Source organism: Polypterus senegalus, chromosome 6 (genome assembly GCF_016835505.1).
Source record: "Polypterus senegalus isolate Bchr_013 chromosome 6, ASM1683550v1, whole genome shotgun sequence".
NCBI lineage: Eukaryota > Metazoa > Chordata > Cladistia > Polypteriformes > Polypteridae > Polypterus > Polypterus senegalus.
This window is the reverse complement of record NC_053159.1, coordinates 180,249,776-180,369,989: the sequence shown is the minus strand read 5'-3', so window position 1 is coordinate 180,369,989 and position 120,214 is coordinate 180,249,776. Positions and strand designations below refer to the sequence as shown.

The 120,214-nt window shown below is 40.0% G+C and overlaps 2 protein-coding genes across 6 annotated transcripts; one reads left to right on the top strand and one right to left on the bottom strand.

Moving 5' to 3' along the window:
- Positions 1–8,470: 8,470 nt before the first annotated feature.
- On the bottom strand, positions 8,471–53,804 carry scrn3 (secernin 3). 4 transcript variants are annotated; one of them, XM_039757659.1, is made up of 9 exons: positions 53,710–53,804; positions 42,427–42,486; positions 39,895–40,067; positions 31,715–31,896; positions 24,708–24,907; positions 18,284–18,496; positions 16,630–16,792; positions 15,110–15,290; positions 8,471–9,086 (listed from the first exon to the last, which is right to left on the bottom strand). In XM_039757659.1, exons 3-9 carry the CDS (start codon positions 40,063–40,065, stop codon positions 8,931–8,933), a joined length of 1,266 nt encoding a protein of 421 aa, XP_039613593.1. In that variant the 5' UTR covers positions 40,066–40,067; positions 42,427–42,486; positions 53,710–53,804; the 3' UTR covers positions 8,471–8,930. The 4 variants fall into 4 exon arrangements, with proteins under 4 accessions (XP_039613593.1, XP_039613594.1, XP_039613596.1 ...); XM_039757660.1 differs by having other exon boundaries at positions 53,700–53,787; XM_039757662.1 differs by lacking the exon at positions 42,427–42,486 and having other exon boundaries at positions 53,710–53,802.
- cir1 (corepressor interacting with RBPJ, CIR1) lies at positions 34,831–110,946 on the top strand. Of its 2 annotated transcripts, XM_039757657.1 has the most exons (11): positions 34,831–35,001; positions 52,622–52,782; positions 64,084–64,178; positions 67,316–67,389; positions 67,931–67,944; positions 68,039–68,094; positions 71,997–72,045; positions 73,257–73,374; positions 104,475–104,581; positions 104,933–105,018; positions 109,651–110,946. In XM_039757657.1, exons 3-11 carry the CDS (start codon positions 64,090–64,092, stop codon positions 110,465–110,467), a joined length of 1,410 nt encoding a protein of 469 aa, XP_039613591.1. In that variant the 5' UTR covers positions 34,831–35,001; positions 52,622–52,782; positions 64,084–64,089; the 3' UTR covers positions 110,468–110,946. The 2 variants fall into 2 exon arrangements, with proteins under 2 accessions (XP_039613591.1, XP_039613590.1); XM_039757656.1 differs by lacking the exons at positions 34,831–35,001; positions 52,622–52,782 and adding an exon at positions 58,282–58,471.
- Positions 110,947–120,214: the final 9,268 nt, after the last annotated feature.

Genomic DNA, 120,214 nt, shown 5'->3' with positions numbered 1-120,214 from the left:
GGTTTTTCACTACAGGCTGGAGAGCCAACATGCAGATTAACGTCCCACCCAGAACAGAACAATTGGAGGTTAAGGGCCTCGCTCAAAGACCCAACGAAGTAGAGTCCCTTTTGGTGTTTACGGGACTCAAACTGGGGGGTGATTAGAGTTCTTCAAGTTTTTTTTTAAGATTATGCTTCAGAATGTATTTAAATTATGAGAACTGGCCCACCTATTCCAGTTAAGGTAGCTTCAAATGGGTGTAAGCGGTCATTTTGAAATTTAGGAAGCTGTAAGTTGTTCTCCAGTTTTGATCACCACTATATATTGATATTTCGCAAAAAAAAAAATGTGTTATTTTGCAAAGATGTTGCCTGTTGTCACTGGAATTGTCGTGCACACGCGTACGCTGGTAGTCTAGTGACAATGAGGGAGAGACTAAGCACATGCGTAGCGCACAATCAAGTGACACGACCTGAGCAGAGGGTATAGACAAAAATAAAAAGATATTGGCTCCCCTGCATTTCTCCCAGTAATTGTTGCAATTCCAAATGCTTTGGTGGTCTTGTATTTTATTTTATTTCTTTTGTTTACATTTGAACAACACAAAAGTCAAGACTGATGTCATTCCACACCGAACTCCAGAAATGGACTGGACACAATTATCGGCTCCTTTTCCCAAGGACTTCAGTCACGTGACGCTCCTTTAATTGGTATTGAAACTCCCCCGTGGCAAGTAATGGGCACCAGCAATACAGAAATCCCCCTTGTTGAAATGGAGAAGAGCGGGCTGAATCTTTGTGTCTGTGTGGACATCGAGTGAAGAATCGTCTGAGGCTTTGAGAACCAAACTTGGGGTTAATCTCAAGGTTACAAGTCCACCTGCAGAGATGCTAACGTTTCTGAGTCCAGCGTGTGCAACGTCATTAAGAAGTTTACAGGCCATGGCAGTGTAGCTGGACGTGGACGGAAGAGAAAAACTGATGGAAGATTGCAATGAAGGACTGTTAAAATGGTGGATAATAACAAACAAAAAAAAAAAACTCTAGCTGACTAACAGACACAACAGTGTGTCTCAACGGTGGCAACTCGCATTATCTGTTGCCATCTGAATGAAATAGGGATGCTCTGGTAGGAGACCATACTGTTCACACCGAGACATAAAAAAGCCAGGCTGGAGTTTGCCACTACTTACCTGAAGAAGCCAACATCCTGCTGGGAGAACATCCTGTGGACAGACAAGACCAAAATAGAGCAAACACAAAAAGGAAAGAGCAGGGTTAGTACAGTCAAGCGTGGCAGAGGTTCACAGATATTCTGTGGCTGTTTCCGGCACTGGATACCTTGACTGTGTGGATGGCATCACGAAATCTGGGCCTTAGCAAATGTGAGAAAAGAAAAAAGTAATGACAGCGTTTTTCTGTTGTATTCTTTCATGTGACACATGGATGCAGTTACTCACAGATAATATCACCTGCCCCTCAGGCTAATGGATAAGTGGCAACCAGCTTGTTTTAGGGCCCAGTGTCAGAAAGTTGGGTCTCTGTCAGCAGTCATGGGTCTCCCAACAGGAGAATGACCCACCCAAAGTGTACTTGAACAAGCACCCAGAACTGGTTTAAGACAAAGTGCTGGAGAACGGCCATCCGACATGGCCAGCGTTCGGTCTGAATCCCATAGAACAGCGGTTCCCAAACTGTGATAGTGGTACACGGAGCCTTTTCAGGCGGTACGCATCGCGGTCCCTGAAATTTTAATTTATCTGTGCAAAACCCTTTATGACAAGCCTGTTGTGGGCAAAAACCAATGAAACTGTTTAAATACAATAATACGTCGATTCCCAAATTTAGTGTGGTGTGAAATTCCGTCATCTGAATAAATAAAACCTATTATTCAAATCAGTATTTAGTTCATTTAACGCTACCATAATTCCGTTTCGCGGAAGTCAACTTCTACTTCTTCACTGTTTGAGCTTTTGGTCACTAAATGAAAGCACAACGCCGACACTATTTAGTCTTCGGTAACTCTGCCTCACAGAAACCGCTCGTGTTTGTTGTTACACGTGCATTGCCGCTGTATCGCATCGTAGTCACTAGATCTAAGCACAAAGACGATACCATTTCGTCTTCGGTAACTGCGTCACATACAGGCCGAAGGCAGGATTTAGTTTCGGGGCGGAATTTATCAATTTATGTACATGCACAAATTTTTTCATTAATTTTATGCATAATTCCAATTCTTTAACTTTTATTCAGATTTCGGGGCGGTTTAGAGCCGATAACCCCTTACAGCTCTCCCTCCCTTTCAACAAGGTGCAGGTGGTACGCAACGCAACTCACTTAACCTCAGGTGGTACTTGACGTCCAAAAGTTTGGGAACCCCTGCCGTAGAACACCCGTGGAGAGACCTCAGAACAGCAGTTGGCAGAAGATCTGGGGCAGCTGGCACAAGAAGAGTGGTACAAAGCTCCAGCGCAGAGGTGTGTAAAACTCACTTGTGGTTACTGGAAGCGATTCATTTCAGTTGTTGTTTCCAAGGAATGTGTGCTGCCAGATTTTAAGTTGAGGGTGCCAATCATTTGGCCCCATCCATCCATCCATCCATGTCTGGAGATCTGCGTGGAATGATTAGCACATTGGCCTTTTTTTTTTTTTTTCCTTCTGCTTTTTTGTGTTGTTCCAAATCAAACAAAAGTAATAAATTAGGTGAAGACCAAAGCATTTGAAATTGTAACAGTTTCCTGGAGGAAGTGCAGGGGCACCAATATTTTTGGCCATGACAGTCTGGAGGGTCTTAATCTGGTCTTGCTGTAACTAATTTCCCAATTACGTAGACCGGGGTGCCCAATTCGAGTCCTGGAGGGCCGCAGTGGCTGCAGGTTTTTCATTCTAACCCTGTTTTTGCTGCTAGTTTATTTAATTGACTTGTTCTTGAAGACTCGGACCACTTAATTGTTTTTTTCCTTAATTAGCAGCCAAACAATAATGAGATATAAAATGAGTCAAAACAACACTATCTGAAAATAAAGAAAGATGGAAGTCTCAGGAATGTCCATCTGCTCAGGTCCACAAGACATTTGACCAGAGCTCTTAGAAAAGAGAAAGTCAACAATTTCACAAATGTCTGCCGTTGCACAATGAGAGCAGCAACAAGCCATGGAATTAAAGAACGAGTTTAATTAGCAACAAGACTCACCGCGTGATTAAGCAACTGGTTGGAGTTTGAGGCCCTGACTTAGTTGGTCTTCTGTTGGCTCACTCACTTCACATTTCACTTCTGTTTGGGTGCCGTTAAAGGACAGAAAGTAAGAGGAACGATTAAGAACTTCAGGGAAACATTTTTTAAAAACCAAGTCAATTAAAATTAATTCACAAGAAGGTAATTAGCAGCAGCCAAACTGGCCGCTAATGAAGAAGATGGTTAGAATGAAAACCTGCAGCCACTGTGGCCCTCCAGGACTGGAGTTGGGCACCCTTTACTATGTGCCAAGCTTTTCCAGCACTCACCCCAGCATATAAATCACGTAGTCAGAGATGGGACGAAATTCATACAGAATGTCGGAGCACAGGCGCTGGATGACAACACAGTGCAAGAGATCTTGCCTCAGATCTGCAGGACCACCAACACGTCACTCCAAAGAAAAACTGCATGGAGGAAACTGAGAGCAGATGGCAAAGTGCAGTTTATGAACCGGGAGGTTTCTTAATGAGGGACGCCGACTCCGTGTGTTTGTACTGGAGATTACTGGGTGAATGTAAGCTCATCCATATTTTTCTATCTTGTATTACTCCATATAAATATTTCCATGTATCACTTATCATTTTCTGCGGCAGTGAGATAAATGTATTTGATTCAGTATCATACTATACTTCAGTCCTAACCATTTTATATGAGTGGTATATTTGACATTGTTCTTGTCTGCAACAATTCTGTCTGACGCGTGTGGAATTCATTTTGTAAAATTACCCACCATATTAATACAGGAGAAGGTAGGGTGAAATGCCACCTTTTATTGGCTAACTAAATAGATTACAAACACAAGCTTTCAAGGCAGCTAAGGCCCCTTCATCAGGCAAAGTGTAACAAAGAAACTGAAAAATCCTCTTGCTTTTATATCAGGACAGCAAAGTGATTTCTTTCTTTCACCTTAGGTTTGGAGGTAGCAAAGTGGATAGCATACATGCCCATCAACCAAGAGGCCCGAGTTCAATTCCCATTTATAAACCTCCTTCCACCGTATTAAGTCAGCTGAGCCTGTTCAGGAGGTGCTCTAAGTTAGTGTGGTCCCAGAAGCCCACCACAGCTGCACTTAGCCGTTGTCTTGCTCAGGTCTGCTAAACCTGAAAGGCTGGTCTTGCTACCCAAAATACGCACTGAGACCACATCAGCACGGGACCGTCCAAAGCTCACAGCACCCTGCCACCGACCTCCTGTGGCTTATGTTTTTCTTTGCCGAAATATTTGAAACAAGTTTTAGGTTGATATGACAGCATGTCGTGGTCACTGGGGTGCAGGTTACAATTCCGTTTATTCTTTTTAAGCAAACTTCAACTCCTGACACACTAGATCAGTGTTTCCCAAACTCGGTCCTGGGGGCCCACTGTGGCTGCAGGTTTTTGTTCCCATCGGCTCCTGTTTTTAATTGGACTCCTGGGTTAATTAAGTGAACTGTTTGCCCCTAAGCAAGTTTTGTGTTTTGGGAACAGTATAGAAATTAGAAAACTGGTAAAAAAAAAAATATATATATGAAAGTGTACCAAGCAGTTATATGGGATTAATGTATTTTTTGTTCTTTTTAACAATCTTGATTTTCATTCTATTTTTCCAAGTGTTCTAATTGTTTGTTTAATTAATTTTTTTACCAATTTGTGGGTCTGGCGCTGAAGTAGTTGCAGCCTTTGATTATTTAGTGTTGTTTGCCAGCGTATCTGCTCTGCTCATTTTAATTGTCATTAATAAGAGACAACGAAGGGGGAAAACTGCACAGAGAAAGGGCAAAATATAATGAAATCAACAGAAGAGAGTTCAGCATTTAAATCTCTAGCAAAAGCAGAAATACTTCTAAATATCTTATAATTGTAAAAATCATTCTGAATGTAGAATAAGAGAAAAAAATAGCAGCTAATTAAATGAGATGAGTGTGATCAGGTGTTGTCACTGATTAGGAATCTGGTTGGAACAAAAACCTGCAGCCACAGGGGGTCCCAGGACCGAGTTTGGGAAACGCTGCACTCGATGAGAATTCCAAAAGTTGAAACATCAGCAAAACACGTCGCGATATAAACAAGAATACAGACCGGGTCTGTTTAAAGTCAACTGTCCCATACAGAGAGTAACGTTTTCATCACTGTGTACACTTTGCATGTTTCTGTCAAGATTAAAATTTTATCTTTAAAATATGCTGTCAAGCCATTTCTTTTATTGAAGTTTTTGCAGCACAACCCACAGGAATTCGCTTTTTTGGTGAAGGGCACACAGTGTGTGTTTGTGGGGGGTTTCAATTCTGTCAAGTCAGGTCAGGTCGGGGAGCATGCACTGGTATAGCATGTCGCCGCACCCACCACACAACGAAACAACTCAGGATGGCAACCCTCCAGGCAGACAAGCGGTCCAGTCTCACCCTCCGGAAATGACCCTCTATTTGCCGCAGCCAGGTGTTATGTGGGCGACCCCTTGGCCTGGTCCAGCCACTCGTGTCCCCAACAATGAGGATCTCATGAGCCGGATCAACCTCTGGGAATCGCGCCACATGGCCGTAGTGCTGTAAGTGACGCTCCTTCACAATGCAGGTCATGTGCCTCATTCAGGACTCCATGAGCAACACAAAGTCAAACCAGCGATACCCAAGAATTTTCCGGAGACACTGTACTGAAAGAGTCCAGTCTTCATCTCAGGTCACTGGATAGCGTCCATGTCTCGCAACCATATAACAAGACAGGAAGCACCAGGACTCTAAAGACTTGGACCTTCGTCCTTTTCCAGATATCTGGAGCGCCACACACCCCTTTTCAGCGACCTCATGACCCCCATGCTCTCCCAATCCATCTACTGACTTCATAAGAAGAGTCACCAAAGACAAGAAGGTCACTGCTGGGATAAGTAAACCTCTCAGTGACGAGGACAACACTCTCTCCGCAGACAGACACCCTGCTGATGCCCGTGCCCAAGAGGTCATTAAAGGCCTAGCTGTTTGGTTTTTATCAGGACACTCGCAAGCCCAGATATTCAGACTCCTCCCTCAGTCCCACGAGAGCCTCCATTGACTCCACAAAGATCACAGCATCGTCAGCAAAGTCAAGATCCACGAATCCCTCTTCACCAACAGATGCCCCACAACCGCTGGACCCCAAAACCTTGCCCATCACCCAGTCCATACAAGCATTGAACAGAGTAGGAGCAGAACAGACCGCTGATGAACCCCAGAATCAACTGGGAAAAACACAGAGGTCCTGCCTCCACTCTGCACAGCACTCACAGTACCAGTGGACAGGCCGGCCATGATATCCAGCAACCTCGAAGGGACCCCGTGAACCCTCAGGATGTCCCACAGACATCCCACCAACTGAGTTGAACGCTTTATGACAATTGACAAAGACTGCAAATAAACTCTGCAGATATTCGCGAACCCTCTGTGCCAAGATGAGGCCGATGGTAGACTTCTTAGGTGTAAAACCAGACTGTTCTGGTCAAGACACAAGCTGAAGAAATCCTTCAACTTATTGTGGTCAAAATGGAAGGTCTCTCAGTCCGACCACCTAATCATGGCTGCTAACACGAACATATAAAAAATGGGAAGCTACTACTGGACACCTACAAGGCAAACCCAGCAAGAACACGAGGCCTGGAAGTGATGAAATTGTGTATTTTGAAGTAACTACTGGAAATCATCATTTCTATTTTTGTGTGTCATTGGTGTTTAAGAACCAAGCAGAAAATATTAATTTTTAATCACATCCATATAATATCTTACAGCTGTGAGTTTATCAGATGTTACATGAAAAATGTGAGTACTTTTTTTTTATATATGTTAATTAAGCTCTAATTGTTGACACACTTTATCCTTATTATCTCAATCTTATGAGCTTTGAGGAGGATGAAGAAGAGAAAAGCCTTTGGTCCAGATGACATACCTGTGGAAGCATGGAGGTGTTTAGGAGAGATGGCAGCGGAGTTTTTAACCAAATTGTTTAATGGAATCTTGGAAAGTGAGAGGAGTGGAGAAGAAATGTACTGGTGCCGATATTTAAGAATAATGGGGATGTGCAGGACTGCAGTAACTACAGGGGGATAAAATTGATGAGCCACAGCATGAAGTTATGGGAAAGAGTAGTGGAAGGTCAGTTAAGAAGTGAGGTGATGATTAGTGAGCAGCAGGATGGTTTCATGCCAAGAAAGAACACCATGGATAAGATGTTTGCTCTGAGGGTTTTGATGGAGAAGTTTAGAGAAGGCCAGAAGGAGTTGCATTGCGTCTTTGTGGACCTGGAGAAAGAATATGACAGGTTGACTCGAGAGGAGCTGTGGTATTGTATGAGGAAGTCGGGAGTGGCAGAGAAGTACGTAAGAGTTGTACAGGATATGAACGAGGGAAGTGTGACAGTGGTGAGGTCTGCAGTAGGAGTGACGGAGGTGGGATTACATCAGGGATTGGCTCTGAGCCCTTTCTTTTTTGCAGTGGTAATGGACAGGTTGACAGACGAGATTAGACAGGAGTCCCCATGGAATGTGATGTTTGCTGATGACACTGTGATCTGTAGAGATAGTAGGGAGTAGGTTGAGGAGACCCTGGAGAGGTGGAGATATGATAGGAGAGGAATGAAGGTCAGTAGGACCACCAAGACAGATTACATGTGTGTGAATGAGAGGGAGGTCAGTGGAATGGTGAGGATGAAGGGAGTAGAGCTGGTGGAGGTGGATGAGTTTAAATACTTGGAATCAACAGTACAGAGTAATGGGGATTATGGAAGAGAAGTGAAGAAGAGAGTGCAGGCAGGGTGGAATGGGTGGAGAAGAGTGTCAGGAGTGATTGGTGACAGACGGATATCACCAAGAGTGAAAGGGAAGGTCTATAGGATGGTAGTGAGACCAGCTATGTCATATGGGCTGGAGACGGTGGCACTGATAGGAAAAAGAGCTGGAGGTGGCAGAGTTAAAGATGCTATGATTTGCATTGGGTGTGACGAGGATGGACAGGATTAGAAATGAAGACATTAGAGGGTCAGCTCAGGTTGGATAGTTTGGAGACAAAGTCAGAGAGGCGAGATTGTATTGGTTTGGACATGTGCAGAGGAGAGATGCTGAGTATATTGGGAGAAGGATAGAGCTGCCAGAGAAGAGGAAATGAGGAAGGCCTAAGAGGAGGTTTATGGATGTGTAGGTGATGTGTGTAACAGAACAAGATGCAGAGGACAGAACGATATGGAAGAAGATGATCCGCTGTGGTGACCCCTAATGGGAGCAGCCGAAAGAAGAAGATGATCTCATTCCTGTGCAAGATTTACAAAGTGCTATTTATTTTCCAAGTTCATATAATATTCATTTAACGGCACCTTATTTTAATATTTGCAAACTAGTTAAAAGTCTGATATGTTTGTCTTCTGCTACTTTAAAAGATCAGTTAAAGATTCAGCAAATCAGCACTTATTATGGCGAGATGTCCTAGACATTAATCAGGACTCTCTGATTAAAAAAAGCAGCTCAGTGAGTTTAAGTGATAGAGGCAACTCAAAAAATACAAAATTGATAGAAATACGATGTCATCTGCACCAGCGCTTCCCTTTACTGAAAAAGCAAAAGACTGAATTGTGGTCTTGAACGAGGGAAATGGTCATCTACTTTATGATGCTGAACCAAAACGCCTTCACTGTGAGGCTCACACCACATGAATCTTTAAAGCAAATAAGCAGGCAGCACTTAAAACACAGGTTCATATGTGTTTTCTGAAAGACTCATTAGCTGTAAGCCTTCAGCTCGTCCTGCACAGTGTCCGAGAAGATGTGGACAACTAAGGTCCAGTCCGAAATACTGCTCTGAGCAAGCTTCTCCATTTCTTCAATTCTTTGTGTCTCCAGTGTCATCAACTTCTTCCGTATGCCCTCTCCTCTTTCCTGTTTCAAGACAAAACATATTAAACTTCCATTATTTAAAAAAAAAGCAATGTGAACAAGGAGTTGTTGACCGGGAACTTTTATTTGTCACCAGGTAAGGCAATTCTAGTAACTGAAACTCATGGCAAGAACTGGAGTTTTACTGAACAGTCAGTGTGGGTTCAGAAGGAGGAGGTCGTGTTTTACTAATATGGTAGAATCCTATGAGGATACAACAAAAGGATACGATCAGAGTGGAGCACATGATATTATTTACAGTGCATCCAGAAAGTATTCCCAGCGCATCACTTTTTCCACATTTTGTTATGTTACAGCCTTATACCAAAATGGATTAAATTAATTTTTTTCCTATGAAAAAACGTCTGGTGCATCCTGTTTCCCCTGATCATCCTTGAGATGTTTCTGCAGCTTCACTGGAGTCCACGTGTGGTAAATTCAGTTGATAAGACCTGATTTGGAAAGGCACACACCTGTCTATAGAAGGTCCCACAGTTGACAGTTCATGTCAGAGCACAAACCAAGCATGAAGTCAAAGGAATTGTCTGTAGACCTCCGAGACAGGATTGTCTCGAGGCACAAATCTGGGGAAGGTTACAGAAATATTTCTGCTGCTTTGAAGGTCCCAATGAGCACAGTGGCCTCCATCATCCATAAGTGGAAGAAGTTCGAAACCACCAGGACTCTTCCTAGAGCTGGCCGGCCATCTAAACTGAGTGATCGGTGGAGAAGGGCCTTAGTCAGGGAGGTGACCAAGAACCCGATGGTCACTGTCAGAGCTCCAGAGGTCCTCTGTGGAGAGAGGAGAACCTTCCAGAAGGACAACCATCTCTGCAGCAATCCACCAATCAGGCCTGTATGGTAGAGTGGCCAGACGGAAGCCACTCCTTAGTAAAAGGCACATGGCAGCCCGCCTGGAGTTTGCCAAAGGACTCTCAGACCATGAGAAACAAAATTCTCTGGTCTGATGAGACAAAGATTGAACTCTTTGGTGTGAATGCCAGGTGTCATGTTTGGAGGAAACCAGGCACCGCTCATCACCAGGCCAATACCATCCATACAGTGAAGCATGGTGGTGGCAGCATCATGCTGTGGGGATGGTTTTCAGCGGCAGGAACTGGGAGACTAGTCAGGATAAAGGGAAAGATGACTGCAGCAATGTACCAGAGACATCCTGGATGAAAACCTGCTCCAGAGCGCTCTTGACCTCAGACTGGAGCGACGGTTCATCTTTCAGCAGGACAACGACCCTAAGCACACAGTCAAGACATCAAAGGAGTGGCTTCAGGACAACTCTGTGAATGTCCTTGTGTGGCCCAGCCAGAGCCCAGACTTGAATCTGATTGAACATCTCTGGAGAGATCTTAAAATGGCTGTGCACCGACGCTTCCCATCCAACCTGATGGAGCTTGAGAGGTGCTGCAAAGAGGAATGGGCGAAACTGGCCAAGGATAGGTGTGCCAAGCTTGTGGCATCATATTCAAAAAGACTTGAGGCTGTCATTGCTGCCAAAGGTGCATCGCCAAAGTATTGAGCAATGGCTGTGAATACTTATGTACATGTGATTTCTCAGTTTTTATATTTTTAATAAATTTGCAAAAACTTCAAGTAAAATTTATTCACGTTGACATTATGGGGTGTTGTGTGTAGAATTCTGAGGAAAAAAAATGAATTTAATCCATTTTGGAATAAGGCTGTAACATAACAAAATGTGGAAAAAGTGATGCGCTGTGAATACTTTCTGGATGCACTGTATCTTGACTTTCAGAAAGCATGTGATGAGGTGCCACATGAGAGGGTGGGCATCAAACTAAAAGAAGTGGGAGTTGAGGGTGTGGTGTGTAGGTGGGTGCAGAATTGGCTCAAACATAAGAAGCAGAGGGTGATGGTGAGAGGAACCTCATCAGAAGTGGCTGATGTTAAGAGTGGTGACCAGCAGGGGGCAGTGCTGGAGACATTGCTGTTTTTAATAAATATAAATGATTTGGATAGGAATATAAGGAACAAGCTGGTTAAGTTGTCAGATGATACCAAACTACAGGGATTAGCAGATAATCGAAAATCCACTGAATTATTACAGATCTGTGGCAGATACAATTTAATGTAAGTAAACTTAAAGTGTTACCATGTAGGATCAGAAATGTGAGCTTTAGATACACAATGGGAGGTGTGCAAATCAAAAGTATGCCCTATGAGAGGGATTTAGGAGTCATAATGGACACTAAGCTATTGACTGCCAGACAGTGTTGAGAAGCCATTAAGAAGGCTAACAGAGTGTCAGGTTATATAGCGCCTTAATGTGTGGAGTACAAGTCATAGGAGGTTCTGGTCAGGCTTTATAACACACTGGTGAGGCTTCATCTGGAGTCCTGTGTGCAGTTTGAGTCTCCAGGCTACAAAAAGGACATAACAGCACAAGAGAAGGTCCAGAGAAGAGCGACTAGGCTGATTCAGGACTACAGGGGATGAGTTATGAGGAAGGATTAAAAGAGCTGAGCCTTTACAGTTTAAACAAAAGAAGATGAAGAGGAGACCTGACTGAAGTGTTTAAAATTATGAAGGGAATCAGTCCAGTGGATCAAGACAGTGACTTTAAAATGAGTTCATCAAAAACACAGGGACACAGTTGGAAACTTGTTAAGGGGAAATTTCACACAAACATTAGGAAGTTTGTCTTTAGACAGAGAACCACAGACACTTGGAATAAGCGACCAAGTAGTGTGGTGGACGGTAGGAATTCAGGGACCTTCAAAACTCGACTTTGTTTTTTTTTTTTTTTAGAAGAATTAAGTGGATAGGAAGCAAGTTTTGTTGGTCCGAATGGCCTGCTCTCATCCTGGCTGTTCTAATCCTCTGTGAAATTATGAAATCTTAAAGTGCCATTTGACTTTTTTCAAGAGATTTTTTCAAGTCCCGTGAGACAAGACTTTTGACATGAGATTGTTTCAAGTCCCACCCTCCTCTCACCTCTCATTCGTGTGAATGCTTTTGTCAGACACAGTTCCCGTTCTTTCAGCTCTTATAAATTTTTACATTTTCCTCACTTTAAGTTCCCAATTAAAGATGATGTATTATGTCCAAATCGTATTGATTAATTTCATCCCGAAGGGTTATCAACAGAAGAAATGAGTACATGGGCAATCCTAGCATAGAGAAACGAAGTCAAACAAATCAATGTGAAAACTGTCGATCGGTTACACGGCAAATTGGTTAAATGCGTATCAATAGACTGTGCTGAAACTGTTGGTGGTGGTCGTGCAGAAGATGAAAACATCGACTTACAATATCCCATAGAATATCTACAACTGTCTGGGCTTCCTCTGCACGCATTACTGTTGAAAGAAGGATGTATCCAAAAACGGTAATGTAGTACATCTTCAGGGCATAACATCAGACAACAAAGGAGATCTTGATATGCCATTCGTATTAAAACGGTAAACATTTGCCGTTAGAACAGATTTTGCAAAGACAATTATTTGAGAGAAAGAAACAAAATTCTCTCACAGGCAGTTACACGTTGCGTTGTCACAATGCAAGTCCAAACACAGAATCAAAATTCATTGCGATATTGACAAAAATCAAATTCAAAAAATTGTTTTTACTGAAGTTTTACAGTAAAAGTGTACATCCATGTCCTCGTATGCGAGTAAGCAGGGGGCAAAGCTCCCTAGTATTTTATAAAGAAGAAATTAATATTTATTTTTAAATACATGAGTTAGGTGGTGACATGTTACTTGCTGACGGAGGTTGCTGCAGTGTTTTGATTTTCCTTTACTCTGAGGAAATCTACTGAATCTTCCTTCACATTAGCCAACCAAGTGCCCATATTGAGCATTCTGAACACTTTGAAGACGAGGTACGCGTTAACTCGATTGAATCTGTGAAGACGTGGCGTACACTTTGGCTCATACCTCAGTATACAGACAGCCACTATAGTCGTAGACAGCATGTTGCCAATCTCTGCAGCTGCGTCTCAGTTACTTACTCCAATGCTGCCATCTAGTGGATAGCCATAACATTTTTTTTTTTGGACACGGCAGCTTGTGGAAAATAGTGTCATAACTACACAAGGCATAATTATGTCATCAAAAAAGGGTATAATGCTGCTGATGTTTTGAAACAACTAGATTTGTTGCGAGATGAATATTGTGATGATAACAACAATGATGAAGATAGTGACAATCAATTAGATGATGTAGGCACTGGTACTGATGTGGATTGCTGCCTAGAAGATGTTTCTTCATCACAAATGTTTCAGCTTGTCACGATTGCCAGCACTATGTGGACATTCTGGTGTTTTTTGAATGCAGACCATCACCAACTATCAAACGTGTTGTGTGGACACCGCAAACAAACGCGCTAGATTTGTGCTTCTAAGGCTGCACTCTAGTGCTGCCAGGCTTCAAGTTCTCTCATTCAAATGCCGGCCCTTTAGTCATGTTGATGGTGAGAATAAATAATTTCACGTTTTTCACTGGATTTGTTTAAAAATAATAATAATGATAATAAAACAGCTGCTTTCTAATACATTTCTTTACATTTTTACAAGTTTTGATAAGAGTTAATTATTTATCATACAGTGGAACCTCGGGTCACGACTGTAATTTGTTCCAAAACTCTGGTCGTAACCCGAATTGGTTGTGTCCCGAAGTAATTTCCCCCATAGGATTGTAAGTAAATACAATTAATCGGTTCCGGACCGTACGAGCTGTATGTAAATACTAGGCTGACCCGCCTTTTAAGTTGACCACTTAGGCAATTCAATATGTAGATCAATTTGATATTTTATACAAACTCATTAATTTGGTTATATTGCATTCGAGCGGTATTACTTTAATACTCGTAGTTTCTGTTATTTTTGTGATGAAATTTAAACTTTTTTCATATTGAGGTCGCCCTTTTGAACCCCCCTGATATTTACTACGCAGTGAGGCATTTGTACTCCATCAACATTAATTATTTCCAGAGACATAATTTTGTCTATTTTTCCAGCACATCGCGCACAAAAGCAAGGGAACGATGGGAGCACCAGAACTCTGCTCACATCATGTCGCCTACATAAGCTGCAAGTAGTAAGTCTGTGATAAGCGAAATACCGCTACACTTTCCACTCACGGGACGGAAGAACAATCCCGACCGCTTTTATATAGTAAGAAAGAAGAAGAAGATATCGCACAGTCTGGAGTAGAAAATCATCTTTTACCTGGAAAAACGAAACTACAAAACTACAAATCCCATTGTGCATTGCAAAATGGATGGGGCGTGTGTGAAACTCTGCGCCTGCGTAGCACTCACGGGACGGAAGGACAATCCCGACCGCTTTTATATAGAAAGATATATTTCTATATCTGGTCGTGACCCGAAGTAATTTCCTGCATAGGATTGTATGTAAATACAATTAATCGGTTCCGGACTGTACGAACTGTATGTAAATATATATATATATTTTGTTAAAGATTTTTAAGCACAAAAATAGTTAATTTTATCATAGAATACACAGCGTGATAGTAAACTAAATGTAAAAACTTTGAATAACACTGAAAAAACCATTAACAGAGAAAACTAACATTGCAAGAGTTCATACTACAGTCTTATGAACCGCTCGCTGTAAACAGTTTTTTTTAACAGGGATAAAAATGAACATTTGAAAAATCCTTAATTTATACAAAAACTAACCCTGCATGAGTCGAGTTCTGGCATGAAGGAAGTGAGGAGGAACTGGGCGGAGAGGAGATTACAGTTTTGAGGTAAAGTCCCTGTGCGCGATGCACGTCTGACCGAGAACAATGTACTGTACAGGGAGAGACTGAACACGTGCGGAAATCATCGGCGCATACGAACCGGAAGGGAAACTGGCTTGTTCGTCAACCGAGTGTGTGGTCGTTCCGAGACGTTCGTGACCCGAGGTTCCACTGTATAAGCAAAGACCTGAGCTGCGGCATCCTGGTAATAAATGGCCCAGCAGTCAGTGTGTTAAATCCGAGCAATGACAAAAAGTAGGTGTTTTTTGGGGTACATATACACACCTTCGTGGTCTCCATGATTGCCGCTGCTAATTCATGTTTCTTATATAAGGCATGCCTGCGGTCAGGCTTTGATTGAAAACGGGGCCTTTTTTTGACAGGATCATCAGGTCCGAAGGTGGGAGAGCAGGTTTCTTTCAGTTGTCCAATGCCTTGTACAAAAACAAAGGGCTTGAAGACAGACCTAAGAAAAGATCAAGCAAAGGTGGGTCACACAAAACAAAAACTTACTGCCTAATAAAGTAGCCGTTTCCTTTATAATGATCAAATATTATTGTACCCTTAGTGTCTTTAAATCTGACTCAGTGCTGTGCCTTCCTGTGACCTGATTTAAACAGCCGTTTTTAGATGCCCTGTCAGATTTTTCACACCAAACCTTTTTTTATATTAATGGACCATCTTCAATCTGTAGTGGCTGATTTTTAGAACACATAATATGAAGGATGCTGTCTTTTGTTTGTTTTTAATAGGTTGTATCCTAACAACGTGGCCTAAATGTAAAAGTATAATTCACTAAGGTATACAGTAGGTCAAACTGACCTGAAGGACATGGCAGTGTTCAAAACTGGTAGCAACGCTACAAAACGTTCACTCCTTTTGTAAAGTTAGATCGCACTATTTTTATCACAAGAGGGAAATTTTGCTTTTTACAGAATCTCAAGAAATATCACCAACAGCAGCCTAGTGCTGTCAGCGTCCCTCAAATATTCACCAGAATCGCTTAAAAGAAGAGAAACATCTTCACTTGAAAGACAGGTCTCTTGACCAGTGAATGACAGAGAGAGGCGGCTGTTCATTTCAAAAACGCGATCCTGTGTGAAGGAGCTTCACTTTCATTTTCTGGAGTTATTCACTTAACAAATTAGCAAAAAAAAAAAATACACCACTTGTGCACGTTGTGTTTGTACGACTGGATAGTTTGACATGTGCATTATGTGACACGAGTAACAGATTTTTTCATGGACGGTTTTGATTGTCCAGTGTTGGTCACCATTGAGGCCCACTCTCCATGAATAATAAGATTAAAACATTTTCTAGGCAACCGCTACAAACTACATAGTGTAAGCAACATAGTAAAAAATTATATATATGTTTTTTGGGTGGAGTATTGCTAGGCTGTGTGGCAATCAATAGTAGACTGATTAAATGCAGAAGTCCTGAAAGGTTCTCAATTTGTGCATTGTATAATTTGATGTTAATAGCATTATTCATATAAACAAAGCTTTACTTGAATTGTCCCATTTGATTGTAAACATACTAGTGTATAATTGCCACACTTAAAACAATTAAGGATTGAGTACCAATGTTAGGCACAGTTGGCAACAAGTGTGAATCATACCCAAGAACATAGTTCAGAATTACAAGAATATACATTTATATGCAAACACATATTGAGCATTTAGTATCCAAAAAGGACGCTGTTGCCTCTGCCCATAGTGTAACCCCCAATGAGACTCCTGCTGAATACGTTTTGAATCCACCAAAGTACTGCAAACCTACAGAAACCAAAGTGTATGGTTTACCTTTCAGGGTCAGGTGTGCCCGTGAAATAATGGACACAAGGCAAGCCAGCATCCTTGGGTAACACAGACACCATGCTTCCAGTTGTTAAAAAAGACCCCTCCATGTTTATGCCACTTTCTTTGTCTCGTAGAATTTCCATCATGGTTCTGGCTGTTATATTTCCTATTAAGCATGTACAGTTTTCAGATCAAATGTCAAAAAGTCACAAAGACAGACAAGACAGGTAGATATGAAAGCCACTATATAACAGATAGATAGATATGAAAGGCACTATATGATAGATAGATATGAAAGGCACTATATAATAGATAGAAAAGACACTATATGATAGATAGATAGATAGATAGATAGATGTGAAAGGCACTATATAATATACTAGCCATGTGCGCCCAACTACGTTGCGCGTGTTAAAGTTGTCTGTGAAGGGCTCCCTGTTTAAACGCGGCTGCCAGTCGTGAACTGGGCCCTTCGTCGCACAGCATTATGATTTTTATAAGGGAAACAAAATTAAAAAAGAAACCCTTGGACATTGATTCGATAGGAACGGCCTACTCGGAATCACTGTCCGAATCGTAATTATGTGGTGGTGTAGCAGCATTTCTGCTTCTGTCCGTTCACAGTCTGTCTCGTTTTCACGACGCTATCGTTTCCTCTCACGATGTCTTCTCAACCTTTCTCTAATCTCGCAGGTTGCTTTGTGGCAATCCAAAGAGTAAGGCAATATACACGGAGCAATGGTTATAAAAGGGGGACACATAGGTATCCAGGCTCTTTAAAGCATAAATAGGGATCACTTCACTGACATGTGAGCAAGCCACGGTACAACTGTGAGACGCGCAGCACTCGCCGGCTACAACGTAACACTAATAATTTCCAGAACGTGCTGTTACGTTGTCATTCATTTTACCCACTGTCTTTCTTTCATTCATATGTTACGTAGGCACGTACCTTTAATCTTCGGCAATCTCATTCTCTAACCAGGGCTCAGGAGCTAACCAGCGTAACACTGTCCACCACCCCTTTCGTTTTTCCGGTACATTGTTGACATCCGTGAGTAACAACAACGTACTAAACTGGAAGGTGGTCTACGCATGTGTGGAATTCACGGACAAGCAAAGATCAAGATCTAAATGAAGATCTCTTTAGTTAATTTAAAGCACAACAATTTGTTTAGTTTGAATGTCTGTGTTTTGAGGTGTGACTGGAGTACTACAGTCTTCAGTAGTATAAGCCTGGAGGAGATTCTTAATGCAATGCCTATGTTTTAGCGGTCTCCCTACTGCCATCTAGTGCTTCTTCTAATTCATTCGCAGACAAACAAAGATCAAGATCCAAATGAAGATTATAAATAGAGATAGATAGATATGAAAGGCACATAATATTAGACAGACAGAAAGATAGATAGATATGAAAGGCACTATAGATAGATAGAGAGATAGATGAAAAACGCTATATAATAGATAATATTTTTAAATAAATCTTAATATTTTATCTATCAATAAAATCTGATCTGTGTAGTAAAAAAGACAGTCCTCTAAAACAGTAGCACAGAGTCTCTTTAGTATTTTAACTTTATATTTTACTCTGTTCTCCCAACAAGCTACAAATGTGTGAACATATTCTAATTTATACTTTTTATTAGAGATTTCCTACCTTTGTGTTTATTTAAAAGTGTGCGGCCTTCACAGTATCTGCTGCCTGACGCTTCCATTCTTGCTGTGTTCAAGTAAAAATAAACTGCAGCAAAATTGAACTCCTTTTTTCCATCCCACCAACATTTGCTCCTGGCATAGTCCCTCATGTCTGGATGCTCCCTGTCAATTTTAGTTGTGATGGAAAATTGGTTTGAAATGTTACGCACTCCATCTATGAAAGAAGAAAACAATTCTGAACTTTATATACAAATAAGAAAAATGGTGTAGTTCTACAACTGTGTTGTACATTATTGGTCCTTAAGGGTCAGGTTAACTTTTCACATTATAGGCTAAAGGGACGCCAGATTATTCTTGGCTATGATGAATGTATGGCAAGGAACAATGGTGGATATAATATTGGTCAATCAGAGTGCATTCTCGACCATTTATTGTCACCAGCTAACCCAAAAGGCCATGTCACATTACACGACGTTTCTGGCAGTTATCACTTGTAGACATCCATCATTAAGATGGTTATAGAGAGAAGGCTTAGGGAAGTAACCACCATATGGGTGGAGTAGTTTGGTTTTATTCCAGGGAGATGAACAACCGATGCAGTCTTTGCATTGAGGCAGCTGACAGAGAAGAAAAACAGAAAGGTTTGCATATGGCATTTATTGATTTGGAGAAGGCTTATGATAGATTGCCACATCAAGAGAAAGGAGGACCAGGGGTATGTATGAGTAAGTGAGGACTCAGGTTGAGAACAGTGTTAGGGTAACAGACAAGATCCCAGTTAGAGGAGGTCTGCACCAGGGGTCTTCTTTAAGCCCTTACCTCTTTGATCTGGTTATGGATGTGCTGAATCATTTGATAAAAGACCAATCCCCGGTGCAGGCTTTGCACTGATGACATTGCAATGCAGCGGAAAAGAGGAAATGCAGAGGAAGTTGGAAGAATGGAGAAGGGCTTTGGAAGACAGAGGATTGATGATAAATAGGAAGAAGGCAGAATATGTGAGGTGTAATAATAATCAGGATTCAGAAGTTATCCTGCAGAGGGGGCTAAGGAAAAGAGCGGATTAATTGAAGTATCTAGGATTAGTGGTAGCCCAGGATGGAGAATTAGATGCAGAGATAACCCATAGAGTGCAGTGTGGATGAAACAATTGGAAGAAGCTATCAGGTGTATTGTGTGATCAAAGAATTAAAGTAAAAGTTAAAGACAAGTATTTTAAGTTAGTGGCAAGACCTGAAATGATGTATGGAGCTGAGACATGGGGGCAATAAAGGAAGCGCAGGGGAAGAAGATGGATGTGGTAGAAATGAAAATGTTGAGATGGAAGTGTGGAGATACAGAAAAAGGACAGAATAAGAAATGAGACAATCGGAGGTGCAGCAAAAGTGGGAAAAGATATCTAGGAAAGCAGGTTGAAGTGATTTGGACATGTAATGAGGAGAGACAATGAATAAGTGGACAAAACAGTTGTGGGAATGGAAGTACAAGGGTAGAGAAAGCAAGGGAGGCCAAAGCAGAGGTGGATGGATAAAGTAGAAGAAGATCTGAAGCCAAAAGGGCCTGACTGGTGAGGACGTGTAGGACTGAGCTGCATGGAGAAGGTGGATCAAACATATCGACCCCACACAGAAGTGAGAAAAGATGAAGGGGAGGTAAAAGAGGAAGAAGATCACTTTATTTACATAATCCTAGCGAGCTGGAGGCAGTCTTTGTGAGCGTGTGCCGGTGATCACTACTCTTGTCACTTGACACACCCTGCTACTCCAATAAAATCAATCTGAGTTTTAAAAGTCAGCTTGTGTGACAGCCGACAACCAATGCCTGCTAACCCGGAGGTACAATGCATATAATACAGCTAGAAGGAATAAGGAAAATGGGTGTCCTGGACCTGACAAGCAACAGAGGGACCTGTCTGTATGATTTAAAATGATGTTTTACCGGCCACGACGATATGGGAAAATGGGCAGAGGTAGCGGCTGAACTTGCAGTACCTGTAATAGCCTTAGCACAAGTACAAATTGGCGCGACTTTAGAAATGTGACTCTGTGCTGGAAAGATGTTATTCCGTCATTCAATTTGACATACCCAATGTTTTTAAGTCATGTAATATGACAAGCTCAGGCGACAAGATCAGCAAATGCATTTGTCAAGTTAGACCTCTGACTATAAGTCGTATAATGTAACGTCAGATTAACATGTAATGCTCTGTCATGATTGGACAGCCTATTGGGGACGCCCGTGCAAACATGAGAAGCACATCAAGACTCCACACACTGACTGGCATGGAAATCAAACCCTGGCCTTAGACCTGCTCGTATAGCAGTGTCACTAACCACTGTGCCCCACCAAGTATGATAAGGATTTACAGATGAATACGCTTTTGGGCAAAATTTAAAACTTTCCATTAAGTATGTCTAGTAAAGAATAATGTCCTTCTTGGAAAGCTTCATTGTTAAGAAGAGTTTCCCTTCTGCTGGGAGTGAGGGTGGAAGGAAGTTTCCCACTTAACAGGGCAACTGTAAGCATACAAAAAATTTCAAAAGAAAAATAATAACAACATGTCTGAGTGGGTCAATCGACATTTTCACGTAATCTGCAGAATGTAATGAAGAGTGGACTGAGCGAGCAGCCTGAAGAAGTGTGGACAACGGACTGGACACACACTACAAGCTAAGGTGAGCTGTCTAAACAGGATAAGAAGAAAAGCTTCCTCCGAGTATTCGGGTAAGGAGAGTTGCCCAAAACACTGGCAGGTTTTTTAAATTACTTTCCTAATATGAATGCATTTTTTTTCATTTGATGACAGTGGGCAAATTATTTTTAAAAAGTGTGTTGGGATAAGGATACCAGGTAAACAAATAATTAAGTAGCTGATCGTGTTAATCACGTAACAGAGAATGAGTAAGGAGGTGGGCATTATGGGATAAGATATAGTTTGAGTCCGTATGTTTTCTTCATTCCAGCACCGCCAAACACCAGCAAGCACAACACTGGGTTACGACCTCGGCTCATTCATTCTTTGTATGAACTCCTCTCCAGTTTGGTTTGTTTTCCAACAGCAGCACATGAATTATAATTGTAATCAACGTGTGAATTATAAAACAAGTTAAAAAGTGCTTTACAAGAAGCAAACAATGTCATTACGCACAAACACAAAAACGTGTAAAACATACTAGGGAGAAATATAAAGCCACCTGGAATTAGGGTATCAAACAGGCTTTATGAAACAAGTTTTAAGAAAATATTTAAAAAGATCTAAAAGTCTCTAAATCAACCCAGTATGGTTAGGTAACATGTGATGAACTGGTGCCTTTTACATAAGTCTTCTGGCTGTCCTGAAATGAGATAAATGTCTTTAGAAGAAAGAGGCATTAAAGGATTTCCATAATATACCCGCTGCTGCAATGGAAGCAAAGCAGGCACCATTCCTGGACTGAATGCCAGGGCACACTTTTGTAAACAGGCTATGTGAATTGTCAGTTAACTCTACTTGCATATCTTTAAGATGAGGATAATAACAAGCAGGTCAGAGGAAAACTCCTGACACACATTTGCTAAATCTGGAGTCAACCTTTTGAAGGCAAACACATTACTTACTATCTACAGTGGGGGAATACGTATTTGATCCCCTGCTGAATTTGTACGTTTGATCACTTACAAAGAAATGATGCAGTTTGCCATTTTTCGAGCTACACAGCCAGAATGGAGAGTAAACTGTTAAAATTGCTGTGGCATTGACAGTTTAAATATTTACAATGACGACAGGAGGCCTAGACATGCCATTCTTGTCCTAACATTGGTTGGCATTGGCATTATTGGCAGCAGAGCCCGATTGGCCAGAGTGGATGGGTAAATATAGTGGGGGAAATAAGTATTTGATCCCCTGCTGAATTTGTAAGTTTGCTCACTTACAAAGAAATGAACAGTCTTTAATTTTTTAATGGTCGTTTCATTTTAATGGAGAGAGAGACAGAATAGCAACCAAAAATCCAGAAAAAAAACACATTACATAAAAGTTATAAATTGATTTGCATGTCATTGAAAGAAATACGTTTTTGATTCCCTACAACCCCGCCAGAATTCTGGCCCCTACGTGGTGTCCCCAGAATGAGAGCCCTGGTCGTTGGGGAATCCCAAGTCGCTGTTCGTGAAGCCTACCGGAGCCAGGGATCGGTAAGGCGGCCGACCAGTAGGAGTGGAGAGAAGGCCGGCGGCTGCAGGTAGGACGACTCCCCTATTGAGAAGCCCAGATGGGAGGAGTAGGGGAGCTGCCAGAGGAAGAAAGACACCGGGCTTGTTGTCATCTTTTTTAAAAGAATGCTTCCTGCATTATTTTAACCTTGTCGTTTTTAAGAAGACTTTTTCTATTTATTGGTTTTAACCTCCACGTGTCACATCTGTTTTTATGGATTATTTACTTATTGGAACTTTTAGACACTGCACTTTTATTTAATTTGAACTTTTTTATTGCTGTTTTTAATAAAAGCACTTGACACTTTTGCACCATCCCCTTGCTATGTTGTTGCCTCACTGCTAAGCTCGGTGACAGGTTCAAGGGCTCCCATGCAGAAGATCATCACAGATACACTGAGGCTAATGAGCTTGGCAATCTTCTTGGCACCACTGCCATCTTTAAACTTCTTAATCACAGTGGTTCTCAGGTCATTAGAAAGTTCCCTTGTCTTCATTTTTGTCAGTTTTTGAGGTTTCACCAAATAAGCCACTTGTACTGATTTCTCAGTTGTATGTTCCTAAGAATGGGCCTAAATAATCAAATTATAGACCAATCAACAAGCTAAAGGATGAATGGCTTGACTGTTTACACCTGAGTTCTGTACCCTTACTGCATTGTTAACAATCCTACAGTCTCCAAGCTATTAGGGGTCGAATACTTATTCAACAACAGATTTCACTGATATGTTCTTTTACCGTTGCAGCATAATTTGATTTTCAGAATTTTTTTGTGAAAATTTACTGTCCAAGAGGCCCTCATTTATATGTAACAGTATGAAACTAAAGATGCATTTTCAAAAAAAAATATTACAGGAAATTTAAACGGATGTCGAACTCCAGGCCTGGTGGGCCACAGTGGCTGCAGGTTTTCATTCTAACTCTTTTCCTAATCAGTGACCAGTTTTTACTGCTAATTAACTTCTTTCCCCTTCAGTTTAATAGCCCTGATTTTAAGGATTCAGTCCTCTGAATTGATTCTTTCCATCATTAAATGGTAGCCAAACAGAAATGAGATGTGAGATGAGCTGACAGATGACCAGCTAAATTGGGGCTTCAAACTCCAGCCAGTTTCTTAATAAGAAAGCCAATTCTTAATGTTAATTAAGCCTGTTATTTAATTCCATGGCCTGTTGCTGCTCTCATTCTGCCATAGCAGACATTTCCAAAACTGTTGATTTTTCTGTATTTTCTAAGAAGACTGTCAAGATGTTTTGGTGACCTGAGAGATCAACCTCATCAAGACCTTCACTTTTCTTTATTTTCAGATATTGTGTGATGGGCACAGGTGAGCTGCTCATGTGGCAGCTCATTTTGTGTCTCATCATTGTTTGGCTGTTAATTAAGGAAAAAGAAACAACTAAGGCACAGGTGTCGAACTCTAGGCCTGGAGGCCCGCAGTGGCTACAGGTTTTGATTCAGACCCTTTTCCTAATCAGTGACCTGTTTTCACTGCTAATTCACATTTTAATAGCCCTGTTTTTAAGGATTTCGTACTCTGAATTGATTCGTTTCCTCATTAAAATGGCAGCCAAATAGAAATGAGATGTGAAACGAGCCAACAGATGACCAGCGAAACTGGGGGCTTCAAACTCCAACCAGTTTCTTAATAAGAAGCCAATTCTTGCTGTTAAACCCGTTATTTAATTCCGCGGCTTGTTGCTGCTCACATTCTGCCACAGCTGACATTTCCAAAACTGTTGATTTTCTGTTTTTCATAAGAACATCGTCAAAGTGTTTTGGTGAGTTGAGAGATCAACCTTACTGAGAACTTCACGTTTCTTTATTTTCAGATATTGCGTGATGTGGCAGCTTGTTTTGTACCTCATTATTGTATGGCTGCTAATTAAGGAAAAGGAAACAACTACAGGGCCTGAGTCAAGTTAATTAAAAAGAAGTAATTAGCAGCCAAAAATGGTCACTAATGACGAAGACGGTTAGAAAGAAAATCTGCAGCCACTGCGGCCCTCCAGGATCGGAGTTTGGCACCCCTGTTCTAGGGGGCCGAATACTTTTTCAACCCACTGTATGCCCACCCCTGTGTATAACCTATATACTTAATTTGTATCAATTGAATGAGTTTGCCAGGAAGCAAGCAAATTCCATACCTAAATTAGTACAAACACACTAATATAAATGTCAGCAAAGCATTACGTACGGTACAGAGATCTTTATGATACTATTTATTTACTTGCCTGCTATTTTTTCCGCGCCCCAGTATTTTCCTGATGTTTCCAAGATCCAGGCCTCTTTCCGGTCAGCGATCAGAAAACTGTTGTGATATGTAAAAATGGACTCGTCTTCCATACAGTTTCCACCTTGTCCGTATTTTTCAAGTAGATCCACGATAACATCCAGTGCCTTTTCAGCAGTATCTGCTCTCTCGAGGCCAAGTCTTCCATAAAAGTTTAAATCACATTGTTAACCTCGTTATAATGAAGCCAGTCCTGTCATCTGGCATTAAAAAGCACTCAACTATTTATGCAAAAGCTTTGCTGCTCAAGAAAATATGCCACATATACTCAAAACAAAAACTTTAGATGTTTTACATTTACAGGCAAATTCTGAATAAGTAAGCAAAGATGGAATCAAACTTTATGTGCCTGATAGCTACAAACACAAGGTGACATGAAGTTAGTTCTGCAGGAGGCAGGCATTTCTGTCATAAAGTCCTGGCATATTCTCCAAAGCACAAAAGGAGTAAAAAAAAAAAAAAGATTTCTCAAAGATGAAGTGAATTTTTTATGTATAAGTAATAAATCCAGCCTTTGTCTACAACAGAAGAAAATATTAAGAATTATATTCAAGGTGAAATTATCAAAGCATTTTTTTCAGTCAGAAGATAGCAAGACCTGAATAAGCCACCATTTTAAAACACAGAAGAGTCGTCAGTGCTGAGTTTTGACATTCTAATATTTAATCCAATTATTGTAGCCATCTGTTTTGTTTAATATGCTAACAATTATTACTAAACTAGCAAGCAGCCCCATTTCTTCACGTTTGGTGTCCTAACACTGAGCTCCATGGTGCATGCTGGTTTTTATTCAAAGAGAGGAGAGGTTGGGAGCATGTGCCGATTACACCGTGTTGCTGCGGTGACCAGAAAGAAGCGCACACGGGAAAAAACGCACGTGGATAAATGCATGAAGGGCAAAGGCGTATAGGCAAAGAAGAAAAAAAATTTATATTATACATCGCAATAAACGAAATTGTATAATTGTTCACTAAACGTATTTAGAAGCTTGTATGTTTTCATTTGTTACAGTTTTCTTTAATCTTCCCTAACTTTTGAGCAAGGCAAGTTAAACGAGATGGAGTTTTCGACCAGTCAGAAAGGCACAAAACAAATGGAATAGATACTTGGAGGTGCCGTGAGAATCGATCAACAAAGTGCCATTCCTTTAGGAAAACGAAGAACGGAGACATTGCACAAGAGCCAACCAGACATTGTCATGACTCCTGTCACCAGAAAGCAGAAGCAAACATCACCAGAAGTCGAATGCAACAAGCCATGGTAGCTGTGAATGCTACTTCTCGCAATGTCATTGAAGACATCTTATCAGAAGTTAGCAATAATGCACTGGCTTATATTTCTAAGCAATCGTCCCTCTCGAAGAAGTCTTCGAAATCACCAAGCAGAGAAGCACTTGCCGCATCCATCGACGATAGATTTTGCAATTCCTGTGAAATACTCTCGACTTAGTGTAGCTAATCCTCTTTAATAAAACCCCTGTGTGCGTCCAGGTGTCTGTGTGTGTGTGTGTGTGTGTCTTCTGGTGAAGTGTGCATGCACGGGGCCACACGGCACGTGTTTAGTCTCTCCTTGTGCATTACAGGCGCGCGCGCGAGAGAGAGAGAGAGAGACACACACACACACACACAGGAGCGCAGAGAGAGAGACACACACACACACAGGCGCAGAGAGAGAGAGAGACACACAGACACACACACACACACACACACACACACACACGAGAGAGAAACACACACACACACTGTGACCACCACAGTGTAAATCTGTGAACTGAAATGCTTCACGGTGCGACTCCATAGCAATACAGAGGACCAAGAATTGAGTGTGACACCCGCCTTTAACATTAGAATCCCTAAAGCCTACGAAAATATATTCGTAAATTCCCTTGCACCTTGTCAGCAGTGTCTTTGTTTTGCAAATGTGTCAATCAGCCTGCTATCCCATCCTGCAACGAGACAACTGAAGTCAAGTCAGATGCAAAATTGTCAGAGCTGAAGTCTCTAGGTCTATTGTATAGGGTAAATAATAAATATATATATATATATATATATATATATATATATATATATATATATATATATAACAATCTTTGTAAATATAGGGTGACAGGAAATGGAGGCAAGAAATGTTGAATACACAACTAAAACTGAAACTTCTTTCAAGATATTGTAACTACTAGCAAAAAACCTGCGGAGAAGAAAACAAACGCCATCGGCAGCGTGTTTATAAACTTAATTTAAACTTACAGTTTACACCGTGTGCTTTTTTTCCGCAGTAGCTGCACTTATGAATATGTTTGTATGTGCCACTCGCTTCATATTCTTTTGCTGCCTTCTCAATTGTGTAATGCGTTTTTTGTTCAGCGCTCTTTGGAGGTCTTGCTTGTTCTCTGCGTACTGCGTTCACAGTCAGTTCACGTGAGCCGCTCGGAGTACATGCATCGAAGGTTCTCAGCTGTGCTTGTGGTATCTCGTGCGATCTTGCGATGTCCACGGCTTTATTTAATGTTAGCTAAGACCCGGCACTTAAACGTTTCTCTCGCACTATCGCTGAGTTTGTGCCAAACACTAGTCCATCCATGACTATCTCATCTTCGTTTGTATAAGCACAGTCCTTCACCTGTGAATATTTAGCACCAGCGTGTCTATTGGATTGCTGCCGACAGATGGCCTTATATGGACAGGCACTCGAATTACATGGGAAGCGTGATGATGGGGGACGCAACTCAGGCTATGGCCGTATATATGTACGAAAGAAGGTTCCAGTTATGACCATTACGCATAGAATTTCTGTGTGAAACCTGCCTAACTTTTGTAAGTAAGCTGTAAGGAATGAGCCGGCCAAATTTCAGCCTTCCACCAACACAGGAAGTTGGAGAATTAGTGATGAGTCAGTCAGTCAGGGCTTTGCCTTTTATTAGTATAGATGACGGTAATTACAGGGGGGACCCAGGATCAAACCCGCAACCTCTTGATTATGAAACAGTAGGTTTTATCTCTACACCAGCCAAGAGGACAAGTCTACTTTGTGTCGATTGATACTTGGATTTCGGTTTTTACACATTGACAGCAACATGTTATTTTGAATAATTTCCTATTCTTTGGTTATACAGTGGGATGCAAAAGTTTGGGCAACCTTGTTAATAGTCATTATTTTCCTGTATAAATCGTTGGTTGTTACGATAAAAAATGTCAGTTAAATATATCATATAGGAGACACACACAGTGATATTTGAGAAGTGAAATGAAGTTTATTGGATTTACAGAAAGTGTGCAATAATTGTTCAAACAAAATCAGGCAGGTGCATAAATTTGGGCACCACAAAAAAGAAATGAAATCAATATTTAGTAGATCCGCCTTTTGCAGAAATGACAGCCTCTAAACGCTTCCTGTAGGTTCCAATGAGAGTCTGGATTGTGGTTGAAGGTATTTTGGACCATTCCTCTTTACAAAACATCTCTAGTTCATTCAGGTTTGATGGCTTCCGAGCATGGACAGCTCTCTTTAACTCACACCACAGATTTTCAATTATATTCAGGTCTGGGGACTGAGATGGCCATTCCAGAACGTTGTACTTGTTCCTCTGCATGAATGCCTTAGTGGATTTTGAGCAGTGTTTCGGGTCGTTGTCTTGTTGAAAGATCCAGCCCCGGCGCAGCTTCAGCTTTGTCACTGATTCCTGGACATTGGTCTCCAGAATCTGCTGATACTGAGTGGAATCCATGCGTCCCTCAACTTTGACAAGATTCCCAGTCCCTGCACTGGCCACACAGCCCCACAGCATGATGGAACCACCACCATATTTTACTGTAGGTAGCAGGTGTTTTTCTTGTTCTTTTTCCTCCATGCATAACGCCCCTTGTTATGCCCAAATAACTCATTTTAGTTTCATCAGTCCACAGCACCTTATTCCAAAATGAAGCTGGCTTGTCCAAATGTGCTTGAGCAGACCTCAAGCGGCTCTGTTTGTGCTTCTTCTTCATCACTCTCGCATACAGCATCTCCTTGTGTAAAGTGCGAATGGTTGAGCGATGCACAGTGACTCCATCTGCTGCAAGATGATGTTGTAGGTCTTTGGTGCTGGTCTGTGGGTTGACTCTGACTGTTCTCACCATTCGTCGCTTCTGTCTATCCGAAATCTTTCTTGGTCTGCCACTTCGAGCCTTAACTTGAACTGAGCCTGTGGTCTTCCATTTCCTCAATATGTTCCTAACTGTGGAAACAGACAGCTTCAATCTCTGGGACAGCTTTCTGTATCCTTCCCCTAAACAATAATGTGAACAATCTTTGTCTTCAGGTCATTTGAGAGTTGTTTTGTGACCCCCTTGTTGCTACTCTTCAGAGAAAATTAAAGGAGGAGGGAAACTTACAATTGACCCCCTTAAATACTCGGATTCACCTGTGTATGTAGGTCAGGGGTCACTGAGCTTACCAAGCCAATTGAGTTCCAATAATTAGTTCTAAAAGTTTTGGAATCAATAAAATGACAACGGTGCCCAAATTTATACACCTGCCTGATTTTGTTTGAACAATTATTGCACACTTTCTGTAAATCCAATAAACTTCATTTCACTTCTCAAATATCACTGTGTGTGTCTCCTATATGATATATTTAACTGACATTTTTTATCGTAACAACCAACGATTTATACAGGAAAATAATGACTATTAACAAGGTTGCCCAAACTTTTGCATCCCACTGTATTCTTGAATGAAAGTGCACTTGTTTTGTTATATCTTTTGTGAAAGTATTTATTTGATATTTGGACTTCAGCCTTCACATATTATAAACTTCACATCAGCATTTTGTCATTATTACTATGTCATGAAAAAAGTTTCTGTTTTAGTTGTATGTTCAACATTTCTTGTCTCCATTTTCTGTCATCCTACATTTACAGAGATCGTAGACACCAAACACCCATGAAATGTATGTATTCCAAACGATATATTATTTACCCTATACATTTCTAGACACCTAAAGAAACTTGACTTGGCGTTTGACTTGACTTCAGCTGCCTCGTTGCAGGATGGGATAGCAGGCTGCTTGCTGCTTGTGCTGATTGACGCATTTGCAAAACAAAGACACTGATGACAAGATGCGAGAGAATTTAAGGTGACTCAGCATTAAGAATATTTTCATAGGCTTCATGGAGTCTAGTGTTAAATTTGCATGGAAATTAAAAATGGACAAATAAAAAATGACTTAAGTGAAAAGACAGAATCAGCCTCTGGTTACAAGTTCAGCTTGAGTAAAACCCTGAATATTAAAGTAGCCTCTCCCATTTACAATATCTTTAAATATAAGAACAGAGGAAGTTTGATAAATGAGGAGAGGGCATTCAGGCTGTCAAGATCTTTTGGTATACTGTACTGCTGAAACAAATTAAAGGACCACTTTTTAATCTGAGTATAGCATCAAGTCAATGACACTTGTGGACTATTGATCTGGTCAGTGAAGTAGCAGAGGGGCTTGTTCATCAGTTTCAGCTGCTTTGGTGCACTAGAGGGGCAACAATGAGACGACCCCCAAAACAGGAATGAATGGTTTAACAGGTGGAGGTCACTGATATTTTTCCCTATCTATTTTGTCACTCGTTTCAAATTTGGCTACGGTCAATGTCACTACTGGTAGCATGAGGCGATACCTGGATCCTACAGAGGTGGCACAGGTAGTCCAACTTCTCCAGGATGGTAGGCACATCAATACGTGCCATTGCCAGAAGGTTTGCTGTGTCTCCCAGCACAGTCTCAAGGGCATGGAGGAGATTTCAGGAGACAGACAGGCAGTTACTCTAGGAGAGCTGGACTGGGCCCCTTGTAGAAGGTCCTCAACCCACCAGCAGGACTGACCGGTATCTGCTCCTTTAGGCAAGGAGGAACAGGATGAGCACTGGCAGAGCCTACAAAATGACCTCCAGCAGGTAGGCCACTGGTGGACCACAGTGGCTGCAGGTTTTCATTCTAACCCTTTTCTAAATCAGTTACCTGTTTTTGCTGCTAATTAACTGCTTCTGAACTAATTTTAATTGACTTGCTCTGGAAGACTCAGACCCCTTAATTTTTCCTTAATTAGCAGCCAAACAATAATGAACTACAAAATGAGCCAAAACAACTGGTGTCCATCATACAATATCTGAAAATAAAGAAAGATGAAGGTCTCAGGAATGGCGATCTGCTCAGGTGCCCAAAACATTTGACCAGAGCTCTTAGAAAAGAAAAAAATCAACTATTTCAGAAATGTCTCCTGTTGCACCACAAGAGCAGCAACAAGCCATGGAATTAAAGAATGAGTTTAATTAACAACAAGAATTGGCACCTCATTAAGCAGCTGGTTGGAGTGAAAGTGGTTGGAGTTTCAGGCCCTGACTTAGTTGGTCTTCTGTTGGCTCCTTCACCTCACATTTAATTTGTGTTTGGGTGCCATTTAAGGAAAGAAATGAAGAAATTCAGGGGAACAAATCTTTAAAAAGCAATTTAATTCAAATGAATTCACAAGAAGTTAATTAGCAGCAGGGCACTCATTAAAAAAAAAAGGGTTAGAATGGAAACCTCCAGGACCGGAGTTGGCGACCCCTGCTCTAGTGGGCCCTGTGCTCACTGTCCGTCCACCACCGTGGAGCTCGATTGGCATTTGCCATAGAATACCAGAACTGGCAGGTCCAGTACCGGCGCCCTGTGGTTTTCACAGATGAGAGCAGGTTCCTTTAATTTTTTGAGCAGTTTATATTCAGTGCAGTTTATTTACAAGGCTTTGTTTTCCAACTATGAAATCAATAAGTTTGCAAAGTAAAGTTAAAATATCACATTTACAACAGTAAACATAAATTAGGTACTACCTGAAGATGTAGTGTATCAGACTGAGGTGCTACAAGAGATGCGCCAAGTCATTGAGGTAATCAAAATTCATAGTTGCACATAATTTTACTTCAAAAAGGTTTTCAGACCAACCTGACAAGATCCATACCCAGCAGAGCCTCCTCGTCATTAGCCTCTTCCCGACCCCACACAGCCTCGTTCCCAATGCACACTCCACAGTCGTTTGCACCCATCTCTGCTCCCCACATCCATGCTGGTCGGCTGAGAACAACTGGGAAAGTTTGATCCACTTGGTCGATCTCTATGTATGTACACTAAAGATGAAAACAAAAAGGAGGAGAGCAGAAACAACATGAGGTGTCCATTATTAATGAGTAATGCAAATATCGAAAACGTTTACATTCTAAAAAGGTTAAAATATCTATTCTGCTGTTAGATATAAAACATAAAAAAATCTATTATTTCTTTATAATTTCCAACAACCAGACATTTAGTCACAATTAGATTTTAAATTACTTTTAGACATAAAGTATTAGAGTGTATTATCAGTTCCTGATATCCTCTGTTTTTGTATATTTATCATACTGAACAGCTTCATATCTTTAGACAAAATGTGATACTAGATAAAGGGAACCACCGTAAACATATGACAGTATTTTAAATTGCTACTTAATATATTTAAGTAATAAAGCTATCCAACACCTGTATAGCTCATGTGAAAGGCTACCTACCCCCTTGGTTACTCACTCCGATTGCTGACCAAAGCCTCACTATATACTGACCTTTTCCTTTGAGTGAAATTGTCATCACAGAGTTTCTAGGAGAGCATAATGCCTACAAAATTCCAGTAGAGATGTGAGAAAAGTGAAGCTTACTCATCAGGAAAAGGTTGTAAAGCCATTTGTAAAGCTCTGGAACTCTGCCACAACACAGTGAGAGACACTATTGAAAAATGGAGAACATCTGGAACAGTGGGAAATCTTCCCAGTAAAGGCCTACCTGCCAAAATGACCCCAAGGGCACAGTGACGACTCATTCAAGAAGTCCTAGATGGTCCCAAAAGAACATCCAAAGAGCAGCAGACCTCTCTAGTGTCGGCTAACGTCAGTGTTCATGAGTCCAAGACAAGTAAGAGACTGAGCAAAAATGAGGTTCATAGTAGAGGGGCTAGGTGGAAACCTCTGCTTTTCAAAAGTAATGTCAGTGCTCCTCTCGCATTTGCAAAGAAACACCAAGATGATCCCCAGGCCTTTTGGAGTAATTGTCTATGGACAGACAGGTCAAAAGTAGAACTCTTTTGAGGACACAGGTCCCACTATGTCAGGTGGTCAACAGTATGAACATCACAGCTACAATAAAGCATGGCGGTGTGATGGTGTGGAGATGCTTTGCTGCCTCAGGACCTGCAAGACTTGCCATTACAAAAGAAACCATTAATTCTTCACTTACCAAAATATTCCTAAGTAGAATGTCCAGTCCTCTGTGATCAGATAGACAGACAGATAGATAGATAGGAAAGGCACTATATAATAGATAGATAGGAAAGGCACTATATAATAGACAGACAGACAGACAGACAGATAGATAGATAGATAGATAGATAGATAGATAGATAGATAGATAGGAAAGGCACTATATAATAGATAGATAGGAAAGGCACTATATAATAGACAGACAGATAGATAGATAGATAGATAGATAGATAGATAGATACTTTATTAATCCAAAGGGGAAATTCACAGTCCTGACCTGAAGCCGAAATATAATTAGGTAATGCAGCAGGACAATGACCCGAAATACAAAAGCAAGACAATACCTGAATGGCTCAAAAGAAACAAAATGAAAGTTTTAGAATAGCCAAGTCAAAGTCCTGAAATTACCCCAATTGAGATGCTGTGGCAGGAACTCAGAGGAGCAGTTCATGCTCAAAAACCTACCAATGTGTCCAAATTAATGCAGTTCTGTAAAGAAAAGAGTTTTTGGAGTTGTTTTCTACTCTTTCATTGTCAGCAACAACAATTATTGTAAAATGGAAAATCACACAAGGGATGTCTCAATGGGGTTTAACAGGTCCTGTTTTTTGACAGCACCCAGGCCTTGACTCCCTAGGAAGACAAAATAAAACTCCCAAAAAACTTTTAGTAGGGAAAAACATGGAAGAAATGTTGAGAAATGCAATTCAGAGAGACACACCCCCCCTCCAGGTAGGTTGGCATGCAATGGGTGCCAAAAAAGGGGGTAAATCAGTCCCACCAGGAAGATGCAATGTCACGATCGGAACTATTAATGCAAATTCAACCAATCCCTGCAATCTTTGCACAGTCTTGCAATTTTGTCCAATCACCGCTATTTTTCCACAAATTCAACCACTCACCTTAGCCCCCCTCCCCAGGTTCACTTCCTTGAAGCCAAGCCTGCAAGATGTGCTACGATAAAAGATTACATTTGCCATCAAATATTACCGCTGAAGTCCATACAAGTCAATTTCCTGAGGTATTACACGAAAGTGGAGATAAACTGTTTTGCACCATGTGCAATACTGTGGCAGGAACCTAATCAAGGACTTTGTTAAATGGTGCGACTCAAACCACCTACAGCTGAACACCAGCAAAACCAAGGAGCTGGTGGTGGATTTTAGGAGGCCCAGGCCCCTCGTGGACCCCGTGATCATCAGAGGTGACTGTGGGCAGAGGGTGCAGAACTATAAATACCTGGGGATGCAGCTGGATGATAAATTATACTGGACTGCCAATACTGATACTCTGTGTAAGAGAGGACAGAGCCGACTATACATTAGAAGGCTGCCGTCCTTCAACATCTGCAATAAGATGCTGCAGATGTTCTATCAGACGGTGGTGGTGTGCTGGGGAGGCAGCATAAAGAAGAGGGACGCCTCACACCTGGACAAACTGGTGAGGAAGGCAGGCTCTATTGTAGGCACAGAGCTGGACAGTTTGACATCCGTGGCAGAGCGACGGGCGCTGAGCAGACTCCTGTCAATCATGGAGAATCCGCAGCATCCACTGAACAGGATCATCTCCAGACAAAGGAGCAGCTTCAGCGACAGACTGCTGTCACCGTCCTGCTCCACTGACAGACTGAGGAGACCCCACACTATGCGACTCTTCAATTCCACCTGGGGGGGGTAAACGTTAACATTATACAAAGTTATTGTCTGTTAAACCTGCATTGTTATCACTCTTTAATTTAATATTGTTTTTATCATCAGTATGCTGCTGCTGGAGTATGGGAATTTCCCCTTGGGATTAATAAAGTATCTGTCTATCTATCTAAAGTCATCGCTTGACAGGCACTTTTCTACTGCAAAACATACCTGGAGAATGGCTGAAAAGCGAGGACTACAGACACGACAAGTGACCATGACAGACAGAGGCTGTTGCCTCCAGATCGGTTGCAAGGTGAGTTAGATTAAAATGCAAATTATGGAAAATGTTAAGAGAGGAACAATTAGAAAGTTACAGAGGCGTGTTTGTCAGTCTGCGTCTCAAATGATGTGTGTGTCTGTATGTGTGCACAGCATGCGTGGGTGTGTATGAGAGAAATAAATAAGTTTATGGATAAAAATCTTAAGTGAAATGCTGTATGTGCATTGTTTAATGTTTTAAAGTTGTATGTGTGAGTGTGTGTGTCATATGTCTCTGATGCAGTGATGTAGAGGAAAGAGCATTTGATCTGTACTAAATATGTGGGTTTTTTTTCTTTTACTTTTGTAAATTCACTTGTTCTTGCAATGTTATAGAAAGAAATAAAGCCTCAAAACATTGCAACTTTTTGAAAAAGCTGCTGCAAAATCAGACATTTAAGGCCACAACAATGTGTTTACACAAATCTGTTTATGTGTTCTAATTCCACATTTTGTAATTTGTAAAATTTATACTTGCATTTTATGTGAAAATTTGTCAAAGTGCCCTGCACCTGCACTCAGTGATAATAAGCAGAATAAATAAGCTGAGGGGTAAGCTACAGTTACTCAACACTGATGTGATAGATTGATTCAGATTATAAGAAGTGTCTGGTTACTGTTGCTCAACGTGTTGCAGACAAGTTCTGAATCTACGGGACATACGGGTGGGCGGTATGACCAAAATTCTATATCACTGTATTTTTCTAAATTATCCCGGTTTCACGGTATTTGACGGTATTTTTTTCCCCATGCATGAGTGGATGTTAACCACATTTTCCACTGCAATTACTGGCTAAGAATAACCTACCTATTCCACTGTCAAGAGTATTGTACATTGTACAAAAAAAACATTTTAATGTGCACACAAGTATTAATACAGTTTTGCATTGCCCCATAAAGTGATAGTTTTCAAGGGGGTGGCACTAATGGAGAAGGTATCACATTGCATGACAGATGCAGTCAAAATATAGAACCTTTTTATTGAACAAATTTTGCAAAAACAAACTATAATTTTGACAACATATTTTCAACCATACAAAGAGGCATTTAGACTTAGTAAAATATCCAGAAGTGCTTGTCAAAAATTGTATTGCACTGAATATGTCTTAGAAAAGGAATAAATAGTAAATTGTTTTTGTAAACCAACTACACTTTCTGTTAATGTTAACAATCTCTGTCCACTGACACGTTAAAGTGACTTTTTAAACTACTTTATCATCATTAAACTGCATAATATTTAAACTAATAGATAGATAGATAGATAGATAAGGAACTATATAATGATAGATAGATACTTTATTAATCCCAAGGGGAAATTCACAATAATAATAATTATTAATTAATTATAATAATTAATAACAATAAAATAAACAATAGTATTATTACTGACAGTTGCACTATTACTTCAAGCCCAGGTGCATTACACAGTATTCACCAAATTAAAATAAAATAAAACAAGTGCAACTTGGTGATGACATCTTTACCAACTGAACCATCATTTAGGCAAACTGCATTAATATGGACCTTGCTTCAAGCAAAGCTATACTGGGAAGAAAAAAACAAACTATATGTCGAGAACAAAGTCAACATTTCCACTTTATTCTCATAGTTTACTTCATAATTAAAGTAGAATGTCATAAACTAAACTTCTTCCTTAAATCAATGTTTAACCAATTACTTAATTTACCCTGTCATAAATTAATGCAGCACATTAAATGCTTTGTGTTACGTTCCCCGACCCAGTGGTTAATCACTACGCTTCTTAAACTGACTTCCTCCACACTAAGAGGAGACAGCAATCACCACACAGAATCCATTCACTTCATGATATTCCTGCTTTCTGAAAATTTAGAATGCTAAGATAAATACTTGATATCATTTTCATGATGAAATGCATTAAAGTAGGTATTACACATGCACGGTAGTGAGGCGGTAGTGCAGCTCCCTCGCAGTAAGGGGTCCCCAGGTGTATGTTCAGTGTAGAGAACTTTATGGCAGGTGTGACGAGGCTCTAAAAAACTGGATGTATGAATGGTTATCGCACAGGTTTAACTTAAATATTGTGTAAATGTTGGGTTTCTGATCTGCTGGTCGGAGACACAAACACAGAATTCAATGCATGTTCTTCTGAGTGGGCTATCTTTATTGCATGCATGCTGTCTCTATCTGACGTACCAAAACCCCAGTTCCTTTTTCCTTCCTTCCTTCCTTTTTCTTTCACCACATAACCAATCACCACACGATAAATGTCTTTGTGAAATTAAAACTAGTTATAAACTTAGCCCACGGAGTGTTCAGAATATCTTCATTACACATGTTTAATTATGCCATCCATTCAGAGTTGCGCCCATCTCTGAACGAGTCGCCAGCACATCGCAGGATGAATACAAGCAAAACATACACTAGCAGGGTCAATATAGCACAACAAAACCCCACATCCTACATGACTTTGAAAGGAAACTGAAGCATGCCGAGTAAACCCACCAGAAAAACATGCAAATGCAAGGCAGGCCCAAAGGGGTTTGAGAAAATCTAGTAAATTAAATATTCATTTTACGATGAAGTTTAGTTTACGATGGTCTACTTTAATGACAAATTACGAGAATAAAGTCAACATGTCGTCACACTATTACACAGTACCAAGTACATTACACTGTATTGAAAACAAGTACAACTTGGCTTGCAGTATTATCCAGTAGTATAGAAACAGTATTTACACATCTGACCTTTTAAAACTAAAGTTATCTCCAGGCGACGGACGTGACTCATTTTTTTCGGCAAAAGTTCTTCTGTTCATCATGTTCAACTTTACTTTTAGTTCAGTTTCGGAATGCTCTCTGTCCATTTTCACCGCGCGGCATACCTATGCTACCGCCCACTATTTGGTGGTGTAGCAGTGAAAAAGAGCCCTAGTGCAACAAATCTGTGTTTAGCGGTGTAGCAGTGAAAAAGGTCCCCTCTTGAACAGTTTCCCGCTGCGCCACGTTCAGAACGTCGTTTAGGCAATTTAAACCGGTGTTGCGGTATAAGAAAAATCCATATCATAAAAAAAAATAAAAAACGGCTTTCGGTATGAAGCGGTATACCGCCCAGCACTAACGGGCATTTAATTTCTCACATGGACGATAGAAATGTTGCAAAACTTTGTTCCTTGAATAAAGAAAGTCATGGTATAAAAAACAGGGAATGGTGTCCCTAGACTTACTCAGTTATGGGGAAGGATATTTGAGAAGTTAACCGCAAGACAATGATTTTATTTTTATATGTGCATTAAAGAACCATCAACAACAAATCCAATTAATAATATATTGAACAATTATTATAAAAGTAAAAGTTGAATAAATCAGACTTTGCAGCTGCGTGAATAAAAGGTAATGTACCACTTTTCCGGTTAGCAGAAAAAGGCCAAAAGTTGATAGAAATCTACGTTTTCTACCTAATTACTTTTATGCAAAATTTGGTTGACCCAAATGAAAGCGTACTCAGGTTCTCGTGTTTACATCCAAACACACAGAGAGACACACACACACATATTTCCAAAAATGGTATTTTTGGACTCAGGGATCTAAAACATCGAGATTCATCAAAATCTCAACATTGAATGTTTGAACGATTACAATACTTTTCCTATACGAGAAAGTAAAAACGATTGTGTGTTCACTCAGGTTCATTTTATCTGGAGGTCTCAGGCCATTCTTGGTGTAAAATACATCAAAACACAGGCTATTAGGAAGGGGGGCTTTTTCCACAGCATTGTAGCAATTTCTAGCTTTGCATTGGAAGCTAGGCTATTTTATTTAAAACTGGAAAAAAATCAAATTCACATTATAAGCAACTGTCCAGATTTATTAATGATGTCCGTAATGAATATGGCGTGCACAGCCTCTGCTGACTTTTAGGATGCTTCAACAGGAATGATTACTTCACATTAAATCCTCCGATTCCTGGCTCTTTACCTGAGTAGCAGATGTGATGTCAGATTGGATTAATTCAGATATAGCACTGTATGCCAGAATGGATTGGAACTAATTTATGAAATATCACTGATACATTTAATGGAAATTATAAAAAATAAATAAATAAGGAAACTTATACAGCTTATCAGCAATCTATCAGTGGGGTATAAGTGAAGATTAATTTAATCTGCAATTCTAAACAAAATTAACCAAGTCTAAAGATGTCCATTTGTGATTAAAATGCTTTTTGCTGTCATGGATTCTAACAAAATGACTGTCAAGAAAAGTAAAAGCTGATTTTTTCCCTTAGAACAGGGGTGGGCAATGTCGGTCCTGGAGAGCTGTAGTGGCTGCAGGTTTTTGTTCCATCCCAATTTATTTATGAGAAGTCAATTAATGCTGATGAAGCACTTATTGCTTAAGTGACATTTTGATGCTTCATTGTAGTGGTCTCACTTGTTAAGGTTCCCCACCATTTCAATCTTAAACAGCTGCATTCCCTGTTTAATGGCTCCTTATTAACAATAAGATGTAAATGACAAAGCAGCCAGAAGTTCTCCATCTAACTTGTTTCCATTTACATCTCTGTGGGTTCATCTTGCACTGTTTGATTTAATAAAACACTTGATAGAAAAGTGTAACAGACTGAAAATCAAACGTTTTAGGCTTCAAATCATTTGGATGACATCTATGATATAAGAACCTAACATTGCAGACTAGGTCTGAGATTGGGAAAGATTGGTTTCTAATTAAGCAACTGGGTTGGAATGAAAACCTGCAGCCACTGTGGCTCTCCAGGACCAGCATTGTGCTCCCCTGCCTTAGAACATCAGTCCGATGGGTTGTTTGAGACAAGCCTCCAGAAGAGACTGGACACGCTGTTAGACAAAGCTGCATGTTCAAATTCCGCACTCCCTACGGGGTTTGCTCACCTCGAGTTTGGTTCCTGGCTCATAACTGGCAGCTGGGAAGTACACCACCTCTTGAACCTCATCGCAGGGCCTGTCGGAATTCTTTCCAAAAATGACACGTTCTCCAACCGTAGCAGGTGGCAGGGCCACAAAAGTGTCACAAGAAGAAGGTGGAATACGCCTGGCAGCCATGCCTGTTTTTTGAAATGCAAACAATATGTTTATAAATTTTAAGTCTACATGTAAATGTTCATTTCAAAGTGAAATGAGTGTAGTGCTAGGGCGTTGTACCGTGTCAGCCATTATGGATGTAATGAGAAATCAAACCAAATGACCCCTTTTATTGGCAAACTAAAAATATTACAATGTGCAAGCTTTCGAGGCAACTCAGGCCCTTTTTCCAAAGATAACGTCTCGCCTGAAGAAGGGGCCTGAGTTGCCCTCCAAAGCTCGCATATTGTAATATTTTTAGTTAGCCAATAAAAGGGGTCACTCTGCTTGACTTCTCACTACAAAGTGAAATGGCTAAACCTTTTTCTTTCAACATTTTTTTTCAAACATAAAACAATGTCACATTAGAAATCTAACTTATGTGTTTACTGAATTATCACAGAGAACAAAACTTCAATAAGGGGTTTGCTTTTTTCCCTTAGCAAGAAAATTGGGCAAGGGCCTGAATACTTTTGCAGAGCACACTGTCGGCTTTCCAACTGCTGTGCCTATAAAAAGTCTTCACCCCTTTGGACGTTTTCACTTTTTATTTTTATACAGCACTGATTCAAAAGAGAATTTAGCTTTTTTTGACCCTGATCAGCAGAAAAAGACTCCTTAGTTGCTAGCATTCTTTGGTGTAAACAGAGAGCGCTGTGGCCATGTTTACTCTTAGAGAACAATGAGAGAAACTGACCGATCAAGGTCGAAACTTCACCCCTCTCTGTGACCACAGAAACATCATATGCCCACATGTGCCCGGAGTAGGGCAATCCAAACAAAAGTGTGGATAATTATTGACTAGTTTGTCCAGTTGCTTTGGAGCTCCTGAAAATGGAGAGAATATCTCTAAAAATGGCCGTCACTCCTAAATGTCTCTTACTGCATTTTTATTAAACCCTATGAATGAAAGCTGAAAGTCTACACTTGAATCTTATCTGTCTTTGCTTCACTTTAAAATACATTTTGTGTGGCAGACAGACCCAAAACTATGAAACGTGTGTCACTCTCTAAATACAGGGTGAGCCAAAAAGAAGTACCACATTTCAAACGTTTATTCTACAAAAACGCTACAAGATAAAATAAATTTCATTACGACACTAGAAAGGGGATACAAAATAGATTTTCTTCACTTTGTTTTAAAAATGATATCTTCAAGGTGGAGGCCATCATTAGCGATACACTCTTCGAAGCGATTTCTGAACGATCGCATGACTCATTCGGCCATTTCAAGGGGGATAGCGCCGACTTCGTGGTGAATAGCGTCTTTGAGGGCTTCAAGGTTTTGAGGTCGGTGTGTATATGCCTTCGACTTGTAAAGAAATTGCACGAAGTGAAATCAAGAGACCGTGAAGGCCACCCGACATCGCTGCGCAGGGAGATCAGCTTCCCCGGAAACATCTCCTGCAAAACGTGTGTGGATCTCCACGCCATATGAGCTGTTGCTCCTTCCTGTTGAAACCAGGCATACATCACATGCATTTCTTCCACTTGGGGCCACAAAATCTTCTCTAGCATTTCAATGTAATGTTCAGAAGAGACGGTGACCGTCGCTGCCCCCACCTCAAAAAAGTAAGGGCCTACAATGCCAAATTCTGCAACGGCGCACCAAACTGCAACACGCTCACTATGCAGGGGTCTCTGATGAAGTTCACGAGGGTTGGTTTCAGCCTAATAGCAAAAGTTTTGCTTATTTACACAAGCATCCAAATGGAAATGTGCCTCATATGTGCACATGACGATCACATCTCGAAGAATGGTTGGCGCACAACTCTCCACGGCTCCCCCAGTCTCTCTCAGTGAGTTACTGCACTACCATCATTTTGTATGGATGGAAATTAAGGTCCTCGTGTAAAATCCTCCTCAAAGACGTGTTGGAAATGCCTGAGGCAGAAGCAGGTTTGTGCGCTGAACATCTAGGAGACTGAAATATTGATGCCCTTACACCTTGGATGTTTTCATGTGTTCGTACAGTCAGAGGACATCCTGGAGATTTTCTGTTCAAGTTGTACCCGTCTGTCTAAATTTAGCCACCCACTGAAAAAGTGTTTTCCAATTTGGGACGCCACCGTTAGGAGGAAAATGCTGAAGTGCGTTTGGAAAGCGTGTTGCATAGTGATGATGGATTCTTTGTTTTCAAAGAGCACTTCGACAGCGAAAGTATGGTGCGCACCGGACCAAGGCATGTAGCCAACTGAAAACTACAAGGGACCGTCTTATCAAAGGACCCCCCACACCAACCCACTCGGCTGTCTCCACTCGTGCAATGACCTTGAGAAATGTGGTACTTCATTCTGGCTTACCCAGTACATCTCTACCTAACCGTATCTGAGAAACACTCACCACGTGAAATGGACTGCAAACCAGTAGTTTGATAAGTCACTGAACCTGACTGCTTACTTGCTGTAAAAAATAGATGGAAATAATCATTACATACCAAATATTGTTATTAGACTTTGGTGAAGACATCTACCAGATAACTAAATTATTTCTACTACACAAATATAGACCTACATAATTAAAAACACACTTTTGCCACTAGACATACCCAACCCTTACAGTTGATCACTCGTTTACTAACTGAAAGCTCCAGACATATGAAAAGCAATACAAAAATCAACTCGAATCACCAGCTGGTTTAATTGGATACTATATGAGCAGACATCCATCCTTCCATTTTCTTACTCAGAGCAGAAAGCATCTGGGAGCAAGGCAGGAACACCTGGGGCCTCACTTATAAAACTTTGCTTGATTTTAGGCGTGAAAATATGTGTACGCCAAAAAACAGAAAACCTGGTGTACCCACATTTCCATGCAATTTTCCCTTTAAAAATCACAATTACCGTATATACTCTCATATAAGTCGGGTCTTGAAACCTGAAAAATCGATCATAAAATCAGACCCCGACTTATACAACTGTTCAAAAATACGACACTTAAATCTTTTTTTTTTTTTTACATCTTCTTGCCACCAGTTTCTCAGACGCATCAAATTTTGTTCTAGCAGCGCAGTTACCAATTTCTTTCACCACTTCAACGACTTTTAATTTACAACCAGCTTCATATTTTCTTCTGATCGAGCACTCAATTGTAGATAAGGGATGCTCTTACAATAAAGGTGTATGAGGGTGGGAGATACAAAAAGCACAAATCAGTTCAAAACGTCGTTTCTGTATAGTTCGGGTATTACCGTGTGGTCACATAGGCACAACACATAGAAAAAAAAGGCAGTGTGCTTCGTAGTTCCTCTCTCAGGTGGGCATTAGCATATCGTAATCTCTTGGACCAATAGCGTGAGTTTCCCACATTCGACTTATAAGATGACTTTCTAAAATACTGGAAATTATACGGTATAATCAAGCCCTGACTTATCTGCGGGAGAACTTAAACACGAGTATACACTCACCTAAAGGATTATTAGGAACACCATACTAATACGGTGTTTGACCCCCTTTCGCCTTCAGAACTGCCTTAATTCTACGTGGCATTGATTCAACAAGGTGCTGAAAGCATTCTTTAGAAATGTTGGCCCATATTGATAGGATAGAATCTTGCAGTTGATGGAGTTTTGTGGGACGCACATCCAGGGCACGAAGCTCCCGTTCCACCACATCCCAAAGATGCTCTATTGGGTTGAGATCTGGTGACTGTGGGGGCCATTTTAGTACAGTGAACTCATTGTCATGTTCCAAGAAACCAGTTTGAAATGATTCAAGCTTTGTGACATGGTGCATTATCCTGCTGGAAGTAGCCATCAGAGGATGGGTACATGGTGGTCATGAAGGAATGGACATGGTCAGAAACAATGCTCAGGTAGCCCGTGGCATTTAACTCTTTCAGGGCTGATGTCAACTTTTGTCAAAATTCAGGAGTAGAAGACGGTAATCAACTGTAAACTGCAACAAAACTCGCCCTTACATTTTAGTTCGACTCTCTTTGCTAGAAGGAAAGTTACATAGCTTTTTTGATTTAACCTCGATTCCCTATGCGTGCGTGAGTAGCGAACAGCAAACAACCTCTAAAATGGCACCGACATCTGGTGAGAAACCAAAGCAAATGTACAAGGCAAAATGCTCCATGGGCGTTTTACGTAATTTTGTTTAATAGGACTCTGACTTGTCAGACTCCGAGTTTGATGCAAGTAATCTGGAGATGGAGATCAAAAACGAAAGTGAGGTACCAGCATCATCTGATCAGTCCCCAGGTGATCGTGTTGCTGAACACTTTCGTGTAGCTGATGAGCCTACAGCAGTGTTTGCCTAGTAGGACCACCACTTACTGTATTATGACAAGAGGTACAAACCAGATTGCGTTACACTGCGACCGCCACCACCACCCACCTGCTGTGCGAAGACAGGCAGGCAGCTGCCCACCATGCCTTCTTGCTGACCATTGAGGTGCCCCCAACGCAGCCACTGCTGCCAGAGATGCTGAACATGCGCCAACAGCAGCCACAGCACATAGCAACTGACGTTTTATGTTGACTTATGTGTGAAACCATTGCTTTGTGTGCTTTTCAGAAAACTAATTTCTTTGGAAAAAATATTCAGCCCTCAAAGAGTTAAACGATGCCCAATTGGCACTAAGGGGCCTAAAGTGTGCCAAGAAAACATCCCCCACACCATTACACCACCACCACCAGCCTGCACAGTGGTAACAAGGCATGATGGATCTATGTTCTCATTCTGTTGACGCCAAATTCTGACTCTACCATTTGAAGGTCTCAACAGAAATCGAGACTCATCAGACCAGGCAACATTTTTCCAGTCTTCAACTGTCCAATTTTGGTGAGCTCGTGCAAATTGTAGCCTCTTTTTCTATTTGTAGTGGAGATGAGTGGTACCCGGTGGGGTCTTCTGCTGTTGTAGCCCATCCGCCTCAAGGTTGTGTGTGTTGTGGCTTCACAAATGCTTTGCTGCATACCTCGGTTGTAACGAGTGGTTATTTCAGTCAAAGTTGCTCTTCTATCAGTTTGAATCAGTCGGCCCATTCTCCTCTGACCTCTAGCATCAACAAGGCATTTTCGCCCACAGGACTGCCGCATACTGGATGTTTTTCCCTTTTCACACCATTCCTTGTAAACCCTAGAAATGGTTGTGCGTGAAAAACCCAGTAACTGAGAAGACCGGCCCGTCTGGCACCAACAACCATGCCACGCTCAAAATTGCTTAAATCACCTTTCTTTCCCATTCTTACATTCAGTTTGGAGTTCAGGAGATTGTCTTGACCAGAACCACACCCCTAAATGCATTGAAGCAACTGCCATGTGATTGGTTGATTAGATAATTGCATTAATGAGAAATTGAACAGGTGTTCCTAAAAATCCTTTAGGTGAGTGTATACGGTACCTTGTAAATGTGTCTGTGAACCTCGCCCGGTTGCCACAATGAAACAACCATATATGGACCATGCTGATCAACCTCATACAAGATGCTTTGGGCCCTCTTTGGCTGGTAGAGCCCCCTCACACATGACACATCCAGTAGTGTAAGACAAGAGTACTCATCTGTAAGTTAGGGGCACACAGAGAACCTTTATTTGGTGGCGTAAGCATTGGTGTAAGTAATAAGTTCAAATATGTTAAAAGGCAACATGTTACTGCTGCTGTAAATGGTATAAGCTCCACCCACACGAAACCTGAAATAGAGTAAATTAAAAAAATGTCCAATGTCTGATGACAAACTGAATCATTCGTCAACGGCAAATTGTGTGTGTATAATGGAAGGATGGAAAAACACATTGACACTCTTCGATTCTGATCTGCGAATGCAACCTGTAACTGGAGATACCAAAGCAGAACCTAACAATTGTCAGTGCCATCTTGGCATCACAGATGACTTGTACGTTAACAGAATGTCACTGCTTACAGTTAATAAAGTCAGCTTCATTCTCTCTCGGTACCCTTAAACATTAAAGTGCTCTGAAGTGCCATTTAATGTTGGCAACAACTTGCTATTTTAGACAGTGCCATGCAAAAGTTTGGAGCCCCTTGCTTAAAATATGTCTGTTAGTGTGAATAGTTAAGTGAGCAGAAGATGAACTGATCACCAAAAGACAAAGTTAAAGATGACACATTTCTTTTTGGCATTTTATGCAAGATTAGTGTATTGTTTTTTTGTTTTGTACAACTGTACAGTGAAAAAAGAAAGAAGCCCTATGCAAAAGTTTGGGCACCCCAAGATATTGGAGGTCTCGGATAACGTTTCTCAAGGTGGTGTCAGACCTTCATTAGCTTGTTAGGGTTATGGTCTGTCACAGTCATTGTTAGGAAACCCCAGTTGATGCAAATATTAAAGCTGTATAAATTCTCTGATTATTTAAACCTTGTCCCGGCAATCAGCAGCCATGGGCTCCTCTAAGCAGCTGCCTAGCACTCTGAAAAATGAAAGAATTGAAGCTCACAAAGCAGGAGGAGGCTACAAGAATTTTCAGGTCGCTATTTCCTCAGTTCGTAATGTTATTAAGAAATGGCAGTTAACAGGAACAGTGGAAGTCAAGTTGAAATCTTGAAGACCAAGAAAACTTTCTGAAAGAACTGCTTGCTGGATTGCTAGAAAGGCAAATAAAAAACACAGTTTGACTGCAAAAAACCTTCATGAAGATTTAGCAGACTCAGGAGTGGTTGAGCACTGTGCAGCAACACCTGATCAGATATGACCTTCATGGTAGAGTCAGCAGAAGAAAACCTTTCCTGTGTCCCAGCCACAAAATTACGCCTGAGGTTTGCCAATGAATATTTAAACAAGCCTGATGCATTTTGGAAATAAGTCCTGTGGACTGATAAAGCTAAAATAGAACTTTTTTGGCCACAGTGTGCAAAGGTATGTTTGGAGAAAAGAGGGGCCGAATTCCATAAAAGGAACACGTCTCCAACTATTAAGCATGAGGGTGGATCGATCAGGCTTTGGGCTGGTGTCGTAGCCAGAGGCACAGGGAACATTTCATTGGTAGAGGGATGAATGGATTCAAATAAATACCAGTAAATTCTGGAAGCAAACATCACACCATCTGCAAAAAGTTAAAACGATGATGAGTCATACAAGAAGATAATGACTTGAAAAACACCTCAAAATCTACAATGAAATACCTGAAGAGGTGCCAGCTGAGTGTTTTGCCGTGGCCCTCACAGTCCCCCAACCTAAACATCATTAAAGACCAGTGGAGAGATCTCAGAAGAGCAGGGCATGCAAAACATCCCAAGACTCTTGCAGAATGTGAAGCTTTTTGCAAGGACAAATGGGCGAAAATAAGAAGTAAGAACTGAAAGACCCTTAGCTGGCTACAAATAACATTTACAAGCTGTGATAGTTGCCAAAGGGGGTCTTACTAAGTACTCACCCTGTCAGGTTCCCAAACTTTTGCTTCAGGCCCTTTTCTTTTCTTTTTTGGTATTTTGTACCTGTGAGTGATGGAAATAAAAATGTAATCTGTCTTGAAATATTAAAGAAACGTGTCAACTTTAACTGTATGCCTTTTGGTGATCACTTAAGTATTCACATTAACAGACATTTCAAGCAAGGGAGCCCAAAGTTTTGCATGACACTGCACGTATAAGGACCCACGTCATATTAAAACTTGACGTAGCACTTTGTTGATCAGTTAAAGGCTTATAGCACAGCGGGCATGAAGGAGTGAAGCTTGGCTGAGATACTCTTGACCTGTCAGTCACTTCCCTGAGAAGTGACAACAGGTAGCCGACATAAACTGAAGAAAAACCCAAAAAGTTCAAATGCGCAGCACTGGTCCTTTTAAAAGGGAACTAGAATACAGTCGTGCATCATATTCATATTTAATACTAGGGGGCTCTACCCCCTGCTCGCTTCGCTCGCCCACCCCTGGGTTTGGTTTGCCAGATATACAATTTAAAGAGATTGTTATTTTCATGGGAATTGTTACATATGCATTATTTTCACTTTTACTTTAAAACTTTTGAAAAAACAATACTTGTCCTTTATTTCCGGCCCCAGGCGTGGTTACATCTCTTTCTCACAGGACATATAACGCTGCTCGCATTGTGAAGCGGAGGCGGCTGAACACACGCTAAGGAGAAGCGGTTGGATCATCTGCTAGCATGTTGCGTGCTCTGCTTGTCGCGCTGCGCGTTGATCATTTTAAATCTTGTACAGCAGCTGTCCTTTTGCCACTTTGCGTCTCTGACGCTCGCATTGGGTGTAGGTTTTTTGGTTTTAACACACGTTAAGGAGAAGCGGTCGGATCATCTGCTGGCTTGCTGCTGCTGGTGAACTGCGTGTTTTGCTTGTCACTTGTTGTTTTAAGAGTTGGACCGACATGAGGTGTGTCTGCCAAAAGCATTCCAACAACTCCTAGGTTAGATGTCTGTGACCTTAGTTTTAAATGTTGCCTCACTGCTTTGTCTCGTGGGACATCAAATTGTCTTCTGAGAAGATCACGTCTCATCTCCTTCCCAAGATTTTTTTTTAATAGAGAGATGTCACGTCAACACACATTATAACAACAGCTTGGTGATATGAATTATTATACACACGAGTCATCATTTGGCTGGTTTGACTGCATTTCCCTACTTGATCAAGGGTGTCGTCACTTCTCAGTTTGTCTGAGCTGCCATAAATACACGCATGGTCCCAAGTCAAGCTTTCTTTTATAAATCCCAACGTCTGCATGGGAAGTTGCATATGCACATTTCATGCTTCATTTTGTGGTCTGCAAGCTTTATATAGATGAGGTCCCCTGGACCGGCATCAGTCCATCCCATTAAAGACACACGCACACAGGATAATTTAGCACTGCCAGTTCATCTAACCTTTATATCTTGGTAATGTGCAAGGAAACGCATGTGAACATCGGGAAAACACGCAAACTCCTAACTGCGAGACAGCAACACTACCACCTATATGTGCAGACGGTAGGCGGAAACTCGCTTCTAAGGCCAACACTCATGCCACGAGGGTACAATGGCACTGTAAAAACATACATGGCAGGAAATAATTTAAATTGGAAACTTCTGCTTAGTACACATGAGAACAGATTTAAAATGCAGCTGCTACTCCTGGATGTCACTTGGGTTTATACTTCATACTGAAACAGACAAGCAGCAATGTGCCACTAATGTGCTTTAGATGTTTTAGCCCTGTGATTCTCAAATTTAGTCCCGGAGGCCCCCTTTGGCTGTAGGTTTTTGTTCCAACCAGTATATCAGTCATTGTTACCTTTAATTTATGTTATTACTTAAATCTTTCCTGGGTATGACGTTAATCTGCATCCAGCCCTGCATGTAGGCCCTCCAACCCGCAGGGAAAAACCTGGGGGTTGGTGGCAGAATTGGCACTCCAGTCACCATAAAAAAAAAAACACCTCAGATTGTTCCATTCCATTCAAACTGGTGAGGCGCTGAGATGTCACCAATTGGATGGCTGCACTTGGATCCTAATCTGGGACCCTGAGTTATGTCGGTCATAGTGAAATCCTTCCAACAGCAAGCCAAAATGTTCGGCAACCCTGGTCATTCTAGCTCTCTCCCTCTTATCTCTAAGATGAATGTCACGTTGTTGTTCAGTTTCTGAAGCTCTAGATGTAGTAGCTCTCTCCCTAATCTACTGAAGTCGAGTGTCACGCTGCAGTTTGGTTTCTGAAGCTCTAGATGTAGTAGCTCTCTCCCTAATCTCCTGAAGTCGAATGTCACGCTGCTGTTCAGTTCTCAGCGGGACGGCCCCTCTCCTCTCATAAATTCTTAACTACCCTTCCACACTGAAAAATTTGTCTTTGTCAGTAATATTCTTAGTTTAGCTAAATAATCAAAGACTCAAAAATGTTTGTAAGTACAGTGTAAAGAATGTGCATGGGAAATTTGGGCTTCCTACGTATATTGGAAGTCGTAGAAATAGTAAGGACGGGTTTCCCCATTTATATATACAGTTTAGGGGGTACACCCGTTTCCCCCCCCCCTTGGGTGTTGCAATAGGACATGAAACATACCTACAGTGCATCCGGAAAGTATTCACAATGTATCACTTTTTCCACATTTTGTTATGTTACAGCCTTATTCCAAAATGGATTAGATTCATTTTTTTTCCTCAGAATTCTACACACAACACCTCATAATGTCAACGTGAAAAAAAAGTTAACTTGAGGTTTTTGCCCATGTACATAAGTATTCATTCACAGCCTTTGCTCAATACTTTGTCGATGCACCTTTGGCAGCAATTACAGCCTCAAGTCTTTTTGAATATGATGCCACAAGCTTGGCACACCTATCCTTGGCCAGTTTCGCCCATTCCTCTTTGCAGCACCTCTCAAGCTCCATCAGCTTGGATGGGAAGCGTCGGTGCACAGCCATTTTAAGATCTCTCCAGAGATGTTCAATCGGATTCAAGTCTGGGCCACTCAAGGACATTCACAGAGTTGTCCTGAAGCCACTCCTTTGATATCGTGGCTGTGTGCTTAGGGTCGTTGTCCTGCTGAAAGATGAACCGTCGCCCCAGTGTGAGGTCAAGAGCGCTCTGGAGCAGGTTTTCATCCAGGATGTCTCTGTACATTTCTACAGTCATCTTTCCCTTTATACTGACTAGTCTCCCAGTTCCTGCCGCTGAACAACATCCCCACAGCATGATGCTGCCACCACCATGCTTCACTGCAGGGATGGTATTGGCCTGGTGATGAGCGGTGCCTGGTTTCCTCCAAACGTGACGCCTGGCATTCACACCAAAGAGTTCAATCTTTGTCTCATCAGACCAGAGAATTTTGTTTCTCATGGTCTGAGAGTCCTTCAGGTGCCTTTTGGCAAACTCCAGGCGGGCTGCCATGTGCCTTTTACTAAGGAGTGCCATCTGTCTGGCCACTCTACCATACAGGCCTGATTGGTGGATTGCTGCAGAGATGGTTGTCCTTCTGGAAGGTTCTCCTCTCTCCACAGAGGACCTCTGGAGCTCTGACAGAGTGACCATCGGGTTCTTGGTCACCTCTCTGACTAAGGCCCTTCTCCCCCGATCGCTCAGTTTAGATGGCCGGCCAGCTCTAGGAAGAGTCCTGGTGGTTTCAAACTTCTTCCACTTACAGATGATGGAGGCCATTGTGCTCATTGGGACCTTCAAAGCAGCAGAAATGTTTCTGTAACCTTCCCCAGATTTGTGCCTCGAGACAATCCTGTCTTGGAGGTCTACAGACAATTCCTTTGAATTCATGCTTGGTTTGTGCTCTGACATGAACTGTCAACTGTGGTACCTTCTATAGACAGGTGTGTGCCTTTCCAAATCATGTCACATCAACTGACTTTACCACAGGTGGACTCCAATGAAGCTGCAGAAACATCTCAAGGATGATCAGGGGAAACAGGATGCACCTGAGCTCAGTTTGGAGCTTCATGGCAAAGGCTATGAATACTTATGTACATGTGCTTTCTCAATTTTTTTATTTTTAATAAATTTGCAAAAACCTCAAGTAAACGTTTTTCACGTTATCATTATGGGGTGTTGTGTGTAGAATTCTGAGGAAAAAAATTAATTTAATCCATTTTGGAATAAGGCTGTAACGTAACAAAATGTGGAAAAAGTGATGCACTGTGAATACTTTCCGGATGCACTGTAACTTTTGTATCTACACTGCAAGGAATGAGCACGCGAAATTTCAGCTTCCCACCAATACGGAAAGTGGGAGAATTAGTGATGAGTCAGTGAGGGCTTTGCCTTTTATATGTACAGATAAGATTATGACATATTTGTACTTTTTTGTTATTTTTACATGCCTACATTGTTTTGTTATTATTTTTTTTTTAATTCACTTTTTCTGTGGTTTTGTCAATTAACGTTGGGCAGAGCAGACTCCAGTGCAAAAGACTCTGGAAGGAGTAATGACTTTTGTGTGCTTATTAGTAAAAAATTGTGTAAATAACCAGATCGTTAAAAAAAAGGAAAAAGAATAAATTGTGACCTTTCTAACACATCTAAATAACTGCTTCATTCAGTAATAATAGTAATACATTTTATTTATATGGCACCTTTTTCAAGCTCAGACCGCGTCACAGAAATTCAGAATGAACAAAAGGGCATATACAGCATTGGATACAAATAATACCTGCATAACACAATAAGTGAAGTTAAATACAGGATATCCAAAGCTTTCGAATAGAATAAGGAGACAATAAACCAGAAGAAAACTAAAAATACAAGATACCACCAAAAAAAAGCCCACCCAAAACAGACAACATAATCTGTGAACCAAACCAAAATCATGCTGAGCATCTGGACAGAAAGAATAAGGGTCAGAATGTCAGGGTCGGTTCGATGCCTTCCTGAACAAATGAGTTTGAAATTGTTTTGTAAAAACAATAAATTGAGTCGTCTGACTTCAATAATATATGGGGAGTTAGTCATTCCAACGTTTGGATGCAGTGGAGCTGAAGGCTCTGTTACCCATAGAACACAAGGGACGTTGGGGAGCTTAAATTGATTCAATTCAATAGATCCATAATCTGTTATTTAAAAACTATAGGGTTATTAAAAATATTCAAATAGAAAATATGGGCATTTCTAGCTCGTTTTTATTTTCCTTTTCTGTATCACAGTTGGTTTGCCAACCGCCATAAAACAAAAGGAGAAGAAAGAAGGTGTTGCTGGGGCACAACAACATGGCCAAAATCAGTGGACCTTTCTGTGTGGACAAGGAGAAGAGTGATGGAGAAGGTCACTGCTGTACTCCGGTGCAAAGCCACTAAAAGTGTTACAGGTTAGTAACAGAATTTTATAGTCAGTCATGTAAGATACGACGAGTCAGTTAAGGCAGAGCAGGATGGCTGTTCGATGTTCACTGGTGTGTGTGTGTCTCAGGACTCTTAACAGAAGAGGTTTGAATCCACTGGAGCTGTGGTAACAGATTAGAAGAGGTACCTGGCAGCGGGGAGTTATAGTAGTCGATGCAAGATGTCACAAAAGCATGGAGAAGTTTTAACAACATAAGAGAAGGAGAGGAATGAGTGAACATGGGATACATTACGGAGGCGAAAAGAATAAAGTGTCCTCATGTGATTTATATGGTTTGAATAAGGGAGAAATCAAATATGACACCAAAATATTGTTCACCCAGTTTGTAATTTCTGGATGGATGCAAAAAAAGTGAAACTAGGAAACAGCGGGTTACTTAATTAAGAGCAGAGCTGTTCGTTTTGCTTGAATCAAAATCTGATTTCTGATGCCAACGATAAGAAATGAGGAGTAACCTTTAGATACACTTTGTGGGAATGTTCAAATAGCCGTCAAAAGGACAACCGTCCCATCAATCTCCTTATGACTTGAAGCGGAGTGTTCGCCAAACAATTCGTGGGAAATACACGGAACTAAGTGGCACGCTGAATTAAGGCAGCAACTCGTTGTTCTGATGCCGCTTTTACAATTAGAGCTCAGCAAAGCAGGAATAAACCTCTGCACTAAACAACAGTCCATCACAAGTTCGCTCGCCTGCCGTCCTCACGGTCCTGCGAGTTTATACACACCGTTCCACTGGTGGCAATACCCGTCATACTTTGCAGGCATTATAAGTATTCCGTTCGTGGATTCCCTTTTAGATGGGAGCTCCTAATAACCACCTACAGATCTACAAGAATAAAAAATAAGCCCTAACTAGCAAAGAGTACAAACAAACATAACTATACGGTACTTGTCAACTGTTTCCTCGGTTCTGGTGTCACCCGTGTGCCTTTACTTCAAGGTTCTCCTCTTCGCGGTCCACTTTAGACGCATGCGCACAGGTTGGTGTAGCAGAACAGGTCAAAGGTCAAAAGTAATTAAATATAGTTGTAAACATTTGTGTGACCTTTTTATTAACAGTAAAATAATAATGTGTTCAACCTTTAGTTATTTGGAACACAAATGTACTTAACTTTTGTTGTTAGTAATTTCAGGAAAATTTTACCTGGAATTTACCATATCAACGAAGTTTACCAGCTGTTAACCGGAAGCACATTTTTCTTGTCTATGAGTGGAGTCGACCGCTCCAAGATGGTGTGTTTATTGCCGTGCCTAATTGAAGCAAATGCGCATTGACCGCTGTTCCTATTTGCGTAAATACGTCGTCCTTCTGCCATATTGCAGCGGTCAAGATACAGTCCAGAATGTAGAACTACTGTGAGCTCGAGTTGTAATTTTATTATTATTCTCAAGCAATTTTTACATTTTTCTCATAATTGTTAGTCATGTCAGCATATGTATAGGCAGCATTCTGATATATGTGATGTATTATTTGTTAAACGTTTGTTATTAATAGCAGCAAGAACCAGTGACCGGATGAGTCACAATACGTAAATATTAAATAAATATCCATCCATCCATTTTCTAACCCGCTGAATCCAAATACAGGGTCACGGGGGTCTGCTGGAGCCAATCCCAGCCAACACAGGGCACAAGGCAGGAACCAATCCTGGGCAGGGTGCCAACCCACCGCAGGACACACACAAACACACCCACACACCAAGCACACACTAGGGCCAATTTAGAATCGCCAATCCACCTAACCTGCATGTCTTTGATATGTTCATTTTTTTGAAAAAAGCATACAAGTAATAATGTGACACCTCTTCTGCATACAGAACCTGGCGCTCTTATGCATAATACATATAATAATAATAATAATAATACTGTAGTAATAAATATTAATAATTCACCTTAATAGATGGACAATTAAGTGTCTTTATGTCTACGTATCTGTGTGTCTGTCTGGTTACTATGTCTCTGTTATATGCCATTTGGTATGGGTTTTTGTAAAAACAGTGTTAATCATTCCGAAACACCATCTGTTGGAATGACACATGCAATGGATTTAATTACTACAAACTTTGAGATGTTCCATCATATGTGATGCATATGTCTCCGTTATTTACCATTTGGTGCAGGATTAGTAAAAGCAGTGCCAATGTGTGTTATGTGTCATCTATTGGAATGGCAAATGAAATGCATTTTAGTACTGCAAGTGTTTGGGATGCAATTTCTGTTGGAATGACAAACACAAGGCATAGGTCTCTGTTATTTACAATTTGGTGCAGGATTTGTAAAAGCAGTGCTACTGTTTGTGATGTGCCATCTGTTGGAATAACAAATGAAATGCATTTGACTCTGAACTCTGACTGAGCCACAAACTAATGAAGCTTAAGCTTCAGGGCCCCAGAAGCAACTTTATTCCACATTGCTTAAAAATTGTGTATGTCTATAAAACAATTATAAAAAATTTTAAACACTACAGTATTAACATTTTTGACAGAAATTAAAAGTTAAATTAAAAAAGTAAAGGTTTTATGACTATCATGAGCTGTGAAGCAGAAAGGAATTTTTCAAAGCTCTCCTTTATAAAGAACAAATATTGGTCTACCATGACTGAAGAGTGCTTAAATTCTTTATGAATATTGTCTCTAGAGAATAACATTGTATTATATTCTATGACAAAACTGTACGTGAATATGTTGCTAGAAAAAACAGAACAAAGTTTTGTCAGAAAAAACAGAAAAGAGTTTTTTTTTTCGTAAAATGTGCTTCATGTAGAATGTATTTTAATAGATGTCTAAAAAAGAAAGAGATGCCATGTTTTCCAAAAGGAATTTCAAATTTCAATTTGTCTGATCACAGAATAGTTTTTCACTTTGCCTCAGTCTATTTTAAATGAGTTTCGGCCCAGAGGAGACAGCAGAGTTTGTGGATCATGTTCAAATATGGCTTCTTCTTCACATCATAGAGCTTTAACCTGTATTTGTGAATGGCACAGTGGACTGTGTTCACAGACAGTGACTTCTGGAAGTGTTCCTGAGCCCTTGGAGTGATGTCCATGACAGAATCAGGCCTGTTTTTAATGCAATGCCGCCTGAGGGCCTGAAGATCCAATACTGATTTTCAGCCTTGTCCCTGGTGCACAGAGATTTCTTCAGATTCTCGGAATCTTTTGATGATATTATGTACTGTAGATGATGAAATATTCAAAGTCTTTGCAAATTTATGTTGAGGAGCAGGAATCTGAAATTACTCCACAATTTGTAGATGCAGGTTTTTGCAGATCGGTGAACCTCTGCCCATCTTTACTTCTGAGAGACTCTGCCTCTCTAAGATGCTCTTTTTGTACCCAGACATGTCACTGACCTGCTGACAATTCAACAAATTAGTTCCAAAAATATTTCCTCCAGCTGGTTCTTTTTGGTAACCACTTACTTTTACAGCCTTTTGTTGCACCCCACCCCCCACCCCCCGTCCCATCTGTCCCATCAAATTCAAAATGAGCTCAAATTGTTCATCAAATAGTAAAATGTCTCACTTTCAAAATTTCATATGTTTTCTGTGTTCTATTGTGAATAAAATACTTGTTTATAAGATTTGAAAATCATTGCATTCTGTTTTTATTCATATTTTTACACAGTGTCCCAACTTTTTTGGAATTGGGGTTGTAGATGTGAAAGGCATTATATTAGGTACATAGGATGTAATAGTGAAGACAGCAGAAAACATTATTGGTGTGCCTCTCCCTTCACTGCAGGACATATTTTACAAATGCAGTGTCTGCAAGGCGTGCATCATTGAGCAGGACCCCTTACACCCCTCACACGGACTTTTCACACTTCTGCCGTCCAAGAGAAGATACTGCAGCATCAGAACCCGATCTGCCAGGCTGCTGGAGAGTTTTTACCCCCAAGCTGTCTGACTCCTGAACACCATGCTGCCCCCTGGGATCTTCCACACGGCCTCACCCACCTCTAAAAACAGAGCTTTTATACATGCAGGCCACTTTCCTGCAAAGACGAGTGTGCAGGTAGAAAAGAACTGAAGATCTCATACTGACCTTTAAGGATTTTGCACACTGCACTTTGACGTTCTTTGAAACGTTCTAACCTGTCATTGTTTACATGTGTCTTAAACAACTATTATCATATGCTGATCATTTCTGTATTATCTATATCTATTATTTATTTGTTTATTTATTTATTATATTACATATCTATTGACTATATTTATGTATCTAGATTGCATAATATCATACATCGCATCAATGTTCAAACTGCTTACTACACGTCAATATTGCTGCTACTTCTTTGTATTGTCTTTGCACATTGTCTTGTCTTGTTTGTGTTTTAATTTTAAGTTTACATTTTAGTTTTAATTTAATTTAATTATTTGCACTTTATGTTGTTACACTGTGGAGCCTGAGCTTCGGTAATTTCATCAATCTGTATACGTCTATATTGTTGAGATGACAATAAAGTTTGCTTTGACTTTGACTTAATAGATCTGTAAGACACTGTATCATCCTGGAGGATGTGACCTAGACAGATTTATAAAGTTATTAAGTTAATTATTTAGTTCTTATTTATTAGTGTTGTATCACTGCATTTATTACTACCACATATTTAAAGTTTTATTTAAGATTTTTGATATTTATAAAACCATCCATCCATTATCCAACCCGCTATATCCTAACTACATGTATTTTAAAATTGTTGTTTTTATTATTATTCTTACAGTGAAGGCGCATTCATTTTCTTTGAACCACATTTCAATAACCATTATACTGTTTGTGTAATTTGTATGTGACAACTAAAATTTGATTTCTTTTGATTAAATATAAAAGGTGCTATATAATTCTTAGATATGAAAGGTACTAGAACAAACGAAAGGTACTTTATCAAGATTTTATTTTTTTATTTTTTTCTCCAGCCTTTGGAGTTTTTTTTTGTTTTTTCTGTCCACCCTGGCCATCGGACCTTACTCTTATTCTATGTTAATTAATGTTGACTTATGTTTATTTTTTATGGTGTCTTCTATTTTTCTATTCATTTTGTAAAGCACTTTGAGCTACATTTTTTTTGTATGAATATGTGCTATATAAATAAATGTTGATTGATTGATTGAGTTATCAAAAGAGCTATATAAAGCAGTTGGAATATGATTTTCATAGATAGATAGATAGATAGATAGATAGATAGATAGATTTGCATTAAATTGGTTAGGGTCAAGGTTGTCAAAGTTAGGCTCTTAGGGTCAAAATGTTAAGTTCATACTCGTACAGGGTAAACTGGTAGATCAATTAGATCAGGTAGTAAAAATGTGATTAAAACTAGATAGATATTATTTTTATATTAGTATTAGTTAATAACCTTTTTTTAAGTGACTCTTATTCTGAATGATGTTGGACTTGAACTCTTATTTTGGTACGTCCCACCAATCGGAAGTTGTTCTGCTTCCCGCAGTTGGGGTTGGCGCGTGCGCTGTCGTGTTTGTTTTTCTGGGTTGTGCGACGCACTCCTACAGTTTTAGTTTCTTATTACGGATTTTTTTCATTTTTCTTCTTCACTGGCAACTCTGAAGCGTTGTCCATCATGGGGAAGTCTTTCGCTAATTTTATGTGTAAGAAAGATTTCCACCCTGCCTCTAAATCCAACATTAAAAAGGTAAGATTGGAATGGCAGCAGCCGGAATATCCAGACGACTTTGATTTGTGCATGTCGCTATCATGTTAATTGTCTTTATCGGCACGTTTAGAGTTCAGTTTTCTCTTTTAAGGTTGGACATTTTTTCTACGTGATATAGCTTTTTTATTGAATCTCAGAAAGTATAAACCTTCGTGACTTGTGTTCATGACTGAGTAAAGTGCAGAGTTAAAAGTTTTAAATTGACACTTGACTGCGAACCAGCCAAGTTATTGTTAGACCTTGCTTTCTAAACCCAGTAATATTGAAGATCGGGTGCTGGAGTCTCTCCCCAACTTTCGGTGGGAAAACTGGGACATCCGTTCATCTCGGAACAGGATGATGCTCGGATTTGACTCGCAGCCATTTAAGTAAATTTCATTACGAGTGCAGAGTCTTTTGTCTCATTTCTTGATAGTGTAATGGGGATTTTCATGGTCTAATAAGCATAAGTGTTTTGTTTTTTTTGAGGGGTTCAGTAAAAAGGTTTTCAAATCTTGTTTGAAAGTTTTGGGTCATTGATAATTGAAAGACACAGCTGTGATAAGCAGTCGGTCCCATCATTGTTCAAAGGACTATGAGTTAATAAGGGAAATAGACTGGAAAGCCTACTGTGCCTGATCATTCCAAATTCTGAGTAAGGCCATGGTCTTTAAGTATAAAACTACGACAACTGGCATATTTGTATAGGAAACAGATGAAAAGCTTGCATTCACTTTTGTTGTTTAGGGTTTAATGGCAGGATTTATTACATTTGTGTAAAGGTTGAGTTAGACACATTTGAAGCACTGTGGCTGTTTCGGAAGGTCAACGTTAATATGAAATTCCCTCACTAAGTACCTCAGCTTTCTCTGACTTGTATATTGTAGATGAAAAAAACTGACCTTAGGTGCCTAAAATACCCACAGACTAAGCATTCATCCATTTTCTGACCTACCAAGGCACTTATTAATATTGAAAGAGTCACAGGTCCACTTACTCACACTACAGCAATTTACGGTCACTGGTAAACTTAGCGTATCTTTAGGATGTGTTAACAAAACCAGTGTACCCATGCAAGACACAGAGGATATGTGCAGATGTCACACACACTTTGACGAGGTGCAGAAGTCCATCCCATGGCTGTAGAGCTGTGACTGAGCTATTTCAGTCAGCATGCAATCCACAATGTAATCAGCACAGAAGTACCACCATGCGTTTATTTCCCCTGGCATACTGTTATAGCCAAAAATGGTATTTAATTGTTTTTAACTATATTTAAATTTTTCTTTGAAAAGATCCTACTCCTGTATTAATAATATTCAGCATTGTCATGTTGAAATGTCATTTGGCAAGGAAAGGTATATGAACCCTTTGGAAATAACTGCATGTATGTATATATTTGTTTTAAAATTTTGTCTGATCTTCATCTAAGTTATAATAATGAACAAAGAAAGTCTGGTCTAAATACAAACACACAAATTATTGTATTGTTCTTGTACGTATTGATTACATCAATCAAACATTCTTAGTGTAGGTTGGAAAAAGTCTGTGAACCCCTTAGCTGATGACTCAAGCAAAGCAAATTGGAGCTTGGAGTTGGCACAACTGGAATCCAACCAATACGAAGAGACTGGAGGTGTGGCTTAGAGCTACTTTGACCAATAAAAAAGAGTTGCATATTTTGAGTTTGCTATTCCCAAGAAGCATCTGCTGATGTGCAGCTTACCTCGCTAAAGAAAAAGAATTGTTGGTTTGCCTAATGCTGGAAAGGGTTACAAAGTCATTTCAAAGGGTTTAGGTATTCATCAGTTGAAATGATTTAGTACTGTGGCTGCTGTCCATAAAAGTGGGAGCCCAGCCAAGATGACTTTAATGGCACAGCACAGACTGGTCATCCATCCATCCATTATCCAACCTGCTATATCCTAACTACAGGGTCACGGGGGTCTGCTGGAGCCAATCCCAGCCAACACAGGGCGCAAGGCAGGAAACAAACCCCATGCAGGGTGCCAGCCCACTGCAGGGCACACACACACACCAAGCACACACTAGGGACAATTTAGGATCGCCAATCCACCTATCCTGCATGTCTTTGGACTGCGGAAGGAAACCCACGCAGACACGGGGAGAACATGCAAACCTCACGCAGGGAGGACCTGGTAAGCAAACCCAGGTCTCCTAACTGCGAGGCAGCAGCTCTACCCACTGCACGACTGGTCAATGAGGCAAAAATAGAACCAAAGAGTAACAACTAAAGGCTTGAAGGACATATTGGAAACGGTTAACATATTTCTTCAATAACGTATTTCTTCGTGAGTCCACCATACACAAAACTCAGGTGTGGTGCCCATAATAGGACACCAAGGAGGAAGGTGCTGCTCTCCAAAAATACATCACTTGCCAAATGCCACCTTGACACCCCACAATGCGTTTTTTTTTTTTTTTTATTGTGGGATAAACTTAACATTGACTAGTCCGTGAAGATCACACAGCAGTATGTGTGGTGTTAAAAGGGCACTGCATCCAGAACCTGTCCAATTTTCCTCATCTCCCACTTACGTCTATACCGGAAAAAATATTGCTCAGTCTCGAGGACTCAGACATCATTTTTGTAATCTATAAAACTATTTTACTGTCCCTCCATTTCAAATATCCAAGAGAAAAGTGGGAAAAGGATCTCTTTACTCAATATTTCAGAAAAGGAGTGGAAGGTAGCAATGCAGAGAATTGACTGGAGCTCCATATGCGCAAAGCGTAGAGTTGTTCAACTTCAAATTATATATTGAGCACATCTCTCTCATTTTATATTGTCCAAAATGTTTCCAGGACGAGAGCGAACCTGTGGATGTTGCAGTCGAGCTCCAGCCTCATTGGGTCACATGTTTTGGGCCTGCACCAAATTAACTTCATTCTGGACCAGAATCTTTAAATGCCTTTCAGACAGCCTTGGTGTCACAATCCCTCCTAATCTTCTAACCGCTGTGTTTGGTGGGCTCACAGAGGGTCTTAAAGGGGAGAAGGACAAACAAACTGTAATGGCCTTTACTATGCTATTGGCACGTAGGCTTATCTCGCTCAATTGGAAGAATCCTAACTCTGCTATTCTAAGTCAGTGGGTAACTGATGTCGTATACTATTTGAAATCAAAGTCGCACTTAGAGGATCTTTACAAAACTTTTTCAAAACCTGGCAGGATCTGATCAATAACATTTTAGAATAAGCTCTTTTACTCCATTTATCTTTATTCATTTATTATTTTATCTATTCATTTGTCTTTACTAGCATAAAGTTTTATACTGCTGGCCTAGCGCTCTTTCTCGGGGGTGGGGGTTGATTTGTTTCAAACCTTTTTTTTTTCTTTTTTCTTTTTGTAAAACTCGAGTTATGTGTATGGAGTGTTATTTAAAGTAAAAAAAAAATCAATAAAATTAAGATATATAAAAAAAAAGGTCACTGTATAATAATTAGAAAACATCTTACCAGTGGTGAAGCACAGTGGAGGGAGCTGCTTTGGTGCCTTGGGGACTGGCCAGCTTGTCATTATTAATGGGAAAATTAATCCGGGCTGTGGAGTCGGAGACAATTTTGGGTACCTGGAGTCGGCAAAAATGTACCGACTGCGACTCCTAATATATTTAAATTGTAATGAAAAAAAGTCTCATTTCACAAACAAGTCCTAATGAAGTACTTCTGTGATGTAAGAATAAAGCCCAGTGCATAATTGTGTTACTACCAGTGTGAAGTTCAGCTGAGCTATTATACAACCTGACGTTCACATATTGTAATCTGGATTATGGTACATTACAAAAAGTGTTTTCATTTTATTTCAGATATAATGTGTTTAAGAAGTTCATTTGAGTGTAAACAAGTGTAATGATGTAGGTGGAGGTGTGTGCTGTGGCCTGATGTGTGTTCAGGGGTTCTGTTTGCACTCTCCACATTTGCTCCCACCCAGGGCTGAACTTTAGCATAACTTTGTACACCACTTGTTGTAGAAGATTTTGAAATTAAAAAGGAACAGATTCTATGTATTGTGACAGATAATGATTCTAATATGTTAAGCACAATTGAGAAAATGAATAAAGTAGATGAAGAAACTGACAAACAGATATTAGAGGAAGACAGCTCTAAGCATCTAAGCTTACTACTATTCAACATATGCATTGTGCTGTTCATACTCTGCAACTTGCAATAAGAGATGGATTGAAAGATCGTCATGCAGCTACTCTAATTGGCAAATTGAGGCAAGTAACTATTTCAGCCAGGGACCCTAAAACAGATGCCATTTTGAAAAGACGTGCAGGAAAAGGAGCCATTTTGGTTCAGACAACACGCTGGGGAAGCATTTATTTGATGGCAAAAGCGTTTGCTTGAATTAAAAGACTTTCTTGAAGAACTGGACAATGAAAATGTTTTATTAACTGAAAGCCAGTGGGCACAAGTAAAAGAACTGGAAAGTGTACTTTCTTATCCTTTTACTGTCACCAAGAGGTTGCAATATGAAGATTTAACACCCGGCAAATTTGTCTTGGAATGGAAGGGCTTGAAATTTTGCCTGAACAAAAGTGGAGGGTTAATAGCTGATGGCATCGTATATTCAAAAAAGAAAAGAGAGAGTCTCTTACTGGATATATATATATATATAGTGAATGATAGGGGGCGCTCTCACTCCCTTGAACCCCTGTCCACGACTACAGACACCAGGTAAAAGTCCAAATATTGACTTTATTTTTCTTCCACAGTGCACAAAGCACACTCTCCACCACAATACTCATATAAATCTCAATAATAACAAATAACCAATCCTCCAGACGCGTTGCCACCCTTCCACCCAGCTCAGCTCGTTGTCTGGGAGTTCCCATAGTCCTTTTATACTCCCTGACTCGGAGGTGTTTCTGCCCAACAGTCCACAAGTCCTTATTCCTTCCGGGTCAGGGTAAATAGTCCTTTTCTTCAACCTGGAAGTCCGTCGCTCTTCCTATGACGAACCTCCGGGTCACAGGGCACGAAGAAGCCCTCGGTCCTCCCTGCAGCTCCCTCCTGTGGCCCCCATGGCATCCAGCAGGGCTGTGCATAAAAACCACATTGTCCATGATGCCCTGCTGGTCTTCCGGGGACCTCCATGCTGCAAGGAGGGCTCCACCTGGCGGCTTGGGGGTATTGGCCGGGATAAATGGCCGGCCATCCTTCACTATATATATACATACATATATACACATACACATCATATGCATCTTCAATATATAATACAGATAGCACTTTATTTGTCCCAAGGAGGAAATTTAGCTTTTTACACAAGCTCAATAAATAATATAGCAGACAACCCTTCTCAAATACACACTAGACTTACTAAAAAGAAAGAAAACTTCTGACATGGCTAAAGGTAAACCGAGCAGTCATATTTTTATAATGTTTATATTTGTGTATACATTTTTTAAATTTACTTTAATTTTGTAACTAACTTTACAATTGCAGCTTTAGACAAAATTGTGTCCATATTGTGCAGCTGTAATGTACGTATAGTTTATTATAACATATTTTACAATCTAAATTTATAGAACATGCTTAACAAATAATTTGCATTTTTGGTGATTGTTGCATTATTTTTGTAGGTATGGATGGCTGAACAAAAATTAACATTTGACAAGAAAAAGCAAGAGGAGCTAATGCAGCAGTACCTCAAGGAGCAAGACACATATAACAATAGGTATGTACTCATTTGCGTCTCCTTGTATTTATGTCTTTTAAAAGTGGCTAATTAAGGAGAAGAAAATTTATGAAAGCATTATTTTCAGACTTTAATTTTGAAATCCAAACTTGAGCGGATAGTAATTTTGCAGCTTTGAGGCTATGGATCTGCACTGGCAATCAGAAGGTTGATTGTTCAAAACCCCTAAGTGCCAGAAGTGATTCCACTCCGTTGGTCCCTACATGGCATGCATCTTCTTCTTTTTCTTCTTTTGGTTACTCCCATTAGTGGTTGCCACAGCAGATCATCATCTTCCATATCTTGCTGTCCTCTGCATCTTGTTCTGTTACACCAATCACCTGCATGTCCTCTCTCACCACATCCATAAACCTTTGCTTAGGCTATCTTCTTTTCCTCTTACCTGGCAGCTTCATTCCTACCATCTCCCAATATATCCATCATCTTATCTCTGCACAGGTCCAAACCAACGTAATCTCACCTCTCTGACTTTGTCTCCCAACTGTCCCACCTGACCTGACCCTGTAATGCATTTCTAATCCTGTCCATCCTTGTCACACCCAATGCAAATCCTAACATCTTTAACTCTGCCACCTGCAGCTATGTCTCCTGCCTTCTGGTCAGTGCCACCATCTCCAACCCTTATAACATAGCTGGTCCCTTAATCTGTAATTGCTCCGTCTTGGGTATGAGGTTAACTTACATCCAGCCCTGCAAGTAGTCCCTCCAACCTGCAATGAAAACTTGGGGGTTGGTGGCAGGATTGGCACTCCAGCCACCATAATAAAACCTCACACTGTTCCATTCCATCTAAACTAGTGTGGTGCTGAGGTGTCACCCATTGCTTGGCTCCATGGCTGGCTGGTTATATCAAAGTTGATACTGAAATACTGAATTCTTAACTCCCTGTTGCACAGTGGGTCATGTAGTGATTTAGAGCTCTGGTGGGCAATGTCAGTCCTGGAGGGCCACAGTGGCTTCAGGTCTTCTTTATAATCCAATTACTTAATTAAAAACCAATCCTCGCCAATCTCAGACTTTATTTAATTTTATGACTTGTTACTCTGCAATTTTAGGTTCGTATATTGTTGATTTTTTTTTTTTCCATGGATATCATCCAGATGATTTGAAACCTAAAATAGATAAACGTTAGTCTGTTACATTAAGTGTTTTATTAAACCAGAGAGTGCAGGATGAATCCCCACAGGTGTAGATGGAAACAAGTTAGATGGAGAACTGCTGGCTCTTTTGTCATTTACATCTTATTGCTAATAAGGATCCATTTAAACAGGGAATGCAACAGTTTAAGATTGAAATAAGCAATAAGGGTGGGGAACCTTAACAAGTGAGACCACTAAAATGGACCACTTGAGTAATAAGTGCTTCATCAGCAATAATTGACTTCTCATTAAGAAACTGAGTTGGAACAAAAACCTGCAGCCACTGCGGCCCTTCAGGACTGACCCCTGATTTAGAGCATGCAGATTTGTAAAACTTTTAACATTTTTTATTTTTAAGAAAAGAAAGTGGGCATCAGCATACTAATTAAACATGGCTGATGGCGTCAGTTTCTTATTTTTATATTTTTATATATATATATATATTTTTATATATAAAAAACTTTGATTTTTAGGGCAGCACGGTGGTACAGTGGGTAGCGCTGCTGCCTCGCAGTTAGGAGACCTGGGTTCACTTTCTGGGTCCTCCCCGCGTGGAGTTTGCATGTTCTCCCCATGTCAGCGTGGGTTTCCTGCCACAGTCCAAAGACATGCAGGTTAGGTGCATTGGAGATGCTAAATTGTCCCTAGTTTGTGCTTGGGGTGTGTGTGTGCGTGTGTGCGCGTGTGCCCTGCCTGGGATTTGTTCCTGCCTTGTGCCCTGTGTTGGCTGGGATTGGCTCAATCCGGATCCCTGTGACCCTGTGTTAGGATATAGCGAGTTGGAAAATGACTGACTTTGATTCTATGAAATTTAATTCTAAATTAATAATTCTCTGAATTATTAAAGTGTTTATAGGATCTAACTCTGTACCTTTTTATCCACTGCAAATTAGAAATAAACAGGTTAGTTAACTCTTGTCAGTGTGGCCTTTTCCACTGTTAACTAGAACTTGATGCACAGTAATGATGCCTTGCCAGTTGCATCTACTCAGAGGGTTCAGATTACTGCTGTCTAATCATGTGGTTATAGTGATACAACACCATTTTCGCTTTAATCATTTAACGATCCATTGCATTTGGAACTTGCCTTTATTAATTATAGTTTTAATATATTTGTTGATACTGTTATTGTGTATGTTGTTATTTTTACTCTGCTTCTTGTTGCAAAGACAATTTAGTATCTGCGAAAACAAGGAGCTGCTTATTGACTTTCACTGCAGCAAAGAGCCTCAATGCCCAGTCACTACTAGTGAGTGGATGTGGAGGTTACTGCTATGAGTACTCGAGTGTCCACATCAGTGACAGTCTGATCTAGTAACACTGAGGAACTACAGAAGAAAGAGAATGGCTGACTCTCTTTAATTTGGAGACTGCATTCCTTTAATATGGGTAGTAACGCCCTGTTCATGTTCTATAACTCTGTGATAGGCAGTGGTGTGCTGAGTTGGTAACATCACTTCAGGAGAGGCTCAGCAAATCAAAAAAATGATTAAGATGGCAGGCTTTGTTATAGAACACACTCTGGATCTCCTAGAGTTAGTAATGGGGGAGAGAGTGAAGACAGAAATGGTGGTCATTATAAACAATGCTGCACATCCTCTCTTTGAAACACTAACACTGAAGACTTTCAGCCAATGAATTATTCAGCAGAAGTGTGTCAAGAAACGCTACTGGAGCTCCTTTACACCATCAGAATTATGTCTGCTTATAGCTTCACTGGGACTGTGACAGCTCAAAAGGTTTCTTTCTTTTTAGTAGTACTTGTGTGTATTGGGGGTGGTGTTTTAATACTTATTTATTCAGCTCCTTTTAAACAAACTTCTCAAAGACCTGTCTATCTCTATGCAGCTATCTAGCTGTCTGTCTTAACTTTGTCAGCATTTAATTGTTGTCCACTCATTTTTCTGTTGGTGTGATATTGCTCAACACATGCTATGTGTATAATTTTTGGCCTCTTTTTTTTTTTTTCTTTTCCAGGTTATTGATGGGAGATGATAAAGTTAAAAATGGACTAAACTTCATGTATGAGGCACCACCAGGAGCATCGAAGGGTAAGTTATATGTTTGAAAATAATGATAGATTAAAAAAAGATTATGATATTCTTTGAGGTTCAGATATTTAAATGCATTAGTGTGGTGTAGTGTAGTACATGAGACATTCTGGCCGCACCATTCCTTTGGAGAGCTGCTTGATTATAGAAATCTATTGTTGTATTCCTATTATCGGTTTAATTTTTTGGTATCTGTTTTGCATAAGACGAAGATACTGCACCTTACATTTTGAATCGTCAGAAACTGCTTGAAACAAGTGAGATTAGTGTATGTTGGATCCACAGAAATTGGTTTGTACAAGACAAGGATTAAAATTGTGTCTCTACATGGCATGCATCTTGTTCTTCTTTTTCTTTTGGCTGCTCCCGTTAGGGGTCGCCACAGCAGATCATCTTCTTCCATATCTTTCTGTCCTCTGCATCTTGTTCTGTTACACCCCCCTACATGGCATGCATATTAGTTTAAAAAAAAAAAAAAAAAAACAGTATTGGAATTCATGTGTTTCCTTTGTTTTTTTTCCATGTTCTTAACATCTTACAGAAGAGGCAAAGGAGGTAAGAGTTTTGATACTTTTAGCGTGTTGTCTTAAAACAGTTTATTTTTTGTTATTCAAAAGAAATGTAACATCCTTATTTTTTAAATTTACAGAAAGAAGGAGAATCGGAGTATAAATTTGAGTGGCAGAAAGTAGCGCCCCGAGAAAAGTCAGTAGTTTGTTTTCTTCATTAAATTAAGGAAATATAATTGTTTATGAAACATATTGACATCTTTAACCATCTCAATTGCTTTTAATTAATCTCTGAAAGTAGTAACAGTTTCATGTGAAGCAAATGTAAAATTGTAGGGTTAAATGATGTGAGTGACAGAGAAATTAATATCTTAACATTAGTTGATTAAGCAAGGCCATCTTTTTATTTTATCTTTCCATTGCAAAAATACCCATTTAGAAATGTATTTCAAATATTTCTATTAATCTATAAGGATGTTGCTATCCTGTTGTTTCCAAAGTGTTTTTGGAAATCACCTGATGATCAGTAAGCGTTCTAGATAACCCTGAATGAGAAGCCTTTTTGTGGAACATATTATTATTAGTTCTTAAGCTTAAGAACAGTTAATTTTCAACTCGGATAGACAGTCTAGAAATCCATCCATCCATTATCCAGCCCGTTATATCCTAACTACAGGGTCACATGGGCCAGCTGGAGCCGACCCCAGCCAACACAGGTGCAAGGCCGGAACAAACCCTGGGCAGGGCGCCAGCCCACCGCAGGGCACACCCGCACACCAAGCACACACTAGGAACAATTTAGGATCGCCATTGCACCTAACCTACATGTCTTTGGATTGTGGGAGGAAACCCACGCAGACAAGGGGAGAACATGCAAACTCCACGCAGGGAGGACCTGCGAAGTGAACCCAGGTCTCCTTACTGTGAGGCAGCAGCACTGCCACCGTGTGTTACCATGCCGCCCCAGTCTAGAAATAATTAAGATAATTTAAACAAAGTAGTAATCTTATGCTTTAGAGCCCTCAGGTTCTATAAACAGTAATAGCCATTCGCCACATATTTCAAAATGATTTACAAATGTTAAACACATTGTTGTTTCGGTAATCGAGCATTTTAGGACCAACCTCTGCCTTGAAAATGATCAGCATTAAAACTAGCAGCAATGCAGCTGTTCTGGGCCTTGCCTTGGAAGCACTTCTGATTGATTACCAGAGTAGCTGTGTAGTTGTTCCTCTGAATTTCTTGCCCCATTCCAAAGATGTGAATGTTTTTGATTGGTGACCATACATTTTCTCTGTAGGAAGCATCACTGCTAGGGCATTGGACTTTGAAGCATAAAGTTGCCTGTTTCCAAACTTTTGAACTAGTCATTTACTAATAAGTAATAAGTAATAAATACATTTTTAGTGGGCCTGTCATGACATCATCCTGCTTTATCTACTGACTAGCAAAATACCCGCGCTTCGCAGCGGCAAAGTACTGCATTAAAATTTTTATTAAGAAGAAAATTTAACCTTTTTAAACTGAGGGAAAATATACCAATAATTATTTGTTAAGGATCTCTTTGTATACCACATTGTGAGTTCGCCCTCCGGTTGTAATATGACCAAGCTGTGCGCTGAGCTTACTCTTGAGCATGCAACGTACAGTTGGCCATGTGAACAGTAATCTTGTCTCAAATCTCACAGCTTGGATTGCTGCTGTCATAATCGGTTTGAGTTTCATGGTTTGTTTCAATTACGACAGTATTTGCAGGACTTGTTGTGTTGAAGTGACATTCGGCATCTGTCAAGCATTGTAAGCACACAACCGGTTTCAGCGATAAAATCACATCCAGCTTTTGAGAGTTTAAACATTCATAAACATCAAAGTGTCCACTACTGAAATCGTCTCCTGTGAATCTAAGATGTTTAAGAGGCATTGGCGGTTGTTGAAAGGTGTAAAATATTTGGCCATTTCGGTACACTTGAAAGCGACAAACGAACAATTCAGCGGCAGCCATCAACTCAAATGCAGAACCATAGGTGAAGGGCTTAATCATTTCACTCTTCTAGTGCTCCTGTGTAGAATAATTATCTCCTGTACCGTCATCAGTCCACACCTTGAACCTGTCCCAGTCGTTCAATACAAAAGACACAATGTTCCTCCGGATATCAAGAGTGAGCCTGATATGGCCGTGCAATATGTAACACAGAGAATGGAAAAGGCAGGCGGCATCTCCGGGCATGGAAACCACTCGGTAAGTGACAGTTCTTTGATCGATGGTGATCACCTCGATAGACATGGTAATGGTGGTTGGAATGATAAAGGAAATGGGTACCTGAGAAATGTAAAGTAAGTCTAAAATACCTACATAATAACTATAATCGTAATAAATGAACAATAAAACAGCGGAGAAGCCGTGGATTAAACAAAAAGGCTGTAGTTATCGGTAGGGAGACGTGAATTCCGTGGCAAAGCAATAAAGGGAATGTAGAGACCGGAGAGACGGACGGCCTTATATAGGCAGGCAGCCAACAACATGGGAGGCGTTGGGATGGGGGACCCAACGCCGCCTCACACGATGACCGAGCTGCAGGCTATGGACGTATATATGTACGTAAGTAGGATTCAGTTAGCGTTGGGAACCCGTTTACCAAATTTCTTGAAGATGGGCCCATAAGTAACAAAGACTGTTGAAAAGTTCAATATGGCGGCCGACAGTGGCATCATACCCCCGAAATAAGTACGTACATTGGTTTCGGTTAGTGCAGGGAAGCCTCCTACCAAATTTCGAGATGGGGCCATAAATAAGAAAGTTCAACATGGCGGACATTGTTGACCGTTATGACCATTACACATAGAATTTTGAAATGAAACCTGCTAAACTTTTGTAAGTAAGCTGTAAGGAATGAGCCTGCCAAATTTCAGCCTTCTACCTACACGGGAAGTTGGAGAATTAGTGACGTTGGAAAATTCAATATGGCGGCTGACAGTGGCGTCATACCACCGAAATAAGTATGTACATTGGTTTCGGTTAGCGCAGGGAAGCCGCCTACCAAATTTCGTGAAGATGGGGCCATGAATAAGAAAGTTCAATATGGCGGACGTTGTTGATCGTTATGACCGTTACGCGTAGAATTTCAAAGTGAAACCTGCTTAATTGTTGTAAGTAAGCTATAAGGAATGGGCCTGCCAAATTTCAGCCTTCTACCTACACGGGAAGTTGGAGAATTAGTGACGTTTGGAAAATTCAATATGGCGGCCGACAGTGGCGTCATACCACCGAAATAAGTACATACATTGGTTTTCGTTAGCGCGGGGAAGCCACCTTCCAAATTTCGTGAAGATGGGGTCAGCCTTCTACCTACACGGGAATTTTGAAAATTGGTGACGTTGGAAAGTTCAATATGGCGGCCAACAGTGGCGTCATACCATCAAAATAAGTAAGTACATCGGTTTCGGTTAGCGCAGGGAAGCCGCCTACCAAATTTCGTGAAGATGGGGCCATAAATAAGAAAGTTCAACATGGCAGACGTTGAAATGAAACCTGCTTAACTTTTGTAAGTAAGCTGTAAGGAATAAGCCTGCCAAATTTCAGCTTTCTACCTACACGGGAAGTTGGAGAATTAGTGATGAGTGAGTGAGTGAGTCAGTCAGTGAGGACTTTGCCTTTTATTATTATAGATTCTGTTATGATGTTCTGTAGCTCCTTCTAACCCAGAGTTGAAAATACAGGTTCAGAAGATGGATGGAAGGAGTTTTAGTAACAAACACAACCATAAAACTCTTTTTTTTGTGTATGATACAGTAAATCTCCGTTGAAATGATGTGCAAAAGATCACTGGAGGAGTGAAAGTTCAGCCCATCTACACACACACGCTCCTAAAATATGTTATGAAGTATACTTTACACTATCTCTTAATAACAATCACTCTTTAGAAATATGTGTAGGTAAAGGACAAAGCATGATTTTGAACAACGGTATTTTATGTTAAGAATAGTAACAGTCCTCATTATTATCTTGTGTGGTAGAGTTGGTGTGTTCATGTTCTCTTCTTCAGCAGTATTATACCAAATGGTGCTATTTTGTTGTTAACTTCTTTGTCTTTCAAACAGATATGCTAAGGATGACATGAACATTAGGGATCAACCATTTGGTATTCAGGTTAGTAAACAGTTTTCTTTTGAAATTGAATACACAAAACTAAAAAAGGTAAAAAGTCATGGCAATGTATTTTTAGTAAATCAAAGAATAGAAATGTATACATATTTTATTAGTGCTTTTACAAATTGCTTGACAAACACTTCGATTATCATTCTGATCTTTGCCTTCATTCGCTACACTTGTTTTGCCATTTCATTTTTTTTCTCCCCTACATAAACCTTTGCCTAATGAATCACTTTATGATTTTTATGTTACTTACCTCATATATTTTCTAGTGAAGACTGAGAAAACATTTTAATCCCATCTTTTCACGGAGAATGAAGATAAAAAGTGTATGATAGAATAGGCATCCATGGTGACCATCACAGGACAAGAGCAAACAATCTCAAATACGTCCATGGGGGAAAATATCCTACATTACTTGTGCTAATCCACACAACATGCAAAATGAGGATATCTTTGCTATTGTTGAATTAAAACTCCCCTGCGATTAGCACAGAGAATCAACATGATTCAACAATTTAAGGGAATATCTGCAACTGTAAAAGAAAATGTGGTAGCAGACTTCATCTTTTTACAAGTTTTTCTTTCCAGTTGTGTAATAATTAATCAATAATCTTCATACAGGACAATTACAAGTAATAAATATACAGGTGAAGCATTTGCTTGCAGTACAGTAACAAACTGATAAAGTCATGAGTGGATTAAAATTTGAAATAAGTTTGACAGGATTTAACAAGAGTCCATCTGAAAAGGTGCAAAGTGGGTATTTGCTATGTGGTGGTGTAGCAGTTATTGCTTCGAAAGTGTACAAGAGGAACAACAGTAACAGCACAAAACATAATTTTGGAAAAATAATAATAAGCCTCTAAGTTTTCAGATGCTCCAAGTTTAGGACTTAAAAACAGTCTTATTTTAACAATCTGAAATTTGTAGGGGGATTTAAGTAAGGAAACACTGTAGCATTTAAGCTTTCCTTTTTTTAATTTATTGTTTTTAGAAATTTTGTGACTCTAAATATATTATGTGTCAGTAAATACTACATGTTAGTCTAAACAGCTAACTTAAACTTTTCTTTATATTTTCAATTTGCTAAACATGATCAATAATTTTTCTTTGATATGAAAAACTATTTAGCTATATTGAAAATATCGTGATTGTGTGTTTCTCCATGTTCCACTATTTGTGTTTTTATTTTTGGTGCCTAATAGGTGCGGAACGTTAGGTGCATCAAGTGCCACAAATGGGGACATGTGAATACTGATCGGGAGTGTCCACTGTTTGGATTATCTGGAATCAATGCAAGTTCAATGGCAAATGATGGAGCAGGTATGTTAAAATGCTTACGGTTTATGCTGATTCAAATATGATGGGATTATTGGTATTTTATCTATGTCTTATAATATATAAAGCAGAGTCGATATATGTATGTGTGTATGTATGTATGTTTGTTTGTCCACCATACAAATCTGCACCAGGCGTCCGTTTGCCACCAAACTGGGGATGGGGCTCCTTTGTGACCAGGAGGAGGTCATGGGGTATGTTTGGTTGGGAAAAATGTTAATGGTGAAGCGCAGGGCACCTTTTCACTGACACAATGTTCGGCACACGTCCCTGTACTTATCATCGACAAAATGCCCGTACGTTGCAACGGACGTTAACGGCGGTGCCATCTAGCTGCACATTTGGTCCCTGTGCGTCGCTCTTTACCAATGTTTCTTTAAATTGCCAAGAGATGGTGGAAGTGCCCAAGTATGAGAAGGCCGACTGCTTTCATCGGGTGAAGGGGATCTGCCGTATGGATGTAAAATGTGAACGACCCAGTGCGTGTGACTGGCTTTCTGTATTTGTGGTGCTATTTGCTCGCTTTCCGACTCACAGTACGATTTCAGTCTTGGTCTTTCTGACTGACTGGTGCTATTTGTTCGCTTTCCGATGTATTGTCAATAACGTACATTCATCTCACTGTGGTTGTTATTCTGTACATAATACCATGTAACACATTATAATTGTCCTGCTTTTCGCTATATATACCCATGCCACAGAAAAAAAGACGTAGAATTAGAAAGTCCACTTCCGATGCCAGAAAAAGTCTATTTCAAGGGCATCTAAAACGTTGCACAAGACGTGAAGATGTTTTCATACCAAGAATTCTGCTGATTCTGAATGATTTACCCTTTGATTTCAAATGACTACATTTTCCTGTTCGTTTGGCTTTTGCTATGTCAATTAATAACTCCCAAGGCCAATCACTGCAAGTTAAAGGCATCAATTTAGAAAATCCATGCTTTTCACACGGAACAACTGTACGTAACATGTTCTAGAGTGGGCAATCCTCAGAATTTGTTCATTTTCGATACACAAGGCAAAACAAAAAATATACTGTATCCAAAGCCTCTGGAACCACTTATATTACCTATTACAATAAAATGTCAATCAGAAAACTGTTTGTACTATTTCTATGTTCTGTTTCTTTCATTTGGGAAATTCACCGGGTATAGATTCCGGGGCAACGCCTGGTACTCCTGCTAGTACTGTATAAAATGCTAAAGTTAATCACTAGATTACTTGCTATATACTTGATCTTGATCCAAATTGAAAGCTTATGACTTAATATATTCTAGAACTTAAAATAAAAAACACTCGACAGAGTGACCTGTTGTCTTGAGTTTATAATGGCAAAGTAACCGCAAAGCCAAGAAATATGGCGGAAAGGAAAAGGGGATTGCTGTTTCCTGAGCAGCTCTTCTTTTCTCCACCCTAGCGGCCCACTTCTTCTCTTGTTTCGTCGGCATCTTTTCACGTTAAAACTGATTAAGTCGGTGTTTTGTGTTCCAATTACTTAGTTGATTTTCCTTAATTTTTCACTTAAGCTGGCAATTAAGTCTTCAATCTGCCTCAAGAGTGATTTAAGATATGAAGAGGTAGAGGAAGTGACGACGTAGGTAGGGAATGAGAATGGCGCCCATACGCATATGCCGCATAGCCGCCCTGCTGGCCACTGCCAAGAGTTCGTTCTACAATAAAATAAAATAAAAATAAAAAAAGGAATAACCTTGGAGGTCAATCAGCACCCGGAAAGCGGATAGAAGACGTCACGCAGTATATGTGTACCAACTTTCACATCAACAGTTCAAACGGTTTGTGAGCTACAGGTGATTTAAAATCCTGGACAGACAAATGAACAGCCACGGTAGCGTATTATATAAAGATAATACGCTTATTTGGTGATGACATACATATTCTTTTTTCATTTTGTTATTTACAGTGCTTTCAGAAAGTTTTCAGACTCCTTTAATTTTTTACCAGTTGTTATGTTTTTTTTTATCTCATCAAACCCCAGAATGACCAAGTGTAAACAGGCTTTTAGGAATTCTTGCAGTCTCAATTAAAAATAAAAACAGAAATATACACATTGACACAAATATATTCAGACCTTTTGCTATGAACCTTGAAATGTGGCTGAGGTACATCTAGTTCTTTTGAATGTCATTGAGACGTTTCTAGATCTTGTTTGAAGTTGACCTGTGGTCAGTTCAGTTGACTGGACTGTTTAGGAAAGGCACACACTTCTCTGTAGAAGGTCCCACAGTAGAGCAAAAACCAAAAATCATGAGGTCAGAGGAATTGCTTGCAGAGCTTAGAGACAGAATTGTGTTGAGGCACAGATCTGGGGAATGCTACAAAAAGATGTCTACAGCATTAAAGGTTTCCAAGAGCACAGTGGTTACCATAATTCTTAAATGGTGTAAGTTTTAAACAACCACAACTCTTCTTGGTGTTTAGTTTTCGACCAAACTGAGCAATTTGCTCAACAGGGCTTTGGTAAATGAGACGACCAAGAACCCAGTGGTCACCCTGGCTGTGCTCCAGAGAACCTGTGTGAAGATGTGAGAAACAGAAGAACAACCACTACTGCAACACTACACTAATCTTGGCTTTATGACACATTAGTCAAGTGACACATGAAAGCCAACTTTGCAAAAAGGCAACTAAAAGACTATGAGAAACAAGACTGAACAGTTTGGCCTAACGCATCTGGAAAAACCAAGAACTTCTCATCACCTGTGCAATGCCATTCTAGTGGTGAAACGTGGTGGCAGCATCATGCTGTGGGGTTGTTTTGCTGTGACAGGGACTGGGAGACTTGTTGTGGTCAAGTGAAAACTGATTGGAGCAAAGTACAAATATCTTCTTAATAAAAACCTGCTTCAGAGTGCTGTGGACTTCAGGCTGTGCTAAAGGTTCTCCTCCAACAGGACAAAGCAATGACAAGACGGCAGTAACTTAGGGACAACTCTGGGAATGTCCTTGAGCAGCCCAGCCACACTCCTGTCTTGAACCCAATCGATCATCTCTGAAGGGACCTGAAAATAACTATCCACCGATGGTCTCCATCCAACCTGACAGAACTTGAGATGATCTGAAGAGGGCAATGGCAGAAAATCTCCAAATCCAGGATTGTGAAGGTTGTCGCGTCAAAACCAAGAAGACTCCAGGCTGGAGTGGCTGCCCAAGGAGCTTCAGTGAGGTACTGAGTAAAGGATCCAAATACTTGTTTCAGTGGGATAGGTCAGTTTTGTGTTTGTAACAAATTTGCAAAAATTTCTGAAATGTTGTTTTCGTTTTGCTCATTCTGGGGTATTGAGTGTTGTTTGATGAGGGGAAAAAATAATTACCGTGTTTCCCCGAAAATAAGAACTACTACGAAAATAAGCCCTAGCATGATTTTCAGGCTGCTGTGTAATATAAGCCCTACCCCAAAAATAAGCCCTAGTCAAGATAGTCGGCTAAAACGTAAGGCGCCTAAGTCCAGGTTTATACATCACCCGAAACATCCATTAAATTTCCGAGGACACCTTGCCAAAATATCTCTGAAAAGGATGTTTAATGATTACATCGATCAATTCAGGGGTGTGCCTAGTCCAGCAGCATCGGCGCAAGACAGAAACAAAATCTCTGGACGGGGCATCAGCTCAGCGCAAGGTGAACATAAGCAAGCACACACACACAGACACTGGCGTCATTGTAGCATCACCAAATCCCCAAACCTTCATGTCTTTGGATGGAAAATTGAACACACTGTGGAAACCCACCAGAAAAACATGTAAACTCCAGGCCGGGACCACAAGGGACATGACTACCTGCGAGACCGCAGCGCTACCACCCTGCCACCGTGTCACTCCCATATGTGTAACTATTAACAGAATTTATTATTTAAACAAAGTTAATGATTTATCTATAAAATGTAACATGCATATTTTAATGCATTTCATCATGAAAGTGATATCAAGTACACTGTGTGCACAATTATTAGGCAAGTGAGTATTTTGACCATATCATTTTTATGCGTATATTCCAACTCCAAGCTGTATTAACTTGAATGCTTATTGGATTTAAGCACGTCAGGTGATGTGTATTTGTGTAATGAGGGAGGGTGTGGCCTAAGGAGATCAACACCCTATATCAAGGTGTGCAGAATTATTAGGCAGCTAGTTTTCCTTGGGCAAAATGGGCCAAAAAAGAGATTTAACTGACTCTGAAAAGTCAAAAATTGTAAAAAGTCTTTCAGAGGGATGCAGCACTTTTGGAATTGCTAAGATATTGGTGTGTGATCACAGAACCATCAAACATTTTGTTGCAAATAGTCAACAGGGTCGCAAGAAACGTGTTGAGAACAAAAGACGCAAATTAGCTGCCAAAGATTTGAGAAGAATCAAACGTGAAGCTACCAGGAACCCATTATCCTCCAGTACTTTCATATTCCAGAGCTGCAACCTACCTGGAGTGCCCAGAAGTACAAGGTGTTCAGTGCTCAAAGACATGGCCAAGGTAAGGAGGGCTGAAACCCAACCACCACTGAACAAGAAACATAAGTTGAAACGTCAAAACTGGGCCAAGAAATATCTGAAGACAGATTTTTTTCAAAGGTTTTATGGACCGATGAGATGAGAGTGACTCTTGATGGACCAGATGGATGGACCTGTGGATCAGTAATGGCACAGAGCTCCACTCCAACGTGGAGGTGGGGTACTGGTATGAGCTGGTATTTTTAAAGATGAGCTAGTTGGACCTTTTGCATTGAAGATGAACTCAAAATCAACTCCCAAACCTACTGCCAGTTTTTCAAGACACTTTCTTCAAACAGTGATACAGGAAAAGACCATGATTTTTATGCAGGCCAATGCTCCATCACTTGCATCGAAGTTCTCACTGCGTGGCCAGCCAGTAAAGGCCTTAAAGATGAAGGAATAATGACATGGCCCCTTCCTCATCTGACCTAAACCCTATCGAGAACTTGTGGGCACTTCTTAAACGCTAGATTTACGGGGGAGAAAAACAATACACCTCTCTGAAGAGTGTCTGGGAGGCTGTAGTCACTGCTCCACAAAAAGCTGATCGTCAACAGATCAAGAAACTGACAGACTCCATGAATGGAAAGGCTTATGACTGTTATTGGAAAGAAGGGTGGCTATATTGGTCATTGATTGATTGATTTATTTTTTGAAATGTCAGAGATGTTTATTTGTAAATTTTGAGGTGTTTGTTTATTATTCTCACTATAACAGATGAAAATAAACAAGTGAGATGGGAAAATTTTCATTTTTCCTTTAGTTGCATAATAAATCTGCACACTAATAGTTGCCTAATAATTGTGCGCACATATGTATTCCCCTGATGATGTTCACACTCACATTTCCGTTGTGAAACATTCAGGTTTCAGGTTTATTAACATTTTGGATTGACTGATAGCACTGTGTTTGTTCCATATTAAAATTAATCCTCAAAAATACAACTTGCCTAATAATTGTGCACACAGTGTATAAATGTAAGAATTCTAAATGTGCAGAGAGCTGGAATATCATAAATGTAATGTGTTCTGTGTGGTGATGCTGCTTGCCGCTGCTGTCAGGTCAGGAGGAAGCCCCAGAAGAGAGTAGCGATTTAACAACACGGGTTGGTTTTAAGACGACGTTGACGACGGTCTGCTTTAATAATAAAGTTAACTATGAGGTTAAAGTGGACATTTCAAGGTTAAAGCCCAAAGCTTTACTTTAATCACAAAATAGACATTTTCATTATGTCTTGTGGACGCTGGCCCGTACACACACAGACGGACATCATATTTCACCCAACACACGTTTATTTTCAACAATATTTACAGTGCACAAACCCCAGTGCCTCCAGCACCGATCCCCCAATGTTCAGGCCACACAGTCCTACTGCCTTTCTCCTGGCCGCCTCTAGTCCTCCCTCCAGCTCCGTCCTCTTCCACCCGACTTCTGCCGATGACTGGAGGGAGGCGGCCCCTTAAATAGGAACCCGGATGGGCTCCAGCTGCTTCCCGGCATTTCTCTGTAGCCACGCCCCAGTGTGGCGGAAGTGCCGGCTGCGCACCCGGAAGCTGTCCGGGTGTCCCCTGTCGTCTTCCCCCCAGCACTTCCTGGTGTGATGGAAGTGCTAGGCTCCCGGGATATTCAGGCACTGGGGCACCGCCTGGCGGTGGCCACGGGTCCCTACAGGGCTGGGCTTCCAAGCCCTTTACCCGAGGCCCCCAACATAACCAGGGCGGATGCCCCCTCGCAGTCTGGAGGAGACACACGCCCTCCTCCGGTCCTCCTGGGCGTCGTACCACAGTCTTTATTTTTTCTCTCTGTGGCTCAAATATGCCGCCATACATTCTGATAGTTATTGTAAAGGTGCAAAAAAAAAAATACGTTACAGAAGATGGTATGCGAGACTTTTAAAATGTATCATGTCATTACTTTGGGTAATATTTGACGCTTGAATATAAAAGCACCATGAATGCATTTACATGTTGGCATTTTGCTTCACGACATCGAACCATTCATCAAACATCGAAACGCGCAAATAGATTCCTGGAGGATCCTAAAAGCAGTTGGAGTAGCAAGAAATTCAGGCTGGAATTCAGGGTTTGAACGTGGAGAGTTATGATGATATTCCAGAAGAAGATGGCATGACTGTATGTGGATAAATGTATACTATTATACATAAATAAATATAAGACATACCCTGAAAATAAGCGCTCTTGCATCTTTTGGTGCAAAAATTAACATAAGACCCGGTCTTATTTTCGGGGAAACACGGTATTAACGATTTTAGCTTAAGGTGGCAACATAACAAAACAGCAAAAAGTGAAGGGTTATGATTACTCTCTGAAAGTGTACTGTATTTTCAGATTTAGTCTTCTGAAATGTCAAGAGTCTGTTGAAGGTCTTCCTTACAAAGTCTAAAAACATACTTCATATTTAACGGGGAGGTGCAGGGTGTTTCCTGTAATGCTAGGAAAGGTTTTAGCCCTGAGAACTCTGAATGGGACGAAACAAATTAAGAAAATGGAAGAATGTGCGCAGAGGTTGAGATACATGCATTTATGTATATTAAAACTACTTTTTGTTGAGCTGCTTTAAAAATGGCAGAAGCTTCAAATGTGGCAAACAGTACCTGTAATGCTGTTCTCTAAACCTGAAAAAGTTCACTTCTGATGTTTTGTATTGCATTAATGCTAAGCCAGATCCTAGCACAGTGTTTATTATATAGAGTTATTTTCTAATAATATTTTAATATATAAACTTCAGCCTATTGGCCAGTAGATTCTTCTTTGCGCAACTTATTTGTCTTTGATGGCCTACAGTTGCCAAGTACTTTTTTTCCCCAAATTTTTTGCTTTAAGGCTTTTATTTTAGAAATTTCATAGTCACATTCTTAATGTACTGTATTATATGGCATTGAATAAATAATTATTACTGCTTGTAGCTGGTCATAGTTGTGACCAGGGAATCAGGGAAGAAACTTGTTATATCTTAATTTTTGAGATTTAGTTTTTTTTGTGGGTAATGGTTGCTTACAATAATACACAATCTGTGAAATGTTTATTAAGGCTGGTGTGTGTGTGTGTGTGCGCGTTTTCTTTTTTTGCCACAGCAGCAGAATAATACTTGCATTTATTATAAAGATAACCTTTTCACTGTTCAGATTCTAAATCCTTAGTTTTTTATCTTCATCTCAAGTAGACATTGTTCTCTTTAACAACTGAACTATTTAATGCATTTTTATTTTTCAAAAATGTTACATAAGCACAGAAAGCACAGGTACTAATGATTATAAGATTTTCACTTTGTACTATAACTTATTTTTCTCCATCTTTGCATTCATTATTCTTTTTTTAAAGTATTCATTACCTCAAACCCCCCCCAGATGCCATGATTGCAGAAAAATCAATGCCTCCATTATTATTAGTAGTAGTGGACATTTTTCTGTTATTATTGTGGGAACATTTTTTGAAGACAAAAAGTGTGTGTGCACACTTTCTATTCTTGTAAGTAGTTGAATTTTAAAATAAAGATGTTACAACTCAATTTAAGCCTTTATTTAAACTTCAATTAATTGTAGTTTAAAAAAAAAAAATCATTGAAGGCTTGGTCTCTGTTCTCCAGCTTCTTTAGGTGCACAGTTCATCCTCGGTGGCTACATGCTATGCTGCTCAGCCCATTACCCCAGGGCACTTCAGAGGGTAATGAAGTCCACTCGGATTATTACTGGCAAACAGCTGCCTTCTGTTCTGGGTGTATATATCATAGGCACATTTTGTATAATATGACCTTGTGTTAAGTTATGAGGAACCCTCATCTCATGCTAAGGAGCTGCAGTGTACAGCTTAGCAGCAGCACTTTTACAGATTGAATAACTTTTGAGTATAATGATCAAGATCTGCAGTTACCCCTAGATCTGTCTTAGGTTATTTGAAAGTGCAGTGACTGGTTAAACGCGAAGACCATTATAGCTATAAGAACCTGTACCAGGACTACTTTGGTTAGAGCAGGCGTAATTAAATTACAATATCACAACAATGTAGATGTGAACAGGGCATTCAGCTCAACAAAGCTAGCCAGTCCTAGCCATTTAATTTTTCCAAAATAAAAATGCCTGAAGTCCTACTGTCCACACTTGCAATACTTTTTTGATATATAAATAAATATATGCACTAAATACCTAACTATACTTTAGCAAAGTATATACATAAAGCTCTCTGTGCCACACCTACTAAACAAAGAGTAAAGCAGGCGTCTTTCATACTTCCCCTGAGAAAGAGTATTATAAAAGATCTCTGCCATCTTAAACATTTACTTTTCTGCCTTCTTGGTTCAGGACCATTCGGGCTCTCATCACTGGATTCAGGACCATTTTTTATCCTTGCTCCATAATTCTACTTAACAGCTGCTTATGCTAAAAGCTGCATGAGCGTGCCTGATGTGTGTTCATGGGGGTGGTTGTTTATTTTTCTTGATTTTCTGTAATGTCCTGATTTTCCTGGGGGTAAATAAAGTATAAACTCGGACTATGAGTATAACACCAGGTCATTTCACTTCCAGAAATTCTCTTATGATTCTGTACTAATGGGATGTACTGACAAGGGGTGAGGCATAGTATACAAATCAAGTGGAGAACTGTGTTTCTTGTTGCAGAAATAATTGTCTGCAAAATAGCATCAGCAAAACCAAGTAACTGTTTATTGACTTTCACCGCATCAAAGAGTGTCTATGTCTGGTCACCATTCAGGGAGTAGATGTGGAGGTGGTGCACTACTACAAGTACTTGGAGATGCACATCAATGACAGGCTGGACTGGTTTAGTAACAAAGGTGAACTATTGAAGAAAGGGCAGATCAGATTTTCTTTTTCTTAGGAGACATTACTGCTTTAATGTGGGTAGTGACATCCTCTACATCTTCCATAACTCTGTGATGGCCAGTGTGATTTTCTACACTGTGGAATGCTGGGCCGATGCATCACTTCAAGAGAGGCCCTCTGAATTAGCAATCTAATTAAAAGGGTACACTCATTTATGGGACACACTCCGGACCCCCTGCAGGTTGTAGGAAAGGAGGGAATTAAAACCAAAGTGAGTGCCATTATTGAATGTCTGTAAAAATCCAAATTTTCCCCAGTGCACAAACATGTATCTATTGATCTATCAATTTATTTTATATACAATGAGAAGCAAAAATACTTGGACAATAAGATAGTGTGGGATAAATAGATAGATAGATTGATTGATTGATTATTAATCCCAAGGAGAAATTCACATACTCCAGCAGCAGCATACTAATAAAAAAACAATATGAAATTAAGTGATAAAAATGCAGCTAAAACAGACAATAACTTTGTATAATGTTAACGTTTACCCCCCCGGGTGGAATTGAAGAGTCGCATAGTGTGGGGTCTCCTCAGTCTGTCAGTGGAGCAGGATGGTGACCGCAGTCTGTCACTGAAGATGCTCCTCTGTCTGGAGATGATCCTGTTCAGTGGATGCAGTGGATTCTCCATGATTGACAGGAGCCTGCTCAGCGCCCGTCGCTCTGCCACGGATGTCAAACTGTCCAGCTCCGTGCCTACAATAGAGCCTTGAGATAAAAGAATCTGAAGCAAAATGAAGTTGGTGAAAGTTTAGTATTTGGTCACATACCCACTTATGTTCAATAATTGAACCAAGTCTGCATCCCATTGACCTCACCAGACTCTTGATCACTTTATGTGGTGTGCTCTGCCAAGCCTTTATGGTATCCTCTTTCAATTATTGTTTGTTTTAGGGCTTTCCTGACTTTAGGTACTTGTTCAATAGGTTCATAAATTGGATTTACTTCAGAAGATTGATTTGGCAAGTCTATACCTTTCCACTTTTTCTTTCTGATGAAATCCTTGGTTAGGTTGGCAGCAGAATGCTGTCCCGAGTGTTATTCGAACTTAAAGCTGTACACTGTATCATAACATAGTCATAATCCCAAGAGACATTTGGGGTTAATCATATTTGTGTAAACTTCTGAGAAAGGTTAACCATGGATCTAAACCTCTTTTACATAACATAAAAGATCTCATTTATCTTTTTAAAAAACTGAACACTAATTGGATTTGCTTATGTGAAAAAAAATGTAAAATTGCATATTTAAGTGAGAACCATAATATTTGTGGATTTCAGTTTTTGCGAATGGTATTGACACGTAACCCCTGTGAATATGGAGGCCTTTCTGTACTGATAAAGTAAAACAGTTGATTCAAGGATATGTTGACCAACTTCATTGCTCTTCACGCATGTGTCTGTGTAGGTAGGCATCTGTTGAATCACTCCAAAGATTGCTTTGGAGATGAGACCAGTTGTCTGTGCAAGAGTCAACCAAAATTGCTCTCTGGAAATGCAACAAACCGATAATTAATATGCCCATCAAGCCTGACGTCTTTTTACTGGCATATCCAATAGACCACAGTGATTACACATTGTATAGATCATGATAACTGCTTGAAGGACAACCTACTAAATCAAAGAACACCCATTGAACAATTATTATTATTATGAATGGTGATTCTACAATTTTTGCCTCAAAACATATCAGAAGCTCAGTTTTGCCTTTTAGGATTTTTGATGGTCATGGGAGTTATTCCTTTTATTTTGGAATATCTTGATGTTTGATAAATTATTTTATTATAGTATACAGCTCAATGCCTTAATTTCGTATTGATTGCAGAGATTGAAACATAATTAAAGAAAAAGATTCTAAAAAGAAAAGCTGCTTTGGAAGCAAAAGACCTCAAAGTAAATGCAGGAAAGACCAAAGTGGTGGTTGAAGGCAAAGGGCCAGGGTTTATGGAAAAGGTGAGTTGCCATGTGGCACATATGGTAAAGGTTTTGAGAGAAACTCCATCCAGTGCAGGGAGTGGGTGCATTAAAGGTGTGGTGTGTAAGGCGATTTGCAAGGGTGAATGCAGTTTTTGTTTGTAGAATGTGTGTAGAAGGGGTGCAGGGTTCTGTAGCTAATCCTGTAGTATTTGTAAAGTTCGATATCTCCAGGGGGATCTGTTTTGGAAAAAGTACTGGAAGTTCTGCTACTTTGGTGACATATTAAGTGTTGATGGAGGAATGGTGCGGGCACAGTGATAATAGCTGGGTGAGAGGTGCATGGAAGGAATTCAGGGAGACCTGTCCCCAATTCTTACTTCTACTGCTGCTATTATGCGTCTTTGGCATGTAGGGCAACAAAAAATGCTTTTGGGTATTGTCTGTCTTGGGGCAGCTTTTCAATGGTGACCCCAACACTGCTTCATGGTTTTCAGCTCCACCTCCACAGTAAGCTGCCATATATTTGTGGGCAATCTTCTCTTGCATTTCCCTTCAAAAGTACAGTGCAAAACAGCTTTGGTAATGGAGTGACTTTCATTTGTCATGACATGGCCAATTCTTACTTCTAAAAGAGCCTCAATGGCATTGAAGGAAAAAGTGTATGGAAGCTGCATGAGTAGTAGTAGCATTCTTTATGGGGAGAGTGATTAACGCTCTGCCTTTATCTGCCACATCTAAGCTGAAGACAATAGAGGTGAGAATTTTGAGGTGAACAACAACATTTATTTATGTAGCACGTTTTCATACAAATGATGCAGCTCAAAGTGCTTTACAAGATGAAGAAACAAAAAATATAAAACTAAAATTAGGCAATACTAATTAACAAAGAATAAATTAAGGTCTGATGGCCAGGGAGGACAGAAAAAACAAACAAACAAAAAAAAAAAACTAAATCTGCAGGGGTTCTGAGGCCATGAGACCACCCACCTCCCCACTGGACATTCTTCCTCACATAAATGATCTTAATCAGTCTTCATGGCTTTCAGGCTTCATGTGGAAGAATGAGACGATGATGGTCATGTGGACCTTTGGCCTTCAATCCGTCAATGTAGGGATGGCACGGTGCTTTGATCAGGTGGTGGTGGCTCAGATGAGCAGCTCAGAAAACTGGAAAAAGAGCAGCAGAGAAAGTAGGGGTTAGTATGGATTTTGGAACCATGGAAAAAAAAAAGATAATTAAATCCATATACAGAATATCAGGGTTACACTAAAATGAAGCTATGAGAAAGCCATGTTACAATAATAAGTTTTTATCAGTTTTTTAAAGTGCTCCACTGTATTATCCTGGCGAATTTCTATCGGTCAGCTATTCCAGATTGTAGGTGCATAACAGCAGAAGGCCACTTCACCACTTCTTTTTAGTTTAGCTCTTGGAATAATAAGCAGACACTCATTAGAAGATCTAAGGTTATGATTTGGAGTGTAAGGCGAGAGGTATTCCGAAATATAGGATGGAGTGAGATTATTTAAACTATAAGCAGGAGTTTAAAGTCAATTTAAATGGCACAGGTAACCAGTGTAGTGACATCAAAACTGGAGAGATGTGCTTGGATTTTATTTTCCTAGTTAAGATTCTGGCAGCTATGTTCAGCACTCGTTGCAATTGATTGATGAGTGCGTTACAGTAATCTAGTCCAGGGGTTCTGAAACTCGGTCCTGGGGGACCCCCTGTGGCTGCAGGTTTTTGTTCCAACCAGATTCCTAATCAGTGACAACACCTGATAGCACTGATCTCATTTAATTAGCTGGTATTATTTATCTTTTATTCTACATTCAGAAAAGCACAGCAGCATGATTTTTACGTTTACTGTATAAGAAACTTAGAAATATTTCTGTTTTTGCTATGGATTTAAATGCTTAACTCTCTTTTTATTATATTTTGCCCTTTCTCTGTGCAGTTTGCTACATTAATTAAATCTTAATAATGACAATTAAAAACAAGCAGAGCAGAAATCCAAGGAAACAACACTCAATCGTGAAAGGCTGCAACTACTTTAGCGTCAGCCCCACAAAGTAGTAAATAACGGATTAATTAAACAATTAGAACACCTAGAAAAGTAGAATGACAATCAAGATGAAAATACTGTTAAAAAGAAAAAAATACATATAACTTCTTAGTACATTTTAATACTTTTTTCTTTTTTTTTTTTTTTAACCAAGCTTAGTTTTGTAATTTGTATATTGTTCCCAAAACAGGGAATCTGGGAAACAACAGTTTAGCCCAGGAGTCCAATTAAAAACACAGGCTGGTTGGAACAAAAACCTGCAGCCACAGGGGTCCCCCAGGACTGAGTTTGAGAACCCCTGATCTAGTCAACATTAAACAAAAGTGTGAACTAATCTTTCAGCATCTTGCAAAGTTATATGGGATCTAACTTGTATTATATTTCTTAAGTGAAAAAATGCTGTCCTAGTAATCTGTTTAATATGTGATTTAAAATTTAGGTCAGAGTCAATAATTACCCCTGAATTCTTTACCTCTGTCTTGACTTTTAATCCTTTTTTTTTTATTAATTTTATTACAATCCATACAAAGCAATCAAGATTTTACAAAAAGAAAAATTGAGTTAAGAACAGATCGATCGGATTAAGTTTATTTCTGATTCCCTCATTATATCCATTTTTGCCAATCACTAAGATTTCCAATTTGGGTAAAATGCCATTGAATGAGAACAAGATGAATGCTGAGTTAACAGAAAAACATAACAGGTATGCAATACAAGTGATGAGGAAAAACACACTAGAGTGGTTTGGGCATGTGAAACAAAAGACAGAGGATAACTGGGTGTGAAGAGGTGGAGGGGATAGGTGCAAAACAGGTGGCTGAAGAAAATGTGTTTGTAGATAGTGTTGAATGATGTTAAGAAAAGGTCTCACCCATAGGATCACCAAGATTACAGAAAGTGAAGGATGAAGGTTTGGGGGGTCACCTAGCTAACCTGGGCAAACTCAGAAAAGGAGATAAATGATGATACACAGCAACAGAGTAAAATGGCATTTCTACTTTTAAGATACTTGAAATCAAATATACCTAAAGAACTATAAATGTATATATTGTTGCATTTCGGGTCCAGAGTTGCACAAGGAAAGAAATCAAAAAAAGTCCTTTATTCTTGAACTTGAGAGAACACTATTGGAGTCTTTTAATGGTACACTGCAATTCTGGTAAAATTCTTCACTTGTTTGACTTTAGTCATCTTCACCTGGAAAATAAAAATAATTCACAGACATCTCCATCAACCCCAGTGTGCTCTGTGAATGGTCTGCCAGATAGAAAACGCTGCTGGGTAGTAAACAGAAAGCACAGTAAACCAGTAAGCTTTATAGGCTCCTTCTTACAGTAACATATGAGACGTGCACAAGACTGGTAGCAGATCCTGCACTTTCAGTCAGTTACTGATTTTAAAAGTGCATTTTCTTTGTAACTGAATCAGCTCTAAAAAATACTAAGGTGTAGGCTGAACATTCACAATACTGTATATACATTGTGTGTACTCATTTTATGTTTTATTTTTACTGTAGTATTTTTGTAAACATGAACACTGATGCAAGACTGTCTAAAAGAAAGTGTGCTGTATAGAAACACAGTTAATTGAACTACAATTTTCAGGCTATAGCTCATACAGTCCAGAAACTTTTCTATCCATATTATAGTAAATGCTATATCATGAGACATATCATGCATTACCATAGCAAAAAACAACCTCATGTTCTCATCTCAGACAGAGTCATTCTTGTGGCCTTATAGCCCTGGAACTACTACCTCTTTATGGCCTTGAAATATTTCATTAAGGTGCTGCACTACAAAAGTAATGTAGCAGTTAAAGAAGCTGCATGTATGGTAGCAGAAGAGAAGTGAAGTGAACTTCTACCATAAATTTTAGGGCGTTTATCAGGACTGCTGCAAGACACTTAAAGAAGATAGAGCTTGATTTTTGTACAGGATGTGCCACTTTGATGTGAAATAAATGCACTCGTGAATTTTAGTACAGGACTTGTATGTTGTTATTTTTTGTATTTCGAAAGAATAATAGTAGGTTTAGAACCCTAGAGTAGCTCATGATCGCTCCTCCTAAATTGTACTGTTTTAAAAGTTCTGCCCATTATCACAGCCTGAGTTCGTCTGCAGAAGAGTGAACACGAGCCTGTGGTGTTTGTACAATGTATGCTTCTTGATAGTAGAATTTCCCATCCTTGTTTTATTTCCTACTTTATTAATCCCCTCGTAACAAAATATTTTCTGCAAGTATCAATCTAAGTCTACTAATAATCCATTCTGTACTGTACATTGCTCAATTTCACAGGTCAATTGCTTCAGCTGCCTGGAAACCTGCATGTGGTTTCCATCTACAATCACATTCTGGAAAACTTAAGATGAAGACATGGGGGGAAGTCGCATGGTGTTCTGTTATATTGCTTTCCCCCCTACTTGAAATGGAGCCCTTTCTCTTTGAATTTATTGTTCCAGCCTACCTTTGCAAAGTTGTCTTCATCAGGCTGGAGATTCTATTTGGCTGTGTTTAACTCACCCAACAAGTACCATTCAACTGGGAACTTGTTGATGGCGATAAATCTTACTGGAATGCTATGAGAAACCTGCTTCTTGAGTATACCGTTTCTTTAAATACTTCGATTAACTTTTTGAATATTCAGTCATTAAGGAAAAACCAGCAAAAATATTTCAAGGTTTTTGGGCCCTGCTGTCTATGGCGTCTTTCATAAAAATGTTCCTTTGAAATTGAAGCTGATAATTTAAGGTTTGAAGGCCTTGAAAAGGACAACCTGATTCAGTTCCTTTCTCATATGTGGGCCATTAACATTAAATCTGAGGTAATATGGGCACAATGCGCATACTTTGTGTGGACAGGTGTTGCCAGTCCTTGTCCTCTTTATAAATTCTTGAGGTTTTCTGATCAACACCTACATCAGAATAAAGCCCATTACATCCCTCTGAAGACTCCACTCACCCAGTCTTTAGGAATGCCCTAGAAGCCAGGCTCCAGCCTTTTCTTCTATAGTTGTAGCCAAAAGGTTTGAGAATGACACAAATATTAATTTTCACAAAGTATGCTGTTTTTAAGATGGCAATTTTCCAGAGTGTTATGAAGAGTGATCAGATGAATTACAATTAATTGCAAAGTCTCCCTTTGCCATGAAAATTAACTTAATCCAAAAAAAACCCTTTTCTACTGCATTTCACCATGGTTACCTGCAAGGAAACACGTGCAGTTATCATTGCTTTGCACGAAAAGGGCTTCACAGGCAAGGATATTGCTGCTAGTAAAATTGGACCTAAATCAACCGTTTATCAGATCATCAAGAACTTCAAGGAGAGAGGTTCAATTGTTGTGAAGAAGTCCAGCAAGCGCCATGACTGTCCGTCTCCTTAAGTTGATTCAGCTACAGGCACCACCAGGGCAGAGCTTGCTCAGGAATGGCAGCAGGCAGGTGTGAGTGCATCTGCACGCACAGTGAGGTGAAGACTTTTGGAGGATGGCCTGGTGTCTAGAAGGGCAGCAAAGAAGCCAAGAAAAACATCAGGGACAGGCTGACATTCTGGGATTGGACTACTGGGGATTGTTGGGCTAAAGTCATTTTCTGTAATGAATCCCCTTTCTGATTGTTTGGGGCATCCAGAAAAAATAAAAGGTGAGCAGCGCTACCATCAGTCCTGTGTCAGGCCAACAGTGAAGCATCCTGAGACCATTCATGTCACGTGGGGTTGCTTCTCAGCCAAGGCAGTGAGCTCACTCACAATTTTGCCTAAGAACACAGCCATGAATAAAGAATGGGACCAAAACATCCTCTGAGAGCAACTTGTCCCAACCATCCAAGAACAGTGTGGTGACCAACAATGAACAATCCAGCATGATGGAGCACCGGGCCATAAAGCAAAAAGTGATAACTAAGTGGCTTGAGGCACAAAACATAGAAATTTTGCATCCATGGCCAGGATACTCCCCAGACTTTAATCCCATTGAGAACTTGTGGTCAATCGTCAAGAGGCGGGTGGACAAACAAAAACCCACCAATTCTGACAAACTGCAAGCATTGATTCTGCAAGAATGGGTTGTCATCAGTCAGGATTTGGCCCAGAAGTTGATTGCCAGCATGCCAGGGAGAATTGAAGAGGTATTGATAAAAAAAGAAGGGCCAACACTGCAAATATTGACTCTTTGCATAAACTTCGTCATTGTCAATAAAAGCCTTTGAAACTTATGAGATGCTTGTCATTCTACTTCACTATGCCATAGAAACATCTGACAAAAAGATCTAAAAACACTGAAGCAGTAAACTTTGTGAAAACCAACACTTATGTCGTTCTCAAAACCTTTGGCCACAACTGTATACTCTGCTAAATTGAAACTGAGCCTCAAATCTACTCGCTTGATATTTTTCTTTGGTGGTAGTCAGTGGTTTTATTTCAATTGATACTTAACCATTACGACATTGTGGTTACTTTTGTCTTTGTTCTTGCAGTACCATTGCTGTGGTGACTGTGGACAGGGAATGGTTCAAGTGTTTTGATGTGCTATTTATTAAAGGCACTCCTTTTAGAGTCTGCTTCTAATTCCTGGTTATGTGTATGCCTTGTTCAGCACTACATGCAGTTGTGTGTGAGGTGCTCCTTTAGCTAATTGTAATTCTGGCAGTAGTTCTCTTTACTATTTTTTGGATTCCATAGGGTTGGATCAGGGCTTTTTCAGTTTCACTCTGGACTGACAGGTGTCATATACTGTACCCCTCTACCCATTTATTCCTAGCTTTCAGCTTCTTCACATGTACAGTGGATATTAAAAGCCTACACGTCTCTTCCAAAATTGTGTAATAAAAAAAAATCCAAGATAAATCCTGTCAGAATTTATTTCACTTTTATTGCAAAATTGCAGTCTATTCAAAGAAGGTGAAAACAACTCAAAATTGTATAGTTAATAAAGGAATAAAAATTCCACACATTAATGTGCAGACCCTTTAATAATCAAGGATGTGGCTGCGTTCAGAACACAACAATAAGGCTCATCACAAATAGTAGTTAGTTTACACCTGCCATCAATTCAAGTGGCTCTGATTGAGCTCAGATAATGTTTGGCTCTTCCTGTAGGATTATTCTGTTATTTTCTTGGTTGCAACACACTCCAAAAGCTGTGGTTCGCAAAGAGCTTTTAAAACATGAACAGGATCTCATTATTGAAAGGTATGAATCCAGACAGGGGTGCAAAAAAGTATCCAACGCATTAAACATTCTCTGGAGCACAGTGAAGACAATCATCATCAGGTGGAGAAAATATGGCAACAGTGACTGTACCAAGGTCAGAACGTCTGTTTTGTCTTGGTAGAGTAATATATTACTCTACTTTCCCCTTTTGTATTATTAATATGTAGCCTTTGTCAGAATGCCTCAAATCTCCCAGACTTACCACTGTTTATAAAGTATTGTACCATATAACTTCTCCCCACCTTCCCTTCTACATTTATAACCTCAGGCAATTAGGTGTAGTAAAAGACAAGCAGGAGTTAATTTACAATTTAAATAATGTATTATTGATAATATTCATAAATAATAACAATAAGCAAAGTACATTTGAATATTAGCAACCATACATTTCAGGTGGCACACAGACTTGTTAGTTACTTAAAAATGTCTCTAGTTCATTTGTGGTCAGCCTTCTTCAGAACAGGCTGCATGCCTGTCTCAATATGGCTGCCGAGCTGTGCTCTTCATTGTGTTGTCCTTTTCAGTTCATGGTGTGTGATGGTCTTTCATCAGTTTGGTAAGAGAGAGAGAGCTGGGTAAAGCAAGCAAATTTATAGGTTTTCTGTCCAACCCCTACAGCCAATAGGGCGGCGTGCTACTTAAAGGCTTTTGATACAAGCCAGTTCCAAACAGCCTTACTTTAGACCAATGGGGGAGAGAACACCTTCACACCCACCCCCATAAAGCTTGGCAGTTAGGCAGTCTGGCTTTCCTGTGGTGGTTGATTGAGAGGCTTTAGCAGAGAAATATTAGCCAAACTTGCTTGAGGCACTTCCCTCAACTCTGTCGTAAAATTACAAAGAGATAGATAGATAGATACTTTATTAATCCCAAGGGGAAATTCACATACTCCAGCAGCAGCATTCTGATAAAAACAATATTAAATTAAAGAGTGATAAAAATGCAGGTATAACAGACAATAACTTTATATAATGTTAACATTTAACCCCGGGTGGAATTGATGAGTCACATAGTGTGGTGGAGGAATGATCTCCTCAGTCTGTCAGTGGAGCAGGACGGTGATAGCAGTCTGTCGCCGAAGCAGCTCCTATGTCTGGAGATGATCCTGTTCAGTGGATGCAGTGGATTCTCCATAATTGACAGGAGCCTGCTCAGCGCCCGTTGCTCTGCCATGAATGTCAAACTGTCCAGCTCCATGCCTACAATAGAGCCTGCCATTCTCACCAGTTTGTCCAGGTGTGTGGCGTCCCTCTTCTTTATGCTGCCTCCCCAGCACATCACCGCGTAGAAGAGGGTGCTTGCCACAACCGTCTGATAGAACATCTGCAGCATCTTATTGCAGATGTTAAAAGACACCAGCCTTCTAAGGAAGTATAGTTGCCTCTGTCCTCTCTTGCAAAGAGACTCATTCCTAAAAGGGGAGAAGGGGTTCTTAAACCATTGCTGTTATTATCAACTAGCAAAATACCCGCGCTTTGCAGCGGAGAAGTATTGTGTTAAAGAAATAATGAAAAAGAAGGAAACATTTTAATAATAACGTAACATGATTGACAATGTAATTGTGTTGTCATTGTCATGAGTGTTGCTTTCATATATATATATATATATATATATATATATATATATATATATATATATATATATATACATATATAGATAGATATATATATATATACACACACACATATGAACATATATACACACATACGCATATACTGTATATAGATACATATATATATGCATATACATATCTACATATATATATATATATATACTGTACATATAATATATATATATATATATATTTATTAGGGCTGTGTAATTAATTAATCTTCATTAATCGAATGTAAGCACACATGAAAATTTGCCCCAATGTTGTTTTTTAATTTAAAAGGGTTTTAGTGGGCGACAGAATCAAATAATAGACATGGACAGGAATATTTAAACTCAAGCTGTTTTAATTTCTGAAAAAAAAAATGCATTTAAACTGCATTTCATTTCAAAACAGAAACAAAAATATGATCCCTGGCTAAAATTGGGCAAACTAAAAAACGAAAAGTGGTATTTTAAGTACTTTAAGTACATTTTCAGAATGGTATTGTCTTTAAATAATAATAACAAAAATTTCAACATTAAAGTGCAGTTTTTCTTCTTAAAAAATAAGGCAGAAACATAAAAGGTAATTTGACCAGCCTCGCCTTTAAACTGTGAGTAACCTTAGCCAAAATTATTTTGTACGTTAGGCTAAAACAGTGTGATCATTGAACATTTTGTAATTAGATGTAATTAGAATTTCTAACGGTCACGAAAGTCCAATGATCCCCAGTAAGAGCCACAAAGTCCGCTTTCTGTAATGCATCTAATTTTGTTTGCTTTTCAATGTCATAAAGCTGTTGAATTTTACTTGAAATACGCTAACTGTAGCACATTTTCTAACCCCCAATCTTCCACCACTGTTAGTGGTCTACAGTCCAAAGCAATCCATTTTACGAGAGAATTTGTAAGTTTGACCGATGTTGACTTACTAATTTTGGTCCTGATTTCATGAGTCATTTCATGAGGTTTGGGCTGCTGACACCTTTTTTTGGTACTCGAACCCGTACTGCTAGTGCTAACTGCATACACAGTTTCTGTGCTTGCTGTAACATGTTTTGCATTTAGATGGAACCGAAAGGTTGAAGTGCCTCGGTGGTATGCAAACTCATTTTTGCACAGTTTGCACCAAACCACGCTTTTATCAAGGCTTTCGTTGGGTAGTCTTTTGAAATGAAATTTGCCTCCGATCAGTGCTAGCAACGCGCTCTCTTCCGACTATTACATTGTTGTAGCTCTGATATGTGCATCAATGTAATCGATGCACCAGGAAATCATGCATTGACAAAAATTACCGTTTGCTTGGAATGCAAAGTGTGATTAAATGCGTTATTTTTTTTAACGCGTTATGGAGTACATGCATCGAAGCTTCTCAGCTGTGCTTGTGCTAAGAAAAGGAAACATTTTAAAAATAACATAACATGATTGTCAATGTAATAGTCTTGTGACCGTTATGAGTGTTGCTGTCATCAAGGATTTGATTAGCATTATTTCTTTCAATCAGGTTCGTAATATTCCGTGTTTGTCAACCGTTGTAAAGATAACAGGTTTCATTCATCGAAGTGTTCACTACCCAAATCGGAACTCGTGAATGTAAGATGTTCAACAGGCATTCCTGGTAGTAAGTTGTGGAAATTGCCTGTGAATATTTAGCGGTAGCGTGTGTATGAACTTAATTTAATCTTTTCCAGTCATACAAAGTCAGTTGACGTGAGCCGCTTGGAGTACATGCATCGAAGCTTCTCAGCTGTGCTCGTGCGATCTCGTGATGTCCACGGCTTTATTTAATGTTAGCTAAGACCCGGCACTTCAAAGTTTCTTGCTACAGCAATTTAAACTCCACAACAAAGTGATCCAAAGTTTCGTTTATACCTCGTGTCTTCTCATTAAACTTGTATCTCGCGAATACCATACTTGTCGTAGGCATGACAAATGGCAGCGGGAGTGTGTCTATAAACTTAATTTAAACTTACGGTTCACACCGTGCTTTGTTTCCGCAGTTGTGTAATTCGGTTTTTGTTCAGCACTCTTTGGAACTGTTGCTTTTTGTCTGTGCACTGCGTCATTTCACGTGAGCTGCTCTGTGTACATGCATCGAAGGTTCCCAGCTGTGCTGGTGCCATCTCGTGCGATGTCCACGGCTGTATTTAATGTTAGCTAAGACCCGGCACTTAAAAGTTTCTCTCGCAGTTTCGCCGAGTTTGTGCCAAACACCACCCTGACCATCTCATCTTCCTCTGCATAAGCACAGTCCTTCACCCGTGAATATTTAGCGGCAGTGTTTCTATTGGATTGCCGCTGACGGACGGCCTTATATGGGCAGGCACTAAATTACGTGGGAGACGTAACTCCGCCTCCCACGGGCATCGAGCAGAAGTCTATTATAGTATATGGACAAAAAAATAGGTTCCAGTTATGACCATTACGCGTAGAATTTCGAAATGAAACCTGCCCAACTTTTGTAAGTAAGCTGTAAGGAATGAGCCTGCCAAATTTCAGCCTTCTACCTACACGGGAAGTTGGAGAATTAGTGAGTGAGTGAGGGAGGGAGGGAGGGCTTTGCCTTTTATTAGTATAGATAATGTAACACTAATATTACATTGCTTTGTTTAAGTTACAAATAAAGACACAAAATATTTATCAACTTGTATGCAAAATTTCACATCAGAACAACGTCCCTCTAATATTGATGAGAAGACAAAGAGAAAACTGGTCAGGGAGGCTACCAGGAGGCCTACAGCAACATTAAAGGATCTGCAGGATTTCCTGGCTTGTTCCCTACATGTGACAACAATCAGTCATATTCTTCATATATCTGGGTTGTGGGGTAGAGTAGCAAGACGAAAGCCTTTTCTCATAAAGAATAGCATCCAAGCCCAGCTAAACTTTGCAAATATGTATACCCAATCTCCCACAACCATGTGGAAAAATGTCTGATCAGACCAAGATTAAAGTATTTGACGGTAATTCCAAAAGGTATGTTTAGGGCAAAAATAACACAGCACATCTTCAGAAGAACACCAGACAGACCCACAGTGGAGCATGGTAGAAGTAGCATCAGGCTTTGTGTCTGCTTTTCTTTAGCTGGAACTAGGGCTTTAGTCAAGATGGATAGAATCCTGAGTGGCTCCAAGTATCAGTCTATTTTGGTACAAAACCTTCAAACATCTGGTAGCAATGTGAAGAGGAAGAGGACTTCACCTTTCAGCATGACAACAACCCAGATCCTACATCAAAATCAGCAAAGCAATGGCTTCATCAAAGGATGATCGATGTTCTGGAATGGCCCAGCCAGAGCCCACCCACACCTCTCGGGTGACCTGAAGAGAGCTATGTACAGGAGATGTCCTTGCAATTTGACAGATCTGGAAATTTTTTGCAAGGAGGAGTGGGCAAAAATCGCTAAGTCCAGATAGATATATAGATACTTTATTAATCCCAAGGGGAAATTCACATACTCCAGCGGATGTGGCAAACTGATAGACACTTACCCAAAAAAACTGAATACTATAATAAAATCAAAAGGGGCTTCAACTAAGTATTAGTTTAGGGGGTGTGCACACTTAGGCTGGGGATATACTTAATGCTACGCAATGCATGTGCTTCAGGGCATACTTTAAGTAAATTGGAGGATTCCATCAGGCAGCCGAGTGAGAAATGATCACGGTGAGAAAACATTGTCTGGTTTTGCTGTGTTGTGTGTGTGAGAGAAGAAAGATAAAAAATTCTTTGCATTCTGATGCTGCTGCAAAGGTGCAAAAAAAAAAAAAAACCAGAGCCACAGAAAATGGTATGTAAAACCTTTAAATGTATTGCGTCATTACGATGGGGAATATGCAACGTTTATGTTGCCTATGTAAGAAATGGATGAAGAAAAGCACCATGAATATATGCACGTCAAACTTTAAGTTTGATGATTTGCTTCACTGCATCAAACCATTCATCGAACGTCGAAGCATGCAGATTTATCCTGCTGGAGCTGCGCTGCCGCTTGTAGATAGTAAACAACAACTGACATCATGTACCAAAACTTGAACAGACATGCCACCCATATTTTTGGTGGTACCGCAACTTGTGCACACGTCGTGTTCATTTCTGGTGACGTGCTCAGAAGACACATCAAATGAATGCTGGGAATGCGTGTCAGCCATTATGCATATACATAAGCGTTCTGAGCATGAAATATAAATCGGCCCTAATGCAATCAGGTCTTTGTATTATTTTTTTTCCATTTTTCACTAAGCAGTTTCTGATTTATTTTCAACTTCTTTGCATAGATTGCAGTTTTGCAATAAAGGTGGAATAATTTCTTCTTGGTTTCATTTTAGTAGTTCACTAAATCTGTGATTTTGGAAGGTGGTTGTGAAAACTTTTTATTTCCACTATTTATTTTTTCAGGTGGGGTCCTCTTTGGGTTATTATTAAATCCAGAAATGAAGGGGTGGTGGTGTGGGGGTGGTGGTGGTGGCTTGCCTGCTAGTTCTTAACTTATTCCTTTTGTACTCTTTGTAAATGCTGAGGACTAATTTCCGCTGCAATTCATTGGATTAAGGATTGTTTTAAAACTGATTGCATTTTGATTCTGTGTGTTTGGGGTGGATTTTCTTTAGCCTAGTAGTCACTTGATATATGGATTAATGAACATGCCAGTTACCTTACCACCATATTCTTGTTTCCATGTTATTATTAATTTTCTTATCCCTTCTGTGGTTTTCCTCTCTTTCACTTAATATGGCTAAATTTAATATAACCTGATGGAAAATCAAGATTGACTTTCTCTCCCGTCATCAAGTTGATGCGGCTTTAAGGACAGGTTTTGGTATTTTTCATCACAAGCATGGTATATATCTATTTGCCATGTGAAACTGTGTTCTTGAAATTAACTGTTAATGATTTTACCATGCCCAGTTGCATAATGGTGCTGACACATTGCAGTAGTTCAGCTGAACTAAGAATGTTTTGCTGCTGATGTTCATTTGTATTCAGCATCTGATGCTTCTCGTTTCATTGTCCAGCAATAGTCAGCTAGCTTTGATGGATTCCATTGCCCTGATACCGCTTTTCCATTATTGCATGGTGCTGGTGAAAGCTTGCGCCATGTCCTTTAACGACTGGACCAAGTTTAACAGGGAAGAAATGTGAATACAGAAAGTGAATCTTTAGCAACATAGTTTGGTGCTCTGTAGTTTGCAAGAAAATTCTCAACAACATCCTTGAATGCCTGCCATGAGATTTCCCCTGGCCACACTATCACATCTAGGAACCACGAAGGCCAAAGTTGTACCTCTGGGAGTTACCAATTGAAATGGGGTTTTACATGACATATTCCTCTGGAAAACTCATATTTTCCATAGTATATAAACACATCAGTGAACATTTATGGAGTGATTTGACTCTCATTTTATATTCCAAGTTAGAAGCCTTTGTACCAAAAAGTACCTTATAGGTTAACGCTTTAATTCAAATTGCCCTTGAAAGTACACATTCCAGTATTCTAGGATGGTGTAGTATGTCTATCTATATTTGTTTTAGTAATTGCAGTATGAATAGCAACATATTGTGACCACTGCTCCGGCAGCAGCATGAAGACATCCTGGTAGCTGATCAGCTGCCCTTTCCTGCAAGCCGATGCTGGGAGCTGCACGCTGACACTTTGTTAAACAGTAAACCAATGGGAAATGAGCATACTCTTAACTTGCCTTCTACTGGATCAGCTACACACCCACATAACGTTCTTGTCGCATGATGTTAAGAACATTTAAAACTCAGCCATGACCTGTCTTTTCAGCTCTCCCTCTTTTCTCCCCCACTTCTCTAGACTGCGTCTGCCCCAGCCATTGTTTCTCAGCCACTGAACCCACTTGAGGAAGATGGCTTTGTGTTCTCTTAATTTGAAGAAGGGAGCTGCTTCTATCTTGCGCGCTTGACTGCTGAAGTACAGTAAAAGCTTCTATTTTGAATTGAAGCCTTGAAACTGTTCCTGCCTCTTCAACAATCAAGTTATTTTGCCTTGGAAACCTGGTCTCGCCTTCCTGTCTCTCGTAGAACTTTGTGACCCAACGTTGACAAAATATAAAGCTGACATACAAAGAGACTGAGCTCATCACTAGTAGAAGAATTAACATTTGGTAAACTGCTAAATTGTATGCATTTGAGTGGTATATTTTTCATTTGACTAATTAAACTTGTACTTACACTGCTGAACTCCAAGTAGTTAAGATGCAAGTGGCAAAAATACTGAAAGCATGATATCTACCCAATGCAGTTTGCTTGGCCTACTGAAGAGAGACACTGTGTAGACTAAAGCTTCATGGTAAAATTGTGATTTATTTAAGCAAACACTGGAAATGCAATCCTTAGAGTGAGAAAAAAAATAAAACAGTCAATCATTTTAAAAGCAAACATTACTCTGCAAAGTTCTACCATGGAACACCAGCTGAACTTAGTTAAGGTGCAGTGCACTCTCCACACTCAGACTTGTAAAGTACACTTTTTCTCTAGTTTGGCCCCACATTAAGTCACTTGTCCCATTTGTGTTGATTATAGTAAGTTGTACCAACTGCCCACATCAGGTCTTGTGTTCAAGTCCTATCGGGAGACATGGACACTTGGGACAATGACGAGGAATGGGGTAGGGGCTTGAGCATGTCTCTGAACTGCAGTGAAAATGGACAAAGATATGAAGCACGGGAGAACAACCTGTACTTTAATGGAAACTTGACACGGACATGACTCGTGTGCAGATAAGAAAAAAAAAATTCAAAGAAGGCAACGGGACAAGATCGAAATGCTTAACCTGTAATGTGCAAGAGAAAAATTCTTAATCCTTAATCCTTTCTTTGTAAGTGGTATAGAAAGGCTCTCAGGAGTCCAACAAGTATATAAGAAATGTATTTAACAAAGATGTCTCAGGAGCATAGAATAGAAGATGTTAGCCTTGCACTGTTCTTACAGATATGCCAACAATTCTTTGTTCTGGCAAAGCTTTCATAGGTACAAGCGCATCTTTGGCATATAACTGAAAACGTGGCAATTAAAGATAAGTACATTTACTTGAAAAGGTAAAGCAGTGGGAAGTAAACATGAATAATGAATATATTCATTGTGCTGAGACTGCAGGTCAAAGGCTTCTTCCTAGAGAAGCATCTGCATTACTTTAAACCAGGTATTACAAATTACCGTATATACTTGCGGATAAGTCGGGACTTGATTTTATCGTACAATTTGTGGTCTTTATATATAATTCACTACCGTGGCTGTTTGTTTGTCTGTCCAGGATTTTAAATCACCTGTAGCTCATAAACCGTTTCACCTATTGACCTGAAATTTGGTACACATATACTATGTGACGTCTACTATCCGCTTTTGGGGTAATGATTGACTTCCAAGGTTATTCATCTTTTTATTTTTATTTTATTGTAGAATCAGCTCTCAGTAGCGGCCAGTGTACCGGCGCCGTTCTCATCATATCTTAAATCATTCTTAAGGCATATGATGACTTAAGTGCCAGCTTAAGTGAAAAATTAAACAAAACGTACTAAGTATTTGGAACACAAACACTGACTTAATCAGTTTTAACGAGAAAAGATGCTGACGAAAGAAGAGAAGAAGCAGGGGCCGCTAGGGTAGTGAAGAGAAGAGCTGCTCAGGAAACAGCAATCGCATCAACCTCTGAGCAAACGAATTCTAAACATACAGAGAAAGAGTATGAAAACTAGGAATGTCAAGTCAAGCGTATTCATTGCATGTTATCGTGCAGTGTGCCACTACTGGTATTTTATAATGTTGGTTGTATAAGTCGAATGCGGGAAACTGACGCTATTGGTCCAAGAGATTATGATGTGCTAATGCCCACCTGAGAGAGTTACCATGGAGCACATAGCCCTTTTTTTCTATGTATTGTGCCTATGTGACCACACGGTAATACCTAAACTATTCCGAAGGGATGTTTGCACTGATTTGTGTTTTTTGTATCTCACAACCTCATACACCTTTATCATATGAGCATCCCTTGTCTATGATGGAGCGTTCGATCAGAAGAAAGTAGGAAGCTAGTTTTAAGTTAAACATTGTTGAAGTAGCAAAAGAAATTGATAACTGTGCTGCTGTAACAAAATTCGATGTGTCTGAGAAACTGATGCGAAATTGGAGAAGGCCAGAAGATGTAAAAAAAAATAAATAGTGTCGCATTTTTGAACGGGCGTATAAGTCGGGGGTCTGATTTTTATGACCGATTTTTCAGGTTTCAAGACCCGACTTATACGCAAGTATATATGATAAGTATAGAGTGCCTTTTTTGCAATGGTTCTCTTGTTTACAGACCTTTCAAGAATAAGTTCAATACAAGTGCATCTCTTAGAACAATACTTGCTTATTTAACACACACAAACTTTGTGAGCCAAAGCATCCAAGACACTAAAGGGTTATTAAAAGATTTTCACCAATCAGTTCCAACCCACGTTCTCGTGTCGTGATGTCAATGTTGTGCATCGACAGCTTTCACCCTCACGTCTTAATACAGACATTAAATGACCAATCTGTGCAAGATTGATGTTATACCTAGTTCTAATTTTTCAGTCACATTTTGAAATTCCCTGCTTTCAATTAAAGACGTTTTTGTTTGCCTTTATGCTTCATTGCAGTTGTGAGGTAATGTTATACAATACATGACACATTCAACAGCATTTTGTATCGCGAAATTCGATGCAACTAAATTGTGCAAATGTCTTATTAGTAATGTCCAAAATAAGAACTAATTCAATTAAAAACCCTGTCATGTTAACAATGGAGAAGTGGCTATTGAGTTTAAAGTATAAGTAAGCTTAGTTATTCCTCATTGACTTGCATTCTTATGTATGTCAGATATACAATTATAAAACATTGGAAAATTGACATTTAATATGAATTCCTGCATCGTACAGATTTGAGTATAAAGTTCTACTGTCCATCCATTATCCAATCCGCTATATCCTAACTACGGGGTCACGGGGTCTGCTGGAACCAATCTCAGCCAACACAGGGTGCAAGGCATGAAACAAACCCCGGGCAGGGTGCCAGCCCACTGCAGGGCACACACCAAGCACACACTAGGGACAATTTAGAATCGCCAATGCACCTAACCTGCATGTCTTTGGACTATGGGAGGAAACCCACGCAGACATGCAAGGAGGACCCGGGAAGTGAACCCTGGTCTCCTAACTGTGAGTCAGCAGCGCCACCCCCCGCGCCACCGTGCCCTAAAGTTCTACTAATAACCTGTAAAGTTTTAAATGGCCTTGCACCGGACAACATTAGTCACCCCCTCCATGACTTTACTCCTGTCCACCCACTAAGATTCACTGATTGTGACAATCTCATTGTCCCCCAAACTAATCTACCTTCTCTGGGTGATCTAATCTACCTTCTCTGGGTGATCGAGCCATCAGCTTTACAGTGCCCAGACTTTGGAACCACCTCCCTAAAATGGAGAAATCAACCAACTCAATTAATCCTTACAAAAAACAACTCAAAAGTCATTTATTCAGGAGAACATTTAACTTACCCTGACAGCCTGAGCCTTCTTTCAGTTTAACCTCTCTGTCCAGAAGCCCATGAAGATTTGTGTTTGTACAACATATTAGGATATTTGTTCAGAATGTTTTTGTTTTGTTCGTATTTTTGTGTTATATTCAGGCTTCTGTATTTCAGTATATAATTGTATATCCTGTATTTATCTTTATTTAGTATTTACACAGATATTATTTATATCCAATATTGTATGTGCTCCGTTGTTCTTTCTGAATTTCTGTGAAGTCCCTTGAGCATGGGAAAAGTGCTATATAAATAAAATGTATTATTATTGTTATTTGTATTGCACACTATTATAAGTACTGTAAAGTAGATAACCCCCAAAAAAGACTCCACAGCAGTTTAGTTCATAACTGAAATGATATTGACCAACTGAGCACTCTTCCATTAATGTCTGAAGATTTATGATATGTCAGCATAATTAAATAAATAGTAAGTTGAGTACCATACAGTAGTTATGATTTATTAATCCTTTTAGCAGAAAGCCAGATTAGTGCACGGTATGCCTGGGTAATCCATGGATGAGTCGCACAGAGGATATGTCGACTCCTTGTTCTCTTTATTTTTCTTTCTGTGGAGTGTTAATACGGCACCAGCACTGCTATAACAATTTCTTATTTTGTTAACTAGAATTATTTGTGTGTAGGTTGTCATTTAAAAAAAAAAAAAAGGTTTTGTTTTTTCTTTTTTTTGCAGCAGTTGGCAAACATATTGTATTTATGCATTTTATTCTACAAAGATAACCATTTATATATGTATATATAAGGGGAGCATGTATTTGCATTTTGTGTGATTATATTTCTTTTATAATCATGTGTTACATAGAATTTTTCTTTTGCATCCTTGAGTGGTAGGCCTTTTAACAAGAAAGGGAAGTATTGACGTTAAACGCCAAAATAATTGCTGCCTTTTTAAAATTTAATGACAGATGAATTTAGAGTTAATAATGGCTTATCTTCACTCCTATTCTTACCACTTTTAAAAGTTTTCCCTCTCTTTGTATTTTGCTAGTCAACTTCACCTACCCATTTTAGCACTGTTTCTACTTTTGCAATCAGGAAGTATAATGTATCAATAATAATCTGTTTATTCAGACAATAGCCAGCTTCTGTGTTGTTGATAGTGCAGAGGTATGAGAGAACTCCCTCTGTGCCGAGAGAAAAATGCAATTATTTTGTATTCTGAATCTTCTAACTGCTGCTTTGGAGAATAATATCTTATGATTTGCTCAGCAGAAGATCATTGAGTTGATTTAGTCACACTTTTTGTTAACAAAGCCTCAACTGAATTCCTACTGTGGAGTCAGTGGAAATGTAGACAGACATCAATGATACATTCAGACTGTGATTTCTCTTAACAGGTCCGTCGATGCACCCCTCCGAGTTAATAGCGGAGATGAGAAACGGTGGGTTTGCACTGAAACAAAATGTGCTGGGGAGAAATGTGACTCTTTGTGATCCATCACAGGTAATAATCTGTTTTATCACAAAACTCAACAATATCTATGGCAGATCCTGAATTTGTGTTTGATTGCCTTGAAATGCCCAATTATCCAAACCATAACGCTCTCAGCTATCCAAGTTTAGTCAAGTGGGCAGAGTTAATGAGACTGGCTTATGAAATTACGGCATAGAAGAAATGCCCTAGATTTGCAGCTGGGTTTCCCCCCTTCTGTAACTTGACTTGGCAGTGAAATTCTGCATTAAAAATGTACTTTACTTGCATTCAAAAAATATGGCACACTCCCTGGCTTTCTCATTTTAGAATGTACTTTTTCCTACCGTGGTTTTCCTCTTACTGTAATTTTTTTTCCTTAAGACATTTGTTGAAAGTGAAGATGATGAAGACCCTGAAGTAGAATTTTTAAAATCTTTAACTACAAAGCAGAAGCAGAAGTTATTAAGGTATGTCCTCCATGCATGTTATATTTGTAAAATGATCACTGCATGCATGTGCCTGTTCTATTTAGTTAGCTTTCTCAGTTTTGCTATTACTTTTGACTTGCCTGGGTCAGACGTTTGTTTGTGAGAATGTGGCCATTGCCTGACTTAAAGTACATCACTCCTTCAGAATTATAATACATTGCTTGATTTTAATTTTATTGCCCAACTGCTTTTATTCTCTAAATTGTTGGTCCAAGAATATAAAAACAATCGTGATAAGAACAGGATGTTCATCTCAACACAGCCCATTAGTCTCTACTCACCTAACTTTCACAAAACATCATCTAGTTAAGTTTTGAAGGTCCCCAAAATACTACTGTCTGCCTCCTTACTTGGTAATTTATTTCACTATCTGTGGTTCTCTGAATGACAACACTTTCTAACATTTGTTTGAAATTTCCCTTTAACTATCTTCCAGCTGTGCCCCTTGTTTTCAAATAAGAACCTGAATCTATCGTAATAATTGCTTAATAAATATATATGTATAAAAATGGGAATCGGGAAGATCCAAGTAACTATAGGTCAGTAAGCATATAGTGCACCACAGGTAAATTAATTATTAACAATTATTAATTATATAAACAATTATTAAGGAAAAAACAGAGCAGCACCTGTCTAGAGCAGGTAATATTAGCAAAAACCTCAATATGGGTTCAAGTGAGGAAGGTAGTGTTTCACTAATATGTTGGAATTCTAGACAAAGCAACAAATGGATAACAGCAGGAAGATGTCTATGAAATAATTTGATTTTCAGAAGGCATTTGATAAGGTACTACAAGAAGGGTTTGTGATCAAACTAAAAGAAGCGAGAATGCAGGGTGCGCTCTGTAAGTGGATACACAAATGGTTCAAACACAGCTAGCAGAATTGGGTGATGTTAAAAATGGTGTCCCACAGGGACCTATGCTGGGGCTGCTGCTTTTTTTAATATAAATAAATGATCTGGACAAGACTATCAATGTAATCAATACATTGGGTAAGTTTGCAGATTATTCAAAATAGATGGAAGGGCAGATAATGGAGAATCTGCTGAATTGTTTCAGAAGGACGTGGGTAGGTTTGTTTCAGATGAAATTTAATGTAAGTAAATGTAAAGTGTTACATGTAAGAAGCAGAAACATTAGATTTGAATACACATTGGGATGGCTGAAACTCGAAAGTACCCCACATGAGACGGGCCTAGAAGTCATAGTGGACTCATCACTGTCTACATCCAGACAGTGTACAGAAGCAGTCTAGAAAGACAATGGTGTGTTACAGTCCCTGCCACAATTATTGCCACCCCTGGAAGAGATAAGTAAGAAGAGTTGTATAAAAAAAAATCACCTTGCGGGGAATTACCTTAATCTCACTCTGAAAACAATGAGAAATATCTGATGTTTATTTGTAGTACATTTATTCTGAGAAAAAATAATCTGAACCCCATCTTACCACTATTATTGGCAACCCAAGAATTTCTTATGAACAAAGTGCAAGTGGGCGGCACGGTGAAGCAGTGGTAGCGCTGCTGCCTCGCAGTTTGGAGACCCGGGTTCGCTTCCCTGGTCCTCCCGGCGTGGAGTTTGCATGTTCTCCCCATGTCTGTGTGGATTTTCTCCATGTGCTCCGGTTTCCTCCCACAGTCCAAAGACATGCAGGTTGGGTGCATTGGTGATCCTAAATTGTTCGTAGTGTGTGCTTGGTGTGCGTGTGCCCTGCGGTGTGCTGGCGCCCTGCCCTGGATTTTGTTCCTGTGTTGGCTGGGATTGACTCCAGCAGACCCCCGTGACCCTGTGTTACGATATAGCTGGTTGGGAAATGACTGACTGACTGAAGCAAAAGCTTGGGCACCTGACATGGTCAGTACTTAGTAAGACCCCCCTTGGTAAGTATCTCAGTTCTTACTTGGGGTGTTTTCCACTCATTTGTCCTTGCAAAAGACTTCTAATTCTGCAAGATTCTTGGGCTGTCTTGTATTCCCTGCTCTTTTGAGATCTGTCCACAGATTTTCAATGACATTTAGGTCGGGGGACTGTGAGGGCCATGGCAAAACTGTCAGCTTGTGCCTTTTGAGGTAATCCATTGTATATTTTGAGGAGTGTTTCGGATCATTATCTTATTTTAGGACCGATCCTGTTTGCTTCCAGAATTTGCTGGTATTTATTTGAATCCATTCATCCCTCTACCAATGACATGTTCCCTGTGCCACTGGCTGCAACACAAGCTCAAAGCCTGATTGATCCACCCCCAGTCCCCATAATTGGACTTTTCATGGAATTTGGGCCCCTTTTTTCTCTTAACATACCTTTGCAGGTTGTTGCCAAAAAGTTATATTTCAACTTCATCAGTCCATAGGACTTGTTTCCAAAATTCATCAGGCTTGTGTAGATGTTCATTTGCAAACTTCAGGCCCTCAATCTTGCAGCTAGGACACAGGAAAGGTTTTCTTCTGGTGAGACTACCATGAAGGTCATATTTGTTCAGGTGTCGCTGCCCAGTAGTAGAGTGCACCACCACTCCAGAGTTTTGCTAAATCTTCCTGAAGGTCTTTTGCAACCAAACAGGTTTTTTTTTTTGCCTTTCTAGCAATCCAGCAAGCAGTTTTCTTGGTCTTCCAGACATCAACTTGACCTCCACCATTCCTGTTAACTGCCATTTCTTAATAACATTACAAACTGAGGAAATGGGTGTCATGACTGGTCTACAGCGGCGCCTCAAAATATTCCACTATTAGACATCTTTTACAACCATGACAAATCCAAAAATAATTCAAAATATATAGAAATAATAATACCACAGTTATAATAACAATATCCAACCCTTTTTCTAAGTTAAGTATTTCACTGGTGCTGTGATCAGTTTATTCATAATAAATGATGCTCCACTGATGAGACTGAACAGTATCGTTTTGAGAAAATACCCAAAGGAACTCATCCAAATGTCAGGCACCAATCATAAATGCATATAGATCTGAAATGACTTCTGCAGAAGAAGAAAATCTTATTAAACTGTCTAGCGACAGTATGCTCAAGGTAAGATTTGGCAGCATGGATCTGACTGACGTTTGGCTCTCAGTAGAAGATGACAATCCACTGCTAAGTAGTAAAATTCAGCGAATGGTAATTCCTTTTTGTAACATCATATTTATGCGAAGCTGGGTTTTCAGCGGTCACTGTGATAAGAAGCAAATACCGTGTGAAAATCAACGTAGAAGAGTAAATAAAGGGTGGCTGTATCGAGTATGATTACGAGATTTAAAAAGATGTGTAGTGAACAACAGGCTCATCCGTCTCATTAATTATTCCCATCAATAAATTGTTTGTGATTTTTGATAAAAGATTGTTGGTGGTTCTTAACAATTATATTGATTTAGTGACTTTGAATTGAATAAATGACAATGTACGAAAACATCAACAAATATTTAATTTCAAACGCTTAGTTGTCACAGTCAACTAATTCGGAAAATTGGCTTTATTTCAACCATATGGTGCACCTCCGAGAAGAGCTGGTTATAAAAACTATTCTAAACATTTGTGATAATTTGTGTTTAATTTTTATAACTAATTGCGCTTAGTGCACTGCAACTGTCAGGTATGTATTATAGATCTATGAACTATACTGTGGTTTAATTTGGGGCACCGTGGAAAAATCTTGAAACATTAAGTGCACCGTGAACAGAAAAAGTTTGTGAAATGCTGAGCTTTACCTGAAAACGCTTTACCATCTTCTTCTAGCCTCCTCCGGCTTTATGAGCATCAGTTCTTTTATTTTTCAGAGTGCTAATCAGCTGCTTAGAGGAGACTATGGCTGCTAATTGTCAGGACAAGGTTTGAAGAATCAGAGAATTTATATAGCTTTGAAATTTAATCCATCACCTGGGGTTCCTTAATAATGACTGTGAACAGGTCATAGTCCTAATGAGCTAATCAAGATCTGAGACCACCTTGGGAGAAGTTATCTGAGACCTCACATATTTTGGGGTACCCAGTCTTTTGCATGGGGCTCCTTTCCTTTTTTCACTGTACAATTATACAAAATAAAAACAATACACTAAGCTTGCATAAAATGCTAAAAAGAACTTTATGCCATTTTGTGATCAGCTCATCTTCTGCTCATTTAACTATTAGCAGTAACAGACATTTTAAACAAGGGGGCCCACACTTTTGCATGCCAATGTATTTATCAGCTGAGCTGAAGAACAAATGACTAAATTATTCTATTTATTAAGATGTGCTAGGCTGCGCTGTGGGTGACTTAATCCAGCAAATGCTGTTTTGTCATTTTTACTGGGATAATGTGTAGTTATGTGTGAATTATTTGTAGTTAAGGAATTGGGAAATTATATACATTTAAATTATTTAAGTTATTAAATTTGTTGTTTGTTTTTAAGCTGTTTAAATTGTATAATGTGCTTGTTTTGATTAAATAAGTTTCATGCAGGACTGATGAGACATATATCCAGTAATTTCACTAGATGTGCAGTTTTTATTCACTCTACAAAAAGTCTTGAGTGGCGTCCACTGAGTTTCAGTAATGTAAGAATGGGACAGGTGACCTCTTTTTTTAAAATGAGGAGTTGACTAATTTTTGTGTTTTGTTTTTCTTTTGTAAAAGGAAACTTGACCGCCTTGAAAAAAAACAAGAAAAGAAAAAGAAGCGTAAAAATAAGAAAAAAAACAAAGGCAAGCAAAAAAGAGTAAGCAGCACCTCATCCTCTAGTGAGAGTTCAAGCAGCAGTGACAGTGAGTCGGAAGGTGACAAAAAAAGCAAGAAGCACAAGAAAAAAAACAAGAAGAGAAAAGAAGCAAGAGAGGGCAGTCAAAGTAGTGATAGCGAAGATGGCTCTCAAAGGAGGAAAAGACGTCATTCATCTCGGACCTCTAGTAACGAAAGTGAGAATGAGAACAGAAGTACTTCAACAAGTAAAAGTCCCATTAGAGACAGGAAGAAAAGGCAACGGGACAGCAAAGAGAGAAGGATGTCAAAAAGTAGAAGTCGGAGCCGGGATGATCGATCAGAACAGAAGGGTGGGAGGGACAGGATGAAGAAAAAGCCAGAGAAAGGCAATCGGGACAATGCAGGAAAGGATCAAAGACAAAGAAGTGGGAGCACAGGGACTTCAAAACAGAGAAGAATGTCCAAAGACAGAAGAAGCAGCAGTCCAGAAAGGCACAGAGAAACAGACAGAAGTCGGAGGAGCCCCAGTAGAGAAAAGCACAGAGTCAGAAGGGACAGGAGCCATAGCAGGGACAAACAAAAGGAAAGGCACAGAGAATGCAGAAGTCCCAAACGAGAGAAACAACAAAAGGACAGAGAGTGCAGGAGCCGCAGTCGGGAGAGGTACCGAGAAAAAGACAGAGACTGGCGGAGCCATAATCAAGCTAAATCCAGAGAGAAAGACAGAGGACAGAGGAGCCACAGTAGGGAATAGACCAAAAATGGTAAGGACCAGGGATCTGATGAGCCACAACTGAGAAAGGCCCAGAACGTTGATTGAAGTTGACAAAACGATAAGAAGATCGCAAGCCAGATTAATGAAAGTAGGAGGTATAGAAAACAAAACACATAAAATGAAGAAACATTGCTAAATAGAGATATTCTAGTGGCACTCTGTGACGCAGATGAGAAACATAAATCTATGCCTTCATAGTAGAAGTTGGACGAAATCGGAAACAATTTGTGGCTAACGCCAGGTGAATGTTTATTTTGACTGCTATTGTTGTTCTAGATTAAATCTTTGCATTGCTTGTTATTGGTAATGGTGTTCAATGCTCCTGTGGTGACCAACTTGTGCTATATGGCTATAGGATTTGGGTTTACTACTTAAAAAACCTATTGCATATACTTGGATTTAATTTGTATACCACAGATGGTATTAAAAAGATGATTTTTGGGAAAATTGAAATTGGACATATTGTTTGACTAGAGTTTATATTCACCACTCACAAAGTTTTTATCCAGTGCGTAATATATGAACTATCTATGAAAATAAAATGCTTTTCGTATTTCATCCATCCTTTTTTCATAATCCAGTCAAAGCGTTTCCCCTTGTCAAATCCCTTTGGAGAACTGCAGCCTAAATTCTTATAATAATAATAATAATAATAAATTTTATTTATATAGAGCCTTTCCCATGCTCAAGGCGCTTCACAGAGTCTTAGAAGAAAAAAAAACCAGCAGGGTATATGTAACATTGGATACAAATGTTTTCCTGAATAGAACAATGAAACCGATAAGAAAGCATTAAATAGAATAAAGGACAATAAACCAGAGTAAAATACTAAATTCAATACTAAAAAAACCTAACAAATAACCTAATTTGTGATATAACAGACACACAAATTATCCTGAGCACCTGCACAGAGAGGTGAACTGAAAGAAAGAGCAGAATGTTAAGTTAAAAGCCTTCCAGAACAGATGAGTTTTAAGTTGTTTTTTAAAAGAATTCATGGAGTCAGCTGATCTAATTAATTTTGGGATGTCATTCCAAAGTCTGGGTGCTATACAGCTAAAGGCCCTGCTGTCACCCATAGAGTGCAGGTTAGTGTGAGGCACAACAAGATTACCAAAGGACCTTAGTAGGCGAACAGGAGCAGAGGGATTTAGAAGGTCACTGATGTAGTCCTGTGTGAGGCCATTTAAAGCTTTGTAGGTTATTAATATAATTTTATATTCAATTCTGTAAGACACAGGGAGCCAGTGAAGGCAAAGCAGGATGGGTGTTATGTGCTCACTGTTGCTGGTTCAAGTAAGGACTCTTGCAGCAGAGTTTTGAATCAACTGGAGCTGTGATATAAGATTAGAAGGGGCACCTGCCAGCAGCAAGTTACAATAATCGATGTGGGATGTGATAAAAGCAGGGTCAAGTTTCTCAGCATTAGAAAAGGAGAGGAATAAGCGAACACGGGATATGTTACGGAGGTGAAAGTAAGAAAGTTTCTTAATGTGCTTTATGTGGGTGGAATAAGAAAGGGAGGAATCAAAAATGACACCAAGATTCCTTGCATCAGAAGAAGATGTGATGAGATCACCGTCAAGATTGACTGAAGAGGAGCCATTTTCTAAAGTAGTGCTTTAGTGCCAATTTGCAGGAGTTCAGTTTTGTTGCAATTTAATTTTTGAGAGTTCTGCTCCATCCAGGTTTTAATTTCAGTGAGGCAAGATATGAGCTGAGCAAACTCTGATGAAATTGCACTTTTGACATTGGAATAGAGTTGAGTGTCATCTGCATAAAAATGATAACCCAGTCCATAGCTACGATTAATATGGCCAAGGGGAAGCATATAAATACAGAAGAGAAGAGGGCCGAGGACAGAGCCCTGAGGAACTCCTTGTGTGACTGGCGCTGAGCTAGATCTGCTGTTGCCAAGACTAACAAACTCTTGCCTATCAGTCAGATAGGACTTGAGCCACTGGAGGGCAGTGTCTAGAAGATTACCGTATTCACGCGTTTACCACGTGCACATTTTTTCCCGAAAATTAGCATTAGAAAATCAGGTGCACGTCATACACGAAGAAATGTAATTCTGTAATGTTTACTTCTTCTGCTTGTGTTCTCTCTCTCGCTTACTCGCGCTCGCTCGCTTGCTTGCGCGCTGTCTCTAAACGCTTCCTATACAATCACAACATGCATCGTACACGGGGCAAAACGATTTTCGCGATTTTCTTTGTAAGAATTAGGGTGCGCGTCTTACACGAGTAAAAATGGTAATGTCGATTGTTTAAACTGCTCATGGTAATTACTCACAAGACACTTCGCAGACTGTACGTGTCCCTTTCACTATTGAATATAATAGTGGAGTCCCCAAATGCTGCACTCCATGACCCATTTTGGGTCACAACCCATAGTTTAAGAAATCATGGCTTAGTTTATAGCATGCTTTATTAAATGTGTTTGTGAATAGATGGCATCATTTTTAATGACACTGTGGCTCAATGCAACATCATAATTCAGACAATTTTTCTATGATATCTAACTTGTCCGAACACGGCAGCTTCCGTTATTTAATTTCCTTCATGTTTTACTTTTTGTATGGACCTTGGCACCCCTGAATTTTGGTGTATAATGTAAGGTGCTGAACAGACGTTCATTAGCAAATGGGCTTAGTTCTTACCACCACCTTAGTGAGGTGCAACAAGCTTTGCTCAGATGAACATTCCTTTCAAAGATGTAACATTTAATGTTTTAGGATAATGTTCATGGTGAAAGTCACTGTATAAAATAATATTGGCTTAATATGTTCCAAATCATTAGTTATTATCATTTAAAAATGAGCTTGGTGTGAGCAATTTTGTGTTAATAAGTCAGCCTTGTGTTGGGACAACGATACACCCGGTGAAACCATGAAGAGGATTAAAGCAAGTTCAATTAATAACGAATGATTATTTTTATTATGTAGTGTTTTGAATTGTGTGACTTTTGTAAACTATGCAACCTGTATAACTACTGGTTTCCTTCCCATTATCGAATATGTGTGCATTAGGTTGATTGGCTCTTCTAAATTGTGTGTGTGTGATTGAATGAGAATGAACCCTGCAATGCCTTGGCCTCAGTATTTCTGGGATAGAATCTGCCCCCATTCTGCCCTTTGATCCTGAAGCTGTGTTGTGCTCATATACCGGTGCCATGGATAAGCTGTTCATCACATTCCTGGAGAAGACAGAGATACCTGAACAACTAAGGTAACAGAAAAAATACTAATTTATAGTACTGGGCAAAAACCTTACATCACTCAATGAATAATTTTTAAAGATAAAAAGCTGGGCAGTGATTGTTTGTTTGCTGGAGAAACCTTTATATTACATTAAGATAATCAAAAATAAAAATAGCAAGAATTATGTGAGCTTTTAAAATAAGTCAGTATTTTGTGTGGCTTCACTTAGAATGGAAACGTGAAGTTTTTCTTTTTGGTCCACTGCTATGTAATTTTTTTTCACGTTGTACTTTGGTTTGTTCTTCCAAGCTTCATGCAGGGTTTTCAATAACTTTCTATTTGACTTTGTCTCATTTTGCTCTTTACCTTGTCCGTTGTTTTCGCCACACACCTTCAGTTACGTTGCTGTTTCATTTTATATATATATGAGATGGGACACAAAAATAACCAGAGTGGGCTTGGGGCTTTCCTGGAAAACCATCTGGAGGTCAGCCTGGCATGAATCATAAACCTATACCCCGTCCTACACGCCCTCAGAGTGCCGACCGGCTCGGTATATCCTGTGAACAGCCCAGTCAGTATTCGCACAACAATCGCTACACGAGTTGCCGTGGTAATGTCTGGTGAAAAAAATCAAACAGCGAGACAAGACAAGACAACGATCCCGCGCACAATGATTTTTCTGTAAAGCAGTTTTTGACTGACAAAAACATTCCTGTCCTTGATCATCCTCCCTATTCGCCCAATTTAGCTCCCTGTGATTTTTACGAAAATCAAAAGTGAACTGAAGGGAACACATTTTTCTTCAATGGATGAAGTGAAGACAGAAACGGGAGCAATTTAGAGATCAGGAGGGGGATTATATAGAAGGGGACAATGTTTAGAATGCTTTCATTCATCAATAAATATATATTTTTTTTACCAATCCGGTTATTTTTGTGTCTCACCTTGCGTGTATATATATATATATATATATATATATATATATATATATATATATATATATATAATTTATTTTCACTTGGGTGAAGAGAGGTGCTGAGCTGCCAATTGATCACTGCCTGGTTGTGAGTTGGATCGGATGGCAAAGGAAAATGCCAGACTGACCAGGCAGACCCAAACATATAGTGAGGATGTACTGGGAAACACCCCCTTCCAAGAGATCTTCATCTTGCACCTCCATACAAATCTCTTTTACCTTTCGAGGGAAGCTGGGAACATTGAAGCTGAATGGGCCATGCTCTGTGCTTCCATTTTTGAGGTGGCAGTGCAGGTGTGCGGTTGATTTGGTTGTTGGTGCCTGTCGTGATGGTAATCCCTGAACCCAGTGGTGGATATCACCAGTAAAGGGTGCTGTCACACTGGAGAAGGATGTGCTTTGAGCTTGCCTAGCTTGTGGAACTTGAAAGACAGTTGAAGCAAAAACTTGGGTGTGAGAGCAGTTTAGTGAGGCAATAGTTTGACCTCAAAGCAATTCTGGCAAACAGTCGGGCAACTCAGGGGGGAGAAACGGGGAGTGCTGCTGACCTCACCTGGGCACTTCGAAGACATCCTAAATCACACCAGAAAGCAGAGCCAGGGTACATGCACTAGAGCCGAACACTTGGGTGGCAATGCTCCAGGGGTGGATGATATTCACCTTTGAGTTCTTCAAGATTCTGGATGGTTTTGGGCTCTCTTGACTGACATGCCTCTTCAACACTACTTAGAGGTCGGGTACAGTGCTTCTGGATTGGCAAACTGTAGTTTTGGTCCCTGGCACACTTCTCTTCATTGATAATTGAACTGTGGACGGCAGTGGCACAGTGAATTCTGAGGTGTACAGAAACATCTGATCTGCTCAAGTTCCAGTAAAAGCCTCTAAACTCATTAATTCCACAACAAGATAATGATCCAAACAAACTGCTGAGGCAACACAGCAGTTTCCATCCATCCATCCATCCTCTTCCGCTTATCCGACATCGGGTCGTGGAGACAACAGCTTGAGCAGGGATGCCCAGACTTCCCTCTCCCTGGCCACTACTAACTCTTCAAGGGGAATCCTGAGGCGTTCCCAGGCCAGCCAGGAGACAGTCCCTCCAGTGTGTCCTGGGTCTTCCCCGGGGCCTCCTCCTGGTTAGACGTGCCCGGAACACCTCACCAGGGAGGCGTCCAGGAGGCATCCTGATCAGATACCCGAGCCACCTCATCTGACTCCTCTCTATGCGGAGGAGCAGCGGCTCTACTCTGAGCCCCTCCCAGATGACCGAGTTTCTCACCCTATCTTTAAGTGAAAGCCCGGACACTCTGCGAAGGAAACTCATTTCAGTCGCTTGTACTCGTGATCTCATTCTTTCCATCACTACCCATAGCTCATGACCATATATGAGGATAGCAACGTAGATCGACTTTTAAATTGAGAGCTTTGCCTTACGGCTCAGCTCCTTTTCCACCATGACAGACCGATGTAGAGCCCGCATCACTGCGGACGCCGCACTGATCTGCCTGTCGATCTCACACTCCATTCTTCCCTCACTCGTGAACAAGACCCCAAGATACTTGAACTTCTCCACTTGGGGCAGGATCTCACTCCCAACCCTGGGAGGGCACTCCACCCTTTTCTGGCTGAAGAGCAGTTTATCAAAGCTAAAAAAAAAAGTGGAAAATTCTTGAACAGCCAAGCCAGTCACTTGATTTAACTCCAATGGAGCAGGCCTTCCGTATGCTGAAGAGAAAACTTAAGGGGAGAATCTCCCAAAACAAGCATGAGCTAAAAAATGGCTGCATTAGGGGCTTGGCAAAGCGTCACCAGAGAAGACCCTCCTCCGCACCTGGGGCCTCATGTATAATGCTGTGTGTAGAACTCACACTATAACATGGCGTAAGCACAAAGCGGGAATGTGCGTACGCACAGAAAAATCCAGATGCGGGAATCTGTGCGTACACAAATCTCCACGTTCTTCCGCTACATAAATCCCGATCAGCGTGAAAAGTAATGTACGTGCCTGCTGTCCTGCCCCAACTCCTCCCAGAATTATGCCTCTTTGAATATGCAGATCAATATAAATAGCCCTTAAGCTCAGCCTTCTGTGAAAAGACAATGGGAAAAGCACAAGGGAAAATATAAGAATTTATATTAGAAACAGTAGTATAAACAACAAAAGGAAGATGATCGAGTGACATAGCGTGTCGGAGAAACTTGAAAGCTCACATTCACAAAGTCGCACAGTGCCCGAAATAAAAAAGAAGTCACATATCAAAGTCGCCGAGTCGTAGCCCACCGTCTGAGTGTCATATGAAAGTTTATTAGGGTACAGAGAAAAAAAAATTGCCACACAGTGGGGAAAAAGCACAAAATGTCAACTTTAATCACGAAATTTCCACTTTAATCGTATAGTTTATTTTGTCCTTAAAGTACGTAGAACATCATAAACTTCATCTTAAAATCGTTTAATCTACTAGTTTCAAAAATCCCATCGTAACTAAAGTAGCACGTTAAATGCTTTGTTTTGTGTTTGATCTTCTATGTGCTCTATGTGTGTGAATCACTACGTGCTTCTCCGACAAGACACAGAATCCATTACACTCGTAATATTACAGTTGTGAATAATTGAAATACTGAGATTTATACATTATATCTTTTTCATGATGATAGGAGTTAAAATTGCGCGCGACCTTCGATGAAATTATTGCAGCAGTACTGTCTCTTTCAAACGTACTAACCTCCAATACCTGTCCTTACTTTTCTTTCTCCAAATACCCAATCGCCAAACAATCAGCTTTGTAATAGACGTTAAGCCATCTGTAAGCTTACAACGACGATTCTTCAAAACTTTTAAGGAACATTGAAATATTTTCGTAGTACGTGCTTAATTATTCTATCCATCTATCCTTCCAGTGTTGCGCCAGCCCAGCAAGAATACAGCATGAGGTAGGATCAATCTGTGAACTAGCTAGCGGCACCATGTTCTTACATGTTTAATTATTAACAATACAGATTATTTAAATGAAGTTAAAGTTTTATCTATATAATATAAACATATTTTGCTGCATTTCATCTTAAAAATGATATCATATGTAAACACGCCCTTTATAAAGTGGCGCAGGTTGTGCAATATTATAAGTGTATCGCAAGTTTACAGTGAGGTAATTGTACTTATAAGTACAGACAGTTCTACAAGGAGCACTAGATGGACTGATTGAGTGCGTTTAAAGTTCTTGGGATGAAACTGTTTCTGAACTGAGAGGTCCGTACGGGAAAGTCTCTGAAGCGTTATTCCATGGCTGAGGCAGCGTGTGCTTGATGAAGTATACCGATAATTCTCTTTCCGATCAGCTGCTGTACTCCTGTGATTCACACTCAGATACAGTGATATAAATACTCTGAGTGCTGCAGTGAAAGTAATATGGAAAAAGATGATCCGCTGTGGCAACTCCTAACGGGAGCAGCTGAAAGAAGAATAAGGTGCAGTGGGAGTAACAACGCTAAAGCAGTTATGGTATTTGGAATACTATGGCTGTTCCCTGGACTATTATATTGTTACAAGTTAATTACAATCAGATGCATTACACTAATAAACAATATGCAGTTAGTTTCAGTGTATTTATAAAGCCACGGCAGGAATGTGGATGTAAGAAAGAAACGGTAACCACAGAGGAACAGTAGCACTGCTTTGATGTTGGGTGCCTCCAGTCTGCAAAACCGAGCGCAGAACTTGCGTATGACAGGTTATGAGGTACCGTGAAAATGTGCGTGGCTTTACACCAAGTTTAGGTTTTATACATCACAATTTGAACGTGGAAACGTTCATACGCAACATTTCTGTGTGTACGCACTGTTTATATGTGAAGCCCCTGGTGATGTCTGTGAATTGCAGAGTTCAGACAGTCATTGCATGTGAGGGACAAGCTACACAGTCAAAAATATGACAACGACTTTAATAGACCTGCCATTGCTGTGTTCTAACATTGTGGTGCCCTGACATGGGGTGGGGCTGTGTAGAAAATGTGCCATGTGACCAAAATGTATGCAGATTCCGTTAAATGAAAGTCTGCAATATCTACTTTAAATATGATGTCTGAATTGTTTGATTTGTAATTTTAAACTGTGGAGCAGAGGGGGAAAACAAGGAAAAAGGAGTCTTTGTCACAAATATCATGGAGGGCACTGTACCTGGTGGTCACCTGTGTGACGACTGGTTAGCCTGTTTATCAAGTGTTATTCCTAAGACCTTCACTGAATGCCCGCTAAGGAGATGCCATCAGCTGCTGTCTTGCTACTCCTGCTGCTGGCGAGCTGCGTGTTCGGTTTGTCGTGCTAAGCATCGATCATTTAAAAGCCTGTACAGCAGTTGTCCTTTTGCCACTTTGTGAAGGGGGGGAGGGCTGAATGCAAACTAAGGAGAAGCGGCCGGTTCATCTGCTGCCTTGCTGCTGCTGGTGAGCTGCGTGTTCTGCTTGTCGTTGTTTTAAGAGCTGGGGCCACTTAAAGCGTATCTGCCAAAAGCATTCCATCAACTGCTAGGTTAGATATCCGTGAACTTGTTTTAAATGTTGTCTCACTGCATGTTAAAGTGTCTCTTGCGGGGCGTCAAATTATCTTCCGAGAAGATCACTTCTCGTCTCCCTAGTCTCCCTCCCAAGATCCATCCATCCATCCATCATCCAACCCGCTATATCCTAACTACTGGGTCACGGGGGTGTGCTGGGGCCAATCCCAGCCAACATAGGGCACGCGCACACACTAGGGACAATTTAGAATCGCCAGTGCACCTAACCTGCATGTTTTTGGACTGTGGGAGGAAACCGGTGCACCCGGAGGAAACCCACGCAGACACGGGGAGAACCCGCGTCTCCTAACTGAGAGGCAGCAGCGCTACCCACTGCGCCACCATAATAATAATAATCCTCTTCATGTAGAAAGGAGCATAAAGCGTCAACAATTTTCCTCCATCTGGTCCTGCCTTTAGCTACGTGTTCTGCTTTACCCCATGTTAAGTCCATCACCTTCAGCTCATTTATCACAGTTCACCATCAGTTTGTTTTGGGTCAGCCTTGTTTGCACTTCCTTCTCGGAGGTACGTGGTTCTGTTCCATTCTGAGGATGTGGTCAAGTCATCTTAAGCGTTGGCACTTGATCTCCAGCACCACATTGTAGCTCTTAGTTTTCTTGTAAAGGTCTTCATTAGAGATCTTCCTGGGGCAGAAGATACGACATCTTCCTGAGACATCCATTATGGAAGGTGTCGATCTTTTCATGTCCAGCATTCAGAGCCACACAAAAGAACAGGTCTGACATTGCAGTTAAAAAGTCTGACCTTTGTTCTTGCGCTGCACTGTTTGGACTTCCAGATGGGCTGCGCGCTTTCTCAAATCTTCTTCTGATGTCTTTCTGTGCTGCATTGACCTTACTAACAAGACCGCCAAGAGTTGTAAATAAACTCCTTTTCCAGGGGTGCCCACATTTTTTCGGCTTGCAAGCTACTTTTAAAATGACCAGGTCAAAATGATCTACCTACATTAAAATTGATATACAGTGGGTACGG

Excerpts from the sequence above, each read along its gene's own strand:
- scrn3 (XM_039757659.1), bottom strand. The coding sequence starts at position 40,065 with ATGGCTGCCAGGCGTATTCCACCTTCTTCTTGTGACACTTTTGTGGCC. Across the intron at positions 24,908-31,714 it reads CTGGGTATGGATCTTGTCAG|ACTTGGCCTCGAGAGAGCAG; the intron begins GTTGGTCTGAAA and ends CTTTTATGGAAG. Across the intron at positions 18,497-24,707 it reads GGGCGCGGAAAAAATAGCAG|ATGGAGTGCGTAACATTTCA; the intron begins GCAAGTAAATAA and ends CTTCTTTCATAG.
- cir1 (XM_039757656.1), top strand. The coding sequence starts at position 58,400 with ATGGGGAAGTCTTTCGCTAATTTTATGTGTAAGAAAGATTTCCACCCT. Across the intron at positions 68,095-71,996 it reads AAAGTAGCGCCCCGAGAAAA|ATATGCTAAGGATGACATGA; the intron begins GTCAGTAGTTTG and ends TCTTTCAAACAG. Across the intron at positions 104,582-104,932 it reads CTCTTTGTGATCCATCACAG|ACATTTGTTGAAAGTGAAGA; the intron begins GTAATAATCTGT and ends TTTTTCCTTAAG.